Source organism: Mirounga angustirostris, unplaced genomic scaffold, assembly GCF_029215605.1.
Source record: "Mirounga angustirostris isolate CCGP_5_RB_7025 unplaced genomic scaffold, mMirAng1.0.hap1 SCAF_9, whole genome shotgun sequence".
Taxonomy (NCBI): Eukaryota; Metazoa; Chordata; class Mammalia; order Carnivora; family Phocidae; genus Mirounga; species Mirounga angustirostris.
In genome coordinates this window covers 140,865,603-140,983,120 of record NW_026991717.1, presented here as the reverse complement: position 1 = coordinate 140,983,120, position 117,518 = coordinate 140,865,603, and the positions used below count along the sequence as shown (strand labels likewise).

At 50.9% G+C, this 117,518-nt stretch overlaps 3 protein-coding genes and 1 long non-coding RNA gene across 6 annotated transcripts; 3 read left to right on the top strand and 1 right to left on the bottom strand.

Moving 5' to 3' along the window:
- The first annotated feature begins 13,995 nt into the window (after positions 1-13,995).
- On the top strand, positions 13,996-19,776 carry HSP90AA1 (heat shock protein 90 alpha family class A member 1). The gene is made up of 11 exons (XM_045901543.3): positions 13,996-14,169; positions 14,606-14,767; positions 14,846-15,212; positions 15,587-15,720; positions 16,024-16,344; positions 16,570-16,735; positions 16,896-17,086; positions 17,195-17,342; positions 17,560-17,828; positions 18,197-18,530; positions 18,971-19,776. The coding sequence occupies exons 2-11, from the start codon at positions 14,606-14,608 to the stop codon at positions 19,078-19,080; spliced, it is 2,202 nt and encodes a 733-aa protein (XP_045757499.1). The 5' UTR covers positions 13,996-14,169; the 3' UTR covers positions 19,081-19,776.
- Positions 19,777-19,917: 141 nt separating this feature from the next.
- On the top strand, positions 19,918-46,238 carry LOC123862512 (uncharacterized). Of its 2 annotated transcripts, none has more exons than XM_064571592.1 (7): positions 19,918-24,514; positions 34,646-34,713; positions 36,943-37,046; positions 40,930-40,993; positions 41,802-41,948; positions 42,856-42,906; positions 45,684-46,238. In XM_064571592.1, the coding sequence occupies exons 5-7, from the start codon at positions 41,838-41,840 to the stop codon at positions 46,230-46,232; spliced, it is 711 nt and encodes a 236-aa protein (XP_064427662.1). In that variant the 5' UTR covers positions 19,918-24,514; positions 34,646-34,713; positions 36,943-37,046; positions 40,930-40,993; positions 41,802-41,837; the 3' UTR covers positions 46,233-46,238. The 2 variants fall into 2 exon arrangements, with proteins under 2 accessions (XP_064427662.1, XP_064427663.1); XM_064571593.1 differs by lacking the exon at positions 19,918-24,514 and adding an exon at positions 32,234-32,484.
- Positions 46,239-48,139: 1,901 nt separating this feature from the next.
- Positions 48,140-117,291, bottom strand: DYNC1H1 (dynein cytoplasmic 1 heavy chain 1). Its single transcript, XM_045901542.2, has 78 exons — positions 116,887-117,291; positions 107,999-108,086; positions 105,862-106,035; positions 105,375-105,630; positions 104,845-105,031; positions 103,251-103,522; positions 102,932-103,159; positions 95,737-96,813; positions 94,895-95,074; positions 93,300-93,449; positions 91,149-91,295; positions 88,128-88,268; positions 87,397-87,573; positions 87,154-87,264; positions 86,943-87,062; positions 86,174-86,413; positions 84,259-84,414; positions 84,011-84,124; positions 83,258-83,368; positions 82,970-83,179; positions 82,650-82,796; positions 82,280-82,446; positions 82,008-82,181; positions 81,240-81,405; positions 80,970-81,158; positions 80,683-80,877; positions 79,762-80,044; positions 79,258-79,358; positions 78,582-78,741; positions 77,314-77,557; positions 76,964-77,147; positions 76,272-76,484; positions 75,304-75,542; positions 74,963-75,119; positions 72,543-72,770; positions 71,789-72,019; positions 71,456-71,596; positions 70,979-71,212; positions 70,682-70,888; positions 70,482-70,603; positions 69,844-70,009; positions 69,082-69,245; positions 67,537-67,666; positions 65,797-65,930; positions 65,194-65,308; positions 64,932-65,093; positions 64,633-64,847; positions 64,326-64,530; positions 63,129-63,302; positions 62,902-63,021; positions 62,589-62,709; positions 61,327-61,522; positions 60,761-60,878; positions 60,458-60,673; positions 59,622-59,834; positions 59,392-59,519; positions 57,756-57,909; positions 57,186-57,332; positions 56,940-57,090; positions 56,532-56,785; positions 56,313-56,447; positions 56,129-56,223; positions 55,779-55,953; positions 55,544-55,619; positions 54,696-54,856; positions 54,350-54,461; positions 54,186-54,246; positions 53,971-54,094; positions 53,719-53,832; positions 52,699-52,869; positions 52,309-52,526; positions 52,107-52,210; positions 50,366-50,577; positions 49,897-50,050; positions 49,202-49,344; positions 48,875-49,043; positions 48,573-48,700; positions 48,140-48,492 (listed from the first exon to the last, which is right to left on the bottom strand). The coding sequence occupies exons 1-78, from the start codon at positions 117,143-117,145 to the stop codon at positions 48,364-48,366; spliced, it is 13,944 nt and encodes a 4,647-aa protein (XP_045757498.1). The 5' UTR covers positions 117,146-117,291; the 3' UTR covers positions 48,140-48,363.
- On the top strand, positions 61,598-70,583 carry LOC135361648 (uncharacterized). Of its 2 annotated transcripts, none has more exons than XR_010405335.1 (4): positions 61,598-61,836; positions 69,804-70,051; positions 70,315-70,367; positions 70,445-70,583. It is a non-coding gene; the product is annotated as an uncharacterized LOC135361648 (long non-coding RNA). The 2 variants fall into 2 exon arrangements; XR_010405334.1 differs by lacking the exon at positions 61,598-61,836 and adding an exon at positions 68,141-68,631.
- Positions 117,292-117,518: the final 227 nt, after the last annotated feature.

Genomic DNA, 117,518 nt, shown 5'->3' with positions numbered 1-117,518 from the left:
AGGCTGAAGGAAAATCTGGCATGGGGCCACAGAGAGGCAGCCTGTCTGGCCCAGTGAGGTGCCTTCCTAAGGGACTTTCAAGGGGGATTGCCCAGAGCCATGAACTTCTGAACCCAACCAGAACCTTACACCCTTCAGGGCAGCTTGCCTCCATCATCAGCATGGAGCTGTGATGGGGCCTGGGAAAATACGCAACAAGTTCCGGTTCCAGCTGCGGGCCTTCTAGCCCAGACCAAGAGAGAGTGCCCGACCCACGGCGGAAGTGCCACCTTCCTTGGTAACTCAGGCGATGCTGATGAGCCCAACAGCATCCTCGAAGTCACCCTTAAGACCTGTGTTCGAATGCCCAAGTAGGAAGAGAACATGCTATGTATTTTAATCCGCTGGACCATTCCCGAGAAAGTTGAAGGAAGCCAGGGTGTGCCCTGCTGGGTCAGGTCTGCGCTCATCCTGTACCCCTAACAGGGCCTGGCACGTGAGTTAGATGTATTTCTGCCTAATACAGGCGGCGTCCCTCCCTCCAGCCACTGTGGTTTGCTCTGTTGCCAGCTTGCCCCCGGGTGACTTGGTGGCCACGAACCCAAGGCAGGCTCCCAGCTGGTTTGGTCGAACACGTTTCTTACTCACGCCTAGGGAAGCCCTGGCACCAACCTCACGGAGATCTGCCTCACCATCCCCAACAGATGACTCCACGATGTGTTTGTGTTGCCACCGGGGCTCTCGTTCACCGGCACCCAAAGAAAGCCCTGACGGTCCCCTGGGTGTCGGACGCGTGTGTCTTGATCCAGCGCTCGTCTCCCTGCTCTCAGCTCCTCGGGGTCCCTGTGCTCCGCGCCACTGTGTCCTCAGGCTTCCACTGGAGATGAGACAGATGGAGAGAGTCCTATGAGAACAGCAACCGTTCATGTCGTTTATATCGCTAATGGCGCATGGACCACGGCTCGACATGGCTATTCTGAACATTTCTACCTAAGTTAACCAGCCATCCAGCCCACCTGGCGGGGCCACAGAATGGCAAAACAAAATGGCCCCCCACCTGGCGGGGCCACAGAATGAATGTATTCTCATTCATCCCCTTGTCTGCCTATTCTTTCAGAAGTGCACCTCCTGGGGACCCGCTGCAGGCCCTAGCAATGCGCAGGAGGGTCCCAGGTCCCTGCCCGCAGTGCACATGACAAATAACCGACACAGGGCTACCGCACCTGCATGAAAAAGCACCATGGGAGGAAAGAGGAGGAAGACAGTACCAGTCCTGTGGCTCCCCGAGGAGGTGGCTGCAGAGCCACACCTTCAGCACCTACTCACGGAGAAAGAACACAGGTGGGAGGAGGCGTGCAGGGGTGTCTCGGGAGTGGTGGTGTCGGGGGACGAGCCCCAGGAAGGCTGTACTAAAGACTTTGGACTTGATCCTAAGGTCAAAATGAAGCACGGAAGGAGCCGAGCCGTAGAGGGACTGTCACATTTGGTGCCTAGGGATGTCCCTCTGGCCTCCGGTTAGACATGGGGTGGGACATTTGTCGTCACCTCTGCTCCTCCCGTAGCCCCTCCGCAGATGGCGGTAAAGATGATACATGCATGTCTCACACAGAACGGAGGAGCAAGACAAGAAAGCAGCAGGAGGGCGCAGTGAACCGAGTGTTGGGTGGCAGGACGCAGACGGACAGGCAGTAGCTGGCCTTACCTTCGTCGCCCGTGTGGTCACAGCCCCCAGCCTGTCCAGTGCCCTCGGGAATTCGAACAAGAGAGGGAAGTACTACAATACCAACTGGAGAGTTTTTGTGATTTGTGGGTGAGGGCCCAGCAGTGTCAGCGTCTCTAGAAACGGACTTCACGGGTCAGGAAACTGAGGCCCACATAAGTTATCTCCCCAAGGCCCCATAGCCTGATAATGGAGCAGGGATTCAGACCTGTGCCTGTAAAGACATGAAAAGATAATCTCTTCTAATTTTTATCTTTAAACGTCTATTAATGAAATAATTATTTAAAAGTCCCCCCTTTTGGAATACTACTCAGCCATCCAAAAAAATGAAATCTTGCCATTTGCAACGATGTGGATGGAACTAGAGGGTATTATGCTAAGTGAAATGAGTCAGTCAGAGAAAGACAATTATCATATGATCTCACTCATATGTGGAATTTAAGAAATAAAACAGAGGGGCGCCTGGGTGGCTCAGATGGTTAAGCGTCTGCCTTCAGCTCAGATCATGATCCCAGGGTCCTGGGATCAAGCCCCATATCGGGCTCCTGGTTCAACGGGGAGCCTGCTTCTCCCTCTCCCTCTACCTCTCTCCCTGCTCATGTTGTCTCTCTATCTGTGTCTCAAATGAATAAATAAAAATTTTTTTAAAAAATTAAAAAAAAAAGAAAAACGGGATCATAGGGGAAGAGAGGAAAAAATAAAACAAGACAAAATCAGAGAGGGAGACAAACCATAAGAGGCTCTTAATCAGGAAACAGGGTTGCTGGAGGGGAGGGGAGTGGGGGATGGGGTAACTGGGTGATGGGCATTAAGGAGGGCATGTGATGTAATGAGCACTGGATATTATACAAGACTGATGAATCACTGACCTCTACCTCTGAAACTAATAATACATTATATGTTAATTAATTGAATTTACATTAAAAAATTTAAATTCAACTAATTAACATTGACTTAAAATCTTAAACACATGCTCATTTAAAAAAATAATAATAATAATAAATCCCCCCTTTAAAAGAGAATTGTTGGTGAGTCTCCCAACTCTTGTCCTTTTTGAGGAAGGATGGCAGCAGTGAAGGGAGCCAGGCTCCCAGCAAGTTCTCTCAGGAGTCAGATCGATCAAGGAAATGCACATTAAATGACAAAACCATCTTACACCCACCAGGTCGGCAAAAATGTTAATACTGCATACCAGGGGCTAGTGACTGTGTGGATTAAGAGAGTCCTGGGTGCCTCAGTCAGTTAAGCATCTGCGTTTGGCTTAGGTCATGATCCCGGGGTCCTGGGATCGAGTCCTGCATGAGCAGAGAGCCCGCTTCTCCCTCTGCCTGCCGCTCCCCCTGCATGTGCGCACTCTCTCTCTCTGACAAATAAAATCTTTTAAAAAAGAGAGATTCATTTCCTGCCAGGACTGTCAATTGAGAACATTTTGAAGGCAATTTGGCTGTATCTGCTAAAATGGATGAGTTACTACCCATTGTAACCAGGAAACATGACTAGAATGTCCATAGCAGCACCGTTATAGTAGCAAGGTCTGGAGACAACCCAGATGTTTACCCACAGAACAGACGCACAAATTGCAATATAGCTGTGTAGTAAATATTATGCAGCAGGAAAAAGGAGTAAACTGTTGTACAAGTCAGGACGAATACATTTCCACAAACATAGTGTTGAGAAGAAAAGAGATTACAGAATACATGTGATAACCATTTGTTTAAGTTCAAACACATCCATCACTTAAGGACACACGTATGAAAAAAAAAAAGGACACAGGTACAGATGTGGTAAAACCGCTCAGCGTTACCGGTAATGTTGTGTGTCTTAAGCAGGGTGGCCAATACGCGGCTGCTGACATTATTATCACTCTTTGTAGTTGATACACATTATAGATCTGAATCCTCAGGGAACTCAGTGGGAGCCTGGCTCCCCTCACTGCTGCCGTCCTTCCTCAAAAAGGACAAGAGTTGGGAGGCTCGCCAACAATTCTCTTTTAAAGGGGGGGGTTTTAAATAATGATTTCATTTGTAGATTTTTAAAGATAAAAATTAGAAGAGATCCCACTAATGACAGGGACACCAGTGAGGCACAGGCAGGAGAATCCGCGGCTGGGTGGTGGGCACAGAAGTAAACGTGGTACCTGGCTTCTCACCCATAAGAATAGCCCACAGGCGCCCGGCTGGCTCAGCTGATAGAGCATGCGACTCTTGATCTCAGGGCTGTGAGTTCGAGCCCCATGTTGGGCACAGAGCTTATATTAAGGGGGAGGTGGAAGAGGACCACCACCACCCTCATTAGGCATGTTGTTGTGTTTAACTCGCTAGTAGTTCCAATTTGCGCCTTGCGTGGGGTCTCAAACTCAGGACCCCGAGACCAAGAATCATATGCTCCACCGACTGGCCGGGTGCCCTGTGCTGTATTTCTAAGTGAAATGCAAAGTTGCTGGAAGGGCTCTGAATATACAGGCAGCATGTCATCTGCTGCTACGGTGCTGATGAGAATAACGTGAAGTCGCTTACAAACTGTTCTTGTTATACAGCCCTTAGCGGCTCGGACTCTGAACTCTGCATTATGATTTGCCACGACATATTCATTGGGTTCAGGAAAACATTGACACGCTTGTCTGCCCTAGCTTCAGAGAAGGTACGAGGGTCTGCAATGTGTGCAAGCTTCCAGTAACTCACTGGGTGCTCAGTTCCATTTCATAATGCACTTGGACCCTAGTTGATCGGTCCTCCAGTGAAAGACCTTAGAAACTTACTAAGACAAGTGGAACCTGGTCCAGCTGTCCCATCCCTACCCCCGTTTTTCCCGATGAGGAAACAGACTTCAAGAGGAAGACCCTTGCCCCCAAATCAGCAGAGGTGGAACAGAAGAGGGACAAAGAAGAAGACACGTCCTCTCCCTGGGGGCTCTTAAACGAGGAGTGGGCTTTTCCAGGCAGGTGAAAGGGAAGGGCATGGGCCAAGATGTGAAGGAGCAGAATGCTGGGGGGCAGGGGGGACACTTCATTGCGGGGTTTGGAGGTGAGGGGAGAAGCAGCAGGACCAGCTTTTGGAGAGCCTGGTGAGGCCAGCTCAGGACCCAAAAATGACAACCCCTTTCATAGCAAGGTGGCCAGACCAAGATGCTCACCGCCTGGTCAACCGGCCGCATGGGCAGAATCCTAACTGACCAGCAGATGCCCCCTGCCTCAGTGCAGACAGAAAGGAACTGTCAGCCAGGGACATCACACCTGCTCATTCCCCACCCCCTCCAATTCCAGTTTGGGACCCAACCCCACTCTTCCTGGGGGTATCAGGATCAATAGCCCCTCTGGGTCAGCTGGGCCTGTTCTTCCACTGACTGAACAAGAGGCTGCATCCGGGTGGGGGTCAGACTAAAGGGCTTTGTCCTTGTGACAGCCGGAACAAAGAATGGAGCAGGGAGGGCGGGGCCCACTGCACCACCCTGATGGCCCAAGAGAGATCAGAGGGAGGTCGAGAAGAGGAGCAGGGAAGGCTGGGCACACTAACGCTCCACCTTAGCACTCACATGATTCCAATTTCGGCTTTTTTAACCTTCCTGCCTTTCTTCATGTGTGAGGTTTAGCAGTGAAGTACACACAATTTTTTTTTAATTTAAAAAAAAATTGCCTCCCGTTTTCTTCCCATTTCCTCTCTACTCACCGAAAGGCTGGAAGCTTTGCCATGAACTTTTCAGGGTGAGACGTTAATGATGGTGATCTAGACTGTATCTCACATAATTCTCTCTTTCCTAATTCTCCCGTTCATGAGAAATAAACATGAAATCCCTGAACATCAAAGCCATTTCCTATTAGAGACCCCAAACAACCCATCAACTGGCCAGTAGATGGCGCCAGAAGTCAGTCACTGCCTTTGGACCCAAGGGCTCTAACCTGGTGCCTTCACACACGTGCTCACAGCTAGTCCATACCTAGATGGCCAGCTGCCCTGTCTTGAGCCAAGTGGGGGGGCGGGGAGGCAGGGGAGAGTGAGGAGGTGGGAAAAACAAAGTCTAATTTTAATTCAGCACCATGGGAAAGGAAGGAGGCTTGTAGAATGAATGTGGCCTGAGGGAGGGGATTTCTCAGCTGAGCCTGGCAGACACCTGTCCCCTGGAGAAGAGTCTTGCAGAAGGAAGTGCTCTAAGGTTCCAGGCACGTTTGGGGAACAACTGAGAGTGGACAGAGAAGGGTCTGGGAAGGAAGACCAGGGCCAGACCATAAAGCCCTTGCGTTGCTGCAATCATCTTTGTTCAGTGAAGGAATGAAAGCATGCTGTGAAGATGTTTCATTGAGGGTGATCATTTCAGCGAAGGGCATCATTCCCACTGCCTGGGGAGGCTGAGGGAGTGGAGGAGGGAGGCTGGAACAGGACCAGAACACCATGCAGCCGCGTATTCTTGTCCCCCCCCCCCCCCCCCCACTGTCACCCTTTCCTGTTCTCCCTTCCTCTGCATCTGCTTCTCTGCTATGCTCTTCTTCAACTCCAGGCCACCTGGTCAGGGCTGACAGTGGTGCCTCCCCCTCGAGACAGTCTGGGGCGGGATTCCACAGCCAGCGTTCCAGGCCCTGAGAGCACCAGGGGCAGGTGCAGAGATGGGGAGGATGTGGGTCTCGGGCAGCGGACAGGGGGCCTGGAGGTGGCATGAGCTGGGCAGCCGGGCCCCAGGTCTTGCATGCCTACACAGGTACTGCTGGCTTGGTGCCCGGGGGGGCCCTGGGAGGGGGGCAGATGAGAACAGAAATGAATGTAGAACAGGTAAATCCAGCAAGAACCAGCTGAAGGTGGCCAGGGCATGGGGGCTGAGGGGCTGGGGCAGGGTGGGACCCAGAGGATGGAGAGAAGGGGCATTTAAAAGGAAAAATCCACCAGTGTTGGCAGCATTCAGAATGTGGGGGCCGAGGGATGAGTCAAAGATGACTCACAAGGTTTGAAGGTGAATCAAGGGAAAGTGACGGTGCTTCCAGGAAGAAGTTGGAGCCCACGCCCAGGGCTGCTGTTCTTTGGGGCCTGAAGAACTGGTCTGGACTGCCCCCCTTGTCATTTGCATGTTTATAGTCTGTCCCTCCCCCACTAGAACGTAAGCCCCTGAACGAGCTGAGACTGTCCTGCTCTGTGCCTTGCCTGGGGGGCTCAGTCTACACCTGTCCACGCCCGACTCAGAGCAGGCCAGGAGAGGCAGCCTGGGGCTTCGGCGAGAGGGAGATTGGGAGCCCAAGGGGGACAGGGAGGGGGTCACACTGCACCCCCGCCTAGGCGCAGCCTCCTGTCTCTCCAGGTTCCCAGCTCTTCACTAGACTGGGACTGCATCCTGGGGCAGCCCTGTGCCTGCCAAGCCGATCGGGCTCCATTCCTTCCCACCCACCCCTCCCACCACGTCCTTGCTCACAACACGGGGTCCTGCTGCTGGGTGCCCATCCACTCGGATGCCCCACATGGCGACACTGAGCAGGTCACCTGCTGCTCTGGCCTGGGCGCCACATTCCCCAAGGTGATTGCAGCACCCCCCCACGCAGGATCCCCCATGCAGGACCCTGCGGGCTCCTTCACCTCACCTGGACTGTTAGCTCGCCCTCCTTGGTCTCCCGCAAGCCTGCCCCTTCTCCACCCACCAGCTCTGCGGGTGCAGGCCTACTCAGCTCTCCCTGGGCCTGACCTCCATGCACAGGACAGAGTGGAACAATGTCTGAACAGTGGGGTCCGGGGACAGTCTCCCATGCCTCCTATGCTACTCGGGCCACATTTCGAGTCCCCTGGCGCAGTGCACTGCAGGATCTGGCACCTACCTCTTGCTTTGGCTCCAGTGGCCACCCTGCCCCCTGCAGGCTGTGTCCCCCATCCCACCCATCCCACAGGAAGGCTTCTCTGGCCTCCATTTCCTTTCCTGCCTCGCCTTCTTCCCGTTCCCTAGGACTCCTCCTATTCCTTCTAGATTTCACGTTTGCAGATGCCCTTCCCCGCCTCCCCCCACCAGCTGCTAACACCACTCCCTCCATTCTCAGGTCCCTCCCAGCACCCATCAGTTTACAAATTCGTGTGTTTGTCTGGCGTTGGCTTCACATCTCCACCATGCATGCGGTGACCTAAGTTTGCACCCACTGCATCCCAGGGCCTGGACACGGGTTCAGGGAACAACTGGACACCGTTTCCCTGTCAAAATGGCCACACTCCGCTGACAACGATGGGACAGGAGGGCAAGGGAGTGTTTGTGGCGCCTCCTTCTGGTGACAACGTGTGCAAGTTAACAGGAGAGTCACGAACCCCATGGGGCCTTCCAGGAATGGCTGCCCCGCTGGGCCTCAAAGGATGGGTTAAAACTGGCCAGGAGAAGAACAGTTTTGGTACCAAAGTGTCCCCAGTTTTATAGTTGGTCGCCAAGTCACTCGACCTCCCCTCACTCCTGGAGTCTATCCCTTCACTTCCTTTGGGACCGTGCTCTCCCTCCCCTTCCTGCTCCAGAAATGAGCCCAAACCCCGCAGACGGGTACAAGTGCAGGACAGCATTATGGTGACCTGGCGACTGCCAGCATGGGTCACCCTTCTCCCCGCTCTCCATTAAGAGAACAGTGCATCCATCCATCCACGTGCCAGGTGCTCTGGTCTTCCCTGGGATTCGCTCACAGCATCCGCCCACATCCTTACTGTGATCATCACTGTTGTAGAGATGAGAAGACCAAAGCACAGAGAGGTTGAGCAGCCTGCTCAAAGTCACACAGCCACTAAGTGGAAGGGACGGGGCTCACAGTCCAGACCATCCTTTTCCAGGTCAACTGTGTCTCTTTCCAAAATAGGAACCACTGAATTTTCCTATATCATTATAACTCAATTCTGAACATTTCTCCTAGCTCTTTGCTAAACATCAATTCTTAAAAAACAGCTTTATGAGGTATAATTGACATGCAACAGTCTGCACAATTTGATATGGTTTTTTTTTTTTAGATTTTATTTATTTATTCACGAGAGATAGAGAGAGAGAGGCAGAGGCAGAGGGAGAAGCAGGCTCCCCGCGGAGCAGGGAGCCCGATGTGGGACTCGATCCCAGGACCCTGGGATCATGACCTGAGCTGAAGGCAGACGCTTAACCGACTGAGCCACCCAGGCGTCCCAATTTGATATGTTTTGACATACACGTACACCTGTGACACTGTGACTGCAAACAAGACAGTGAGCAGATGCATCACCCAGAGCTTCCGCGTCGCCCCTCTGTCCCCCTCCCCAGCACCTGCCGGCCCCACCCTGCCCAGGCCTCCACAGATCTATTTTCCATCACTAAAGTTTAGCTTGCATTTTCTAAAATTATATCAATGGCATCTTTCCTTCAGCATAATGATTTTGTATACAGAATATTTACCAGTATACACCATAATCTGGGCCATAAAAGAAGTCTCTCGATAAATCTGAAAGGATTCAAATCATGCAGAATATGTTCTTCGACCACAATGGGATGAAATATTAGAAATCAGGGGCGCCTGGGTGGCTCAGTTGGTTAAGCGACTGCCTTCAGCTCAGGTCATGATCCTGGAGTCCTGGGATCGAGTCCTGCATTGGGCTCCCGGCTCATTGGGGAGCCTGCTTCTCCCTCTGACCCTCTCTCCTCTCATGCTGTTTCTCTCTCGCTCGCTCTCTAATAAATAAAATCTTTTGAAAAAAGAAAAAGCAATATTAGAAATCAGTAGCAAGGGGCGCCTGGGTGGCTCAGTCAGTTCAGCATCTGACTTCAGCTCAAGTCATAATCTTGGGGTCCTGGGATTGAGCCCCGCATTAGGCTCTGTGCTCAGCAGGGAGTCTGCTTGTCCCTCTTCCCTCTGCCCCTCTCCCCGCTCTGCTTATGCTCTCTCTCTCAAATAAAATAAAATCAGTAACTAAAAGATTTCTGGAAAACCTCCAAATATTTGGAAGCTAACACATTTACAAATCATCCATGGGTCAAAGAAGAAATCAAAAAGGAAATTGAAGACTTATTTGTTTACTTTCATTCACATGTGCGGTCACTACGTGTCAGGCCCTGTCCTGGGTCATTTCCAAAAACAGACTTTGCTCATTTCAGCCTCGTAACCCTACAAGAAAAGCAGACTTGCCATGCCCCTGGTACAGACGCAGGCGCAGAGTAAGTGACTTGCCCAGGCCACATGGGTAGACAGGAGCAGATCTGAGATTTGAACCCAGGGCACCAGAATCTGTGCCTTGTGTTCCAGCTTAATGGAGGGACACTGAAGGTGATCACTTTTGGACCAGCTCAACAAATATTAGGGAGCTAATCTGCAGGACTTGGATATGTAACAGAAACACAGCGGAGGGAGCAGGAGGAGCTTGGGTGGGAAAGGAGGTGAGGGGGGCACAGAAGAGCAGGGGTTGGAGGGCTCGCTGGAGTGGGTGAGCATGTGCCATGTTGGGGGGTCCCACATCCTGAGAACCTATTTATATGGGATTGGGCCTGGGAGGAAGAGAAGTCGAGGTGGGAAGGGACCCTAGGGAAATGCGGGAGCTGAAGGTCCACGGGAACATTAATTACAAGAAAAAGAGAGGGAATGGTGTCCAGGCCAAACGGTGTGGGGGCCGTTCACAGAGTGAGGTTTACAAAGGTGACAGGGAGCGCGGTGGGAGCAGAGACAAATAGGAAGGTGGGGTGTCCTGCAGGGCCCATGAGCCTGGTTAAGGCAGCCGTCTTCTATGAATGCTGGGGTGTCCGAGAGGGTTTGGGGAGTGTGTGAAAGAGGGCACAGCCAGGATCAGATCTGTGTTCACAAAGCCCACCCTGGCCATAGGTGAAGACAGGTGCAGTCAGGGAGCTATGGAGGGCTAGGTGAGCCGCTGGGGGTGGCAACAGGGGTGAGGGACTTGGGGCAGGAAGTGGAGCTCGAAGGTGGAGAGAAGCCGATGGATTCAAGAGGCATTTAGGAGGCAGAAATGGCAAGGTCATGCCAGATTCCTTGTGGGGATGCTCGGGGGTTCTAGACGGTGGTGGTAGAGTCACCTGGGTAGTGAGTCCTGGGAGAAGACCAGGTAGGTGGGGCAGTGAGCTCAGTGTCCAGGTGTGGCACTAGGAGAGTCCTGGCCCAGGCTTTTCTGTGCATCATCCACACAAAGGTACGGTTCCAGGGGCTCCAGAGAAAGGCCCGAGGGGGGGGAGGGGCAAGTCTGCAGAGACATAGAAGGAGTCGCCAGCAGGCTGGAGAACCACGGCATGCTGGTGATGGAAGGGAGGCAATGCTGGTGATGGAAGGGAGGCAATGCTGGTTAGCGTGGAACGTTGTCCAGAGGTCAAGCGGGAGCAGGACGAGAAAGTTCTCGTATTTAGTAACTAAGGCAGGTAGGAGAGAGCTGGAAGGCCAGGAGGTTGTGGTGGGAGGGAGGGTTGTTAACGTTCATTTGAGCCAGCTGGGAAGCCGTGATGCCAGGAGAGGCCTTGGGGCAAGTTCTGCGGCGCAGAGGCAGGTGAAGGCTCCGGAAACCGAGACGTTCACAGCTGGGGCTCTGCGTGGCCCTGACAGAAGTGGGGTAGAAGGAAGAGGTGGGCCAGGCCTCCGGGTCAGGAGAGCAGGAGGGCCGCCCGGGCGTGCAGCTGGAGGAGCTCCCGCACAGCCGACTGGGGACCTGGAGCCAGCACGCTGACTCCTCCTCCTCCTTCCCTCCGCCCCCAGCCCCGCCCCCAGCCCCGCCCCCAGCCCCGGCTGCCGGGAAAACCCCCGGCGAGAGCTCCCACGTACAGCTGGGGGCAGAAATTATTTCACAAGGTGCCCCAGCCAACGCACAGCGCCCGCCTCCCCCACGTGGCTGGAAGTTTCCACTCTATTTTTCCTATTTTAATACTAGTTAAGAAGCCTTGCGTTGATTTCACACGGTCCTAATGGGTCCCAAGCGTCAGTATGAAAACCCCGTTCCTGGAAAAGCAGGGTTTCCCCGGAGACGAGGGTGGAGGGAGGGTTCAGACAGGTTTGTTTACAACGTAAGAAGCTTCCAGATTGTTCCCCGTTGGGGGGCGGGGGAGGCTGGAGTGTTGGAAGGAGCTGGAGGAGGACCAGTGGTGGGAGGAGCTAGCGACAAAGGAGCCCAGGGCAGGGCTAGGTTTACGTTGACACGCGATGCTCCAGGCGAGGGTCCTCGGACGCGGAACTACCTGGTGGCTGACCTGGGCGCTGGCCACGGGCCCCTCCCCTCCGAGATTCTCAGGACTCTCATCTGAGAGGCTCATTGTTCAAAATACTTTTGGAATTCCCGTTTAGAAATTGGCTTTTGGAGCGACTTAATCCCCCAAAGGGTGAACTAGATACGTCACATGAAGACCTCAAATTACGTAAAATAGGCAGTAAAGAAGATGGGCTTTACAAAGTCATAGTGGGTGTACTGGGTGAGCACGCATTAGTCCAGTGATCCGGGGATTCTAGGCTAGTGTGAAGGACACAGTTTAAGGCAAACCAAAGGCAAGTAGAAGTGATGGGTATTAGGAAGGGCACTTGTGATGAGCACTGGGTGTTACATATAAATAACGAATCACTAAATTCTCCTAAAACACACGCACAGACACACACGCGCAGCAGGTAGAAATCCCCCAAGGATGGAGCGCAGGTTTGGGGAATTCAGGCCTCTGTAAGTGTCCATTTCAACACTTCCCCTTGTGCACAGTGCGACCTAAGAAAAGGACCAGCCCCCAAATCCGAGCAGGGCCTGCATGTGTGGAGATTACCTGGCAATGGGGGCAGGCAGGGATGACCCTCGGTCACCTGCTGGCGCTCCTCATTCCACCCTCAGTACCGGTACTCTAGGGGTCCGGAAGAGAGGGGTCTGTCCCCGCATCTATACGCCTGGGGCAGTGATCAGAGGCTCCCGACTACGATTGGGGGTTCACACGCACAGCGCCACATCTCTTCGGACCCCTAGAGTGTGGCCAGGCCCCTGGGTCTCCCCTTATCCCAATGTTGAGGGAACAGAAGGCAAGCTGAGGACAAAGCAGAAGCTGACACCCCACAAGTACCCCCCCATGGGATCTATGTGACATTCCTCAGGCTCTCCTGGCTGCCCTAAAGCTAAGGAGAGGAAAAACAAATAGTTAACTTACAGAGATCACAATCCTGCAAGACAGGAGTCTCCCTCAGTTTACAAATGTCTTAGCAATCTACAAGAACAAAGCATTTCTAGCAACCTAGCTTCCAGAAGGAACTGTAGATACAATTAAATGTCTTTATAACCTGCAGCCCATCAACAGATACTTAAAGCCGGCAGAGTGTAATGTCCCTCCAGGAAGCTCCAACTATCTTCATGTTAATGCCTCACTAGAAGGAAAATCAACCTTAACTTGACAGTGCCGGGGGCTCTAGTTATCTTGTAGGTCTTCTTTAGCACACGAAAGTTCTTTCGAAAACCTCCCTTTTCCTTACCTCCCCCAGTCCCAGTGTATAATCAGCGGCCCACAGGTCCTGTCCCCGTGCTTTAATAAACCACCATTTTGCACCAAAAATGTCTCGAGAATTCTTTCTTGGGCGTGGGCTCCAGACCTCACCCATGTTCCAAAACCCCACCGCCAACATCCCACGTGGTTAGGGGGTCCCTCTGGTCAAGACAAAAACCAGGGGTCGGGTTTACCTCCCCCAGGTGCATGCACTGGTCACCCCTCACAGCCCGTCAGGGGCTGGCGCCTCTGGACCCTGTAACCAGGCTGGGAGCCAGGGCCTCCGCATCCCGAGGCTCTGGCAGCCATCTGTTGCCCCAGTTCCAGGGCCCTGAAACCATAATCGCTGCCCTGGCCGAAGAGATGTGGCGCTGTACGTGTGAACCCCCAATCGTAGTCGGGAGCCTCTGATCACTGCCCCAGGCGTATAGATGCGGGGACAGACCCCTCTCTTCCCCTCCAGCCCCTGCACCCGGCCTCAAAGCCCTAGACCTGGCCCGGGGCCCCGGTAACTGGTACAGACCCCGACGCCGCTGCGGCAGGCCCCGGTACCAAGGGCCCCAAAGCCTATACCGCCCGGGGACACTGCAAGAATTAAGTTACTTCGGCGGACTTGCTGAAGCAACGAGCGCACGCGCCCAGGCCCGGGCGGGGCGGCGCCACTGCGCCCGCGCGCGCCCCGCTAGCGGTACAGGCCCAAGGTGGGGGCAGGGGCGCCGGCGTGAGCCGCGCGGGGGGCGGTGGCCCCGGAAGACGCGAGACCTTCGCGAGAGTTCCGGGCTGCGCCGGCGCACTGAGACCGACGCGGGGACGCGCGCGGCGGCCGTTGGGGGTGGGGCTCTCGGGGCGGGCCCGCGCGCGCCCGGGAGAGGGGCGGGGCCGCGGCCAGGGCGCAGGCGCAGGCGCGCGGCCGCGGCGGCGGTTGGGGAGCGTTCTTCCGGAAGGTTCGGGAGGCTTCTGGAAAAGGCGCCGCGCGCCGGGCGGGCCCGCGTCTATATAAGGGAAGCGCGGGGGCGGCGCGCCAGTTGCTTCTGCGTCCTGGTGCTGCGTCGTCGCGGAGCCTGTGCGGTCCTTTAGCCGAGGTGAGGGGGCGGCTGGGGGGGTCTCTGGGGGGCGGCGGGGGCCGGGGGCGGCGGGGGCCGAGGGCGGCGAGCGCGTGGCGGGCCCCCCTGGAGGTCCCGGGCCCCCGGGGCGGCGCGGCCATGCTCTCGGCGGCGGGGGCCTCGGGCCTGGTGCGGCCCCGACCCCCGCCCGTGGGAAGGGGAGGGTGCGCCCGGGCCCGCGGGGACCCCTGGCCAGCCGGCCGCGGCTCCGGGGGGCGGGGGCCCGGGGGGGCGGCTCCGGCTCCGGGCGGGGGTCTCCCCGGGCGTGTGGCGCCCGGTTGCGGCGACGTGCGCACGGCCCTCGTTGTCGCAGCTGGAAATGAGGTCATCCTTTGTCGGCGGGGCCCGGCGGGCGCGGGCCTTCCGGGGGACCGGGCGCGGGGGCGGCACGTAACCGGCCTCGCGGGCCTTGCAGATGCCTGAGGAAACCCAGACCCAAGACCAGCCGATGGAGGAGGAGGAGGTGGAGACGTTCGCCTTCCAGGCGGAGATCGCCCAGCTGATGTCCCTGATCATCAACACCTTCTACTCGAACAAGGAGATCTTTCTCAGGGAGCTGATTTCCAACTCGTCGGACGTAAGTGGCCGGGGCTGTGCTGCGGGGGAGCCCCCTCCCCCGGGAGCGCTGCCCTGACGCTCTGTGTTTTGGTAATAGGCTTTGGACAAAATCAGATACGAGAGCTTGACCGATCCCAGTAAGCTAGACTCTGGCAAAGAGCTGCACATTAACCTCATTCCGAACAAGCAAGACCGAACCCTCACCATCGTGGATACCGGCATTGGCATGACCAAGGCCGATTTGATCAATAACCTGGGTACTATCGCCAAGTCTGGGACCAAAGCATTCATGGAAGCTTTGCAGGCTGGCGCAGATATCTCTATGATTGGCCAGTTTGGTGTCGGGTTCTATTCTGCCTACTTGGTTGCTGAGAAAGTGACGGTGATCACCAAGCATAACGATGATGAGCAGTATGCCTGGGAGTCTTCTGCAGGAGGATCGTTCACAGTTAGGACTGATACAGGTAGGCACCTGGTGAGACGCTTTTCTAGGTCACTCGGTTGTGTGGGGAGTGCCCGGTACTGTAGGCCGGGACCCCTGAAGATGCTGTGGAATTGGCAAAAATTTGCTTGCCCTGATCCATTCTGCAGCGAGCTTAGTAAGCACGTGATAGAAGAGTGGGGCCTTCTAGTTCCTGAGCTCCAGCTAGGCAGGTAACTGCCCAGATTCTCCTTTTGTAGTAACTGTACCCCAGTAGTAACTGTAAACTCCACTTGGTAAACTTGCTTAGAAACTTGGTTGGGGGTGGTGTGGAAAGCTGAATTGTGATATTCTTTTTTCCCCCCAACACCTTAACTTGCCCATTCAGATTGAAGTTGAACGTGTTTCTCTCTACAGGTGAACCTATGGGTCGGGGAACAAAGGTTATCCTGCATCTGAAAGAAGACCAGACGGAGTACTTGGAGGAAAGGAGAATAAAAGAGATTGTGAAGAAGCACTCCCAGTTTATTGGCTATCCCATTACTCTCTTTGTGAGTGTCTGTGTTGGGTGTAGATAATAAAACTAGCGAGCTGAAGTTTTTAGTGCTGGGATCTATTGATGAGGGAAAGACCCAAACTTGAATTGACTGGACTAGTTTGAAGTTCTGTTTTATTGTGAAGGTATCCAGAGTTGTTTGGGTAGATAAGTTAAATATTGACTAGAAGTTTTTTGCCTGTTAAACGTTTTTGAGTATCTTACACTTTGGTTTAAGTGTGTACGTTCCATTCAGGGTGTTCTTCAGTTCAGGAATGCAGAGGTGATGTGATTTTGCATTTTTTTTTTTTTTTTGAAGGTGGAGAAGGAACGCGATAAAGAGGTCAGCGACGATGAGGCTGAAGAAAAGGAGGAGAAAGAGGAGGAAAAAGAAAAGGAAGAGAAGGAGTCTGATGACAAACCTGAAATAGAAGATGTTGGTTCTGATGAGGAGGAGGAGGAGAAGAAGGATGGTGACAAGAAGAAGAAAAAGAAGATCAAGGAGAAGTACATTGATCAGGAAGAATTGAATAAGACAAAGCCTATTTGGACCAGAAACCCTGATGATATCACCAATGAAGAATATGGAGAATTTTATAAGAGCTTGACCAATGACTGGGAAGATCACTTGGCAGTGAAGGTGAGTGCCCAGTGCTTCCCGAGCAGTTATATCTCTGGAGATTGTCTGAGGTGGTCGAGGTGCGGGTTGCTGCCAAGGGCTCTGTCATCTCAGCCCTTGTCCTCTCCCCCCAAAAGCGCTTTCAGTTCTGTGACTGCAGGTATTTGCGGGGTCAGGTGAGGTAGCCTTTAGTGACAGTTGCTTGCATTGTCCCTTGATTATGACTTGACATGTGCTTTCTTACAGCATTTTTCAGTGGAAGGACAGCTGGAGTTCAGAGCTCTTCTCTTTGTGCCAAGACGTGCTCCCTTTGACCTATTCGAGAACAGAAAGAAAAAGAACAACATTAAGTTGTATGTTCGCAGAGTTTTCATCATGGATAACTGCGAGGAGCTAATCCCTGAGTATCTGAGTAAGTGTGGTCGGGTGTGAGGCTCGATCCCGGCCAGTAGTTATCTCCACACTATAGATTGGAGTCTGTGGGGCAGGAGATCATCTTTGGTTTTTTGGGTTTATGTATTTGTGGACTGCATCTTTAGGATGATTTTGAGTGCGTTTGTTTATTTTTTCAGATTTCATTAGAGGTGTGGTGGACTCTGAGGATCTTCCTCTAAATATTTCCCGTGAGATGCTGCAGCAAAGCAAAATTTTAAAAGTTATCAGAAAGAACTTGGTCAAAAAGTGCTTGGAACTCTTCACCGAACTGGCTGAAGACAAAGAGAACTACAAGAAGTTTTATGAGCAGTTTTCGAAAAACATCAAGGTTGGTGTAAACACATTTGATTTTAGTGGTGGTAGTCATTGTGGCTTGTCAAATTTTAAATGATTTTTTTTAATTCAGAGAAAGTTCAAAGCTCGTGTTCTCTTTCAGCTGGGAATACATGAAGACTCTCAGAATCGAAAGAAGCTCTCAGAGCTGTTACGATACTATACGTCTGCTTCTGGCGATGAGATGGTTTCCCTCAAGGACTATTGCACCAGAATGAAGGAAAACCAGAAACACATCTATTACATCACAGGTAAGACAACAGGTGTACAGTCACCTTGTTCTTACAACCTCCTGGAGCCGTGTGTGTTTTACATGTGGCTTTACACATCAGCTCGTGGGGACTGACCTAGGCAAGACCACGTGGGCTGGGCCACATCTGTGGTTAGATCTGGCTGGACTTAGCAAAAGTCAAAAGGAAATGAAATCCCTTCCTGTTTAAGGTCTGTAACTTTCTACCAACGCCTCAGGTGAGACCAAGGATCAGGTAGCGAACTCGGCCTTCGTGGAGCGTCTTCGGAAGCATGGCTTGGAAGTGATCTATATGATCGAGCCCATTGATGAGTACTGTGTGCAACAGCTGAAGGAATTTGAGGGGAAGACGTTAGTGTCTGTTACCAAAGAGGGCTTGGAACTTCCAGAAGATGAAGAAGAGAAAAAGAAACAGGAAGAGAAAAAAACAAAGTTTGAAAACCTGTGCAAGATCATGAAGGACATCTTGGAGAAAAAAGTAGAAAAGGTGCGTGAGAACAGTGCTTCTGTCTGCCTCGCTCTCCTGCTGGTGGGCTGCTTTCTAGAGGGCCTGTAGGTGTTTTCCAAGCTTGTCCTTCATAGGCTCTTTGTCCCCTTCTGTTTTCTGAACTTACAAATAGAAAACTAGGATTTCCTATATAGTGAGAGGAAACTTAAGATCCTTGAAGACCCTGGAGAGTGTTAGGATGTACAGGAAAAAAGTTCTGAATACTTAAATTTGCAGGTGGTATTGGATTATGAATAGAAAGTACTCGGGAGTCCTTAGGTTTCATTTTACAATAAAGCTGATAGTAGTGAAAAGTTAGAATAACACTTTTTCTTAGGTGCATCGCTCATGTCGTGCTTTGATTCCAGGTGGTCGTGTCAAACCGACTGGTGACCTCCCCATGCTGCATTGTCACAAGCACGTATGGCTGGACGGCAAATATGGAGAGGATCATGAAGGCCCAGGCCTTGAGAGACAACTCCACCATGGGCTACATGGCCGCGAAGAAGCACCTGGAGATAAACCCCGACCACTCCATCATTGAGACCTTACGGCAGAAAGCAGAGGCTGACAAGAACGACAAGTCTGTGAAAGATCTGGTCATCCTGCTCTACGAAACTGCTCTCCTGTCCTCTGGTTTCAGTCTGGAAGATCCCCAGACACATGCTAACCGGATCTACAGGATGATCAAGCTTGGTCTCGGTAAGCTTCCTACGACACCGTGGGGGTGGTGAAAGAGCCCAAATGTGTGCAACAGGTGTGACGTGACCTTCAGCCACCTGAGCAACACTGGGGGTGTCACATCCAGTTTGGGTAACCTCTTAAAGGCCCTTTTTTTAAGCTCAATAGGCCTTTTGATCAGAAAGGCTAAAAAAAAGTGAAAGCGCTATATTCACCAGGTCAGTGTTTAGCCTTTAAAGTGGGTAGATGGGGTGCCTGGGTGGCTCAGTCGGTTAAGCGTCTGCCTTCGGCTCAGGTCATGATCCCGGGGTCCTGGGATCGAGCCCCGCGTCGGGCTCCCTGCTCAGTGCGGAGCCTGCCTCTGCCTGCCGCTCTGCCTACAAGTGGGAGAGACCAGCCATATTGGGCTAATTATTAGCTGGCTTCGAGAAATCTAGCGCGAGGGTTTTCTTTCCAAATAGGTATTGATGAAGACGACCCCACGGCTGACGATGGCAGCGCCGCGGTGAGCGAAGAGATGCCGCCCCTCGAGGGTGACGACGACACGTCCCGCATGGAGGAAGTCGACTAAGCGCCGCCGAGCATTACTTGTACATGTATTCGATACTTTATCTTCATTCCCTCTGATAATATATTTTCAAGGATGTTTTTCTTTATTTTTGTTAACCTTTTAAGAATCTGTATGGCATGACAGTAACTACTTAAGGGGAAGATAAGATTTCTTTCTTTTCGGAGTGTGCTACTGTGACGTGTAGGACCTAAAGCCCAGCTAGTTTTTCTTCCCCGGTTCCATGCTGGCTTGTAACCGGACAAGGTAACATTTGTTTTAAGGTGTATGTAACCTCTAACGTGAACCGTGTGCTCTAAAGTGTTTAGCTACCAAGCGGATTCCTTAGTAAGACCAAATTTTTTTTGTCACTGAAGTGTTCTGAGCTATACCTTGATGTTTAAAAGAGAACTGTTGGTTAAAACGACTCTCACCGTCTAGGATCTACTTTTTAAATCTTCTATCCCCTGTAGTTATCAACTGCATGTACGAGGCCCCTAGAAACTAGTAGTTAAACTGAACCAACTGGATGGGAGTAACCACGTATAGGGCTTGTTTTCCAAAGAAGAGCATTGTTTAGAGTAGCGAAATTCTAAGCCTCTTTAGGCATGTGGTAAAGCTGTTCAAGAAGTAACTCAGCAAGTTCTGTGAGTGGAAATGTAGTGCTCAAGTCACATTCTGCTTTAAAAGGTTGTAACAAATACAAATTAAAAAAAACCAGTTCTGTGAAAATGTTTTCTTTGGGGGGAATGCGGGAGTTCAGGTGACAGGGCAGGCCTGAATGTAAGAACTTGAGGTATGCACACGTGTTGACTATGAGGAGATTTCAGGAAAGAGGGACGTGGTTACCTTTGGCGGCCTGAGGTCTTCATGACCTTGGCCGTGCACGCGGAGGTGGCAGCTGTGGGGGGGCGGGGAGCGTGATCTAGAGCACATGGGAGAAAATGGGAACATCATGAGCATGCATTCTCTGTATGCTGTGTGCCGTTTCCTCACGGACCGTTCCTGTCTCCTTAGGATTTTCATGTCCAAACTGCTATTTTGTAGTATTTGTAAAACCTGCTTAATGTCCTAAGTATAGTTCCTTAATACCTCGGCCTTAGGAATATCTGAGTTCTTTACCAAATCTACTTACTGTCATCCCACCTGAAATCCTTTTACTCTCTGGTTCTTTACTGAGCCTCTGGCAAGATGCACAGAGGGGTGGTTGCAGACCCTGTGAGCCACAAGAGGGAGAAGGTGAGCTCCGGTCTTAAACGGGAACCGGCCGAGTGGGTAGGCTTCCCCTGTGGGAGCTGGGGCAGCAATGGCCAGCCCTAAAATTGAGTGTTTGTAGCAAGAGGGTGGTGGTAGCAGGTCCATACGGGGTTTGGAGGCTAAGGTCACGTACAATGACCATGGCTAACCTAGGGGAAGGGCTGGGAGAGAAGGAGTTGCATGTCCTGGGGAAGGTTGGTCCCCTGGCGCCCTTGCAGCTGCTGCCTGCCTCCTGAATGGTAATCATATTTAATCTTCTGAGAAGTTTCTGGCCTCAGACAAGCAGGGATTGCTTACGTTGAGGCGTCCATACTTGATTCCAGATTTACCTCCAAAACCCAGGCTTTCTGGTGTTTTGCTGCTTAGTGAAAGATGTTACCAGCTGGGAGGAAGTGTGAGGTTTTCACACTAAAAAGAATGCCAAGAAGGGCAAAAGGGAAGTTTTCTAACGTGTTTCCTGAGTCGAGTAAGAATGCTGAAGATGGCATTAGACGCAGGATCCACAGAGGACCTCTGTACGTGATCTCCCACCTGAGTTACTTGAGGCAAAGGTGTTCTGTGGATCTGGAAGCACCACCCAGTGACCCTGTTTGGAACCCGGACCACGAAGAAGATGGATGCTCCGCACAGAGGGTGAGGAGCCAGCTGACGCAAGAACATGGTGGACTCAAAATCCAGTGTTGCTTCACGGCTCCGCCGAGGAGGGACAGACTGGAAGAGGTGAAGGCTGGTCCCGGGTTACAGGGTTGTAGGCAACCAGCAAGGAAGCAACAAAAATGGAATGCGAACAAGACGTGAATGTAGCAAAGTCCTAAAATCCGTATGCAAAAACCAACTGAACTTAGGTCAACATCAAACAATTGTTAAATGTTTAAAGCTTCAGGGGTGCCTGGGTGGCTCAGTCGGTTGTGTATGACTCTTTATTTCGGCTTAGGTCATGATCTCGGTCGTGACATCAAGTGCCAAATCGGGCTCAAGGGGGAGTCTGCTTGAGATTCTGCCCCTTTCCCTCTGCTGCTGCCTGCCACCCCAGCTTGCTCGCTCTCTCAAATATTTTTTTTATATATATATATTTTTTAAAGATTTTATTTGAGAGAGAGAATGAGATAGAGCATGAGGGGGGGAGGGTCAGAGAGAGAGGCAGACTCCCCGCTGAGCAGGGAGCCCGACGTGGGACTCGATCCAGAGACTCCAGGATCATGACCTGAGCCGAAGGCAGTCGCTTAACCAACTGAGCCACCCAGGCACCCAATCTTTTTTTTATATTTTTTTGAGAGAGCACAAGCAGGAGGGAGAGGGAGCCCGACTCTTTTACAAAAAAAATCTTTAAAGAAAAAGTTTCTTTAAAAAATTAAGATTTTATTAGTGCACAAAATGGGGGAGGAGCAGAGGGAGAGGGAGAAGCAGGCTTCCCATGGAGCAGGGAGCCCGACGCGGGGCTCGATCCCAGAACCCCGGGATCATGACCTGAGCCGAAGGCAGATGCTTAATGACGGAGCCACCCAGGCGCCCCCAAAATGGGTGGATTTTAATGGTATGTTTTACTTAAATAGCAAATGAAAACAAGTATGGGGGGCGCTTGGCTGGCTCAGTTGGAAGAGCAAGTGACTCTTGATCTCGGGGTCTTGAGTTCAAGCCCCACACTGGGTGTAGAGATTGCTAAAAAAAATAAGCTTAAAAAAATTACGGAAGGCAGTCTAATGGCCAAAAGTGACCTCAAGCAAGTCTCTGGACTTCTCACGCCTGGGACCTCGTTTGTCAGTTAGAATCCATGATGCCTGAGAGAAGCGTCCTGGCGCTTCCTAGGTAGTGGGCTTCACAGGGGCCTGGCGGGGAACAAGCGCTCCGAGACGCAGCTTTTCCTCGCCCGGACCCTCCGCCTCTAGGACCTTTCCCGCCAGTCCTGCGAGCTGCCCTCACCCGGGCTCGCTTCTACCACACAGTCCTGGGGGGTAATGGAGCCCCAGCCTGAGCCGCCTGTCGTCCCGGAAGTCCCCCTCCACCGCCTCTGCTCTCATCTTCAGCCTTCTCAATTTTTAGTAGCGCCTCGCATGCAGTCAACCAAGTGTGCCGGGAACAGCCACCGAGCACTAGCCCGGTGCAGCTGCGTGTGCCCCACGGATGGACCAGCATCATCGCAGAAGACACGACAGCAAGGAGGGGCTCTGCTGGCGGGGCGGGGCCTGCAGAAGCTTCTAGAAGGCGCTCACTGCTGACAGAAAGCTGACCTGATGGCAACAAAGAGGAGAGGGGACAAGGGACCGTGTGCCTCGCCAGGCTTGAGAGCCTGGACCCTCAGCCTGGGGAAGGGACCGGCGCACAGGCTGAGTGCCGAGAGAGCTGGAGGGTGACCGTGGCTAACTGTGCCCTGGACGCTGGCCATTAGCCCCGGCCGAGGCCCGGGACCGGACGGAGACTCTGGCTGGCAGCGCAGCTGGTGGGAAGGCGGTAGCCGGCGGGCAGCCCCCGCAAAGGAGCGGGGCCCGTGCCCACTTCCTGAGGCATGTCTTTCCCACCAGGAACTGGTAAGCACTTCCACCACATTGGTGTTGTCTCGTCTTCAAGCCAGGTGGCCCCTTCCATGCTGGCGCACCCTGTCCCAGCTGCAGAGGGTGGCACACGGGGCCTCCGGCGCCGAGGAAGGCCCGTCGGAGGTGAGAGTGCGCCAACTCCCCGCGGGGCGTCCCCCCTGCAGCGCCCAGGCTGGGGACTGAGTGCGATGGAAGCTCCAGGCTCTGCTCTGCCTCCCAAGGTGGCGGCTCAGGAAGCGCTGACCCGCCTGGGCGTGAGTTTGGGTTACAGACGTTTCTCCCAGATACGCAGGACAGCGTCTGGCATGTGGCAGCCTATCAAGTCTTTGTTAATAGATTGGCCAAAGCACTTCGGTTTACAAACACTCTCCGTTTCTACTTTCTTCTATTTTTTCTAACTTTTATTTTGGGATGCCCTAAACACATGCAGAAGTAGAGGGAGAGAGACTAAGAAGTGTTGGTGAGGATGTGCAGGAACTGGGACTTCCTACACGGCTGCTGGGAATGTGGAGCCGAGCCGTTCTGGGAAGCAGTCTGGCAATTGCTCAGAAAATTAAACAGAGACCTACTGTCGGGTCCGATGTCTACCCAGGAGACAAGAACACGTCCACAAAGACGCACACACACACTTCCATGGTGTTTGTCACAAAAGCCAAAAGGTGGGAACAAACCACATGTCCATCAACAGGGGTACAGATAAACCGAACGTAGTGATCCATACAGTGGAGTATTATTCCAAATACTGTATTCTTGTCATAAAAAGGTACATAAGAAGTACCAATTCATGCCACACTGGGAACAAAACTGGGCAACATGCTAAGTGAAAGAACCCAGTCACAAAAGGCCACGGGTGTATTGTATGATCCCATTTATTTATTTAAAAGATTTTATTTATTTATTTGACAGAGACACAGTGAGAGAGGGAACACAAGCAGGGGGAGCGGCAGGCAGAGGGAGAGGGAGAAGCAGGCTTCCCGCTGAGCAGGGAGCCCGATGGGGGGCTCGACCCCAGGACCCCAGGATCATGACCTGAGCCGAAGGCAGACACTTAACGACTGAGGCACCCAGGCGCCCCAATAAAGCTGTTATTTTTAATATTTATTTAAAGATTTTATTTATTTGTCAGAGAGAGAGCACAAGTAGGGGGAGCGGCAGAAGGAGAAACAGACTCCCCGCTGAGCAGAGAGCCCGATGCAGGGCTCGATCCCAGGACCCCGGGATCATGACCTGAGCTGAAGGCAGACAGACACCCAACCGACTGAGCCCCACAGGCATCCCTTGTCTTGTTTTTCAATTGTGGTAAAATGTACATAACGTACAATTGCCCATTTTAAGCGTACAATTCAGTGGCACTAACTACATTCAAAATGTTGTGCAACCATCACCACCATCTATTGCGAAACCGTTTTCATATCCCAAAGAGAAACCCTGTCCATATTGAGCAATAACCTGCCCAAAATGGTCTTCATGCCCTTCTGCACCAGGTCAAATCCCATTGCCCAGCCCCAAGGACGGGTCGCATGCTTCAGAAAAGCCCCGGCCACAGGCTCCTTGCACCCTTTCCCCTCAACGATTAGTTCATGGCCACTCTGCCCACGAAGGAAGGCGCGTGCCCAGCGTGGCTCCCACCAGCCCAGCGCACCGGACATTTGTGACTGAGTAACTGGCAGGTACGGCTGGCCTCTCCCCGTTTCTGGGTAGATGGCCATTTGTTTACATAATTTTCTATAATTTAGGAAGCTTTTATTCTCTTTGCTAAGCCTTCAAGATCTACTGAAACCTTTGAAAGTATGATTTCAGATGATTCTTCTATAGGAAGGAACATCGCTTCACCTCCCTGGGAAGAACATTCCAGGAAGCAGAGCTCTAAGTGAGTCACAGTGTATTAATAGCACATCAGACTCTGAACGAAGATTCCAGGATGCTGTTGCAGAGCCAACGAGCTGAGCATATGGTCTGCCAAGTGCATCTGTCTGCTTGGAACATGCATTAGCTTCTTAGGAAAGTTCTTTAAGGCCTCTACACTTGACCAGTGACGTTCTAGAGCTTCACGTGTAGTCCCAAAAGCAACAGTCTTCCTTTTTTTTAAATTCGAGATTTAAAAAATAACAAAATCAGAATTTAAAAAAAAGGATAAATCATCTACCCACTTTTTTTTTTTAAGATTTTCTTTTTCTTTTCTTTTTTTTTTTAAGTAGTTCAACGTGGGGCTTGAACTCATAGCCCTGAGTTCAAGACCTCAGCTGAGATCAAGAGGCCCTTGACTGACTGAGCCACCCAGGTGCCCCTCTTTTACTTTTTTAAAGTAATCTCTACCCACAACATGGGGCTCGAACTTCCAACCCCAACGTCGAGTCGCAGGCTCCACTGACTGAGCCAGCCGAATGCTTCTCAGCTGCCTGCTGTGTGTGTGTGTGTGTGTGTGTGTAAAGCAATAGAAGTTTATTAAGCAAGGGTACAGAAAAAGCTCTCAGGAGTGAGAGGGGTCCTGACAGGTGCCAGCAAGGAGGGCCTTTAGGGTTGGTCTTTTATAGAAAGCTAACCAGGGAACTTAAATCCTTTTAACATCTCTATTGATAAGACCTTCAATGGCTTACTTCCTTCTTAGGGTCTGGTTATTCTTGTTGGTCACAGGTGATTATCATAAAGACACCCACCCCACGGGACCCACCCCACATGCCTAGGGCAGGGTGGTCCGATTTGTCCCCTTGTCTCCGGTTTCCCCACACCTCCACATTTTTGGGACTTCTGTGAGCCTGATCACATAGCCCCCTATCTCTCTCTACCTAGCCCCACCCGTCCCTTACTCATTCCTCCCCCTGGAATAGTAACCCTATGGGATGATGACCCACCCCTCTTGCTGCTTCCTGCAGCAATGGGGCGGTGGGCTGTGAGGCACTTAGAATCTATCCAGGGGGTCGACCCAGGGGCTTGTGGTATGGCTCCAGGGGGTCATGAGGGGCAGCAAACCGTGCATGCATCTCAGCTGTCTGCTTTTAAAAATAGTTGAGGGACGCCTGGTGTGGCTCAGTCAGTTAAGCGTCTGCCTCTGGCTCAGGTTGTGATCCCAGAGCCTGGGATCGAGCCCCGCAGGCTTCCCTGCTCAGCGGGAAGCCTGCTTCTCCTTTTCCCTCTGCCTGCTGCTCCCCCTGCTTGTGTTCTCTCTCTCTCTCTGTCTGTCAAATAAATAAATAAAATCTTTAAAAAATAATAAAATAAAAAAAAAAAATAGTTGAATGGATGAAACCAATAAAAATAGCTGAATGTATGAAACCAATAAAACACTCAGTATATGAATTCCATTCGTTGTGGATATAGAAAATTATGTTGTTTTGCAAGTTCCCTGCATCCTCTGGATTTTTCTGGCTCCATGTCCTCCCTTAGCGTGAAAGTTCAGCAGAAGTGTCAGAAGATGCCTGGTGATCACAAAAGGGGAACCAAGCACAAGGAGGGACATTTTATATCCATCAGAATGGCAGAAATTTAAGTCTGACCACAGTCATGTGGTCACAGTCATGACCACATTTGCTGGAGTCTGACAAAGGGGTACTTGACTCTCATGTACCCCTGGTGGGAGTGTGAACCAATACAGTCACTCCAGGGAGCAATTTGGTGTATCTGATGAAGAACTTCCCCTTCTTGGTTGGTGCTGGAGAAAGTCTTACCCACCTGCACAATGAGAAACCTACATGGGGCGCCTGGGGGGGCTCAGTCATTAGGCGTCTGCCTTCAGCTCAGGTCATGATCCCAGGGTCCTGGGATCGAGCCCAGAGTCGGACTCCCTGCTCGGCGGGAAGCCTGCTTCTCCCTCTCCCTCTCCCCCTGCTTGTGTTCCTGTTCTCGGTATCTCTCTCTCTGTCAAATAAATAAATAAAATCTTAAAAAAAAGATTCTAGATTCTCTCCCCTTCCACCTCCCACCAGCTTGCGTGCATGCACGCACTCTCTCTTGCTCTTTCTCAAAAGAAAAAAAAATGGAGAAACGTACAAGAACGTTCTTTGCAAGACTGTAGTTATGGAAAATTTGAACATAGCCTAAATATCCAAAAACAGGATACTGTCCTGGTAAATCTGCTTAATAGGAAATACAGGGGAGGGGGGTAGAGGGACAAGCTAAACAACACTTTGAGGAAGCAGCCAAACAAATCCAGAAGATTCTGCAGGATATTTGGCCTGGCCTCTTCCCCAAATCAGTGCCATTAAAACAAAACAGCTCTAGGGGCGCCTAGGTGGCTCAGTTGGTTAGGCGACTGCCTTCGGCTCAGGTCATGATCCCAGGATCCTGGGATCAAGCCCCACGTCGGGCTCCCTGCTCCACGGGAAGCCTGCTTCTCCCTCTCCCACTCCCCCTGCTTGTGTTCCCTCTCACGCTGTCTCTCTCTCAATTAAATAAATAAAATAAAAAAACAGCTCTAGGTTAAAAGAGACTTAACAGATACAACCAGTCTTAGCCCAAAGGCCTGTGGGCACCATGGGGCGGAGCGACTGGGCATGGGTATGGCCCAGCTGGGGAGAGTGTTTCGACCTGGATGGTCGCAGCCGCAGGGCCCCTGCATTCCTGCCTGGGGTTCCAAGTCCTCAATGGACCTTCTATTTCCCTTACTATTGTCTTTATTTCCTTAGTTCTTTCTTTCTGGCTCTACATATTCCTTATTTTACTTTTTTTCATTTTCTATGATGTGACTTTCAAAGGTACAAAGTAGATAGAAGAATATGGAACCTGATGTGCCTCTCATTGTCCAGCCAACTGGTCATGGCTAGTTGGGTCCATCCACACTCCATGAACCTCTCCCCATTTAATCTGTATTTCATATTTTCTTTTTCTTTCTTTCTTTCTTTTTTTTAGAGAGAAAGCGTGCACAAGCAGGAGGGAGGGCACAGGGAGAGAGAGAATCTTTTTTTTTTTTTTTTAAGATTTTATTTACTTATTTGGACAGAGAGAGAGAGAGAGATCAAAAGCAGGGGGAGTGGCAGGCAGAGGGAGAGGGAGAAGCGGGCTCCCAGGGAGCCCGATGCGGGGCTTGATCCCAGGACCCTGGGATCATGACCTGAGCTGAAGACAGACGCTTAACCGACTAAGCCACCCAGGTGCCCAAGAATCTTTTTTTTTAAAGATTTATTTATTTAGGGGTGAATAGAAGTGGTGGGAGTGAGTATCCTGTCTTACTTTTAATTTTGCATTTAATTGTAGTACCAAGTACCTTGATTATGTTTGAGTTACAAAGGTATGTTAAAGAAAAGATTAGAGACACCTGAGTGGCTCAGTTAAGCATCCAACTCTTGATTTCAGCTCTGGTCATGATCTCAGAGTCATGAGACTGAGAGCCCTGTGTCATGTTCTGCACTCGTCAGGGAGTCTGCCTGAGAGTCTCTCTCTCTCCCTCTGCCCCTCCCTCTCACTCACTCTCTCACGCAGGGGTGCCTGGGTGGCTCAGTCGGTTACGCGTCTGCCTTCAGCTCAGGTCATGATCCCGGGGTCCTGGGATCGAGCCCCGCAGAGCAGGGAGCCCGCTTCTCCCTCCCCTCTCCCCCTGCTTGTGTTCCCTCTCTCGCTGTGTCTCTCTCTTTCAAATAAATAAATAAAAAATCTTAAAAAAAAAAGATTTATTTATTTATGGGGCGCCTGGGTGGGTAAGTCGGTTAAGCATCTGACTTTAGCTCAGGTCATGATCTCAGGGTCCTGGGATCAAGCCCTGAGTATGAGTCGGGCTCTGTGCTCAGCAAGGAGTCTGCTTGTCCCTCTCCATCTCCCTCTGCCCCTCCCCCTGCTCGTACTCTCTTGCTCTCTTTCCCTCAAATAAAGAAAATATTAAAAAAAAAATAAAATTAACAATAAGATTTACTTATTTATTTTAGAGGACAGAGAGAGAGAGTGGAGGGAGGGGCAGAGGGAGAGAGAGAGACTCTCAGGCAGACTCCCTGACGAGTGCAGAACATGACACAGGGCTCTCAGTCTCATGACTCTGAGATCATGACCAGAGCTGAAATCAAGAGTTGGATGCTTAACTGAGCCACTCAGGTGTCTCTAATCTTTTCTTTAACATACCTTTGTAACTCAAACATAATCAAGGTACTTGGTACTACAATTAAATGCAAAATTAAAAGTAAGACAGGATACTCACTCCCACCACTTCTATTCAACACCATACTGGAGGAGATTTGAGCCAAGGCAGTCAGTCAAGATAAATAAATAAAAGGCATCCTGATTGGACCGGAAGGAGTACAAATTATCTCTATTTGCAGATGACATAATCTTGTATATAGAAAACACTAAGAAGACTAGACACACACACACCCTTATTAGAACAACCAGTTCAGCGAGGTTTTAGGATAGAACATCAATATACAAAACTCTTAAAAAATAAACTAGGTGAAGGGTCCACCGGACCTGTATTTTTTAAGAGATTTGATTTATTTATTTGAGAGAGAGAATTATCGAGAGAGAGAGAGCGAGCGAGCCAGGGAGAGGGAGAAGCAGGCTCCTTGCTGAGCAGGGAGCCTAACATGGGGCTCAATCCCAGGAACTTGGGACTATAACCTCAGCCGAAGGCAGGTGCTTAACTGACTGAGCCACCCAGGTGACCCTGTATTTCTTTTTTTAAGATTTTATTTATTTATTTATTTATTTGAGAGAAAGACAGAGAGAGCATGAGCAGGGGGAGGGGCAGAGGGAGATGGAGAGGGAGAAGCAGACTCCCCTACTGAGCAGTGAGTCTGGACATGGGGCTCGATCCCAGGACCCTGGGATCATCACCTGAGCTAAAGTTAGATGCTTAACTGACTGAGCCACCCAGGCACCCCAAAAATCTATTGTATTTCTATACACTAACAATGAACAATCCAAAAATAAAATTAAGAAACAGCCCTACTTAAGATAGCATCAAAAAGAATAAAACACTGGGCGCCTGGGTGGCTCAGTCGTTAAGCGTCTGCCTTCGGCTCAGGTCATGGTCCCAGGGTCCTGGGATCGAGCCCCGCATCGGGCTCCCTGCTCAGCAGAGAGCCTGCTTCTCCCTCTCCCACTCCCCCTGCTTGTGTTCCCTCTCTCGCTGTGTCTCTCTCTGTCAAATAAATAAATAAAATCTTTAAAAAAAAAAAAGACAAAAAGAATAAAACACTTAGCAATAAATTTAAGAAACACAAGACTTGCACGCTGAAAACTAAAACATTGTTGAAAGAAATTTTAAAAGACCTAATAAATGAAAAGACATCCTATGTTCATGGATTGGAAGACTCAGTATTGTGTGTGTATGTGTGTTTTATTGAAGTATAGTTGACGCACAATGTTACATTAGTTTTAGGTGTACCACATGGTCTGTACATTACCCTGTGCTCACCACAAGCATAGCTCCCATCTGCCACCATGCAACGCTATTAGGGTACCACTGACCGTATTCCTTATGCTGTACCTTTCGTCCCCTTGACTTATTCATTCCATAACTGGGAGTCTGTATCTCCCACTCCCATTCACCTGTTTTGCCCATCCCCCCACCTCTTCTCCTCTCTGGCAAATACCAGTTTGTTTTCTGTATTTATGGATCTATTTCTGATTTTTCTTTTCATTTGTTTTGTTTTTTTAGATTCCACATATAAGTGAAGTCATATAGTAGTTGTCTTTTTCTGTCTGACTTATTTTACTTAGCATACCACTGTCTATGTCCATCCATATTGTCATAAATGGCCAGATCTCATTCATTTTTATGGCCAAGTAATACTCCATTGTGTATGTATATATATATACACATACATCTTCTTTATCTATTTTTTTAAAGATTTTATTTATTTGAGAGAGAGAGCAAGCACTGGAAGAGGGTAGAAAGAGAAGCACATTCCCCACTGAGCAGGGAGCCCGATGTGGGACTTGATCCAGGACCCAGGGATCATGACCTGAGCCAAAGGCCGACACTTAACGACTGAGCCACCCAGGCGCCCCGTTCTTTATCTATTGATGGACACTTGGGTTGCTTCCATAATTGGCTATTGTAAATAATGTTGCAATAAACATAGGGGTGCGTGTATCTTTTCAAATTAGTGTTTTTGTTTTCTTTGTGCAAATACCCAGTAGTGGGATTACTAGAGCATATGGTATTTCTATTTTTAATTTTTTGAGAAACCTTCATACTGTTTTCCACAGTGGCTGCTCTGATCTATATTCCCACCAACAGTGCATGAGGATTCCTTTTTTCCACCTCCTTGCCAAAACTTCTTTCTTGTCTTTTTGGATACAGCCATTCTGACATGTGTAAGGTGATAGGTCACTGTGGTTCTGATTTGCATTTCTCTGATGATTAGTGATGTTGAGCATCTGACATAATATTGTTAAGACAGCAATACTACTCGGGGCACCTGGGTGGCTCAGTCGTTAAGCATCTGCCTTCGGCTCGGGTCATGATCCCAGGATCCTGGGATCGAGCCCCACACTGGGCTCCCTGCTCGGCGGGAAGCCTGCTTCTCCCTCTGCCTCTCCCCCTGCTTGTGTTCCCTCTCTCGCTGTGTCTTGCTCTGTCAAATAAATAAATAAAATCTTAAAAAAAAAAAAAAGACGGCAATACTACTCAAATTGACCTACACATTCAACACAATCCGTATCAAATCCCAGCTGACATTTTTGCAGACATTGACAAGCAGGTCCTAAAATTCACATGGAAATGCAAGGGACCCAGAAGGGCCAAACGATCGTGAAAAAGGACAGAGTTGGAAGATCCACACTTCCTGACTTCAGAAATCACTAAAAAAAAAAACCCTAGTGAGTTCACAGCTGACATGATTTGTGGCATATTCAATTCACCAGTACCTGTGACTCATTATATATATATTTAAAGATTTTATTTATTTGAGAGAGAGAGTGCGAGCAGGGGGGAGGGTTAGAGGGAGAAGCAGATTCCCCACTGAGCAGGGAGCCTGATGTGGGATTAGATCCAGGACCCTGGGATCATGACTCGGGCCGAAGGCAGACGCTTAACAGACTGAGCCACCCAGGCGCCCCTCAAAATATATTTTTGGGCAGTTACTATGCTGGGCACCCTGGGGGAAGGTTGGGGGGAAGGGGCCTTGGGTTTGGAACCCCTAGGCTCATCCACCAGTCTTGTGAGCCGGTAGAAATCCGTGGACAACTTCTGCACCGCTGATCCGGCCTGCTGTGGGAACGCAGAGGAGGGGTTCCTAACCAAGACCCGAGGTCCCGGAAGGCTTCCTGGAGGAGGAGCCAAACTCAGCTCCAGAGGGGTGGCGGGGTGAAGAGCGCATTTCCCCATAGAAGTCCGAGCTGTGGGTGGTGGGGAGGGGAGGGGAGGGGGCTTGGCGCCCGCCCGCCTCTGGAAGGAGAAGTGGGAGTGGCTGGAGCGGGGCGCCGGGGGGGGGGGGGGGGGGGGGCGCGTTAAAAGGTCTGGACGTCATCCCGGCCACCGGGCAGTCACGCAAGGTTTTGTGAGCGAATCGTGTCCTTAGGCGGCCCGCGCCGCGAGCGGAGCGCGGGACGGCGGGTCCGAGCCGCGGGGCGCAGGGGCGCGGGCGTCGGGGGCCTGGGCCGCTCGCCGGGTCGCCGCGGAGATGGCGGTGACGTCACACAGGCCCGGCCCGCAGACCCCCTTCGGGGCCCGGCGAGGTCACGCTGGGAACAAAATGGACATGCCATTCCGCAGGTGAGTCTGCGGTGGCGGCGCGGGGCCCGGCCCGCCCGCCGGACCCCGTTCCCGGTGGCCCCGACCTGAGTGAAGCCGCCCCACCCGGAGCCGCGCCCGGGAGCCAGTTCCTTGCTACGTCGGGGCTGCTCTTCCGGCCCAGCCCCGGGCAGGTGGGCACAGGTGCGTGGGCCAGGTGCGCCCGCCCCCGAGCGGCTCACCACCTGCGGCGCCTGTCCCCGCAGCTGCCCGCCCGGCGGGGCCCGCGACGCCGCGAGGCCCGGGGTAGGACGCGGGTGGGCTTCCGCCGGCAAGAAGGGGCCGAGGCAACTGGGTCTAGGTCCCCCGTGGGGTCCTTGCGGCGTGGAAGTGAGGCCGGCCTCCCCGGGGGGGGGGGGGCCCGCCGCCTAGGTTTGGAGTCCTTGGCTTGGAGACCCCCCTTTTCTTTCCCCTTATGAAGGAACATCCCATCTGCCAGGAGTCAGACCTGCAGGGGGGGGGGGGGCCCGCCGCCTAGGTTTGGAGTCCTTGGCTTGGAGACCCCCCTTTTCTTTCCCCTTATGAAGGAACATCCCATCTTCCAGGAGTCAGACCTGCGGGGGGGGGGGGGGCCCGCCGCCTAGGTTTGGAGTCCTTGGCTTGGAGACCCCCCTTTTCTTTCCCCTTATGAAGGAACATCCCATCTTCCAGGAGTCAGACCTGCAGGGGGGGGGCCGCCGCCTAGGTTTGGAGTCCTTGGCTTGGAGACCCCCCTTTTCTTTCCCCTTATGAAGGAACATCCCATCTGCCAGGAGTCAGACCTGCAGGGGGGGGCGCCGCCTAGGTTTGGAGTCCTTGGCTTGGAGACCCCCCTTTTCTTTCCCCTTATGAAGGAACATCCCATCTGCCAGGAGTCAGACCTGCAGGGGGGGGGGCCCGCCGCCTAGGTTTGGAGTCCTTGGCTTGGAGACCCCCCTTTTCTTTCCCCTTATGAAGGAACATCCCATCTTCCAGGAGTCAGACCTGCAGGGGGGGGGCCGCCGCCTAGGTTTGGAGTCCTTGGCTTGGAGACCCCCCTTTTCTTTCCCCTTATGAAGGAACATCCCATCTGCCAGGAGTCAGACCTGCAGGGGGGGGGGCCCGCCGCCTAGGTTTGGAGTCCTTGGCTTGGAGACCCCCCTTTTCTTTCCCCTTATGAAGGAACATCCCATCTTCCAGGAGTCAGACCTGCAGGGGGGGGGCCGCCGCCTAGGTTTGGAGTCCTTGGCTTGGAGACCCCCCTTTTCTTTCCCCTTATGAAGGAACATCCCATCTTCCAGGAGTCAGACCTGCGGGGGGGGGGGGGGGGCCCGCTGCCTAGGTTTGGAGTCCTTGGCTTGGAGACCCCCCTTTTCTTTCCCCTTATGAAGGAACATCCCATCTGCCAGGAGTCAGACCTGCAGGGGGGGGGGCCCGCCGCCTAGGTTTGGAGTCCTTGGCTTGGAGACCCCCCTTTTCTTTCCCCTTATGAAGGAACATCCCATCTTCCAGGAGTCAGACCTGCGGGGGGGGGGCCGCCGCCTAGGTTTGGAGTCCTTGGCTTGGAGACCCCCCTTTTCTTTCCCCTTATGAAGGAACATCCCATCTTCCAGGAGTCAGACCTGCGGGGGGGGGGCCCGCCGCCTAGGTTTGGAGTCCTTGGCTTGGAGACCCCCCTTTTCTTTCCCCTTATGAAGGAACATCCCATCTGCCAGGAGTCAGACCTGCAGGGTGACGAGACCCTGGTGTGAGGGCAGGGCTGAGATGGGGATTCCTCTGTTTGCCCCGGCATGAAGTGTGAAGACTTAAGAAGGGGTGTCCCCAGCCTTCCAGTGAAGTGGGATGGTGGGGAGGTGGCGCTGGGCCAGCTCGGCCCAGGCTCAGGGTCAGGGTGGGAGGGCGGTCCTGGACCTGCTGTGCCCTCAGACAGGAAGCCGGTTGTGCTTGAGAAGTGTGGACACGTTCCCCCCTCCCCCTTCAAACCCAGGGGAGAATTCTAGGACACCTGGGAATGACCCTGGGGTTTGCGTCTGCAAAGCTACACAGTATTTCTCCAAAACGTTATTTTAACCTGTCGTTTCCTCTAGAGCAAACTGATTTAAAATAAGAAAATCCCAGTGGTCCTGTGCTCTGGCTTTTCTGTGGATTCCTTCTGTCTGAATGGCTGTTCTTATTTTGGTTGTAGAACTTCCTGGTCTGATGGATTCTGATACAAGCCCAGTTGATTTGGAAAGGTTGACTCACAAATACAAGGTAAAATGAGAATTGGCTTCATCTGCTTCATCTGCATTGTTTTCCTTTTAAAGCTTGGTCAATTGTCTTGAATGAGAGTTGTTTTTTTGTTTTTTTGTTTTAAGTCCTCTCTTTGCCCAACGTGGGGTTCAAACTCAGGACCCCGACATCAAGAGTCACATTCTTTACTGACTGAGCCAGCCAGGTGTCCCTGGAGTTATAAGTTATGAGCTTTTTTTCAGGCGGCGTAAGGAACAAGAGACTGCAAAATGAAAAAATCCACTGTCTTCCTTTTCATTATATCTCAGAATAATTGCACCAAAAATGTGGTCAAAATAATATCAACTATGGTATGAAGGTGTCCATCTTAAAAATTAATACTTGTGGGGGCACCTGGGTGGCTCAGTCGTTTAAGTGTCTGACTCTTGATTTCGGCTCAGGTCATGATGTCGGGGTCCTGGGATGAACCAGTTCCCCCGTTGGGCTTCACACTCAGCGGGGAGCCTGCTCGAGATTCTGTTCCCCTCCCTCCCTCCCTCCCTCCCTCTCTTCCTCTGCTCCCCCTGCTCACGCACTCTCTCTCTCTCTCTAAAATAAATAAAATCTATTTTAAAAAAGTTAACACTGGGGGAGAAAAAGAAAAACACTTCTGTGATTTGTGCACCAAAGTACAGACCCTAATATCCCCCCCAGGAACCTTATCATATAAAGGGTGGAACCTATTTATTTGGAGCTGTCCATTCTTGTTCTACCTACGGGTAGAAAAAAAGGGGGGGGATAATTTTCAGTCTCTGACTTCACTTTAGACTATTACACTTGAATGAGTATTTCCTGGGCACCGACCCTGGCCCAGGGACTCGGGTATGAGTTGATGAAGCTGTCCCTAAAAGGAGTGTGTCTAAAGGACATAAGTGTATTCATGTTGATACAGGGGTGTTTATCATCGGAAGAGTGACCCTCAATGGCTCCCTGCTCTCCGAGGCTCCTGGGCCAGGAAAGGAGCTCAGATATTTGAAGTCTGGACCAGATCTTAGTTTCTTTCAAGGTAGAGCATCCCGTGAGATGACAGACCACGCTGCCACCGCCTATCTCCACTCAAATAAAGCCAATCCTCTTAGAAACCACTTTTGGGAATGAGGAGTTTGAGAACTCTTTCAGAACAAATTTTATTGCAAGGGAAGTGTGCCTGTTCTTGAACTAGAACAGTTGAGATTGATGAATATTGAGAGAACTTTTTTTTAAAGATTTTATTTATTTATTGGAGAGAGAATAAGAGAGAGAGAGCACATGAGAGGGGGGAGGGTCAGAGGGAGAAGCAGACCCCCCACTGAGCAAGGAGCCCGATATGGGACTTGATCCTGGGACTCCAGGATCATGACCCGAGCCGAAGGCAGTCGCTCAACCAACTGAGCCACCCAGGCGCCCCAAGAGAGAACTTTTTAAAAAATTATTATTTATTTGGGGTGCCTGGGTGGCTCAGTCGTTAAGCGTCTGCCTTCAGCTCAGGTCATGATCCCAGGGTCCTGGGATCGAGCCCCACGTCGGGCTCCCTGCTCCGCGGGAAGCCTGCTTCTCCCTTTCCCACTCCCCCTGCTTGTGTTCCCTCTCTCGCTGTGTCTCTCTCTGTCAAATAAATAAATAAAATCTTTAAAAAAAAAATTATTATTTATTTGACAGAGAGAGCACACGCACAAGCAGGGGGAGCAGGAGAGGGAGAAGCAGACTCCCCAGGAGCAGGGAAACTGATGCGGGGCTCGATCCCAGGACCCTAGGATCATGACCTGAGCTGAAGGCAGCCGCCTAACTGACTGAGCCCCCTGGGCGCCCCTAAGAGAGAACTTTTTTTTTTTGAGAACATTTTTTTAAGGATTTTGTTAGAGCCTACAGGAGCAGGGGGGAGGGGCAGAGGGAGAAGGAGAAGCAGACTCCCCGCTGAGCTCAATTCCCAGGACCCCAGGATCATGACCTGAGCCAAAGGCATACACTTAACTGACTGAACCACCCAGGCGCCCCAAGAGAGAACTTTTTAAACATGTTTTTCCTTTAAAGCAGAAATGCAAAATTGACTTAAGTACGGAGATCAGTTAACTTAGAGCAAACCCATTCTGAATTCTAACATCCGTAGGGGGGAAGAGGGGAAGACAGCTCACCATATTTTTCTCCCTTTTGTCTAGATCTTGAGAGTAGACTTGATAAGATCCTCTTTGTCAAAAGATCTTTTTGCTTGTGCTCTGTTCTTCCTTCCTGCAGAACAGCGTCTCTCGGCAAGGCTCCCCTCTTGGAAGCTGGCTTTCTGGACTTCACCTCCACTTTCCATTTGCAGCCCCCCACTCCTGGATGCTCCTGGATTCCAGGTAGGCACCTTCAGATGCAGCTCCATTCAGCTGGGGAGCTGGCTTGTCCCCCCGCCACCCCCCCCAGGGCCACTCTTCCTGGGCATGGTTCCAGGGCTGGAATGACAAAGGGCTGGGGCAGGTCCCAGGGAGCTGGAAACTAAGGTTAAGGAGTCTTGGGCCTGGAGAAGAGAGGAAGTCACCCCGGTCTCTGGGGCTGTGGACCGTTGGGGGAAGGAATTAGCCCATCATCTTTTTCCTCTTCCTCCCCTGTTGGCAGGCATTTCACTTTATGATCTAAAAAAAAAAAAAAGTGTTGCTATTTATTATCCAGTGTTTTCTTAAAGCACCCAAACAATCTACGTACAAAGGGAAAATGTTAAAGCTTTGTTAGGGAAATTGGTCAGATGTTCAACTTGTAACAAATGTCAAATTACCACATTGGCTCTTCGCCCCTCTGGCAGTGTACCTGGAATCTGGTTTCTGGTTTGGGATAGGGAGGAGGGTCTTAGTGCACGGTGGAGCTGAGGTGGAGACTGCAAACGCAGGTGCACATCTCAGGGTGGGGGATGCATTTGGCTTGGGATGTAGTGGGTGAGGGGGTCTGTGGAATGCACGCATGCATCCTGGAAAGAGCTATTGAGCATCAGCTTCGTGCTCAGTGCTGGGCCAGGCTTTGGGGACACAGCTGTGGACAGAGAAGCCAAAAGCCCAGGCGATGGAGTGAGTCCCTTGAAAGGGGCTGCGGATCCCAGCTCTGGAGGGGTGGGTGGGCAGAGGAGGGATGGGGACAGGGAGGTGGGGTGCTGATGGGGTGCAGTATGGTTCTAGCTAAGCTCTAACCGCATTGCTCTGGGTAGAGGAAGTGGGGAGAAGCAGTGGGATTCTGGGCTCCCCTGGAAGGTGGAGTCAACATGGCTGATCAACTGGATGTGGAGTTTGGAAGAAGGGGAATTGGGGTGAAGATTTTTTTTAGCTTGAGCAACAAGATTCGTGGAATGGCCCTGCATCGGCCCTGGAGGGCTGTAGTGGGCAGGTCTGGGGAAGGTCAGCCGTCTGACCTTGGACAAGTCAAGTTGGAAGAACCTGTTAGAGACCCCAGGGGAGGCCAGGCAGCAGGACGCAGAGGTGTGGAGCTGGGAGCTGGAAACCAGAGTCACCAGAGGCTGGGGGGGGGGGGGCGGTCTTGGGGCCAGGTGATGTGGGTACAGGGCACGTGCGTGTGTGCATGTGGGTGTGAGTGTGCAGCTGGGCAGATGCTGGGTGGGCTGTGCACTCAGGGTTAGAGCTTAACAGACAGGACCCGCTTGAAGGAGAGATCTGGTGGCTCTCAGGGCAGAGGTGGCGACTTCTAAGCTCTTCGTTAGGAAAATTTCAAACATGCAGCGTGAGGGGATGGGCTAACATTCTCCCAGCTTTGTGGCAAGAAGGCCTTTTCGGACCAAGCCCAGCACCCTCCCCTGGAATCCTGAACTTCTGTCCTGGAGCTGGGGAGCGGGGCAAGCAGGTGCAGCCTGGGCCGGCGGGGAGTGGGGAGGTTCTATGACTTACATCTTGGGTGCAATTAGTTCATGAGTTAGATCCCTGCCTCTCCAGGTGTAAATGTTTGTGGACAAGGGAGTAGGAAGAAGCCTGTGTGTGGATCCGCCCAGCAGGTCCTGGGGCCTCACAGGGTGGCCCATGGTGGGGTCTGGGCAACCTCGTGTTTATTGTATTTTGTTTAATAGTTGTTTATTTTATTTTATTTATTTATTTAACAGACACAGCGAGAGCAGGAACACAAGCAGGGGGAGTGGGAGAGGGAGAAGCAGGCTTCCCGCTGAGCAGGGAGCCCGATGCGGGGCTCGAACCCAGGACCCCGGGATCATGACCTGAGCCAAACGCAGACGCTTGATGACTGAGCCACCCAGGCGCCCCTAATAGTTGTTTTTTAACCACATGCATAAAATACCTTTTTATTAAAAAGTATATAAGAGGGGCACCTGGGTGGCTCAGTTAGTCAAATGTCTGACTCTTGATTTTGGCTCAGGTCATGATCTCAGGGTCGCGGGATCCCATGCTCTCTGGGAGTCTACTTCTCTCCCTCTCGCTCCCCCCAAATAAATAAATAAATCCTTTTTTAAAAAAAAGTATTTAAGGGGCATCTGGGTGGCTCAGATGGTTAAACATCTGCCTTCGGCTCAGGTCATGATCCCAGGGTCCTGGGATTGAGCCCTGCATTGGGCTCCCTGCTCGCGGGGAGCCTGCTTCTCCCTCTCCCTCTGCTGCTCCCGCTGCTCATGCACTCTCTCTCTCTCTCTCACAAATAAAGAAAAGAAAGAAATAATAAAATAAAAAAAGAAAGAAAAGAAACCTTTAACTTCTGCCAACCACCTGCTCTAGAAAATGTGGGATTGGCCCTGATCCTGGCCCATACGTCTGGCAGGGAAAGTGAGGAGAATATAGGGGTCAGATTCCTCTCCTTGTTATAATTTCACTTTTGGGCAACTTTTATCTGAACTTGGCCTAGAGAGAGTACTAAGAAACTCACAGGATGTATTCCTTTGGAGATCAAAATTAAGTTGGTTTGGCCATGTCACGGAGCATAGGAGCCGACCAAACAAGTTCCAGCCGAAAGTGGAACAAAATAATGTAGTATTTATTTATTAATATTTTATTTTTTAAACTACTCTCTACACCCAGCGTGGGGCTTGAACACACAACCCCGAGATCAAGAGTCTCACGCCCTACTGGCCGAGCCAGCCAGGAGCAGCCCCCCCTACAAATCATGTATTTATTATAACTCAAGTATAAAATAAATGTGAGTCCACCCTGATACAAGTGAATGATTGGCTAAATCAGTAAATAGGGAGAAAAGTCTCCCAGGCCGAGGGATTTCCAAACACGCTCCCTGTCCGGGGCGGTCAGCGTAAACCTCCCTCCTTGAGTGTGGGCAGCACCGCAAGACAACTTCCGAGGAGGAGTGGGTGGGCCGGGTGGGGAAAAGGTCACCTGTCAACCTTCACGGCGATCCCCTTGTGATGAGAAGGGCACATCCCCTGTGTGGGCGTGCTCCCCAAATCCATCGCCCTCGTGTGTTCATAAGAAAATCATCAGATGGGGCACCTGGGTGGCTCAGTTGGTTGGGCGACTGCCTTCGGCTCAGGTCGTGGTCCTGGAGTCCCGGGATCGAGTCCCGCATCGGGCTCCCTGCTGTCAGCAGGGAGTCTGCTTCTCCCTCTGACCCTCCCCCCTCATGCTCTCTCTCTCTATCTCATTCTCTCTCTCAAATGAATGAATAAAATCTTAAAAAAAAAAAAAATCATCAGACCAATCCCGATGGTCCTCGGGACCGTCAAGGTCAGCGAAAGCCAGGAAAGCCTGGGAAACTGTCATAGCCCGGAGGAGCCTGAGCAGACTTAGCAGCTATACGGAAGGTGGGGTCTTGGATGAGATCCTGGGGCAGAAAAAGGACACTTGGTGAAAACTAATGAAATCTGGGGCGCCTGGGTGGCTCAGATGGTTAAGCGTCTGCCTTCGGCTCAGGTCATGATCTCAGGGTCCTGGGATCGAGCCCCGCATCGGGCTCCCTGCTCCTTGGGAGCCTGCTTCTCCCTCTGCCTTTCTCTCTCGCTCTGTCTCTCATGAATTTAAAAAAAAACAACACTTTAAAAAAAAATTAAAAAAAAGAAAACTAATGAAATCTGAATGAAGTCAATACTGAAAAAAAAAGTTTTGGTTTTTGCTGGGAACCTTTCTAGCCTTTAAAATGCTAATGTGTATTGTGCTTTGGGGTCTGGTTTATACCCTTTCGTATTTCTCTGCCCTTTGCCGGGAACTGGTGTTCCATGGAGCCCAGTTTGGGAAAGCGGGGTTGACAGCAGCGGGGAGGTGGGCAATGTGTGTGACTGACGCTTCCCCTCAGGGCCTGGCGCGTTCCTTCCCACGAGGATTCTTGAGGAAAACAAGTGACATGAAAGTCCACGGAGGTAGGTTCACGGTCTCAAGCTCTGGGTGTTTTTGTTTTGTTTTTTTTAAGAGTGGATGGTCTCTCTCTCCTTTGGGTGCATATGTTTTTTTTGGGAGGGGGTGCATATTTTAAATTATTTTATTTTATTTATTTGACAGAGACACAGCGAGAGAGGGAACACAAGCAGGGGGAGTGGGAGAGGGAGAAGCAGGCCTCCCGCATAGCAGGGAGCCCGATGCGGGGCTGGATCCCAGGACCCTGGGACCATGACCTGAGCCGAAGGCAGATGCTTAACGATTGAGCCACCCAGGCGCCCCTGCGTGTTGCTTTTTTTTTTTTAAACCTCACACTTGGGGGGGGGGCGGGGAAGCTTCCTGTGTTTCTGTCCCCTTGAGGGAGTAAGTCAGTCCCCATCCTGGGCTCACATGTTTCATCTGTTAGAATAAAGGGGGAGGACATTTGAGCTGGGTGGGTGGGTTCCAGTCTGGAACTTTCAGGCTCAATGAATGTGTGACCTTTCCACTGAGCTCGTGTAAGACGGAGCTTCTGGGTGCACAGGGCTTTTCCCACACTGATGTAATGCTCGTGGGCTGGACTCCCACGCTGCCCGGGGTTAACGAAAACATTTTTTGAGAACCCCCTAGATTGGTCTAGGCGAGGTAGAACCCGCAGGACAATTCACCCCTGCGTAGCTCTGACTTGGACAAACGCATCCCGAGGGCTGGCCAGCTCCCAGAGACGCCCTCCCACCGCCACCTGCCCTGGGGGGCTGCCCTCCCCCACCCCAGCCACTTGTGCTTTGTCCCCGTGAACTTGATGTTTTTCAGTGAAGTGAAAAGTCCATCCTAACCCGCCCCCCAGCCATGGCGGGCCTGAGGCGCGGCCGACCCGCCTGCATCAGGGCAGCGTTCAGCTCCGCCAGCGCCTGGGCCGGCTTCGGGAAGAGGCAGAGAACCACACTCCATCGCTTCAAGGTGCTCCCCCCGGGCTGCCCCTTGCCCTCCTGGTGGCGCCAGGCTGGGGCGGGCAGGGCGGGGAGACCCTGTGAGTCCCAGACCAGGCATCCTGGCTCTTGGCCCGCACCCGTCCTGGGAAATAGTAGTCTCAGTGGTGGTTCTTGGCAAAATCTTTATGGGGCTTTCTTCCCGTCAAGTAGACATGTTCAAATTCCTGTCTTTTTTTTTTTTTTTTTAAAGATTTTATTTATTTATATGAGAGAGAGAGAGCACATGAGAGGGGGGAGGGTCAGAGGGAGAAGCAGACTCCCCGCCGAGCAGGGAGCCCGATGCGGGACTCGATCCCGGGACTCCAGGATCGTGACCTGAGCCGAAGGCAGTCGCTCAACCAACTGAGCTACCCAGGCGCCCTAAATTCCTGTCTTTTGATCAAGAAAAAAGATCTGCTTTCCCCCAGCAGCCTGGGATTAGTGGGGAGGGTTTCTAGAACATCTGATACCAGCCCTGGGTTCTTGGAGGGCCCCCTAGCAAGGCCTGGCCGTTATCTTGCCTCAGCCTCTGTAAAAGAAGGGGTTAGGATGGATGATCTAGGATCTCCCGTGATCTTCTGGCTTTGGGTTTAGAATGAGTGCAGGGTTCTCCATCCCTGATGTGAAGGGGATCACATCCAGCTGCTGAATCTGCCTCCTTGCCACATTCCTGGTTCTACTTTTCCTATTCATGGTGGCCAGGTTTGCATTTTAGTCCCTCAAACCGAGGAGGTGCTTCTTGCCCACCCCCAAGGGCTGCCAGCCTCTGAGGGTCCGGTGTGGCGGGAACTGCTAGAGTGGGTTCCCTCGGTCTCTGGCCCTTGGACACTGAGCGGCTATCTGCCTGCCTGCCTTTCTAGAAAGGATTATTCAGCCTTTTTTTTTAACTTCCCCAGGCCAATCACAAAAAGAACCACATGGACTTAATTGAAGGTATCTGGAGAGAGGTACGTGACAAAATGAGCCAGCCACCACTCTCCTCATTTAGGGGTGGTGGATTCGTCCCCGAATCCAAGTCCCCAGAACCAGCCAGGGGCCAATCTTGCAAGTCGGCCTTTCCAAGGAGAGTGGTTTGGGGCCCGCTGTCTATGCTCTTTTCTGCAGGGAAAGACTGGAGTTACTGTATTTTAGAAGAGGCTTCACTTTGATATTTAAATTGATTTTTCCTGGGCGCCTGGGTGGCTCAGTTGGTTAAGCGACTGCCTTCAGCTCAGGTCATGATCCCAGGGTCCTGGGATCGAGTCCCACATCGGGCTCCCTGCTCTGCGGGAAGCTTGCTTATCCCTCTCCCTCTCCCCCTGCTTGTGTTCCCTCTCTCGCTGTGTCTCTCTCTGTCAAATAAATAAAATCTTTAAAAAAAAAAAAAAATAAATTGATTTTTCCTTTTTCAAAAAACATTTTTTTAAAGATTTTATTTGGGGGAGAGAGAGAACACGTGCTGGGGGAGTGGGAGAGGGAGAAGCAGACCCCCCGCTGAGCAGGGAGCTCGATGTGGGACTCGATCCAGGGACTCCAGGATCATGACCTGAGCCGAAGGCAGTCGCTTAACCAAATGAGCCACCCAGGCGCCCCTCAGATTTTTTAAATAAGAAAAAGACTCAAAGTAGTTTGCCTGGAAAATTGACGAGACCGTAAGTTTGCAATTATTTAAACTCAAAATTAATTTATTATTTTTCAAAGAATCCATTTTATTTTTTAAAAAGACTTATTCATTTTTAGAGAGTGTGTGTGTGTGTGCACGCAAGCGGGTGGGGGGGCAGGGAGAGAGTCTCAAGCAGACTCCCTGCTGAGCACAGAGCTGGCACGAGGCTCGATCTCATGACCCTGAGATCATGATCTGAGCTGAAATCAAGAGTCAGATGCTCAACTAACTGAGCCTCCCAGGTGCCCCAAAAGATTTTATTATTTATTTATTTTTAAAAATAATTTATTTGGCAGAGAGACAGCGAGAGAGGGAACACAAGCAGGGGGAGTGGGAGAGGGGGAAGCAGACTCCCCGCGGAGCAGGGAGCCCGATGTGGGGTTCGACCCCAGGACCCTGGGACCATGACCTGAGCCAAAGGCAGATGCTTAACGACTGAGCCACCCAGGTGCCCCAAAAGATTTTAAGTCATCTCCACACCCAATGTGGGGCTTGAACTCCCGACCCCAAGATCAAGAGCCGTAGGCTCCCCACAGTGAGCTGGCCAGTGGCCCCTCAACATCAACCGCAATCCAAATTAAAAAATCAAGGAGCCGGGTGTAGTTAACACCTGGTCTCGCGGAGTTTTGAGCCTCCGGGTGAGGTTCTAATCCCAGCTCTTGTGGCCGGTGAATGCCTGTCCTGCCGGGCCTCTCTCGGTCCCCAGGGACGGACACTGTTGGCTTATTTGCAGGGTGAGCCCCTTGCCCTCCCCCACACGCACCCCAAGTGTGGGCCTCGAGGCCTCGTGGGGCTGCTGACCACTGTGCAGTCGGGTCACATGGCTGGCTCCGTGAAGTCCAATGATTCTGCCAGTTTCTGAATCTGAAATATTAGAGTTGCCTTCAGATTATGGTGTGAAACTATTTTTCATTTTTACCTTTTTGGGGGGGGGCATACGTAACCGTGTCGCCTGCCCACGGAAGAAATGAGCGCCCACGTGAGGTAACGCTGGGGTCCCTGCCCTGGCTCAGCCCTGGGCCCTTTCGGCCTGTGGCTCTATGAGGTGTGAAGCCCGGTCATCCCCGCCCGCTGGGGCCCCACATCCCCGGAGGCCGACCCGACAGGTTCCTGGTCTTCTCGGGGCCCTTAGCGTATCTGGGAGGAGGTCTGAAGCTGGGACTGGAAGTTGGCGGGGTGCAGCTCCCCACGGTTAGCACAGGAAGGGACAGCGGTCGGCTGTGGGGACTCAGACGTCCCTGGAGACCTTTGCTGCCAGAGCTGCTCGGTCAAGAGCACTGACGCAGGAAGGGGAAAAGCTGGAGTGAGAGCTAGGAAATTCGGGTACAAGGTGAGGGGCGAGGAGCCGTGGGACTCGAGGTCCAGAAAGCTCCACAGGCCCCTCGGCCAGTGGTCACAGAGGTAAGAGGCTGCCGTGGAGGATGGGCTGTACCACCCGCGCCTGGCGCTCAGACAAGGGGCACAGCCCATGGGCACCTTTGAAAACCGTGAACCCCGCACCTAAAGGCTCAGTTCAGCCTCTGCAGGCCGCTGGGGCAGCTGTGTGTGGGGCGCAGTGAGGGGCACGTTTGTGCACACCCGTTCAGGGAGGGGTGGGGCGAGCCAGGAGCCGGATGTTGGGAGGAAGTGAGTTCAGACTCCCCACTGGCGGGCCGGTGCCCAGCTCTGGGACGAGGGCTTTAAGTGATGGGACCCAGATTGGGCCCCCAGTGATGGCAGACTCTTGGGCTTTTTGGATGTGAGGGGGTATTTGTCTAATGCATTAGAGATTTATTTATTGGGGGGGTTAGGGTTAGGGAGGTTAGGGAAGGGAGAGGGAGACAAGCCGACTCTGCTCTGAGTGCGGAGCCCGTCGTGGGGCTCGATCCCACGGCCCTGAGATCACAACTGGAACCGAAACCAAGAGTGGGGCGCTCAGCTGACTGTGCCCCCCAGGCGCCGCCTGTCTAAGGCATTTGCAAGGCAGATCCGTGGAGTTTGCCAGCATCAGTGATGGAAGAAGTAATTTGCGCATGTGAGGAGTGTGTTGTACTTTATCCCGGTAGAAATTGCTAACTGGCTCAGAAACAGTTTTGCGCTCAGTTTTTAGATCCTTTCGATGGCGATTCAGAAGATCCCCCCGGTCGTCCGGCCTCCAGCTTCAGAGACTGTTCTCCGGGTGGCGTGAACGGTACCGTGCCTTCCCCTGCACTCAGGTGCGGGAGTCCGGGAGAAGTTAGCTTAGAAGACCCCCTCTCGTCAAAAGCCCCAGACCTCCTCCTGAAAGCTGCCAGCTGGGGCCCCACATCCCCGGAGGCCAACGACGTGGATATGCAGCCCGCCGAGGCCAGCAGCCCTGAGGCCCGAGGGCGGGCAGCCCGGCGCTCTGGGTCACCGGAGGACGGGAGGATGACGGAGGACGGGAGGATGACGGAGGACCGGTGGCCCAGGGCAGCCGGCCCCGTCGTCCCGGCCGCGGGGCCCCCGGAGCCTGGCAGACACGCGCAGGGCCGAGCCAGAGCGGCGCGGCCGCCACCCAGACTCGGGAGCGAGAAGGACAAGGGGCCCAAGCTCACCCTCTCCAAGAGGAAACTGGAACTTTTACTTGCAGAGCCTGAGAAAAACAAGAGAAAGAAGCAGTATGTGGCCTAGACCAAGGTGAGCAGTTAGCTCAGGAGGGGCGCTAACGCCCCGAGGGGAGCCCCTTGGCCAAAGCTGACGCTGATGGACTTGGTTCCATGAAACACTTGCCCTTTTCGGGTCTGAAACAGTGAACACCTGGCGGCCCACCAGCTTTGCTTAAAAATGGGTTTCCAACTGAGGAAAGGTCCTGTGTGGCTCTCATGGAGCCCACCTCCCCTGAATCCGAGAGCTTTTTTACTAAGTATTTAGTTTCCGTAGAGCTGGTGGTGTTTTTTTTTTAAACCTTGACTCCTGGTGCCCATTGTTGTCCACCCCACCTGAATGTTTGCTCTGGGGGTGGGAGTGGGGGTAGAGGGGTGGAGGGGGGAGCGGGAGGGGCGTGTCCGATTCTCGCGTGAATTGCTCTGTCCCCCGCCCCCGCACCTTGAGAAGCCACCCCGCACGACGTCCCTATTTCCATTCCTCCGTCCCGGTCCGTACAAGGTGAGGATTGTCTGAGCAGCTGGTGTGGCTGTTGGCAGGACCATGGTCTTGACGTGCTGACAGTTAAAAATAACGGGGTGGTGGTGGTGGTGCGCTTACCCTTCTCCCAGTTGCTGGGGCTTTGCTCACTGGGCCTTTTGTTCCCTAGCAGGCGTGAACTGAGCACGAGTCTGGCGCAGCGCTAGGTGCCCACCGCCCACTCGCCCCACGACCGCGCTGTTCCCAGGCCAATAAAGGGGAAGCCTGCCAGAGGACAAGAGCTGCTCCTTCCTCCCGGTGGGCGGGGCGCGGGGGCGGGGGGCGGAGGGGCGCGGGGGCGGGGGGGTGGGCCTGGGCGCAGGTGTTCTCTTCACGCCCCAGGGCCCCCTGGCCCGTCTGCGGGCTCTGCCCACTGAGGATGAGGAGGACTGCGGCCACTGTCCGGCCTGCCCCCCCAACAGGAGGGTGAATGGGTGGCCCCAGAGGTGGGGGTCCCTCAGGCCCACGGGCTGAGCTTCACTGGGGGCGAGGCTCCCTGGAGCCGGGCACTGATTCACGTGGGGCTTTAGGAGGCGGCAAGTAGGTGACTCGGGCGCGCCTGTGGGGGGACGTGGAAGCCCGGGACAGGGGAGCTTCCCTCCCAGACCTGGGGGGGCCTGCCCCCACCCCCCGGCAAGGTGTTGGGTGTCCAGTAGCTGCAGCGGCTTCTGCTCACTCCCCGCCCGTTCAGGAACCTGCTCTGCACTCTCTCCCCCCGACCCATGGCGCCCTTCCTCCTGTGCTCGGGACCCTCACCCATGCTTGGGCACGGGAGGTAGGCGGACAGAGGCCCACGGTGGCCTTGCTGTGGGGTCTCCTGCTCCTCCTTCCCAGGCCTGGTCCCAGCTCTCAGAGCCTACAGCCCCATTTAGGAATCTCGCTGCAGGAAAGCTAAGAATCCTTACTGGTTCTGAGAAAAACACTTAGATTCCTGATAGAACATTTCAGAACTGGGTGGGGAGGAGGCGGACTCTGGCTCCGAGGCCCTGGGCACGTTTGGAGCCTGGTGGTTGGGTGGGGAGCAGGGGTGGGAGCTTAAGCCCCCCCCTCAGCCCTGGATCATCACTGGCTGGGGGGGGGGGGGGGCGCAGCAGCAGGAAGAACGGGTTTTCACCTCCGGGTCTGTGCTAAGGCCGGGTCGGTGGCTGAGCAACCGTAGGCTGCCGCCACAAGGCAAAGACCAGACACCTGTTTCCCCAGGGAGGCCACACGCGTGTGAACAGCCGGCGGTCAGCAGCTGCCCCCCTGGGATGTGGGGGACACGGGACGGGCGGCCGCCAGGGCCAGGCCCTCCGCGCAAGGGCGCACGCGCCGCCCGGTCAGGGCCCGGGGCTCGTTTCCGTGGGGGAAGGGCCCCCGGGCCCAGAGTTTCGGCGCCGGGAGGGGAGCGGACGCAGAAGAGGCAGGAGGCCGGGTCGTGCTTAGTGTTTTATTCCCCGAACACGCCGCGCTAGGGCCGCTCCTGAGGCACCTCACGGAGTCCTTCCAGCTTCTGTCGCGGCCGGCAGCCTGCCTTCCGCTTCCTCCGACCGCACACCCACGACCCTCCTGTGACAAGTCCGCTTCTTCGCACCAGTTGAACGACGAAGAGACGTTAAACGGAGTTACGACTAGAGACGGGGGTCAGGGCAGTCGAGCCTCACTCCGTGCAGAGGACGGCGACGCCGCGCTCGTAGAAGCTGCGCGGGTCCTCCTTGGTGGCGATCTCGAAGTCGACCGTGAAGATGAGGTCTGCCCGGGTGAAGTTCAGGTAGACGGGCAAGGTCACCTAGAGGAGAGGACAGGCGCTCGCCGCTGGCTCAGGCACATGGCACCCGCCGGCCCCAGGCGGCGGAAGGGGCCACTTACCACGTTAGCCTTTCTCTCGGCGTTGGTCTGCTTGACCCAGCGCAGCTGCGTCAGAGGAAGGGCCGTGGAGATGGCGTGGGACAGCGACAGCTTGTTGTTACTGCACGTGGCCCCCTGAAGCTTCAGGCCTGCGGAGGAAGTCAGGGCCCGTCACCAGCGGTACCGGCCGTGTGACTCCGTGCCGCGGTCACGGCTCTGGCGTGCTGCCACCGTCACCTGCCCGGGAGCGACGCCGGAAGGGCCACCAGGGCCACCCGTGAGCTTCGGGGAGCAGCCCAGAGAGGCTGAGGACCTCAACTCACCCGTGACCCCAAAGCTGCAGGCATCGAGAGTGGCACTCTGGGAGGTGGTGACGTTGACTTCCAGGCAGAGCTCCTCCAGGGACCAGCTGTTGGCCTGGGCCACGTACTGCCTGGTGGCGGTGATGTACGCCTCGGGGACAAACAGGCCGCCCAGACACACGTGGATGTTCTGTGGAAGCAGCGACCCCCGGTGAGGAGCGAGCACCACCCCTTCTCTCGGGTCACGCTGGGGTCTGGGCTAGTCCCCTGGGCTCCCGGGTGCCGCCCCTCCCCCGCCCGGACAGCTGCGACCCCTCCCCCAGGCTCCCGAGGAGCGGCCTTCACCACCTTCAGCTCCTTAGCACCGCCGGACGCAGCCGCCTGGGAGATGTTCTGTAGCTGCTTGACCCTCTCGCTGAAGTCGGACACCCACTGGATGACGGTCATGCCCGCGGGCACGGTGTAGTGGGACCAGCTCCGAGGCAAGATGCCTGCAAGCAAGGTGACCCCAGGCAGCGTCAGGTCTGACCACTCCCAGGCGCACACGGGTCAGTGCTTGGCGGCTTCTCTGCTCCGCCCACCTCCCTCCCTGACCACACCTCGCAGGTCCCGGATGGGCCGCCACCAGCTCTGCATCTGCTCCGTCCAGCGTAACTGGGCGGCAGGGGGTGTGTGTGTGTGTCTGGAGGACCCCAATCACCCCCCAAGGAACGCCTCAGGGGCTAACTCTCCTCACACAACAGCTGTGCCTCACCCCAATTCAGCTCTCGGGGTGGATCGGAGACCCCTGGGGGCTCTCTGTTCCTAAACTCAAGCGCCCCACTTTTAAATGTGCTGCCCGCCCCCCAAAAAACTGTAAAGATTTAATGAATGTTCAGAGAATCGGCAAATAAAACCTCTCGGGCCCTTCTGAGCCTGACCCCCAGGGAAGGGCCCACGGCTGCTCTCAGGGGGACACGGGCGCAGAAGGGACGCGCTGACCCTGCAGAGCGGCGGCCACGTGCCCCCCGCGCAGTGAGGGGGCGACATGGGAGGGCCAGTACCTTTCACCAGCTCGTTTATAAGGGTGCGCAGGTAGTTGGTCTGTTTCTTCTTCCCTTCACACACTTGGACGACATCCGCCAGATCCTGGCGAACGTCCTGAAGTAACTTAGCTCCCATCTTCACTTCTCTCTCAAAGAACCTGAATAGAGGATCCTACGATTGTCCAAGAGACGAGAAAGCCCGAGTGAAGAGGAGGCTTTAGGAAGAGCCCCTCCTCCAGCGGGACCTCACAGCCCCGGCCCGAGGCTCACGGCTTCCCCCGCGCTCGCTCTGGGAACCCTGCCCGAAGAGCAGGAACAGCTGCCGCCGCTTCCTCGGGGACTCCCTCACCTCGCTCGTGCAGATGGACCCCCCGCGAGAGGCCCGCCCTCGTGCCGGAGCCTGGGCGCAGATGCCCGCCGGCTGAGACTACCCTGAGCCCGCCAGGACCGTGGGCACCCGGGGGCCGCCCTGCCCGCTCCCGGCCACCTTGATGTTCTCCACCGTCCGCTTGAGGTGGCTCAGCGTCTGCGGGATGAGGTGCAGCCAGTTGGACGCGGTGGTGTGCAGGGTCCGCATCCAGGCGGGGCGCCCGTCGGACGTGGAGTCGGTCCTCGCCTTCTTCTCGGTCTCGGCGTAGGCCAGGTCGTCCTCGTCCTCCAGCATCTGCATCTTCAGCATCTTGCTGATCATGTCCACGCCTGGACCGCAAGCCCACCAGAGGCGCGGGGAGGGGGACGGGCAGGAGGGCAGAGGAAAGAGAACGTGAGTATACAGGCCACGTAATGTGTCACCTGCACGGTTCCACGGGGGGACGTGTTTCTGAAGCACAAAAAACACCAGGCCAGAAAGTGAGGCGGCAAATACAGAGGAAGACTACGACCCGACGGAGGCGACTGGGCCTGGGCCAGCAGCCTGAGCGCAAAGACAAGAGGGAGGCTGCTCGAAGACCCCGCATTCACGCGTGGTCGTATTGGGCTGGGCTCTGGGGCAGGCCAGGCTCCCGCCAGGGAGGCCACTGCGCTGTTAACCCCCTGCGTCCTGGGCTGCCCACGCCCACCGCTCTGCCTCAAACACCGACCCCTGCCTTGTGCAAGCGTGACCTCATCCTGTCCCTCACCCGGTCCGGGAGTGCTGAAGTCAAGTCCCCGAGCAGCACTGGAGGCTGGACGGGAGAGGACGGGCCTGTGTAGGCTCAGATGTCAGGGCCTCCCGAGGGGAGCAGCCATCAGCCCAGGCCTTCAGGGATGCTCTAAGGGGGCAGGGGGTGTGACGTCTGGGGGCTCATCAGTATTGAGCGGCCCAATCCAGGCAGCTAGCTGCTATTAGAACAGAGCGAGGGACAAATCCTACACACCATTCCTCTGTCATGGGGGCCAACCTGGGGTCACAGTGGGTGCCACCACTGTTAAGACGCTACAGGATTTCTCAGTACAGGCTTTTGTACAAGAGCGTGCTCCCACCCAGCCCCGGACCCGCCGGAGCCTGCCCTGCACCTAGACCTCAAACACAACGGCCGGCAGCCCAGCCTCTCGTCTTGGCCTAGGGGACGACGGCCACCTCACAGAGGGGGGCGGTCTGGCATGCAGTCCAGGTTGTCCTCAGAGAGCAAGCGCTGTAACCAGGGCTTCTCGTGCAGAGCTGAAGGGAGGGCCTGAAGGAACCGTCTGATCAAGCAGCTGCGTGAGTTTGGGCAAATCTGGCTCCCATAAAGAGAAGCCTGGGTCAGATCAGTGGTGTGCAAGCTCGCGGACACAGCCACCACCCGAGTGCCTGTTGGGCAGACAGCCGGGCCCTGGCTTTGGACTCAGGAGTCTGAGGCAGAATCTGCGTTTATAGGAAGTTCCAAGGCGGCTAATGCCGCTGGGCTGGGGACCACACTCTGAAAACCCCTGCCTTCTTGAATAGTCTTGAAAAAAAAGCATAAGGCAAAAAAAAATTCTAAGAAATATTCTAATAAAAACTAATGGTTTTAAAACCTCACGTAATACCAGACACCTTTCAATTCTTTAAGAAAAAAGAAACGATACCTGAATGTACGCTGAAAACGGACATGTAATTTTCAGACCTCAATGACCTGAGCATAAACTGTGGAAGAGACGCCAACTGCAACCAACTGTTTTCCTTCCCTGACTCCACCCCACCCCGAGGAGAGGCAGAGTCAGCAGCGGAAGAGCCAGCATGGGGGGCGGGGAGGGGCTCCTGGGGGCCCGGTGCGCGGAGTACCCACCCTGGGTGGTGAGCAGGACTCTTTCGGCGTTGTTGGGCAGGCCCAGCCAGGAGGGCGTCTGGGTGTCGGGGAGCAGCTCCACCCACTGGACAAACTCCTCTCTCCTGGAAAACCAGCACATTTGGAAATGCCATTGTGCCTGATGCGGTTAAGTACCTGGTGTGGCAAAGGTCTAGGTCACGGGAGGCAGGCTCGTTCGTACCTGATGCCATCCGGCATCTGAATGTCTTTGTGCCCATCAACCTTGCAGGCCAGCTTAAATTCACTATCAAAACTCTTTGTTGTGAACAGACGCTCCAGGAAAGTGTTGAGCAGACGCTGATCGAACTCATTGTCCACTCGTCCGCCATAGATGGACTGGGCCATCAAGGTCTTCAGTGCGGACCACGGGATCTTATCTGGCGAGATGTTCTGCCTCCCCTGTGTGAGGAAGGCTGGGTTTTGTGGGGGCCGGTCGGGGGGGGCACTAGCACAGCTTGGCTCTCCGTCTTCTTCCTCACACCCACATCAAACAGGACTCCCCGCTGTCTGCCACGCCCACGCACGCTCTGAGCGCTCCCCTCCCATCTCTGACACGGCCGCCCGCACTTGCCTTCGCCGTGTCATCCAGCCACGTGTCCACCGTGTCACAGGCCGAGCGCAGGTCAGATTCCCCAAATTCATACTTCTTCGACCAGCCCAGGGGTGCGTAGCGTAAGCGTTCTTGGATGATCGCGTGGAACCAGGCCAGCAGGAAGTACAAGCGAGCGCGCTCGTTGGGAGACTGGATGAGGAATTATCAAGGATGGAGTCCCCAGGAAGCAGCACCCTTTCTAGCTAAGACAATAGCGTGACTCCTCTGTCAAAGTTTTACAAAGAGCCCTCCAGGGGCGCCCGGGTGGCTCGGTTGGCTAAGCATCTGCCTTCGGCTCGGCTCGAGCCCCGCATCGGGCTCTGCTCAGCGGGGAGCCTGCTTCTCCCTCTGCTCCCCACCCCTGCTCATGCACACATGTGCTCTCTCTCAATAAATAAAATCTTCAAAAAACAGAACAAAACGAAACAAAAGCTTTCCACGCTGAAAGATGAACATCAGGACTTCCGATGTGGCACATTTAAACCACTGCTACTGCCAGAAATTAAGTGCCAATTTTCCTATTAATAAAGGTATATTCCAGTGACACTGTGGAGATCAATTATTCAACCACAAAAAATGATACAGAAAACAGATTTTCTGACCTTGTCAGCAAAGGTGGATAACGGCACAAAATAAAATTGTACTTCAGGATCCCCCTCTTCCTGCCCGTGAGTCTTGGGGGACCATGCTTGGGAGCACAGGACTGACTGCCAGACATCTCCCCAGATACAAATCCGGGCTCTGGCTAGAGAGAGACGCGGGGGGTGTCTGCTCACCTGGGAGCCCGCCCGTCACACCCCTGCAACCAAACACTGTGTGCATATGTCTTTCAACCTACTCTCAGGAAGGGAAATTTGGCTACAGTTAAGTAAAATTTCCAGTGCAATTAGCCATTCTGGTGTTTCTGGGAAGCATGGAGACCTGCTTCTGAATTCAGTGATGGCACTGGGTGTCTCGGACTTGTCCAGATCAAGGGTGCCAGGAGAAAGCGACATGTACCTTGCAAATCCGCGACACAGGGATGCTGCTGAATGTCCTCAGCATGTTGGCCTTCACCCCCGGGGGCGGCTCAAACACGAAGATGCGGCCCGCTCGGAGCAGATTCACGGGCACCTGAGGAGGACAGGGCTCCTGTCACTGCTCTGGTTTGCTGCGTGCTTCAGCTCAACTACACACACACGCGCGCACACAGAATTTTAGGACAGAGAGGCCACACGAGCACTCCCAGCAGCACGCCCACCAGGCACGCACCTTGGGGTTAATCTCCATGGTTAGAAAGAGACGGAAGCAGGCGTGTGGCTGCAGGGAGTGCAGCTTCTTCTCCAGCTGCATCAGCCAGCCGGGGGCCAGGTGGACGTTCTTCAGCATCACCCACCTGCATGGGCAAAGCGAGAGCCACAGCCACAGTTCAGGTTTCCGGTCGGAATGCTTGGGAACTAAGGCATTCCGAAACAAAACCGGCCTACCTGCCCGACTTCACGGCTGTATTTATTGCTTTATCTGCTTGGTTGAAACCTTCTGCGGAGCCTGGTGTCAGAAAACTCAGTGTCAGAAGGGCAGGCCTGGACCTCAGGGTCCACCATGAATTCCAAGGGGGCATCAGCCCATAAAATTGATAAAGCACCCTTACCGATCGCAATCGAAGTGATCTGTGTGTTCTGTTCAGCTGCAAGGTCTTCGACGTGCCCGCTGGCATCATACCCAGGCACAGAGCACATTAGGACAGGAGTATTAGGCTTGACCTACAGATGCAGAGGTCAGAACTAAGAGGGCATCCCATCAGATGGTGTGCATCTGTCGAGGGGAGAGCCCCGCGGCAGGCCTTATGAACGCTCGCCCTGGCCCTGAGGTGTGGGCGCTGTGGGACTGACCAGGTTGGGAGTCCGTGGCGGGCATGTGGCCTCACGAGAGGGGACAGTGGCTGGGCGCCGGAGTAGGTGAGGCGCACCCGAGCCTGCAAGGGGCTGGAGTCATACCTCGGTGTCCACAATATGGGTCAGGTCAAGCGGCTGCTCCATGATGGACATGAAGGACTCGCCGAGGTTTGTGGAAACAAACATGTGGGCCATGGCTAGCAGGCGGTCGGGGCGGAAAGCCTGAATCAAGAGCAGGCGGTGGATGGCCTGCCCGATGGGTGCTGAAAGAAGGCACGTGAAGGGTTGGGGGGCGGGCACAGCACAGACTCTGAGCCGCCCCCGCTGGGGCGGGTCTCCCTACAAGCCCCTGCTTGACAAATGCTCAATGTGCAAGAATCAGCTCAAATGACACCTCAGAAATCGTGCTGCCGCCTCTGGCCCCCTCTGCCCCAAGGAGAACTGCGACCGCCTCCTGTCTTCAGTGAACCCTCCGGACACCCCTGTGACAGTGCCGACCGCGTGGGCCTCTTCGTGGACACTGTGGCAGTCACCGGTTTTAAACGACTCCATGGATACCCACCCGCCGCAGGCACCTGAAGGTTCTCAGCAGCGTCTAGGGAAGAAGCTAGCAATCGCCAGCCTCACCCCTGCTGGGCTGCAGCTGTGCTGAGCCCGCCCCCCCCCCCCCCCCCCCCCCCGCCTGAGCTGGTCAGCCCAGGGCCTCGTGGGCCACTCGCCCAGCGAGCCCACCTCTCCCTGGATGCTGCACAAGGGCCTGCCTATCTAGGCCTCTTTTGGTCTTCCAGCCTGACTGGAACAGGAACGAGGACCTCAAGTTTAACGCGGAGATGCTCATTTCAGGAACTGGTGACTTTTTTGGAAGCGTCCCTTCACTCAAGCAGCAAAACCCAATTTCATATTCGGGTCCAGAATGAGAACACCAGGGAGGCCCTGGCGCGCAGGCTTACTGGAGGGGGCTTCTTCACTCCAGAGGTATGGGACCGTCTGCTCCGGGGAGCTGCTGTCCAACCAGATGCCAAATTGCTATGGGGACAAGACAGAAAGTGTCACCGTGAGCAAAGCCCATTTTTGTAGGCAGAGAAATTGAGACGAATGGATCAGATGGCTGCTGTGAGTGCGACACACACAGTCCCTCATGGCCAAGTTCCTGGGAAGAGGCCGGGAAGCGTTCAGAACGCTCACCTCGTCGGCCTGAACCTTTGCAATCAGGTCTTTGAACGCAGGGAGACAGCTCAACCTCACAACCGCCTCGGCCTGCTCCACGGTCAGGCCCTGGATCTTGGGCGTCGAGCCAGCACTCAAGACGATCTCCTTCCCTCTCAGGAAGTGCTGGAATTCGGCATCGTAGGTGGGCTCCCTGGGAAGGGGGTAACAGGTTAGCAAGGGTCTCTGATTCACTTCTGCTGCCACCAGAAGAGCAGTAATAGGAAGGATTTTATTCCCTTTCCTTAAGCCCCCGTTCCGTGCTAGCAGGTGACCCACAAAATGAGGACGCTCTGTGGGGGCAAGCGCGGCAGGGCGGCCGACCTTACCCGATGGTGCCCTTCAGTTTGATTCTGGCCAGCAGCATGGCGAAGGTGATGTGGTCCTGGTGGAGCATGCCCCTGGCCACCCGGTTAAATGCCACCTGGAGACGAGAGTGGGCAACGCTGCTGTCCCCCGACAATGACCTCCCATCTTCCCTCCCCGGAGACAGCCAAGCGCTGGGCGCCCTACCTGGAAGAGATCCTTCGTTATGATGGAGAGGCGCTGCGTGTGGTCAGTGATGCCCTTGAGGTTCGGGTTCTCATACAGGACGTTGTGATAAATGTCCAGGAAGAACTGGAGGGAGTACTGGTACAGGAAGTGGATCTGGAAGTGAATGGGGGACAGCAGTTAGGCGGGAGGGCGCAGAGCGCAGCGCACCGTCCCACAGCGGGGGGCTCCCACGGTCACCTGCTTCAGGGACTCCATGGTGAAGTAGATGCTGCTGCAGGCGGTGGACAGCGGCAGGTACTGCTGGGACACGGTCTCCACCTCCTGCATGACGATGTCTGTCTCCTCCACTTTCCTCGTCACCTCGGCGGCCTCTCTCTTGAGGTTCTCCAGAGTCGTTATGATGGTGTCGTCATCCAGGATGCGCCCCTTCACCTCGTTCAGAGCTTGCAGTAGGGACTTCTCCAGCTGTCGCAGCCGGAGCTGGAACTCCCCTGAAACGATCGGAACACCCTGAGGGCGCCAGTACCTATGCTCTTCCAGAAGAAAAGCTCTCCCGAGTGTCTGAATAAACCTGACGTGTTCCAGGCCCTTCCAAGTTCACCCCCAACTGGCTCCCAGACTCCCGAAGCAGACCCAGAAACACACCTTGAAGTTTAAGAAGGTCGGACCGCTTTTCATCCACGTCTGGCCTTTCTGCTTTCAGGACTTCATTCAGACACTGGCTCTGTAAACTGCTACGGGTGACCGTGAAGTTGACAAACGTGACCCGGGAACACAAGTCTGGTGGGAACTCCACCTACCAAAAGGAATAACAGAACCGTCTGCTTTGTCCCCTGAGCTGTGACACCGAGGGCCGCCACAGCTGCCTATCTGAGGTGCCTCGTTCCTTACAGTTGGATCTCGGGTGGATAGGAAGATGACAAACGACGGTGATAAGTCTATGTCCTGGTCGCCGAGGGTGATCAGCACTCTCCCCCCTGTTCGCCGAACTTCGCGGTTCAGTACCGGATTCAACACCGGATCGTAGCTCTCCACGTCCTATGGACATACACGGCAACGTTAACGGCCAGGGTTCCATAGGATATATTTTCACCCGAATAACGGTGCATTGACATTGACCTCCTGCTCCAGGTAAATACACCTCACAAACCCCCTAGCCACGGAGACTTACACTGTCCAGTATGACAGTAGCCATGAGCCACCTGCAGCCACTTCGTTAAAACATTCAGTTCCTCAGTCACCCTGGTCACACACCCGTCCACCACACTGGGCAGCACAAATCAGTGCAGAAAGTTCCAGTGGATCGGGTGATCGAGACCAAACACTGTTTTGTTGGACTTACTTTCCATAGAACAATCGCAAATCTTTATCCTTCGACATCAAACGAGTATGAAGTTCAAAAACTACCAGTTTGGATCACAGACTTCAGTTTTACATGCATCAGCTGTCTGCTGCACACACCTGCACCAGAAGGGGGTTCCCGAACCTCAGCGCGCTCTCCAGGTTCTTCCGGAAGGCGTCATCCAGGAAGCTGGTGCGTGTGATCTTGCGGTCCTTGTACTCATTCATGATGAATTCTGTGGCCTGGCCAGAGGGGTCGATGATCAGCGGATACCTGAGGGTGAGGAGACATTAGAGTAGGTTCACGGAGCCCCGACAAAGACAATGGGAAGGCTGTCCCCACCATTTCAGCACAGTCGCCAGAGTCTCCCACGAAGACAAATGGGACAAAGGCTTGATGCTAAAGCCGTCTTTTTGAAGCGCTTCTGAAGGAGCTAACAAAGTCACAGACTCCCTGGAGCAGGTAGAGAGGGTTTAAACCACCAGGGACCCTGACGAATGGCAGACCCAACTTAGTCCTCACAAGGAGCCCGGGAGAAGGTACCGTTAGCATGTCTGTTTTACGAATGAGGAAGATGGGGCGCTAAGAGGCTACAGCAATGGGTCCAGGATCACGTGGCCAATTAAAAACCTGTTTTAAAAACATGTACTGCACATACATGTGTTTGCACAAAATTCAGAAGCTGTGAAAGGGCATCTGGTGGGAAGAACCGCCCCCTTCCCCTATTTTTGGTCACCAGTTTCTGGTATGTCGACTCGGAGAAGGTCCAGGCGTTCAGAGACACACATGTGGGCGTGGGTCCGTGTGTCTGTGGGGAGCACTCCTGCCCACAGGTGGGCCTGCCCTGCTCGTTGGCGGCCTGCTGGAGCCGCCCTCCGCACGCACACTGCATGGGTGGCCTGGCTGGCAAAGGCCCCAGCCCCCCACCACGGAGATGCAGAGCACCCGAGGTGCTGTCAGTCTGTCAGTCACGCTCTGTCCTTATATTTGTCATTCGTCACGTGCGCCACGCTCCCGCCGGATCAGCACCTAGGAGTGTGCGTACTTCTCATTTAGAGGAATCCGGCCCAGCACAGACCATATGGGTGGGTCAGTATTCTCACCAGGACCATCTAAGAGCAAGACACGGAGCCACTGGTGGGGCCTGAGGGGTTGCTCACAAAATCAAATGACACCTACAAAAGTCTTCCTCCTCTTTTGTCTGTGGGTCAGTGACACACTTCAAGGGCTCAAGGATTTCAAAATACTGATATAAAGCAGAAACACCCAAGGTGTCTGGGTTTGACAGCTGCCGCAGAGAGGGCCAGGGGCCCTGTACGTGGGGTGGGCCCCGAGGACCCCCCCTGAGTCAGCGTCGAGCCTGCCCTCCCTGCGGTCATTCTTCCCTTCTTACTCTGGCTTCTTAAGCCACAAACCAGGTACCAGTTTCCCCTTTAACTCTTTTCAGCAAAGTATTTTCAGTTGTTATAATATTTTGAGAAGATCTGTTCTATTGTTCACCCCAATACACGGCCCTGCCAATCCGCCCTGAAAGGTTACACAAGAAAGGCTCACAGCAGAACAATTCAGATGGTCAGGAAGTGAGGCTGAGGACCGTGTGTACCCCACCATCAGAGATGGGCGCCCAGCCTACCTGCGCTGCTTGCTCACTGCCACGTTTCTATTCAGCTCCTCAAAGATATGTTTTCAAAAAACAAAAATGGGCCCACTGCACGTACGAACTTGCAAGCTGCTCTCTCTGCGCTTAGCATGTACCTGTTGAACCGCTTCAGCATGATGGCGTTCTCTGTGCACAGGTCGTCTGCAGGTAAGGAGCTGGCCTGCCAGCGAAGACGCTCGTCGGCGTTGGAGAGGTACTCGGTCCGCGCGATGTCTGTGCGGAACTGCAAGGGGAGCGCAGTTACCCTCCTCTTCAAAATGACAGGTGCCTGGGCACCAGTTTGGCTCACGCGTTTAACGCTGTGGAGCTCGCTCTGGCCCATTACCTGGATGTTGGCTTGCTGTAAGTGGTGGGACCAGGTGGTGAACAGGTTCTGACGCATCTGCTGGTCAAAGTAACCCGCGTAGGCAATGAACGCCGCCGACAAGAGGCAGTCCCCAGCGATGGTGGACATCTGGTTTTTGAAAGTCTCACTTGTTTTTTCCCATCGTTCACGTTCAGCAGACAAACTCTTCAGAAGAGCAGTGCTCCGGTTTACCTAAAGGGAAAATCAAGCAGGATTTATACTGACAAGTGAAAATCTGTCCCCGCACAGGGCTCTGGGTGGGCTAGAGACAGAAATAATGCTCCAGTTGTTCAGTCTCGGAGGAGAGGTGACCCAGCTCCTCCATGACGGAGGACAACACAGGTCTCAGAACCTCAGCAGGGCACGAGGGAGTGTAGACAAACAGGGGTCAGCCTTGAGGTGTACATGGAAGCGGAAACTGGGCAGGAAGAGTGCTCGAGGTAGAGGGTTGGCCAGAGGAAAGAAACACTGCTGGTGGGAGAGGAGAATATTCTGGGAATTCGGGAGGAGTATGGGCATGGGCGATGCACACAGCAGCGGATGTCAGACAGACAACCAGGCCTTTGGTGACCCCACTGAAATTGAGGTGGGTGACGACACAGGTTGGGGGCTGGTGTGGGGAGGGGGCTCACCAGCTTCAGATCACCCCCTGGTATCCACCTGTCTTAATTAACGCCACTCAGTAACTATTCGGGGAAGCCGGCAGGGCTCTCGGACACCACAGAGCTAGCTGGCCGAGATGAACGTGGGGCGCGCACACGGGAAGACAGAGCTAAGGGAGTCGGCAGAAAGGCACAGCCTGGCGACAATCTTACTTTCGCCTCCACAGCGGCCAGGTCTGCTTTGATGGCCTGGGCCTCCGAGATGAGGACGGCGTACTCCTCCTTGTAGCGGGCAATGCTGGCTTCCAGGTCCCGGATCATCTGCTCCACCTCGTTGGCCTTCTGCTGGTTGTCCTTGGCGTCGTCCTCCAGCTTCTGCAGCTCATTGCGCAGGGGCTCCACTCGCTTTAACATGTCGGCGTAGTTAAGCTGAGGAGGACAAACGGTACTTATTCTTCACAAACGACCGGACGGGACGTGGCTTTTCACACACGAGCCCTGGGCCGCGCTGGCTACCTGTGCGATCGCCCACTTCACCATAGGCCCGCAGGCCAGGGACGCCCGGTTCACGATCTCGTAGTTGTAGCTTGGGTTGGACATATAGTTTTTCTTCATCTTCTCCCTGATGGCGTCGCTGCAAAAGAGGAAACGTCGTTCTAAGCCCGTGTAGGGTGAATGTAGAGTTTTTAGGAAACCGGAACGTAAAGGCCGGTTCCCACCTGCTGCCCCCGTGACCAGACCCGCCCGTGTTCCGGGTGACAGTGGTGCGCGCTGCCGCCGGGAAGGCCTCTGCCCTTCCTGCCCCGACCCTCCCCCGACGGGAGGCAGTGTCCCGCACCAGCTCTGGGGCGGAGTGGACTATTCGTGGCGATGGCGCAGGACTTGGCTCACAGGGGCTAAGGAATCGGAAAGCTAGTGCCAGGAACGGGAGGAAGAAATCGGACTCCTCCTCTGAGGGAAGCGGCCCAAAGCTATGTGTGCGGCTAACGTAATGGACGCCGCCTTCTGGCGAACTCCCGGCACCGTGACATGGCCACCTCCCAACGCCTGGGCACTGTCTTCTGCTTCCTGGCCACGCTTACCTGATCTCCTCCGCAGAGAAGTTGACGATGGTGGGGATGAAGTTCTCCCTCATGATGATGGAGCGGATCTGCTTCCAGTCCGTGGTGCTCTCCCCCAGCAGGAGGCAGATGGACTCGAGCGCCAGCTTCACGGCCGCGGGCGGGTTGGCCATGGACCGCACCTCCACCAGGTGCTGCTTCTTTATCGACTTCACGGCTGAGCGCAGTGGCGGCAGAAGAGGTGGGGGCGGGAGGGGGACAGAGGGAGCACGGTGAGGGGCCGCCACACACCAGAGCCGTGGCTCCGACGAGGGGAGGGGTCACTGCTCAGAAGGCCCCAGCAAACGAGACTTTGTCTTTAAACTTAAACTAGAATAGTAGGAGTAACCGACCTTTTAAATAAATACGAAGACCTCACTGTACTAACTAAAACCCACACGGAACATTCTGCAAAGAGCAGGACGCTGCCTTCCGCGATCTCTCAGGCCCCCATTAGTTCCTTCACCTCCAGAAAACCTTAGGACAATTCAGGTATTGTAATTATGTACGTGTCTTCCACAATTTAAGCAAAGATGTTTTCAATCTGCCAGAATTTAGAAACTGTCTGCCTGGCTGGGTGAATACAGTTCTAAAGGGATGGCCGATGCCTTCTACAAGCTGAAGCACATTTATCTGGCCTGAACGTTTATGGAAACACTTTCTCAGTTGTTACCTGGCAGTGAAAACTATCTGAAGTTCTCACTTAATCTGGCTCTCAAGGAAAATCTATAGTTGGGACGGTGTCTGTCAATTCCTCCTATGGTGTAATAGGAAGGCTTCGCGTGTGGAACAAACACCGTGGGGCCGGGAGGGAGCACAGGGGTGGGGCGGGCCCGGGGCAGGGGCAGGGTGGGGAGCGCCTGCTACAGCATCTAAGTCAGCAGTCGCTGGCCTGGCCGGAGCAGGCTTGGACAACCACGAGATGGCAACACTGCACGCTTCATGGCATTTCTGCTGACGTTCAAGTCAGGGATTCCTAAGAGCATATTCATGTAATTATCACCAGATTTTTTAAAAAACCCATGTATCCACATAAACCTTATTTTGTCAATGTCTCTCATGAGAAGGGTTCTACTCTGGTGAAAACAGTGTAGCGTTATAAGAACTTTGCTTTATGAGATGAAGACAGTCTTCAGTGTTTAGGAAAGCCTTGAGATATTGAGCAGGCTCAGTCCCCACCTTCCACAGCACCACGGATGGAGGGCACCCTTTCTAGAAAACCAGATCAGACAGCACCGACGTACCGTTCTGGGCCTCGATGACAGCAGGCTCCACCTTGTCCAAATCTTCTTTGACACTCATTTGTTTGTCTGCGATCACTTCCTGCTGCTTATGCAGCTGTTCCTGAATTTCTTGGCTCATCACCTAGAAAGGAAGAAGGGCTCGGCTATGAGTACTGGTTACTTTGCTGAGTGACTCCTGAACACTCCCTACCCCACCCAGACACCCCCATCCTAACCCGTCAAACCCTGAAGCCCACCCAGACTAGACTTCCTACGCTCCCAGAGACTGCCAGCACAGACCCAGCAGGCCAGGGCTCCTGAGACACACACACACCTTCTTCTTCTCCGCCTCCTGCTGGTCTTTTACCATCTTCTTCAGCTTGTCGTTGGCGGCCGCGTTCTTCACCTCCAGCTCTTGGCTCTTGATCCTCAAGTCACGCCGCAGCTCCTCCACCTGAGGGACAGACGCCACGTTAGGAAAACGGAATCACGCAAAACTCACCTGGAAAGGGTCCTCACGTCAGGCCCCTGCCTGTAAGTGAAGCGAAGCCCGGGATGTACCTGGTCAACCGTTTCTTTGATCTTTCTGAGCCCGACATTCAAATGCATCTGCTGTTCCTCCAGCTCGCTCCGCTTCTCGTGGAACAGGTTGGCGTAATGGTTAATGAAGTCCAGGTAGTGGCGAGGCGTGATGGCCATCGTTCTGCCCCCGCGCTTTGCTAGCCGAGCATTAGCCTTTTAGAAAAGAGTTCAATCTTTTCACTCTTCGGACATTCTCTGTGACTTCACCTCAAAAAGCTACTGCTCTGCCAGGTGACATGGTGGCATGGACTCAGCCCCCAGGAGTCACACTTGAGCTGGGGTCTCAGCTCAGCCTCCTGTAGGATCCCAGGGAGCCCCTGAGCCTCCTAAGCTCTCTCCTTAAACATCTCTACAACACAGAGGTGACCTCGGCGACCTCACACGTGTACTCTGTGTGAATCAGCTCTACAACTGGGGGTACTGTGTGCCATGCCTCCTCTGCCTTCTGCTTATTTTCCATGGACAGCAAAGTAGGAGACGGCAGCAGGAAGAGGGTAAGAGGGCACAGCTCCGTGTGACTGGCTGCTCTGGCCCCTCCGACTAAAGGCGGGCAACGGGACACGAGACCAGCAAGGGAAGCCAGCGCCAGGCCACATTCCGGAGGAAACGGGGGCAGCCTGCAGGGGCGGCAGGGACGGCAGGGCGGTGGTCAATGGGACACCCGCAGGCCCAGAGTGATTTTCACAAAGCCTTTCAGATAGGAGCCGACTGGACTCTTCCATGACAAGGAGTCTAAAGCAAGGGCCAGCAAACCCTGGCCACCACTGATGTTTCTGCAAACGAAGAGCTAGCGGCGCCCGGCCCTACCCACCTGTTCACATGTGGGCTGCGGAGGCCGTGTACCAAGGCAGGGCCGAGTAGTGCAGAGACCCTCCTGGCCCACAAAGCCCAAGACATTAACTACCTGGCCTTTTACAGGAGAAGCATGCTGACCCCTGGTGCAGAACGGAGAACCAGGGCCCGCCCACACACTGGCAGCGAGGTGAGGAGCTTTACTGAAGCAGACACCAGAGAGCAGTGGGGGTCAGTGACCCCAGAAGGGGCAGCCTGGTAACGAGGAGGAGGACGTGTCACCGACAGAGGTGAAAATGGGCCATGGCGTCGTGTCTACGACCACGTACCCTCCGCTCTCCTCTTCGTTGGTTTACTTTTCCATGACCTGGACACCAAACCCACCTGGTGAAGAGTCTGATGAACGAACACACAGCTGTTTACGATAGCTTCACGGTGTGACGGCGGCTGTGGCAGTTTGTCATACACGACTGGCATGTAATCGGGCACGATGTAATTGGGCTTCTCCAGGTCCATTTTACTTGTGAATTCTTTGCCCACTTGATACAGTGCTTCCGTGGACCAGTCCCCAAACCAGTTCAACACGCACCTGAAAAAGACGCCCACGGCTCACACAGCTCCCAAGAGCAGGGCCTGCCCCTTGGGGAGAAGCCGGCTCCCGGGACCCGGAGCTGAGCAGACGCCGGCGCACCTGTTGAAAAGTGCCGGGGAGGTGGCCGCGCGGTCCTTGAGCCCCTCTGACGACGGGTTCATGGTGAAGACAACGTGGAGGTTGCGGATGACCTGGCTGGTGAACCATTTGTAGAGTTCCTCGTGCGAGTCCAGCATCAAGCCCTCCTTCTGGGCCCCCTCTTTACACTGGGTCATCAGGGTGGCATACTCGTCCCCTTCAAAGAGGCCAGGAACCTAGCAAATGAGAGAGCACGACTGCTGGCTGGTTCTGGTAACCCGCCGCCACGTGTATGCAAGAGCGTGCCATGCGGCGCTTACCTCCCCGTTGGCCAGAAGCGTATTCATTCGCTCCAGGAATCCAGAGTCCAACACGTTGGATTCGTCCATGATAAATGCAATCTTTTCATTCTTACAGCCAGAACGTCTCAGCACGGTCCGAAGATCTTCATCAAAGTCCTCCCCTGTGTACTTCCTGTGCACCTACAGAAGTACTCGGCAGGTTAGGTCCATTCTCATCAAGGAGCCGCGAGCACGCATCAGGAATCCACTGCTGGGATTAAGAAGTGTCGACCAGACCCACCTTAATCTGGTACACGCTCAAACCATTCATCCAGGCCACAAAACGGGACAGGGTGGTTTTTCCCGCTCCACTGACGCCAATCAGAAGCAAGTGGCCCTGAGGCTGGCGGAATATTCTGAAACATTATCAGAAAAAGATACGATTCAAGGCTTTTATGATCTGTTCCTCTTTCAACACTCAGGTCCTAAACTTTCTCAGGAGTTAATCTGCAACATTTTTAATGTGTTTTAACTTCAATCTGTAGGCTAAACAGTTGTTAAGCAATTGCTGTATGCCAGGTCTAGGGGGATGCAAAGATCAGTAGGATGTGGTCCTGTCCTCCAGAAGCTCAGATGGCAGGAGACAGACAGACCCAACTCTAATGGAGCTTTCAGTTGTGGTAGGAAGAGACAGCTAACAGGACCCGAGTAAGTGCTGAGCAGCAGGCAAGTATGGGACAGAGAAGCTGGACTGAGAAGGGCGCGGGGGGAGGGGGGGGGTCGTTTGTGGAGAAGCAGGGGTGGAGGCGAGGTGGGGGAAGGTGGGGAGGCCTGGCAGGATCCCCCACCACTACATTAACAGTAGCTTAGGCCAGTGGTGACGCTGTCACAACAAAAAGCCCACCGGTCGATCCTGAGCACGTGGTCTAACACTTCATTAAATAGGACCAGAGGGACATCAAGTTCTTCCTCATAGAAGACTTTCAGCCGAGCTTTGACGTAATCTCTCAATTCTTCCTGGTCTACAGGGATGTAATCCTGTAGAAAAAAAGGTAAGACCCAAATTACTAAGAAATCATCTTTGTTATTACGCCAGTTATATTTCCATATACTCAGGGGCGCCTGGCTGGCTCAGCTGGTAGAGCATGAGACTCTTGATCTTAGGGTTGTGAGCTCAAGCCCCATGTTGGGTGTATAGATTGTTTAAAAAATAAAATCTTAAAAAAAAAAAAAAAAGCAACAAAAGAAGGTATCATTTACAACATAACAAAAAAAATGTAAGTAACTAGGACTGGATCTAAAACCATGGAAAATTTTTGTAGAGAAAACTGAACTTCACTAAAAAGACCTTACAGAAAGACCTAAAAAAATGAAGACAAAGACCATGACCATGCAGAGGAAAGCAAACTACTGTAAAAATGTCAGTTCCATCCAAACTGACAGAGAAAGCCAATGTAATCCTGGCCTCAATCTCAAGGGTGGACAGTAGTGGTGTTTTTGGAAAACTGGACAAGCCAATTCTAATTTCATTTGGAAGAGGAAAGGGCCAAGGATGGTCAAAAAGTCCCTAAAGAAGCAGCAGGTGTGAAGGCCTACCCATCAGACTTTATCATCGCTATCAGGGCCCTGCAATCTGAGCACAGGAAGGGACAAATAATCAACAGAACAGGACAGAGCCTCTGAAACAGACCCTTGCATGCGGGGAGCCCAGGATGACAGAGAGACGCTGCCAATTAAGGGATTATCCAACCAACAGTGCTGGGTCCTATGTTGGGACAATGGACACCCCTCAGGAAAAACTGGAAATGGACCTGTAGCTCACTCTACATACACACACAATTATAAATGGATTATGGGTTAAATGACAGAACTTTAATAACATTGGTTCTTCAAAAGACACCACAGAGACAGTGACAGATGAACCACTGGAAGAAGATGGTGCCTATAAATGAGCAGGATTAGGATCTGGAGTCCAGAAAATTCTAGCAGCACCAAACAAACCTATCTTGCTATTTCTTGCTTCCGTGCAGCCCCCTTTAAGACCCAACGCCAGGGTCCGCTCCACCGAGATCTCTCCCCAGACGGAGCCGTTTCCACCTGTCTGTCTCCCCTGTTGGACTATGAGCTCCCTACAGGAAGACTTTACTCATCTCTCTGTCTGCCCTTCCTACTGAATGAAATGCATACTGAAAGTACAACTTACTAAAACATCTTACTCTTTTGGAAAAAGGACAGCTCATAGCTATTCTGGGAACGTCAACTTTGTTTAGTACAAAGTATATGAAATGTTTTCATGCAAATTATTCACAATTAGCACATTTTTATAGTGTGAGGAAAGTGAAAGCAAAGGGAAAGCCTCCTTTCACTGCAAACGCGTGGAAGCCGTGACCCCTGCTGGCTGGAGGGGCACGGCTCTTGTAGCGGCCACTTCACGGGAGTAGGAAACACAGAGCGGCAGCCAGCCCCAGCCGCACCCCGCACCCCTGGGACTGTCTGCCCCACGTTATCAGCAAATACATAGTGAGTTGTGCCTATACCCAATGCTTCACTTACAGGGTGCTTCAGGAAAAAGCTATTTTTGATTAGAAGAGAATTCTAACTAAAAGGACAAAAGGAAGTATTTCTGAAATGACGTATCTGTTACCTTTGACAACCAGTTGCTGTACAAGATGGGCCGGCTCATCGCCTTCTCTTTGTCTATGTTGGGGAAGTGCTTCAGAGCAACCATGTCGATGTTCTCGTCCGTCCAGCGCCTCTCCTCGTCCTCCACGAGTCTGTTGGAAGAAGAGTGGCATGCCTATCAGTCCAGAGGCCGTGGTGTGAAAACACCAAGTTTTGTTGGTGCTGTGGGCAACTCCAAGGGCTAGAATTAGCCTTTACCAGAAATTTCATTTTCTTTTTTTTCTAAAGATTTTACTTATTTATTTGACAGAGAGACACAGCGAGAGAGGGAACACAAGCAGGGGGAGTGGGAGAGGGAGACGCAGGCTTCCCGCGGAGGAGGGAGCCCGATGCGGGGCTTGATCCCAGGACCCTGGGATCATGCCCTGAGCCGAAGGCAGACGCTCAACAACTGAGCCATCCAGGCGCCCCCAGAAATTTTCATTTTCTACAAATGGAGAAACTTAAGAATCTGAACTCCAGACAGTTTAAACGATCCAAAATTTTGACATTAAATATAAAACCCCTCAAAACTATGGAACCACTACATTTAAAAAAATTCCTCTAGGGATGCCTGGCTGGCTCAGTTGGTAGAGTGTGCGACTCTTGATCTCGGGGTCTTAAGTGCCAGCCCCATGTTGGGTAGACAGATTACTCAAAAAACAAAAGCAGAAACAAATAGAAGTAAAAAAAAATTCCTCCTCTAAGAATGACTGATCACACTGATTTTTAAAATAGAACAGGAGGGGCGCCTGGGTGGCTCAGTCGTTAAGCGTCTGCCTTCGGCTCAGGTCATGATCCCAGAGTCCTGAGATCAAGCCCTGCATCGGGCTCCCTGCTCAGCGGGCAGTCTGCTTCTCCCTCTGCCTCTCCCACCAGCTTGTGCTCTCTCTCTCTCAAATAAATAAATAAAATCTTAAAAAAGTAAGATAAAACGACAACATGACTCTAGTTTCTTAACTTGCTTAGTATAAAGTTCCCAATATCATGGGGGCAGTAAAAGAACAAAAGAATGGGAACTGTGACAAGCACAGCGCTGGAGACACAGGGCTTATAAAGAAAACCATGAAGCAAGCAGGTGAGACCGGACCTGTCCTTGTGGATTATCGGGGGGGGGGGGAGGGGGGCGGTGAGAGGGGGGAGGGCGGGCACAGGCACCTTCTGAAAAGCTGACTCTGTGATACAATGAGCAGGCCACCAGGTGCAGGTCTAGTGAAGGCAGGGCACACGGTTACTGCAGCCCAGTCAGAATTTACAAGCAACACTGCCGTTGCTACATTTTAATGAAAACAAAATTTTGCCTCTGGTACTTTGGGAAATCTGTGAAAATTATATTATAGCTCCCTGCACCCTGAGACCCATCAACGCTTGGGGGTGGCTGTGCTCGGTGCCCAGACACAAGTCCGCTCTTGCCGCCTCCAGCAGAGCCTGGCTCAAATCTGGGCAGGCCAGCCTTGCCTACCCTAACTCGGAGGGTGGTAAGCGTCTGAGTGGGGGAGCATGGAGCTAACCACAGCCTCGGCTTTACCTGTCTTGGAAGAGACGGAGGGCTTCATGTGCCCAAATCCGAATGAGGCCTTCCACGGGCAGAGTCTCCAGAGGTCTCAGGGCCTCGAAGATCCCTCGCACCCACCTCGTCATCTCACGGGGTGAGTAGATATAGTGGGGTTGTGTGTCCTGAGTGAATCTCTCCTGCAGGTTCAGGAAAGTGGAGGTACGTGTAAATATCTTAAGACATGAAAAGTCAGTAAAAGGTCAAGTGCTGTATAACATTTTTATATTGAAAATGAACTACCTAGGCCCTGGAATATTTAAGGATGAATTAGTAATGTTGGAACAACTGGACAACTATCAGGAACAAAGTTCGATCCAAGTTGCTCATTTTTATATTAAAATTAATTATATTTAAAAGAAAGTACAAAAAATTCTTCCAAAAACACTTTAAAAAAGGTAATTCCTAAGTTCGGGGAAAGCATGATTTCAAAAGCAGAAGTGAAAAAGACACTCGATGACATCAAAAATTCTGCAGAGAAAGCTGCAGTTCTACAAAATTAAAAGCCAACTAAATACTATGAAAAACATTTGCAACATGAGATAGGCAAGTGCTCATAAAGCACTAGGAGCATGACGCTGACCCCACGGGCAGATGGGCAGCTCTCTCACGTGCCCTCGGGAAGGCTTCCCCAAGACAGGCAAGTCACAACCACGAGAACCACGTCTCTTTTTCACTAAAGCTCAATCTTTTAACAGTGTTCTTCAGTTACTAGAGGAGCAGAGAAGCCCCGAGTACCTGAGACATGGTATAGAACTCCACCATCGCGGCCGTGAGCGGCTCCGCGTACGTGCGCAGGGACGGGATGAGCCTCAGCATGGCCCGGTTGAAGGTGCCATAGATCTGCGTCAGGGAGGCGGGTCCCGGGTAATCCACATACACAACAGGCACGTGACGCAAGAATCTGTGTGAGGACAGGCAGCTCAGCCACTCCAGGGAAGGAGAGGTGCGCCTGAGTGGTCAGCGGCCCCGTCCCGGGCCCACCCCCGGGGCTGCTTCCCAGTCTATCCGTGCAGGCTCCGTGTCACAGTCAACACAGAGATCCCACACACCCCGCTCAGGCCTGGCTCTGACATGTAACAGCAGATTTGAAAAAGAGCCAAGCAAAGATGGGAAATGGGAAAATGATTCAGGCTTATTCTACCCCATCTTGGCCCTGGGCAGCGGTTAGCTCATTACTACTCAAGAGTCCGTGCTTTTATTTTCAAGTGTGTTTTCCTGGGATTGCAGCACAGCGAAAGGAGCCCAGGGGCCACCCTATGGTAAGCAGTATTATGTTACCTTTTTATAATTACGATCAGATTTTCGTTGTGCTACATCTAAAACAATCCTGGAACAGGTGCGTGTGAGGCCTGCGCAGTCTACAAAGCTGTTACCTGTGAGAGAGGGGCTTTCTTCCAGGATCAGTGGGTGGATTACAAGCCCCGACAAACTGGATTCTCTCCAGCTTCACCCATGTTTGATCTGAGGTTCGGTAAAAGCCTCCGTGCTCCACCATCTGAGGGAAAGTGGGAGCGTTAGCACATCAGGAGCAAATGTGAACAAGGGCAGTGGGGACTTGTGGATATACACAAACCTGTCTGATGAAGGATATCACCCTCTGTGTCCCATATTTATCCATGTCTGGCAAGTTGATCTCATCACAGAACAGTACCAGCCACTTTCCAAGTTGAACAGGAGCCAAAACGACCCCGTTCGGTGTGCGTCTGTACTCACAGTAGTGGTCAAAAGTCTTCAGCAGAAGCTCTGGGGTAGTAGCACTCGAGAAGTTAAGACCCACAACCTTTGGACGGGAGAAGCAAATGAAGGACTGTAAGGCCCATCCTGTATTCGAGCACCGAAAGGCCTGCAGCCCACATCCCAGCCTCTTTACCTCCATGTCAGGCAAGGCCCGGAGGGCGCTGAAGAGTGTCATGGTCTTGCCAGACCCCGGGGGGCCGCACAAGACCAGTGGCTTGTGCTCAGCCAGCCAGGTGTACAAGAGGGCTTCGTGGCGGACAGTGTCCAGAGTCGGCACGACCACGTCGGGGGCCGCCACCTTGTGTGTCTCCACTTCAATCTGAGGCACCTTGGCCTGCCACGGCGACCACTCTCCGCTGATGGACACCTACACCCAGAGAAGGGGCGCAGCTCACTCGGGGACCCCCACACCTCCTCGCTTAGAGACTTGCTTGCTTTCACACAAATCACAACCTGCACGTTCACATCTGCTTTCCTTCTATACCACACAAAACAGAGGTCAGAGTCCTTTTATGAACCGGAGAGAGTAACCAAGCTCACGGTGAGGTGGCTCCACTGGACCAACGTGGCGAGAGCAAGGGGAAGAAGGCCACGCCCTCCCCGCACTTACTTCGTAATCGATGATGGGTATGTTGGGTGCCGCGGGCAGTGGCACTGTCGTGATTCTGCGGATGTATTCACCCAGCTCTGCTCTCATTTTCAGCCGACTGTCTCCAGACAAGGACCAGAGTATGGCATAAACCAGATACCGCTATTGAGTGAGTAAACAAAATAAAATTTCAACAATAAAGACATGCATAGCCATGTTCACCTTGAAGAGAGTGGCTCCCTTCCAAGAGAACACACCCAAGCGGGCATACAGTTTCGGGAGGCTCACGACAGAGGTCATGCATGCACGGCCCTGGTGGAGCCCTGCTCTCCTGTGACGCGTGCAGCCCCTGACCTGAATGTAGCGCTCCAGCTGCTCGATCTGCATGGGGAAGTCGGGATGGTTGGCGTTGTACTGGGCCACGTTCCGGCAGGCCTGGTGCAGCATGGAGAAGAGCGAGCCCAGGCAGCGGAGGCGGGTCAGGTCCATGATGTGCTCCAGCTTGAAGGCATGCTCCAGGGCCTTGGTGACCAGGCCGTTGGAGGTGAAATATGGCTGCATGATTGTGGCTGCATCCCTTTGGATCTGCAAGAGGCAGTAAATGATACTTAACTATCATTTCAGAAAGCCCAGAGACTTTCATGTATTCTCGCTTAAGCCTAGGAGAGGATCATGTGACCCGCAAAAAAAATGTTTTTTGGATAAGCTTCAGTGACCAATCCTTATTCCTTTATCTTGGTAGTTCTCAAAAATCACATTTTCTGGGAACACTGGCTTTCACTACTGAAATGGAAAAAGGCAGTGTTTCATCAATTCGCAGAGAAAAGTCGGATAACTGAAAGAATTCTTTAAATTTTCCCAAACATGTCTTCATGCTTCACAAGCAGCTGAGACTGCTTCCTTAGGAGCTGGTTTAAGACAGCACTGATTATGCAAACCTCCCTCGAGTGCCCTGCTTCAACAGTGACCACCCGGGAAAGAGTACCACGGCTCCCTTGGCTTCCAGACCCTCGGGGGCAGAATGCCCGATCTCACTGCATGTGAAGTCCCAGCCCTCCCGGAGGCAGATCTGTGGCCGTACTGGGCAGAGTGCTGACGGCCCTTGTACCTGCAGCATTGGGGAAGCGGCCTCCTCCCCCTCGTCCTCTTTGCCCTTGCGCCGGCGCTGGGCCTCGTCCTCCCCTTCGTCCAGGGGGATGCTGCGCAGCCTGGCCAGGAAGTTGTTGAAGATCATGTCTGTGCTGAGCACGTCCTCACTAAACCAGACCATGCCGCAGCGCGACACCGTGGCCAGCGTGGCGTATTTCAAGTCCTGCACTTCAAACATTATTCGCACCTTGAAAGAAAACACAGCATATTTAATGGCGCGGATTTGGTAGAAACTCAAATGTTAAAATAATTTTACCTACATACACAATGAAAGGTCAATTAGAATTTTCTGCACTTAATTTAAAAGTGAAAACATCTATGACTGTCTTCACTATAACATCCACCAGCTGCTCCTCCACAAGAATCTGGGTAGGAGGGGCGCCTGGGGGGCTTGGTCAGTTGAGCGTCTGACTCTTGGTCTTGGCTCAGGTCATGATCTCAGGGTCGTGAGATCAAGCCCCACATCTGGCTCCACGCTCAGTCGGGAGTCTGCTTCAGATCGACTCTCCCTCTGCCCTCCGCTTGCACATGTGAGTTCATGTACGCTCTCTAAAATAAATCCTTTTTTTTTTTTTTAAAGATTTTATTTATTTATCTGACAGAGAGACACAGCGAGGGAGGGAACACAAGCACGCGGAGTAGGAGAGGGAGCAGCAGACTCCCCGTGGAGCAGGGAGCCCGATGAGGGGCTCCATCCTAGGACCCTGGGATCATGACCTGAGCCGAAGGCAGACACCTAACCACTGAGCCACCCAGGTGCCCCTACAATAAATAAATCTTAAAAAAAAAAAAAAGAATCTGGGTAGGAAACGCGTGTGCTGGGAGAAGAGCAGGTGAGCCCTCAAGATAAGCTCTCAGTGGAGAGAAGAAACAGCTGCCTCAGAGGGGGCATCGGCAGCAGACGTGCACCAGCCTTACCCCAAGCTGGGTGTGGCTGCCATACTCCCCGCCTGAACCCACGAACCCTCACACGCATCCCCTGAGGCAGGCATGTGACTCTGTTTCACAGATGGGGCTGGGTACCTCACTCGGGTCCTGCTGCTGGTAAATGGGGCTGAGATTCAAACCAGATGGTCTGATTCCTGAGCCTTAACCTCAGGGCTAGCCTGCCTCCCGGGAGAGCAATCTCTTTCCAACGATGGTTAGGATCTACTGGATAACAAGCCATAACAGAAAGACCCGACAAGTCAAACAAGACACAAGTCCAAGTGCACATTTCCTGAGCGGCACTAGGCACCCCTGGCTTGGTTTCTGACGTGATGACAGCCACCACTGCTGGCCCAAAGGTTCACATTCACCAGCTGCTCACACAAAATGATTCGTCCTTTGTCTCATGCCCACCTCTGGCCCCTCGGCGACTCCCACCAGCACAAACTTTAAATTACACCGAAACTCAGCAGCCCCCGTGTTGCCAACTCCTCTGGCGCACACCCCTGGCCGTGCCTGGGCTACCGCTCAGCTCCCACTCTGCCCCCTGCGATTACTTCCTTAGTAATCGCACCCAACAGCCAGAGGGATCTGATCCAGACCCTCCCATGGCTCCCAACTCACCCAGTGGGCGGGTGCCAGTCCTCACAGTGACCCCAGCCCAACCTGACTGGCCCCCTTCCTCCCTGGTCTCACCCACCTTTTCCCCCCTTGCTCCTCGCACCTCTGACCAAGCCCCCTCTTCTCTACCCCTTCACCTGGAACTGGAACGCCTGGAGGCCCACAGACTGGCTCCCTCACCTGCCTCGATCTCTACAAACACTTCTCGGTGATGCCTCCACGTCGCCCTCCCTGATGGTGCGTCCTCCAGATCTTGCCAACGCCCACCACTCACTTCCAGCTCATCTTTTCCTTACCACTTAACACTGTTTCCCTTGTTTTTCTGTCCTCCGTATCAGACTGTGCGCCCCAGGACAGCAGGGGTTTGGTCTGGTTTTTTCCTGCTGGACCTTCAGTAGAATGCAAATCCTTGCCAGGCCCACCCATGTTTCCTTACCTATCTGGTGGTGTGTCCAGGACCTTCACCAAATGCTCATTTCTAAGGGACACAGTCTTGAAAGCTTCCATATCTAAATTACTAATTTTGCCGCTTCCCAGATACATGATAACTTCAGAAATCCTAACAACAACCCCATAATGTTCAGTTAAAAGTGTTAATCAGGAATTTTGGAGTATGCTTAACATTCAGCAAACAGCAGAAAGTTATTAGTCCTATGGAAATATTTCTCACTTGCCACAGCAATAGAAAAATCTAGTACAAGTAGATTCCATCAACTCTGAAAACTATTTACATGGCTGACTGCTACTACAGAACCTGGAGCCTCACCTCCAGAGTGGCACTCTGCTAGCACACAGGATATCTGCTTTGACACCCCAAAGAAGGCCACTTACATTGGGCGGAAGGCTGAGGCGCTCGCCATTTGGCAGAGTCAGAAGCTTGTTGTCGTCCAGCACCGAGTTCAAGTTCTCCACCCACTCGGGGTCCACGTCACCATCGAACACAATCCACTGGCGCTTCTGTAGCTCACCCCTCACGTTGTCTATGATCCTGGTTTGGACAGGTTTTGAAACATCTATTGACCAACTTGAGATTCTGAGATTAGAAATGCTCACCCTACACAGTTTCTGCAGGGACATTTACATCATTTAGTTTTGGCTAAAAAAGTAACACACACCGTTAATATAAGGACAGAGCACCCAGGTCCCACTTGCTGGAATCAAGGTGAACTCACTTTCTGAGGACGTGTGTGAACAGCCCATCCGTCCATTCCCTGGTGTTGGGGTCCAGGGTTCCATAAAGGTGGTCTTTGCTGATGGCCTTGGGGTCAATGATGTGGGCCACGCCCTCTACACCCTCAAGCCTCTCCAAAGCCTTTAGGAGCACGCGCCAAGCCATGCTCTTCCCGCTTCCCGAGGGCCCCACCATCATCAGGCCATGGTTGATCTGGGTGATCTGATAGAGCTGGAGGACCTGCCGGGCCAAAGAGACCACATCATAACCGGTTCAGAGAAAGAACAAGAAGGTTCTCCAGCCCGTCCTCATGGCAGCAGATACAAGAGAGGTGCTCTGAATTCCTAAAGGCAAGTACTACCTGGAACTTTTAAAGTTACATGGGCCACATCTACAAAAAATATTTCAAGAAGAGTTTTAACTAAACCGTGGGGAGTTCTTTGGCTGGAAGCCAGTGGAACAGGGGATGCCTACCAAGCTGCCTCAAAAGAGGCACATAAGATCCCCTTTAAAGAGGTGGAGACTCATGGATGAGCCATTTGTGCGACTGGGTCTGGTACTGCTCAGGCTCAGCGTGCAGCCGTGTGACAGTACGCTTCTTAGGCTCCCAGAGAAAGAAAAGAAAAGAAGCCAACACAGAACGTAAACCACGTGCTGACTGGCAGATTTACGTTGTTAACCCATGAGCTGGAAGGACTCGTACTAGAAACTGTACTGGCGTAAATACTTCCCATAACAATCATGTGTCAGTCAGCATTCTCAGAGAATGAACTACACCAGAAATGGGAAATTTTCAGGTAAAATGTTATGTCTTTAAGTTAAGAAGGAAAGCCTTGGGTCAAATCTCCATTCAGCCGACACTGTGCCTCCCCGGCCCTCATGGTGCGAGTTCTCTCCAACGTGGCTCCTTCCCGGGGCCCCCGGCTGCCGTGACCGCCCAGAGCAGCCAGCAGGGCCAAGCCCGGTTACCTTCTCAACCCACATCCCGCCGACTTCTTCTCCGTCTCCGTACGTCAGGTACATCTCCTGGCACACCTTCTTCAGCTCTTCTCGAAGCGCGGTCATTTCGCCCCGGTGGTACTGGACCCCGGGGAACACGTCTGACAGGAGGCTGAAGAGCAGTGGGATGTCTTCTGCCACCAGCTTGGGCACCATAGTCTCACAGACGCTCTGGATCAGAATCTAATGGGGAGAAGGGAGACGAGCTCTGAGCAGAGGTTGGGGGTTGGTGGAGGGAGCCCAGCTCGCACGGCCACTGCCGTATCCCCAGAAGGTACGTAAGGAAGACGCAGCTGTTAGTGACTCAGTTCACTGTGCAAATATAGCGTCTTCGATCCATCCATCCCAGGACATGTGAATCCAACAGGGACTTTCAAGCCATGGCTTAGATGTTAAAGATGCCAATTTAAATATTAGTGTTTAGGGGTCTCTGGGTGACTCAGTCAGTTAAGCCTCTGACTCTTGGTTTCGGCTCAGATCATGATCTGGACCCTGGGACCAAGCCCACGTCAGGCTCCACGCTCAGTGGGGAGTCTGCTTCTCTGCCCGCCTCTCTCCTCTGCCCCTCCCCCTGCTCACGTGCACTCTTTCTCAAATAAATAAATCTTTAAAAAAAAATTAGTGTTTAAGGTGTGAGTGATTAAAAGAACATGTGTACAAACCTCTTGTTCAGGTAAATTTTCTGCAATTTCTCCTTCATCAACTGCTTCCCCTCGTTCTTCTTTCTCCCTCTTTATCTTCTGAATTCTCTCTCTCTTCACATTTCCTGCACTTACCAGCACACTCTTCAAAGCTCGGAGACCAAAGTCATAATGGCTTTGAGAAGAGAGCTGCTCATCACATAGTCTGAAAGAGAAAGGGTTTGCCTTACAACAGCACGCTCCAGGCAGCCAGAGAGTCAAGAAATCAGACACAGACACTTGGAAAGCTGTGCCATGATCAGAGATGAACCTTAGGTGGCACATCTCACACATGCTAGGCACACGGTCAGGGATAACTCTGGGGCACTCACTTGAAGAATGGGACGATTTTGTTGGCGAGGACCTCAGCAGTGCGGAAGCCCTGCGAGTACAGCATGACCTGGGCGATGAGCTGCCGGTCAGGCTTGGTCATGGCCAAGCTCCGGAATAGCTTCTTGAGGTTGTCGGGAAGGTTGGACCTGCCTGCATAGCCAGGGTTCATGGTGATGAAGATGGCCATGTCCGGGCTCACCTTCACTTGCTTGTTGAGCAGCTCACAAGTAATGGGGGCGGAAGCTGAAAATCAGAGAATGGTGTTAAGATTCGAAATGTTCAAAACCAGGGTAAAATCTCCCTAAAATCACAGACAAAGCACCCGTTTCCCCACCAGCCTCTAAGCCCAAAGCCCAGGGCTGCAGGGGAGCTGCTCTCTGGCCCTCCTACTGGCATGCCACCCTGCCTGGCAGACCTAGCTGTGCACACCTCACCTACATGAAAGCCACCTGAACATGGAACAAAGTCACAAGGCGCAGGACGTGCATACTCTGCTTGCGCATTATTGTGTGTCACGAGGTCAACATAAGGATAGAAATGCAGGCCAACAGTAGTTGCAGAAATAAAAATCCACGTGACACAACTGAGTGGCTCAGACCCTGACGACTGCCTTTTCCTGGGATCAACCACCACCACCCACACTTGACCCCTTTACTCGGTACAGAACCCCGAGCACACAGTGCTGCTTTCTCTGACACCCCCCTTGTTTCACCGAGAGCTCTGCCAGTCCTTCGGTAAGACAAGTTCCTATTACTGCAGAACGGAAGCAACACCGAAAGTTAACTGCGCCCGTGAACGGTCGGCCACCGGTGCCTTACTTCCTCCAGCACCCGCCCTGCCCCCCTGGGTGCGCCTGGCTTTGTACGGAACGAAGCAGGGGAAGGCGCCCTCGGAGCCCCTCAGAACAGGTCCTCCTGCAGTGACAGAGGACGCATCCCCAAAGCCCCCTGGAAGAAGGCTGGTCTGTGGGCACGCAGGGGGAGGACGGGAGCAGGGGGGCCCACACTGGCCCGACACTTGCTGCAGGCAGAGGCCGTGGGAGGGAGCAGACCCTTGTCCACCTGGGAAGGACAGCCAGGGTGTGGACTGCTCTGGCCTGAGCAGCGCCGACTGCCCAAGCTCCAACATCCCGGCTCTCGCCACCGTCTGCGGCAGCGAGTCCCGGGACCGAAGTTCCATTCTAATTGAGGGTGGAAAACGGAACCCAGCCCCATGGGCTTTCCCTCCGCAGTCGCTAAGGAACTCGCAGAGAAGAAGGAAGTCTCACTCTTGTCACAGCTGGGGTTGGAGTGCTCGCGCAGCGCCTCCTGAATGCACTGCACCTGCTGCGACACGGCCGACAGCATCCGCTCCTCCAGGCGGTTGAACTCGTCGAAGCAGCCCCATGCGCCCACCTGGCAGAGCCCCACGAAGATGCGCCCCATCGCCTGAAACCAGAGCAAAGGAGGCGTCTCAGGGCTGGCTCTGTGCCCTCGATGCTGGCCCGTGCCTCCCGTCTGCTGCCCTCGAGGGGACACGGGGCCGACACGGGCGGCGCGGGGCCCGGGGCCCACACACAGCAGGCCTATCTCCGACGACAGTGACTGTCAGCGCACGCCTGTGGCGATTCGCACCTCTCCCTCTCCTGTGCCAACAAAATCCTAACGAGAAAGCTGTTCTTTTTATTCTATCACCTTTTGTTGATTAGGAAAATCTCGTTGGTTACGGTTGTTTACTCCCACACACAGGCACTAACCATTTCTTCCAGGAACGTGCAGCCCAAGTCAATGCCAGAGCACACACGCTGGACCCCTCCCTCAGAGTCACACCATCCCCGTCCTCAGCAGGGCAGATGGGCCACGCCGAGCTGTGAGGCCAACAGCCTAGAGAGCGGTCCAGGCGTGGCACTCCCCAACTGTCCTCTCAGGCCATTACGTTTCAGGCGGATTCAGAAAGCTTCTCACCTGGAAATCAAAGGTTTCATCGCAGTTGAAAACTAAAACAAAGCGTCCAAGTTGATGGCCAAGAGCTTTGACCGACTCTGTCTTCCCAGTCCCGGCCGGCCCTGTCATTTGAAGAAACATGACTGAGTAACTTGAGTCCACAGAGAAGGATCTTCAGCTTTACACAATTCATTTACAAAATCAAAGGAGATGTAATTACTGCAAACATATCTAAGATTCTAGAATGTACCGGCTATGTAATTAAGAAATATGTTTGGGCGCCTGGGTGGCTCAGTCGTTAAGCGTCTGCCTTTGGCTCAGGTCATGATCCCAGAGTCCTGGGATAGAGTCCCACATCGGGCTTTCCCCTCTCCCACTCCCCCTGCTTGTGTTCCTGCTCTCGCTATGTCTCTGTTAAATAAATAAAATCTTAAAAAAAAAAAAATGTTTAAAATCACTGGTCTAATCTTTACAAATTACGCTTACTCTTGGTCTCCATCTGTCCAGGTCTGTGCAGTAACTTACCAAACGGCGACCCCCCCAGCCTGGCCTCTAAGGCTTGAGTCATGGTCAAATAGCAGCGATCGGTGAGGGGGGTCTGCACCAGCTTGTCCTGAACGCCCAGGTACTCAAAGCCGTAGTTAAATTTGGCATTCGCCATTTGGATCGACAGCTGCTGTAGCACGTCAGTTTGCTTAGGGTCAAAGTAAAAGCGCATCTGGCTGAGCCATTCGAAAGATTTAGCGTTGTCAATCTTGCTTTTGATCAAGGACCGCGTCACATCCCTCTGGTGAACCAGCTCTGTGATCTGAACAAAGAGTTAGTTTAAGAGTTTATCATAAACTGGAGAGTACGGTGCCTTTCCTGGGGATGGGATCATTTAGTAGACTTTTGAGATGCAAGATCCAGTTACAGTGGCTTTTAGTAAATGTTCCAAAATGCCAATTCATTTTTAAAACAACAGAACTGTTATTCACATAATGAAATTACACAGAATCAAGAGCTGCAGCAAGACCAAACAACCGACAAACAAAACTACTTTAAGTGAAAGCTCTGCAACCAGCAGGACACGCGTCTCCGTCCTCACAGCCTGGGCCCCGCGGGCCGGGCGCAGCACCCGCCCTGGCCCACCCAGGTCTCCCGGCGCCACACCCTGGGCGCTGCTTTGGGAAGGGCTGAGGAGCCAGAGCGGAAAACCCTGATCTAAGCTTATCACTTCCTGTTTACTAGGATGTGTACACGAAGCTCCCTGCTCCGGCAGGGTCAGCTGTCAACAGGAGCAGAGAGCAAATACCCTCCACCCCGCCGCCCCGCCAGACTACATCAATTCGCCACCTCCTTCTCTCCCTAACACCAGAGTATAGTCCAAGCACGATTTCCTTTAACTGCTTGGGCTGAAGGCACAAGAGCCTGACCGCTGAGGAATGAGTCAGGCACGGGACTAACCAAGTGCTCCAGCTTCCGTCTGCGCAGCGGCGGCTGCTCCATGAGGACGGAGTCGGCCAGCACGTTGAGGGTGACCTCCACGTTGCTCAGCACGGAGTGCAGGGGCGCCGCGTCACCGCTTCCCCCGATGCTGCTCAGAGCGGTCTCCACATTTTCAGACCAGGCGATCTGGGCTGAGAGAACCACAAGCTGGGCCTGAACGACACAAGACACAAGAGCCAAAGGATCGTTTCGGACACCAGCTGGTGCACCCGCCTTCATGCTGGCCCACTTCTGCCACACATTACCTGGTACTTATCAATCCAAGTGATGTATGTATTTGGGTCAATTGAAGTTGCTTTACCAAAAATCTCAACTTCTGTAACAGACTCAGCAAGAAGTTTAGCCAGTGTGACTCTCATCTCCTTTTCTACCAGCGTGAGCCACTCGTTGATTTTGGGATGTTCGGTAATTGACACGGGAGTTTTAAACATAACCTGAAATAAATACAATTTAAGAATGAAGATGTGCAAAGACAAGAGAGAAGCACTGTTAGTTACAATTATACATTCAACTACCTCCTCTCCTTCACGGGATGAAATGCCCAAGACAACAGAGTTATCCTCGTTCAGGATGATGCTCGAAACTCCAGCAAACATTTTCTTGAAATGTTTCTGTAACTTAGCTACATTCTTACTGTTTCCAATAATTTCAAGCAAATCTTCATCACCCACAAAATAGAACCTAAAATTAAAATAGCATTCAAGTTGCTAAAATGTTATACATACGTAAATAGTCATTTAACACATAACTTCAAATTGTGGGAAGGGAAGCCGGATTCGGATGGTGGTGGACAATCTCCAGTCTGAACAGAGATCACATCCAAATTTCTTCCAGCCCTCAGCAGAAGATACATATTTATCTAACAAGTTACTGAAAAGGAATTCCATGGGTTTTATGTCATTCACCTTACTTCATGGACTTATTTATTTTTTTTCACGGACTTATTTTTTAAAAGCCTGTTCGATTTACAGTAAGCTAACTATTCAGAAAGGAAGAAATGCCACTTGGAAAATAATCAGAGCTAAATTTTTAAGAGGTGTGAGCTGCCTAGAAGGGTGGATATTAGTTTCAGTGAAGCTTCATAAACAAATGCAAGGAAGAAAATAAAGGCTTATTCATTATAATTAGGAATAAACGCACGAAAAGGGAATAATACTCATTAAATGGATTCTTGGTAACAAAACTCTTGATGTCGAAGTGACCAACATGCAGACCCAGAAGGGAGAACAGAGGGCTCTTGAAATTGAACTTCACTTCTGTACAAGTCAAAGCAAGGATATTACCTGGGGAAAGATGATCGCTCTCTTTCTAGGTATTCTCCCAATGCTTTCTGGATCTTTCCTAGCAGGTCTGCCAATCTCTCCAGAGACCTCTGTACCCCTTGGATGTTCAGAACATCCATAACAAGGGGAGACTTGGATACTTTTTTCATCAGAGCCAAAAACTCCGTGCTGATACTACAAATCAAATCGAAACCATTGTTAGCTTTTATGTGAAGAGTGGTTACCAGCATATCTATGACTCGGCTCTCCTGCCCCCTGGCTAGAGGTTGTACCTCTGGAACCGCTGGGTTTCCACTGGCAGCAGGTGCTTGATATCCGCACTGCCCGTGAAAATGCCTTCCAGGTAGACCCACCGCCTCTGCACATCGATCCACACGTCAAAGAGAGCCATGATCCGATTCAGCTTGTCTTCCCAGCTCAGGGCATCTTCTTCGAAAACCTAGTGGGTAGATGGAAAGCAGAGCCCAGCTGCTAAAGTTTTCACTCATAGATATGCCAAAGCTTACTAAAAAAATACAAATTATGTCAACTTATTTGACTCAACTTTAAAAAACAGGCTTCTGGTAACTGCCAGTCAAAAGATATTACAGAGAAAGTGCAGAACGCTCGATAAGAGAGGGAAGGCTTCCCCAACAATGGTACCTTGTAATACGGAGACAGCTTCATGGCCGAGACGCTGTTGATGTGCTCTTTGACCTTGTTGAAGAGGTCATCCCAGCCTCGGATCAAGCGACACTTGTTCTGATAGTTAACCAAGTCTAACTCATAAGTATTCCATACCTCTCTTATCTGAAATAAAACCAAAAGGAGGGATGTTATCAATATGTGGGCATTCACCAGCTCTACAAGCGAGCAAGTGTTATGGGGACAAACGGACCACAGACGCAGCTGTTTTCACACAGCTCAAACCTACATCACAGCTGGAAATGTGACATAAAAAGGGCTATTGGTCTATTACTCACCTGCTTCAAAAATTCTTCCAAAGCCATCTCCCCTTGTGCCACAAGCAGCACATCCTTGACAACAGCTTCATTTTTCTGCAAGTCAACATCCCAGATTTGACCAAGGGTTAGCTCAGAAACAACCCAATTAACATGAAGCCTTTTCATCAACTGCTTCCAGTGGCGATCTTTAAGTGCCTCGGATTTTAGTTCAATCACCAGCATGTTTATCTGTGGAGAGAGTAAGCAAAATTACCTGTGCAGCTGTGTTCCTAACAGACACCCAGGACCCCAGCACCGACTCACTACCTTCAGGTAACCCTTCAGAAGCCTCTGGACAAACTCATAGGATGCGTACTGCCGTAATCGGGCAGGGAAGTTTTTCAGCTGGTTTAGGAGGCCATCTAAATTTTGTCGAAGCTGTTGAGAGAAACACAAGGTGATATTTAGTTTGCCAGTACCTCCTTTAAATGGTGAAATATCTTTAAAAATGCTTTTAAGGGGTGGAGTAGTCGGTTAAGCGTCCAACTCTTGATTCGGCTTAGGTCAGTGTCTCAGGGTCGTCAGATCGAGCCCCGAGTCAGGCTCCGTGCTGACCGGGGAGTCTGCTTCTCTCCTTCTCCCTTTCCCTCTGCCCCTCCCCCTGCTCCATCTTTCTCTCTCAAATAAATAAGTAAATCTTTTTTTAAAAATGGTTTTAAAGGGGCGCCCTGGGTAGCTCAGTCGTTAAGCGTCTGCCTTCGGCTCAGGTCATGATCCCAGGGTCCTGGGATCGAGCCCCGCATCGGGCTCCCTGCTCGGCGGGAAGTCTGCTTCTCCCTCTGCCACTCCCCTTGCTTGTGTTCCCTCTCTCGCTGTGTCTCTCTCTTCAAATAAATAAATAAAATCTTTAAAAAGAAAAAAAAAGGTTTTAAAGCACATTTTACATCAGTCCAAATGAATACTGTAAATGACCATCCTGTGACATTCTGTGAGCTCACAGTAGATTGCAGAGCTTCTAAGTGAAGTCTACAACTCTCAACATATGATGGTATGCATAACATCTGCTTTAACCAGGTATACCTTTCGAGGCTGGACGGAAACCCACGGCTGCTCCTTCATCTGATCAATCTGCTCCCAGACCTTGGAAAGTTCTGACCAAACGCCTTTAAGATCCTGTAGTTCTTCTAAGGCCACCTGTGATTACGACAGTGGAGCAGTGAGCCTCTAGATGCAGAAACCACTGCAGGTCTAGCAAGGCCCCTGAGATGGCCCTGGTCAAGGGCAGAGCCAGGATGAGAAGCCACACCCCTATCTCCTGCAGTCCGTACCTGGACGCGCTCTTCACTGCCGCTGAGAAGTCCTGTGTCTGTCAATTCCAGTGCCTCCTTGGCCTTTGCACACTTCTCTCGGTCATCCTTCAGCCTGCCAAATTTTCCTTCATATATGGTGAGAGCCTGAAGCGCCTCCTCCGGGCGAAGATTGCCCTGCAAGCAATCAAAGTGCAGAATTGCAGAGCTAGGTCTCAGGACAGATGAATGCTTGGGCCCTGAAATGGTGGGGAGAGCCTGCGGGAAGTCTGGAAATTTGTGATTCCTTAAGCATGTCTCCAAATATGTACATCTTCACCAAGATGTACTACACTCATGATTCGTGTACATTACTGAATGTAACTTTTACTTCTGTATTTGACATAAATAAAACATGAATAAGAAAAGTGGAGCACCGGGGCGCCTGGCTGGCTCAGTCAGAAGAACGTGCAACTCTTGATCTCAGGGTCGTGAGTGCAGAGATTACTTAAATAAATATTTTTAAAAAGAAAGAAAAAAAGAAACAAGAAAGGTGGAGCATCTTTCCATTTAGCCACTGTCTCACTAAGTGCCTTGGGAGACTGGAAGAGAAGAGTCAGGACAGATGGGGGCCTGGAGCAGGCCACTCCTGATCCGAGGGGACATGGCTCTCGGGGGCTGCCAGCCATGCCCTTCCTGAGGCACACAGCTATTACATCAGTGACCGAGAGAAGGATGAGAAATCAAGCAGTCCTCAGTGAAATGGCTTCTAGTTGAACATTAAACTACGATTTGCTGACTCTTTAATAATCTGAGAATGACTATATAAAATATCATCGAAAATTTAAACTGACATGTTACTAGCAAAAAATGGTAATAAAAAATATTCAAATTTTGGTGAACAGAATATTGCCTACTGAGGAATACTCACTCCCCTGCTACAGTTAGCATTCTGCAAAAGCTACGGTATTGGCATTTGTGAAAGCAAAGATCTTCTTAAAATAGGGGCCCTCGAACCAGAATTAAACACAAAGTAGGAACTTTAGGACCACCAGCACAGACAGGGCTGAGATGGGACACAGCTCTACAGAGTAGGTGGGAAGCTAGATCTGCCACCAGGCCTGCTATGGAACACTGACACCCCAAACCGGAAAACCAGATCAACATTCCGAGCATCCTAACCATCTTCCCCTCTTCTTTCCTGTCTATACTTTGTTTATATGTCTAAACAAATCAGACTGAATTCCGCCCCAGGAAACCAGGTACGCAGTTCCGTATGTGCTTGAGCCCTGCATGCGCTGTTGCCTCTGCCTGAACCCCCTTTCCTGCCATCTGCGTGACTTGCCACTCAGACACCACCCTCCGTGCAAGGCAGCACTCACCGACACCCCTTGTCCACCTGGCCCTCGCCCTTCCCCACGGCACCGATCCCCATCTGACTCAAATACAGGTTTTCCTCGCTCGTTTTTCACCTGTCTCTCCCACTGGAGTGTCCCTCCTGTTCACTGCCCAGAACACAGTCGGTGCTCAACAAGTACTTGAATGAACCAAGAGGACTGACGGTGGCAGGTGCTGGGTACAGAAGTAACTACCACTATCTACCACGACGGGGATGGCGGGGCCTGCCTCCCACAGCCCAGAGCGAGGCAGTGGCTACGTGAGGCTCGGCCTGTGTCTGTGAGAAATTAAATTCTAATTTTTGAGTATGCCTAAGTAAGAGGATAACTTAAGAAAGAAAAGCTTTAATTTTTAAAACCACCTGACTTAAATGATCGTCATGGGCGGTTCTGGGTAAAAAAAGCTCTAAGTTGGCTTTTACTTTTCAAATATACGACATGCAAGTGTTGTTTTAATCACAAACATTATTGGAGCGCTAAGCCAGAGCAAAGCCTTCAGTGTGGGAGAAAGGACACCAAATGGCGCTGTGGGTTCTGGAGAGGCTGCGGGCGCGGCTCACCGTGACGGGCTTGGTTTTCTCCCAGTCTGCCAGCAGGTCTGTGGTGCGGCTCTCCACCGCCCGGTCCTCCTGCACGATCTTCATCTGCAGGTTTGCCACCTGCTGCTGGATGGCAGAGTCCTTCCGCCGCATGATGTCGTTGAAGGCCCCCCACTCGCCCTCTATGTTGTCGATGTAGAGCCAGGAGGGCGGGAACTGGAACCTCTGCTTTTCCAGCAAGCGCTGACCATTGCGGTAGAGCTTTGAGAGTAAAAAATACAGGTTCGTTTTCTTTCACATTAGAAACTATCGTCAGATTCCCACGTCAAAGGAAGACCCTCCGCGGCTCTAGAACACACAACATCAGTACATTTGCTCTTCTCCAGAAGTCTTCCACCCGGAGAACGCGGCGCCCGGGAGGCAGCAGGCCCCGAGCCGGCGGCGGCTGGCTCGTCCCCAAACCCGGCTGCGCCCGAGCGGCCTGGGGAGGATGGAGAGCGTGCTACTGCTTCGCTCCAGCCCCTTCCAAGTGCACAAATCAAGTGCACGTGTGACACACCCATCAACAGCTAACGTACAAGATTCAGAAGGCAAGACACAGTTCTCAAACCTCGATGCACTTAGGAATCACTTGCAGAGCTGTTTAAAGGGCAGACCCCCAGGACACCGGGTCTGCACTGGAACCAGCTCAGCAGGTGGGTACGAGCGAGACGGCGGGTGGGCTGTACGGACCTAACTCGAAGTGCCTAGAGAGCTGACGCTGAGAATCTCAACTATTCACGGAGCTCACCTCAACTTGTTTTTCAAACTGTTTTATCTTTCGTTTCAAAGACTGCACGTAGGTGATGAAGGTCACTGCGTCGGAGGTGCTGGCCGTGTCCACCGAGTGCTGTTCCAACTCCTGGCGGGACTGTTCAGAGAGCACAGAAAGTCAACACGGAGCCAAGGCTTACCTCGCTACCTACCAGACTTGTTAGGCCGCCAGGATCCTGCCCCCTCACCTTGGAGATCTGGGAATGGAATTCCGTCATGTTTGAGCCGAGCATCTGCCCAAACTTGCTGAGAACCTCCTTATGCCAAGAGTCGTACTTCAGGTTCACCTTAGACTGAACCTGCAGGTGAATGTGCCCACGACAACAGTCGTCAGTTCCTTCGCGCTTCAGCTGCATCCTCATCCCACACGGATGCCGCCCGGAGAGCCAGCCACCCCCTCCCCACCCCTCTGACAACACAGGCGAGCTCACCTTGCCGTAATCTATAACCACCGGCCCAAACTCTTTCTTGGTTTCTGCGTTGTCAAAAGTGCCTCTGGCCTTCCTTATTTGAACCAGGAGAGCCTGCCATTTGTTGAGATCTTCCCCCAGTCTGTTGTAGATGTTCTCAGCTTGCATGTCCCATAGGCACTGATACTGAAGCCAGACCTGCAAATGAAGAGCACAGTCAAGTAGCACAGCTAGACCTTTCACTCTGCAGAACATTCATACATATTAGGTTCATATTTCATTAAAAAGACTCACTTTCTTTCAACATTGCTAGAAAAATTCACTTCAAATTCTCAGAATTTTCATATTAAAAAAGAATAAAATTTACCGCTCTCTGAAATGAGTTAACATCCCATAAGATTTTTTTCTACTGTTCACTGTTCATTTTAAAATTAACAAGTGTTGGGCACCTGGGTGGCTCAGTCGTTAAGGCTCGTCTGCCTTCGGCTCAGGTCATGATCCCGGGGTCCTGGGATTGAGCCCCACATCGGGCTCCCTGCTCAGCGGGAGGCCTGCTTCTCCCTCTCCCACTCCCCCTGCTTGTGTCTCTCTTTGTCAAATAAATAAATAAAATCTTAAAAAAAAAAAAAGTTATCTAGCGTATATTATATATGTATTACATAGATTTTAGCACCTATGTTCATCAGACCACATACTCACTACATCTAAAATAGACTCTACAGCATATCTGAATGAGACAGGGAGCTTCTCACCTTGACATACTGCTCGACCTCAGTCACAATGCCCATGACCGCAGAGTAGGACTCTTCCAGGGCAACAGGGCCATCAGGCATCCGAGTTAAAGCATTCCGGTAGAATTTCTCTTCCTCAGTCAGTTCGTAATGTACACCCACCTAGGGAAGCAGAGCCGAAAGGAACACAAATAGCGTGTATAAAAACGTTCACCTCTTGGGGTGCCTGGGTGGCTCAGATGGTTAAGCGTCTGCCTTCGGCTCAGGGCATGATCTCCAGGTCCTGGGCTCGAGCCCCATGTCAGGCTCCCAGCTCAGCAGGGCGTTTGCTTCTCCCTCTCCCTCTGCCTCTCCCCCTGCTTATACTCTCTCTCTCAAATGAATAAATAAAATGTTAAAAAAAAAAAAAAGTTCATCTCAGAGCCACCTTTCACTGAATTCATATGAACTGAAGGAAAAACTCGCTATAAAAATGGCATTTAAGGAATAACATCCACTTACCCCAGCCACAAAAAAATCAGAGGCCTACTCATACTTCACTCTTCAACCAATAAAGGGAACATCAGATCACCCACAAGCTAGAAAATGCAGCATCACATTGTAAAACAGTTACGGAGCCCCCGAGCCCTTGGAGCAGAGCCCCTGGAGACCTGAGCCTCTCCCATGGGAATGGAACACCGAAGGCGGCGTCTAAAGCACTAAGACTATCGTGACGACATAATTACACCAGCCTGGAAGATAGAAGTGGTGACCAGTCATTGTTTCAATGATCTGAGTGCCAGCTATGTCCGAGGCACTGTTGTAGGCACAAGAAACAGCCAGACAAAAATCTCCGCTCACATGGACTCACATCCTGTGGGAGGAGAGACAGGGAAAAGCAAACTATACAGAATGTCAGTGGGTGAGAAGTACTATGGAGACAAAACAGGAAAGTGGAAGGCTAGGGGGTGGGGGAGGTCAGGGAAGGCCCCACTGAGCAGGATCAGGAGAGGGAGGGAGTGAGCCATGTCAGTATGTTGCTACCACAGGTTCCAAGCAGAGAGGTCAGCAAGTGCAAAGGCCCAGGGGCAAGAGCCTGCCTGCCATGTCTGAGGAGAGCGAGAGGCCAGGATGGCCAGAGCAGAGTGAGTGGGATGCAGGCACTCAAGTCAGAGAGGCCACGAACAGCATATTATGTGGGGCCCAGCACTCTGCCTTGGGACGTGGGCTTTCATGGGGAGTGGCACGGGAAGCCATCAGTGGGCTCCGGGAAGAGCAGTGTCAGGACCGACGTGAAATCTAAATCTTACTCTGCTGCTGTGTTGAATATAGATTTTAAAGGGCGCCTGGGTGGCTCAGATGGTTGGGTATCTGCCTTCAGCTTGGGTCATGATCTCCAGGTCCTGGGATCAAGCCCCGCCTCAGGCTCTTGGCTGGCTCAGTGGGGAGCCTACTTCTCCCTCTCCCTCTGCCTCTCCCCCTGTTTGTGCTCTTTCTCTCTCAAATTAATAAATGAAATCTTTAAAAAAAAAAAAAAAGATTTTAAGGGGGCAAAAGCAGACACAAAGACCTGTCAGGAGGAACTTAAGAATCCAGTGAGGGATGATGGTACCTTGGACCGGTGGTATCAGTGGATGTGGGCAAGAAAGATCAAGGTTAATTTTGAAGACAGAGACAGTGGGAGGCCAGGGTGACAGCTCAACTTAGTCCTGAGCAGGTTGAAGGTGGGGAAAGGAAAGATTGGGGATGGGAGCAAGTCTGAGGGAGGGGGTCGGAGGCGCATTCAGTGTGATGGGCAAATCAGTCTGGTGGAGATGCCCAGGAGCCAGCAGGAGAGATGGGTCTGGAGGTCAAGATAAAGGCTGTGCTGAGATACGAGCACAGAGTTGTCACGTACGGCCAGCATTTAGTGAACGGACTGGGTGGGACAGAGCTCTGGGGCAGAGAACACATGGAGACAGGTAGAGGCTGGAAGAAGGAGAGCCAAAGAGGACCCAGCAGAGGAGACTGGCCAGTGAGGTGGGAGGAAAACTAGGACAGCCAAGTGGAACAAGTGTAACCAGCAGGAGGGGGTGTGCACCCGTCCCATCCTGCCACTGCCACTTCTCAAGGGCTGGGAAGCCTGCCACAGCGACAGGGAAAGGCCGGTGACCCCGACGCCTGAGGGGACCTGGAGCAGGTGTGCAGACATCCTCCGTGTTTTTACCAAAGGGAGCCAAGAAGTAAGATGGCTAGAGGGTGACAGGGGTCAGGTTTATTCGCTGACAGGAGCCTCAGAGCAAGGGCATGGGACCCAGCATAAGAGGGGCTGATTTCAGTTCCGTCAGATATGGAGACAAACAGGACAGCAATGCAAACAGAAACATGGCTGGTTAAAAACAGAACGTGACAAGAAATACCCTGTAGTCTGCATAGACTCTGCCCAGAGCGGAAGGAACCAGTATTCACAGCTCGGTTCTGAGAAATAGAAATTTAAATTGGCTACATGATAATAAACAAGGCAGGCTGGTGTGAGCTCATGGGATTCCCTCCAGTTTCATGTATATTTGTAAACTAATATAATAAAGTGGGGGCGGGGAGGAACAGGAATTAAAATTCCCAGTGAAGTTCATGGAGGCAATTTCTAAGAGACTATTGAGATCAGAACTGCAAGAGGCAACTATTTGGAAAGATAGCCATAGGAAAACCGTCAGGTCACACTAGGCTTCTTCTAGTTTTCCCTTAGAATGCTGGGCCATGGGGCTCCTGGGTGGCTCAGTCGGTTAAGCGCCCTGCCTTCAGCTCAGGTCATGATCCCAGGGTCCTGGGATCAAGTCCCGCATCGGGCTCCCTGCTCAGCGAGGAGTCTGCCTCTCCCTCTGCCTGCCACTTCCCCCTGCTCGTGGTCGCTCCCTCTCTTTCTGACCAATAAATGAAATTAAAAAAAGAATGCTGAGCCGCAAGTCTGCAGTCTGAGAAGACATACAAGAGCAGCATTTAAAGAAGCGTGATGGAGAGGTGGTGCCACAGAGCCCCGGGAGGCCTGGTCCGAGGGCCCACGGTGCAAATGCCTGGAAGGCTCACCTGGTACCTCTGACTCTGGATCCTAGGAAGAGACAGCACAACCATCTTCCAGGCAAACATTTCCTGATAGAGCTTGTACCTGCACTCTTCGATGGGTGGATTCAAATAGATGACCTGATTGGTTATTCTTAGCTCATGAACAATATTCTGTAAAAGAAAGATTTCCTTTCTTACTCAGCAATCAGTTTCAATAAAATGGCTTTTATGCATTTATGATGTCAGAATCAGTATTCATGAGAAGCATGATCATTTCTTGGTTAAAAATCTAACACCTAAGTGTGATTCTAACGTACTAATAAGTTGGTGAATGCCTACAGGAGCCATTTACAATTAAATGGTACTGACCATAGGTGTATGTGACGTGTATTGCTCAGTAATCATCTTGAATAAAATCAGGTGCTATGAATGCTGAAATTTGGAAGTGGGTATAAAGTATACAAATTATACCTTTTTTTTTTTTTCTGGTAGTATGAAGCATTAGAATCATTTCAGAGAAATGTCCTTTATATAAAAGCTTTTTCCAAAGTAAAAAAAAAAATGGTTTTGATGCATAACACTTTCTTCCTCTAAATTTTATTAACCTACTTGAGTCTGAACCATGAGTCTGTTACTTCATTAGAGAACGTGCTCTTCTTTATTTCATGCGTTTGGCCTGCCCTCTCTAAAGGATTGTAAGAAGTCAGAGGGCAGGCACTGCTTAGGTTCCTGCTGGGTCCCCCGTGCCTCGGTGAACACACAACAGGTGCTCAACGGAGCACCATCTGATTTAATGTGCATGGTGACCTCTGGACACAATGACCTCGGGACCCGAGAACCCTGTGCTGATGCAGGGACCGAGGCTGGCGTTAGCCATCAGACATGCCACACGGAGGCAGGTTTACAAGTCAAGGTGAGGTTCTGCCACCTGTCAGTGCCTGCTTTATGCTAAGCAAGAATTCTGACTCCATCTCTACCAGATAACTGCTTTAGCTTAGATATACTCATTTGCTTTTCTGCATCTCCGTATTTTAAAAAGTATGCTCTAAGGATAAATACATGTAATATTCAAAAGTGAAAACATTTTTCAAGCATTGAAAGAAAAAAAATGAGAAGGTAACACTTGGGGAGACAAAAAACAGCCAATTGTTTCTCCCACATAAAAGTTTTTACCTTTCGTTCTTTTAGGCTTCTGTTTTGTAAGACATTTTTGTTGGTAAATTTAACACGAACTATGTAACGCAAATGCATGGCTTACTGAACTACTATGTGGCAGACACCTTTGGGACCAACGCCCACACCAATAGACACGACCTATTTGCACAGCCTGAACTAACACAATTTTCTAGAAGGCTTGCTGGGCTCCAGCTGGCCACTCCTTCACTCAAATGGGAAATTGGTGGCTTAGAAAGAAAGGCTGCTGTCCAGTGTGGTGACCACTGTGCTAGTTGTTCTTCCACGAGACTCTGAGATTTTGTGAAAACAGTGACATTTCAGTGTCAAACTCTTCCTTGTACAGATTACACTCAGTTCTTGAAATGATTTCTTGCACGTATGCTTAGAAGGCAGAGTATTTTTTTCCAGCGTAGATTTTTTCTAAAATTTCCCGCTTCTAAAAAAAGTCCTGTTTTTGAAATTATTTTAGACTTACAGGAGAGTTGCAAAGGAAGTATGAAGAGTTTTCACATACCCTTCACCAGCTCCCTCTAATGTTACCATCTAACATGGTACAATTACCAAAATGAAGAAATCAACATTGATGCAACACTACTAACTAAAATACTGACTTCAGTCGGATTTCCCAGGCCCCCACAGCACACACAGTCGTCGCATCTCCTAATCCCTTCCAACCTGGACATTTTCTCAGTTTTCCTTGTCTTTCATGACTTTGACACTCCGGAAGAGTACCGGTCGGGTGTTCTGTGGGGAATGTCTGATCTTTTCTCATGGTCAGAATGAGTCTGGGAGATGTGGGGACAAAGACCAGGGGGAAAGCGGCCCTGTCACCACATCGCACACATTGTCAGCATTGGTGGATGCTGACTTTGGTCACCTGGGTGAGGTGCTGTCTGTCAGGTTTCTTCACTGTTAAGCGGCTTTCTCATTGGTACTTTTCAAGGGGAAGAATCCTTTGTTTGATTTACTAGCAAACTGGATGCCATAGGAAATACTCACTTTAATCTTTGGCTCTCCACCAGGCTTGTGACTAACTTGAGGTGCGTCTGTATCCATGTCAACTTCTGCTTTATCTTCTGCTTGTCCAAGAAGCACCTGGGTCCAAGCTCTCAGGCCAGCTTGTAGGCGAACGCCCAATATTCTTTCAATCTACAGAGAAGTAGGATCAAAGAACAGTGTTCCTTCCAAAAGTTAGTTTATTAACAAGCGTGTCAGATAGGAAGTCAATGCTTCAGGTCAAGGATGACAGTTGCTACCACACCCTTCATCTTACCCTGGTTCCCTACCTCACTCCGTCCCTCTCCCAGCCTCAGAGAACCTGACCTCCATCTGGGGGCTAACCTAATCACCAACCCTCCGACTTGTAAGGGACAAGGAGACGGACCCAGATACAGTCACGGTCTCGCTGTTTGGCCAACATACTAGAAAATTTACAAAACAAAAGCATTTTCCTGGCAGCCTCAGAGATAAAACTAACAATCTACAACTTGGGGAATAAACCATCATCTTTTTGGTAAAACTGAGATATAAGAGACATACAACATATTAGCTTGAGGTATACGACACAACGATTCTGTATTTGTAAGTACTACAGAACAACCACCAGGTAAGACTAGTTAGGACTTGTCAGCACACACAGGTGCCCATTTTAACAAGAAAGTCTTCTCTCTGATGTGGAATGAGACAAGTGAATGTCCCATGAATAGGACATCTGTATGTCTTCGCGCAGTCTGTCCATCCTGGGAATGCTGTAAAGGCAGCTGTGGCAAACCCCGAGGCTTCCAGCAGATTCAGAAGAGTGGGGTTTGCGAACTTTCCCTGGTAGCGTCCCATGTGTGGATATACCGCACCTTTGCGGGTCACAGGCTTTCTCTTTCTTTCTCCCTAAATGGGTAACTAAGGTGCTTCAGAGCTCCCCACTGAGCCACTCTGCCATGAAATATCCTACTTCCTGGGGCTCTCCACGGATGCCGACATCCACCACCGAGAAAGCCACATGGGTGGTAAGTATGTTTTAAACACAAGCACAGATGCACACACATACTTCCCCTCCCCACACACCTCTACAGGGGTGAGCCCCGATCCTCTACACCAGGAGCAAGACGTATTTGGTTGCTAGGCATTTCTTTTTTTTAATTATTATTATTATTATTTTTAAGGAAGCTCTTGGCCCAGCATGGGGCATGAACTCACAACCCGGAGGTCAGGAGTCCCGTGCTCTACTGACTGAGCCAGGCAGGTGCCCCTGGGCACTTCTTTTTCAACTGGGTGGTGGAGAGGGGGCAGCGTGTCAGAGAAGGATGCCAGGGAGAACCTCCTACGTTACTGGGTGAGCAGCAAGGGCAGGCGGGAGGTTGTTGGATATTCCGAAAATAGAAAGAATCCCCCACCGCACCACCTGCAACTCGGAACGGACAGGAGTGTTGCTAGTACCACCCAGCTCAGCCCCACCGTCAGCTCAGTGGGATTTCTCGAGGGGAGACTGGACTACTGCTGATAACTTCTGTGGGAAAATGCTTTCCAGTGACAAATAAGTTTATAAAATAGGGTCAACAGTAGAAAACCGAAAAGCACCGTAACCACCCATCCCTCACCTCCATGTCAAGCTTGTTGACCCAGATGGGCAAGTTGGAGTAGGAGTGCAGATTCAAGTCGTCCACGGCCTTCTGGACTCTGTTCAAGATCTCGGAGAAGGTCTTGTGGTCATACATGCAAGTCTCCAGGGAACGGACCTCCAGGTCTATTTTTTCTTCAATGATTAGCAGGTCATCCACCTAAAGGAGAGCGTATTTAATATTTAAAACACCACTCATGGTATCCTTTATTTTTATGTATATTCTTCTCGATTAACATATGTTTAAGGGAAAGGAGTCCTTCCACGAGTAGCCAGTGAACACTTAGCCCCACTCCTGTGTTCTCACAGAGGGACGGGAAACCTCTGATTGAGAAGTCTGGGAGCAGGAAACGGATGTGCCCCGCTCAGTGCCTTCTCTGTCCCTGAGCGCCACACGCACACCCTCACTCGGACCTGCTCCCAGCAGCAGGCTCGGGGCCAGGAGGCTTACCACCGTCCAGCTGCGCTAGGGTCTGGGGGAGGGCCAACAGCAAGGGCCATGGCTGCAGATCTAGAGCCCTGTTGTCCGTGCAGCTCTATCAGTAATAAAGCTCTCATCTCACTCGGTCAGACTCCTGTGTCCTTCACCTCTCCATTAAACTCAGGCTGTTACTTAACGGTCTTCCCAGAGCCCCACCACCATCCAACAGCCCAGTAAGTAAAAGGGCTTCTCCCCTTCAGCTCACACGGCCCATGCTCTACCCGTCAGGAACTCCTATGGGAGAACTACTATGTTAACTGAGTGAGCTATTTTGCCGCGTTTAGTTCATTTTTCCCGCAACCCCAAGGGGATGGGAGTGGGGCTAGTAAATTACAACACACCTTTTCTTGGAAGTTGAAGACGGTCTCCGCCAAGCGCTGCACATATGGGTCGAGTTTGTAGGATTCCCATACCAGTGCAATGCCCTCTGCGATCAGAGCCTGCACTTCCTTTTTCAAGCCGGCCACCAAGAGGGAAATGGTGTTCCGCTCCTCCACCTTCTCACAGGTCCGTTCGTAGGTGCGCACGCTCTCGATCAGCGAGATGGCAAACGGGTACAGCTGGTTTGCTTGGTGAGCCTTGTTCACGATCGCCAGTGGGACTCGGAAACCAAGCCACTTGAGGTTTCGAACTTCTTTGGAAAGTGTGATGATCTCTGGAAGGAAGTTAACTTTCAGCTTCAGGACGTTTCCGGTTCGGCCCCGGACGCGAGTGCTCTCGATGGTGAAGATTCGCCCTGAGACGCCGAGGTTGCGCTGCTGCACCTTCCGGGCCCAGTCGTCGAAGATCTCCTGAGTGTTGAGCTTCATGCGAAAGCTGTCCCCGTCCTGCTTCAGCTTCTGGCCCTCTACGTGGTTCTCCCAGCCCTTGCCCAGCACGTCCTCCACACGTTTCATGTACGCGCTCAGCTGGCGATCGATCTGCTTCGCCCAGATGATGGAGCCTGACACTGGGGGCAGGTCACGCACGTGGCTCATCTTACACGCCTGGCTCTGTGGGTACTGGACCTTGAACTTGTCGTGCAGAGACTCGATGTCATCTTTCACGCGCTGGATTAGCTGGGTCTGGTACTCACGGATGGCCCCACGGATGTGAGGCCTGACGAACAGCGCGTTGAACCTGGAGAAGATCCTGAACATCTCGTTCGCGTTCTTGGCTGTGCCAAGCTGATCCCTAAGGCGAGCGGTGATCCGGGTCTCCACCCTGTCGATTCGCTCATCGTATCTTTTCATGGCGGCCTCCCAAGCTTCCGTGCCTTCCTTGGAGACATCCAGCCCATCCACTTCCTTGACGTTCTCGTACGCAAGGTTGACCTCCTCGATAGCGTTCGCATCCGCGGCATCAAAGAGAACCTCCGCTACTTTCATGTCCTGAGGCTCGGGGACCTCTCCTTGATTCTGCTGGGCGACTGCTGTGACCTGAAAGAGGAGGATTAGTGACCAAAACGTTGATTGCACGAAGACTGTTGTTCTGTCGGACACCAGGAGCACACACCGCACAACACAGCCAGTCTGAGCTGTAGGTTTTTAACTCTTAGCCAAACATTTTATAACCACAACGCAACAAAGCTGTGAGAAATACGACAGAGTATATTCTAACTCTGCATGTAAAGATCTTCTGACAATGTAGTTTTAGTTCTTAAGCTAAAATAACATGTTAAAACCTGGGTTTGGGGTACTTGCCTCTTCAAAGTTTTGTCTACAATTAAAACTGCATTGGAAAGCTCAGTAATTCATAGGAGCGCTACATATAAACTCAGCATCCAATGTAAATAGCCTTCCTTTTTGACTTATAAAACTTTAATTCTAATCCATGGGTAAATACCACAGCAGAGGGACAGAGAAAGGCTAGAAGAATTCCCCTGTTCAGTTCCCTGAAGCTCCCAGAAAGCAGAGCAGAGCATGAGCTTTACCTCAGGAACTGTCAGACTTCCACACACATCTCCTGCCCACACTCCCGCAGAATTATAAAGCTGGGGGCGGGGAGAGGGCTTCATCTGGGTCCACAGATGTTTTGGATGAAATTCAGATGGTCTGGGAACTTGTTTGGGGGAGATCATCATCATTATTTTCACTAACTCCTAACTAAAATTTAGCATTTCCTACAACTATAAATGCACACAACAGTCACCAATAGTTGTTTGAGGTTCCACAGCTTTGTCACCAAAAAAATACTTCCTCATCACATTACATTTGTACATACCTTTTTTTTAAAAAAAGATTTGAGAGAGAAAGCGAGCATAAGTTGGGGGAGGGAGAGAGAGAGAAATAAGCAGACTCCCACTGAGTGGGGAGCCCGAGGTAGGGCTCAATCCCAGGATCTTGAGATCATGACCTGAACCAGAATCAAGAGTCAGACGCTTAGGCAACCTAGCCACCCAGGTGCCCCACATTTGAACATATCTTAAGATCTTACTTATGCTCATTATTACTTCAAAATTATGGTATTAATACGGCCCATCACCAGATCTTGCTATTTTATGTGTTCATGGAGAAGCACATAGATTACTAGATCACAATTTAGATAAATGTTTCTTTGTAAAAATTGTTTCTTTTATGCACTTAAAAACATTGAGTACTCCTGATGCTGGTAGTATGAAGGCAAAAACTGAACAAAATTATTAAAAATAGCTTTTTCAGGACAATGGAAAACAACCAAAGGCAGCCAACAACCTCAGATGTGTTTTCTCATGACAAAGTGCTACCAAACCCTCTCTCTAAAAAAAAACAAAACAGGGTGCCCAAATGGCTCAGTTGGTTGAGTGGCTGCCTTCAGCTCAAGTCATGATCCCAGGGTCCTGGGATCTAGTCCCGTGTCAGGCTCCCTGCTCGGCGGGGAGCCTGCTTCTCCCTCTCCCTCCACCCCTCCCCCCTGCTCATTCTCTCTCCTCAAGTAAATAAAATAAAAATAAATAAAAAATTAAAAAAACAAAACAGGGACGCCTGGGTGGCTCAGTCAGTTAAGTGTTTTGATTTCAGCTCAGGTCATGATCTCAGGGTTGTGAGATCGAGCCGTGTTGGCCTCCATGCTGGCCATGGAGCCTGCTTAAGATCCTCTCTCTCAGGTGCCTGGGTGGCTCAGTTGGTTAAGTGACTGCCTTCGGCTCAGGTCATGATCCTGGAGTCCCAGGATCGAGTCCCACATTGGGCTCCCTGCTCGGTGGGGAGCCTGCTTCTCCCTCTGACCCTCCCCCATCTCATGCTCTCTCTCTCTGTCTCATTCTCTCTCTCAAATAAATGAATAAAATCTTTAAAAAAAAAAAAAGATCCTCGGGGCACCTGGGTGGCTCAGTCGGTTAAGCGTCTGCCTTCGGCTCAGGTCATGGTCCCAGGGTCCTGGGATCGAGCCCCGCATCGGGCTCCCTGCTCAGCGGGGAACCTGCTTCTCCCTCTCCCTCTGCCTGCCTCTCTGCGTACTTGCTCTCTCTCTCTATCTCTCTGTCAAATAAATAAATAAAATCTTTAAAAAAAAAAAATCCTCTCTCTCCCTCTTCCTCTGTCCCCCCACCTAGCCTCCTCTTCCTCTCTTAAAAAAAAAAAAAAAAAAAGGTGCTACCAAATCAGTTAAGTAAACAATCAGTTGTTGGCCTTCTTGCCTGGAGGTGCTCCCATCCCCTAGCTCAGGCAGTGAAAACCTGCGGCTTTGCTGGTGGGAACAGAACAGCAATAAGTTTAAAGGGGAGATTCTGAAAATGGGAGAGCCCGAGAAGGGCTGAGGTAATAAATTATACACACACACACACAGGAGACCCCGGGGAGCCCTACAGGAATGAAAAGTCTGTGCAGATTTATAACTTACTGTCAACTGAGAATTTTATATCCAGTGAAACGATCATTCCAACATTAATATACCCAGTGAAACGATCATTCCAATATGAAAGTGAAATATTTTTCCTGATAAACACAAAATGGGGGCATGTGTTGCTGGCAGGCCTATGGAACAAGAAATACTATAGAAATTCCTTTAAACTACAGGGAAGAGACACCAGACAGTAGGTCAGATCCACAGGAAGGGATGAAGAGAACTGGGCAATGTTAATATGTGGACAAACATAAAAGATTATATATACTATTTTCCTTTCTTCTCCTAATTTTTCTAAAATGAATGTGACTGTTTAAAACAAAACTCACAACACTATATTGTTGGGTTTGTAGCATGTAACGATGTAATACATGTGACAAAGAGGTAACAGAGCTACAGCGGCGGGAGGTCCCTACAGTTTACTGGATGTTAGTATCGAGTATACCATGATAAATTAAAGATGCCTATTGTAATCCCTAGAGTATCGCTAGGGAAGAAAATTCAGAGAAATACAGCTACAAGTCTACAGAGGAATTAAAGTGATACGACGAAGGTAAGACGAGAGGAGGCAGCAGAGAACTAGAGGAGCAACAAGTGAGACAAGCAGGAAACAAACTGTGAATGACAGTCTGAATCCAACCATCTCAATAGTTATATTCAATGGGAATAAACACTCCGGTAAAAACATTCTGAGAATGTTTGCATGCACATGTAAGTTTATCATAAAGTTTACTGATATAAAGGATATGTACTGCATGATTTACAAATAAACTATACAGTAATCTTTTAAAAATACGGTACAGGAGAAGAGGTACGTGGGAAAAAAGGGTTAAGAAACCCGAGGCCAGAAGGAATCAGCACTAGAACCAGATCTCCCACAGATAAAGGGCTAACATTTAAAGCCAGCACACACACACGCATGCCTGCACACATCGATCCGTGCGCACGGCACAAAAAGATGCTGAGAATTCATTATTATCAATTTACTACAAATAGTGGGCACTCCAATGCAGTGAATGAAGCTTCCTGCATGGCATGATTTCTAGACTGGACACCCCCCCAACATTTTACTACAAAAATCTTTAAACTGGGCGCCTGGGTGGCTCAGTCGGTTAAGCGACTGACTGCCTTCGGCTCAGGTCATGATCCTGGAGTCCCAGGATCGAGTCCCACATCGGGCTCCCTGCTTGGCAGGGAGTCTGCTTCTCCCTCTGACCCTCCTCCCTCTCATGCTCTCTGTCTCTCATTCTCTCTCTCTCAAATAAATAAATAAAATCTTAAAAAAAAAAAAAATCTTTAAACTATAGGAGTGTAGGAAGAATTACAGCCTGAACACCCGTATGTCCCCACCTAGAGTCTATATTTAACACTTGCTCTATATTGGCTTTGTCAGAGATCCATTCATTTATAGATCCCCCATTCATATACGGCTGACCCTTGAATAATACAGGTTTATTACGCATTCACTTATACACAGGTTTTTTTTGATCCCGTATAGTAAATGTATTTTCTTTTCATTATGACCTTGGCAACATTTTTTTCCTCTAGCTTACTTCACTGTAAGAATACAGTGTCTAACATATATAACATACAAAATATGTTATCAACTCTTTATGTTATCAGTAAGGCTTCTGCTGAATAGTAGGCTATTGTTTTGGGGTTTTTTTAAAGATTTTATTTATTTGAGAGAGAGAGAGAGAGAGAGCGAGCATGACAGCAGGGTGAGGGGCAGAGGGAGGTTTTTTTTTGTTTTTGTTTTTTTTTAAGATTTTATTTTTAAGTAATCTCTGTACCTAAGGTGGGGCTTGGACTCACAACCCCGAGATCAAGAGTCGCATGCTCCACTGACTGAGCCAGGTGCCCTAGTGGTTAAGTTTTTAGAGAGTCAAAAGTTACATATAGATTTCCGACTACACAGGGAGCCGGCACCCCTAACCCCCATGTTGTTCAAGGGTCAACTGTGTATCAGTCCAGCTATTATTTCTGGACTGGATTTTTTTTTTTTTTTTTAAGATTTTATTTATTTATTTGACAGAGAGAGACACAGCGAGAGAGGGAACACAGCAGGAAGCCCGATGCGGGGCTTGATCCCAGGACCCTGGGATCATGACCTGAGCCGAAGGCAGACGTTTAACCAACTGAGCAACCCAGGTGCCCCTGGACTGGATTTTTTTTTTTTTTTTTTAAGATTTTATTTATTTGACAGAGAGAGACAGAGAGTGAGAGAGAGAGAGAGAGCACAAGCAGGGGGAGCAGCAGAGGGAGAGGAAGAAGCAGGCTCTCCGCTGAGCAGGGAGCCCGATGTGGGACTCGATCCCAGGACCCTGGGATAACAACCTGTGCCGAAGGCAGACGCTTAACCTACTGAGCCACCCAGGTGCCCCTGGACTGGATTTTTTAAAGGAAGAAAATCACTGGTGAAGAAAAAAGGTAAATTAAGAAGAAAAAAAGCATGTACAAAGAAAAGGAGTCATTTAATTCTTTTAATAAATCTCAGACATATGCAATTATGAATGAGGAATTTGGGGAAAAGGTGAAAAACATGTCCAAGTCACACAGCTCGTTAAACAATGAAATTAGGATTTAAAACCCAGGTTGTCTGGGGGCGCCTGGGTGGCTCAGTTGGTTAAGCGGCTGCCTTCGGCTCAGGTCATGATCCCAGGGTCCTGGGATTGAGCCCCACATCAGACTCCCTGCTCGGTGGTAAGTCTGCTTCTCCCTCTCCCTCTGCTGCTCCCCCTGCTTGTACTCTCTCTCAAATAAATAAAATCTTAAAAAAAAAATTAAATAGATAAATAAATAAAACCCAGGAGGGGCACCTGGTGGCTCAGTCATTAAGTGTCTGCCTTCAGCACAGGTCATGATTCCAGGACCCTGGGATTGAGCCCCACATCCAGCTCCCTGCTCAGCGGGAAACCTGTTTCTCCCTCTCCTGCTCCCCCTGCTTGTGTTCCCTCTCTCACTGTTTCTCTCTCTGTCAAATAAATAAATAAAATATTTTAAAATCAATCAATCAATCAATCAATCAATTAATCAATCCCAGGAAGTCTGGTTTTAGGGTCCATGCATTTTTGGGGGAGGGATGAATGGATGGAGAAGATTTGGATTGAAAATACAGAATCATGGGGCACCTGGGTGGCTCAGTCATTAAGTGTCTGCCTTCGGCTCAGGTCATGATCCCAGAGTCCTGGGATCAAGCCCCGCATTGGGCTCCCTGCTCCAGAGTCCTGGGGGAAACCTGCTTCTCCCTCTCCTTCTCCCACTCCCCCTGCTTGTGTTTCCTCTCTCACTGTGTCTCTCTCTGTCAAATAAATAAATAAAATATTAAAAAAAAAAAGAGGAAAAGACAGAATCTATATCATAGAGAGGACAGTTAAAGGATACAAATGGAACTCAAGAGTCATTCAGTGCAGAACAGAAGTAAGTAGTTCATGTGCATTCTAAGAAAAAGAGAGCAGGGGCGCCTGGGTGGCTCAGTTGGTTGGGCGACTGCCTTCGGCTCAGGTCATGATCCCAGGGTCCTGGGATCGAGTCCCGCATCGGGCTCCCTGCTCTGCGGGGAGCCTGCTTCTCCCTCTCCCACTCCCCCTGCTTGTGTTCCCTCTCTCGCTGTGTCCCTCTCTGTCAAATAAATAAATAAAATCTTAAAAAAAAAAAGAAAAAAAGAAAAAAAAGAAAAAGAGAGCAGGGTATAAAAACAACCCATGTACGTTATTTTAAAAATGTAATGCATACCTGTGGCCTCAGGACCCTGACAATGACCGCTCTCAGCTGTTCGTGCTGGCGTCGAAATTTTCTCATTTGGTCAAGGCGGGCCTGGAGCTTCCTGTGAGCAGGATTGATTCGCCACACCATTTTCAGATTTTCTTCCCTTTTTCTTTTGACAATGTCTCTCAATAACACCTGAAGCTTCTCATATTCATCATCCCAAGTCTGAAAGACTTCAAAGCATGCGACCATAACCTAGGATATAATTTATGAAAGGAAGCTTATTATTACAGCATGTTTTCATCTCCGTGCCCTGAGGTTGGTTTTCTGATATATTAAAACTTACCTTTTCAAATTCTTCATAAGCAACATGCATCAATTTTCTGGTGCCCAATACTTTGAGTAACTGAGAACTCAAGTCTCTTGAAATTGCCTCCACCAAACGCAGTGCCCTCTGAATGGGATATTTTGTGTTTCGGATCTTTCTCAAATGGGTGAAAATTGCAACAAGTGCCTGCCTTATTTTGTCCAGCTCAGTGGCCGACAGCAAATCATTCAGAGGAAAATCTTTCATCAGAGGATTGTAGTCATTCACAGTTTCCAAAGCCTGTTTTAGACCTAGATTAACAGAGAAACGGTTAATGGTTTTCATATAAAGTAATACAGGTATAATATTATAAGTCAACCATACCTTCATTAGGAAAAAGTAATACAACTAAGAGGATACTGCTTACAGCCTAACACCGGGTAAGTAAACTGCAGGACAGCTTCACAACAGAACATTCTGTTGTTGCAGAAGAGTCAGGGACACAGAAACTCTTTATGATATTTGAAAAAAAGGAACATGTTATTAACAGGATGATCCTCTGTTAATTAACGGACGGTCTCATTGCTTTTTTAAGAATATCAGTCAACTCACGCATACTCTAAAGGCTGTGGGTGACGGACCCATGAATTTCATTGCTTTCTATACCATCTAAATGTTCTATGAATAACATTAAGTTTAGAAAAACTACAATGTTATCATCTTTAGGAACACTAAAATATAAATGGTACACCTGTGGCTCATATGAGCTGAATGTGTTATGGACACAGAATCCCAGAAGCACCTGGGTCTAGTCTACTTTCTGACTCCTCTAGCAGAAGATTAAAAGAAAAAAAGAAGAAGAAAGAAAAAAGAAAAAGTATTAGGAAAGAAATAAGTCTCAGAGGTATTTAAAAAGAAAATTTCAAGGCATGCCTTTCAGCATTAGTGAATGCCCAGGTAACACGTGCAATGTGATCCACGTAACTAGAAGATTTCTACCTGGAACTTCCGTTAACATTTAAGATGTGGGTAGCATGCCTTTTTTGGAGGGGTAGGAAAAGAGCATGACCAGTACTGCAGCCCTGATTCCTTGCTCTAATATTCTCTGGGGGGCAGAGCTGTAGAGAAGTGCCTAACCATGCCTGGTCATCCAAACCCTGGAGTGCCCAGCGTGTGCTAATATAACATCACTCACTGCTGTGCATACAGAAAACTAAATTTATCTTGACCACTTTCAGAACAGGGAGAAAGGCAGAGAATGGGGAAAGGGGGACAGGTAAAAGAGGAAGAGAAAGTACTGTCCAGCTCTCCTTCCACAGTCCTGTGGGCAAATAACTTCTGCTTAATGTCAACTGTCTTCCTGCTTGGATTGTCAGAAGCACACTTGACTTTATACTAGGAAAGTACTGTCTACTCGAGGAACCAAATAACTGAGAAACAGGAGGGAAACTCCCAGGACTCTCTACTCAGACCTGGAAACTGGCTTATGTTCTCAAAACTCCAGAAGGAGAAGCAATGTGTGTGGGAAAATCATGTGATGGTCCATCTACTGACTTTCACTGAAATCACCCATAAGATCTCACAAAAGTCAGACCCATAACTCACTGATCGCATTATCAGCTCCAGGGTTTACCTGTGTCGGTGTCAAAACTGACAGTGGCATGGAAACGCTTGCCGTGTTTCAAGATATCCAGAGTGAGGAGAACTTCCGGGCTCTCTCGCTTCTCCTGTATACGGTATAGTGCACGTTCCAAGTTTAACCAAAAACTAATTTCCTGCAAGGCTGTTCCTGAGGCAGGGTCTCGATCAAGTTTGGTCACCTTTAAGGACAGATAATATTCAAGAGTATTCACTATTTAGATAAAGGTAGAAAAGTATCATTAACTAAACACATGCATTACAACGTAATTTTTATATTTCAAGTAGATTTCCTTCCCTGTCAACTATAATTGGTTTAATAAATGAAAGCAAAGGTATAAGACAGCTGGGATCAACACTCTCTCAGGGCTAATATTTAAACAACCGCACGCTGTCCCAGGACCCACAGAGAGCACTGCTAACATCATCGGACACATCACCTCATTGACAAAAACTCAGACCAGTTTCTCAGAGACACTGAAGAGCAAAGTACTTTATACAACATATTCAATACCATGCTCTTACTTTTTGAATTTCTCGGATCCAGCGGTTAACTCCTGATTGTAACTGATTGAGAAAAGTTGGGTCTTCAACCTTATCTCCAAAGTCTGTAACTTTTGGCTTTTCTCCACGTTCATAACACTGTTTCGCAACATTTGTAATAATGGGATGAATTGGCAGGCTGATCTCTGGAATTTCAATATTCTGCTGCAAGTGAAGGAGCCCCATTTCAAGTTCTGCAATCTTTTTTTCAACTGAAGGAGCCATTTTATCACCATCCCTAAAAAGGTTAACAAACACGTCAAACTTTAGTGTGCCGTTGGTCTCCAAAAGATCCTATTATTTTACATCTGTCAAACAATAATAACATACATCTTATTGATGCAACAGATTTATATGGTTTACCAGCTTTGCCCTCCCAATTCCCAAATTTCACATTATCTTTCATGGTGTCTTGTGAACACTAAGTGAAATAGGACATTCAAACCAACAAAGGAAAAATGGTTTTTACCTGTCTGCCTTGCCAGACTCTCTGATATAGGACTTAAAAAAAGGAGCCACCGCATTGCTAATGAAAGAATGCAAGGTTTCATATGGTGAGTCTTCACTGAGCGTGAGGACTCGGAGCTGAGAAGACACCGGTTTGTCTGCATCAATTACTGGAGCGCGTTTAATGAATGCCAAGCTAAAAGAAAGCAAAAGAACAAATTAGAACGAAGAGCCTCATTCCTAATCAGTTTTAGTAACTGTTGCCCTCTGTGTGTTGCACACAAATTAAAAATTAATTTGAATGAATTAATTTAAAAGTCATATTAAGAACACGTTAAAGAATTGCTTTTCTAATAGGGAAACACACTGCTTACCTTTCTTTACTCAGGTGAGAACAACTGAATCAAGGTTAAGGTTTGGCATGTGACCACGAAACCAGGCAAAGTTAATTTGTCTAATATATGGGTTGAGTTCATAATCTTGGCCTCACTCAAACAAACCTCCCTAGTAACTGCAAGTTACAAGCCATGATGTACTTAAATGTGATCTTATGCTAGTTTGTACCATTCCTTAATGGCACTAAGTCACATACTGACTTTAATAAACAAGAGTCACCCCCAGGTTAAAGTGGCAAGAGGATATTCCAGGCCCCCCCCTCCCCAGCCTGGCCCAAATCAACTCTTCCAGTTTTATCTCCTGCTATGTACCCTCTTCCCCACCCAAGACACAACTTAAAATGATGTCCCATTCTCTAAACATGATGTGCCATTGTGTCTTTGTTTAAGAAATCTACATCTGCTGAAATTCCAAGCAACCTTCAAAACCCAACTCTGGCATAATCTCTTCCATGGGGCCTTCCCTAACCAGAATCACTCTCTCCAATCTCCATGCTTCATGATGTTCTGCGCCTCTAAGATTTTGCCAAGTAGTAAGTTAGTTGTGTATCTGCAGAGCTTTCTCCCCAAAGACCACAAGCTTCTTGGGAACCAGGTTTTATTTCTCTGCATACCTACTGCCAAATCTTACACATACCAGGTGCTCAAAGATGGTTGAATTAATAGTTCAAAAAAATTAGTATTTTAATTTTCCATTCCCAGGCCAGTACTTCACACATAATACTTTGTTATTCTAAAAAGTCACTGAAGCCTCCTGATGTGACACACTGAGAAGGAGAAGTCGTAATAGCATCCCTGCCAAAAATGCACAATCTAATCACCACTGGTGTGTACTTCTCAAACATGTCAATGTCATGAAAGACATAGAATTAGATTCTGGATCAAGGGAGAATTGCTGTAAGGGACATTATTGAGACAACGTGAGTGTGCACACGGTACATAAATAGTAGAGTTGTACCAGCACTTCCTGGATTTAAAAACTGTATCAAGGCTATGAATAGAAGTGTCCTTGTTCTTAGGAAATACACTGAAGTATTTAGGGGTAAAGGGGCAGGTGTTGCCTATAACTAACTGCAAATGGTTCAAGAAAAAAAGCGATAATGCAAATGTGGCTATGTTAACAACAGCTATCTGATATCAACTGTACAGAATTCATGCAACTCTTTTGTAGGCTTGAAATTATTTAAAATAAAAAGTTTTAAAAAGCCAATGCAGTATAAATTAAACATTTACATATTTAAATTTGGATATGTCTACTGGAGTGTAAATTAACACTACTTTTCTAGAAGGTGGGAAAAATCTGGTAACATGCATTAAAGACTTTAATGACACATTGCATCTGAACCAGTAATACTTTCTTTAGGGATTTATACTAAAAAGAATGAGATCTCTACCTAAGAATCCTTACTAGGTTTATACTAGTTATTTATAATAAAGAAAATTGAGATATAATCTGAGAATGATTATTATACATGTAAAGTACATTTTGGCTCAAACCTAAAATGGATGCCATGACATAGCAATTAAAATAAATAATATTTTAGAATTTATATTGACTTGGAAGTCCTCTGAATTTCAATACATGAAATCAAAGGTGATTCAATACACGAATTTAATACATGAATTAATTTAATTTAAATTCAATACATGAATTTAAACAGCAGAAATCTTGAGTTTTCTTAATGTCTGTCTGAGTCAATTAAGATCTACATTCAATTCTCACAAGCTTATAATCTGAGGTAACATTATATTCACACTACTCACCTATTGGACTTAACTCCGTAATGAATGTCTATGTTGATATTATAGGAAATGAATTCTTTTTCCTCTTCTCCTTCATCACCAACATCCTCTACAAATTGTAATAAATATGATATCAAATTCATGTCAATATCAGCTGCTCACCCTACCCCCAACCTGACATTTAAACCCACACATGACTTGGCTCTGCCTATTTTTCCCTTCCTACCCATTTTTTTTTCTGACTCCTGGCCCAGGCACTTTGCTGTGTGGTCCTGGGCAAGGTAGTTAACATCTCTGCACCACTATTTCTTCTTCTGTAAGTCGGGAGGCACTGGCCTGCCGGGGGTGCTGGAAGCACTAGAGCAGGGTCTGGCCCTGCGAGGAGGGGTTCCCTACACCAGTGCTCACCACCCCCTCTGGGCAGGCTCATCCCTCGTACTCCCAACACAGAAGGCACTTGCCACTTCCCACTCCGGGTATTCTGCTCAGGTGTTTACTCAACGCTCACTATGGACAGGCATTTTACTAAGTACTTTAGATCTATCACACACCTAACACTCACAACAACACTGTGGGGGTTGGCATGACTATTTTTACCCATGTTTCCCAAGTAAGAAATCTAAGTAAATTGCCCCCAAACACGTGTCTGGGAAGAGACAAAGTGAGACTTCAGAAGTCTGTGATTTCAAACCCAGGGTCCTCCCCAGCACATGGCCCACCCCAGCCCTCATCAAGCGCCCCTGCCAAGTGCAAACAACCATCAAGAAAATCATTATCAACAAACACACACAGGGTCACCGAGAGGCATTCCCCTAGCCTTCCCCTCTGCTCTCATACCACTTTTCAGGGCCTGCTCTGGGGTCGATTTATGAATGCATCTTCCTCCCCAAAGGTGAGCTCCTGCAAGGCAGGGACCATGCTGGATTCCACACAGCAAACACCATGCACAGTAGTCATTTAAAAAAGCTGACTGGAATTCAGTAAGATAGCTCAAGATGCATGTGAACAAAATTTCTTCTTCTTTTTTTTAAAGTAGGCTCCAGGCTAAGCATGGAACCCAATGCAGGGCTTGAATTCATGACCCTGAGATCAAGACCAGAGCTGAGATCAAGAGTCAGATGCTTAACTGACTGAGCCACCCAGAGGCCCCTGAACAAAATTTCTAAATCATTAAAAAACCACAATTGAAACATTTAAAATTTGTAAGAATGGGAAATAATCCAAACCTCTAGATCCAGTACTGATCCACTAGATGCATAAATAAATGCTCCAGCTGAATTATCTTTGCAATGATATATTCTATCATTTGGATAGAATATATTCTATCATTTGGATAGAATGATATCATTCTGTCACCTTGGGCAAAAATTTCTACCCAAGGATTAACATGGTATGTGTGGTTCGCCTTCACTTTTAAATCATGATGTAGGAGTGACGGCAGCAGATCTGGTGAAGTAATCTTGGGAAAGTCATTTTTCTTCCTCTGGATTTCAAATCCATGAATGGAAAATGGGCAGCAGGGTGGGGGGATTGGTGGAAGAGGTGAAAGAGATTAAGAGTACATTCGTGATAAACAGAGTAATGTACAGAAGTGCTGACTCACTCAATTGTACACCTGAAACTAGTGTAACACTGTATGGTAACTATACTAGCATTAAAATTAAAAAAAATAATAAGTAAATACAAGGGGCAGCAGAGGAAGGGGTAGGATATTAAATCAGGTGGTCTATAAATAGTTTCTTTAAGCACCAACAACTATGAAGATCTGGGTATACAGAGTCTGAGCAAAAGCTATTTAAGATGAGACAAATACAAAGTTTACACTAAAAGATGAAAAATATTAGTATATCTGTCAAGACAATAACTCTTCCAAAATAGTGTTTTTAGTTAATTTTAGGAAGTGAGAGGAGGTGGCCAAGTATTCTACTATGCCAGGTACTTCCTAGATGTTTATTTATTTATTTAATTTATTTATTTTTAAGATTTTATTTATTCATTTGACAGAGACAGAGGCAGCGAGAGCAGGAACACAAGCAGGGGGAGTGGGAGAGGGAGAAGCCGGCTTCCCGTGGAGCAGGGAGCCCGATGCGGGGCTCGATCCCAGGACCCTGGGATCATGACCTGAGCCGAAGGCAGACGCCTAACGACTGAGCCTCCCAGGCGCCCCCCGGATGTTTTTTTAAAATGATTAACTTAAAACAAACAAACAAACAAAAAACAACTAAACAAATCAACTGGGTTTTCTAACTACCAAAATGTGGATAAACCACAAGACAGATCACAATGCCTGAAACCAACCACACATATGACTGCAATCTCTAAAATGCATGCATATGAGCAGAACATAAAGAAATACTCCCAAACTAAAACAGTTGTCAGGTTGGTAGGATTATGAAATATTTTCTCCCTCAACTTTCCAAACTCTGTTCTATGAATTATATAAAATATACATCATCAAGATAGCATCCAAACAGTACTTGGAAAAGTAACATTTTATAATCATTAAAGGAAATTACTGACGAAACTAAAAGCATGGTATGTTAACTTTGAATCATTTCTTCCTCCGAGAAAAAATTCACCATTTATATAAATAAAATCACACAGAAAACATGCCCACTGGATGCAGCATCCAGCCATGCTGCCTGCACTTCTTAATGCAAACAGGGTTAAAGGAACCGGGCGCCCGGCCATGAGATGAGTCACGGCTCTGCTCGGTCTCAGCCCTGCTGGGAACGCCCAGCTCCCAGCTCCGCACCGGGAATACCGCAATGCAGCAGAACGCGGCCTGAACTCGGAAAGGCACGCCCAGACACAATCCGCAGACAAGGGTATCCAGTAGGTATCCTCTACCGCTTCGTTAAAACCCTAATTGATCTTTTGATGATAGTATTTATGGAAGTCACAGAATACATTTCCCATTAGTTTTTTAATGCTTATTTCCCATAAAAAGAGATCAAATGAAGTCTGAGTATGTCTGATTCCTAGTAGAAAGAACCTGTCATTGTTTTATAAACTGCCATCAAATAATTTAACCTTTTTGCCTCCCTATAAATTATTACATCTTCCAAATAATAATAGTGTAACATTTTACTTCTGCAGAAACGTTTTTTTTAACTGTTCAGAGGAGGCAAGACACTTGATAGTTAATTCTTAATAACAAAGAAGCTATTAATCCTGCTATATTTAGAAGCTTATAGCTAACACAATCTGCATATTTTATCAGGCAATAGGGCTTTCAGTCAAGTTTGAGTCCCTTTCCTACTGCTGCTGTTACTGGGTTACTGGTTAATACATAACGGCCCACCAATGTACTGCCTGTTAATACATTCCGGGAATCAAAGTGCCGGTACAGAAAGTGGGGAGCCACCTCGCCAGGTCCTCTGCTGCGAGCCACACTGATACACATTTAGTGACCTGGGGACATTTCTTTGGTTAACTTCTGAGAGTTGACTGAATTTCTAGAGATGTTTAAAATGTCACTTAGCATGAATCTGTGTAAATTTCTTTCTTTTTTTTTTTTTTTTAAAGATTTTATTTATTTATTTGACAGAGAGAGACACAGCGAGAGAGGGAACGCAAGCAGGGGGAGTGGGAGAGGGAGGAGCTGGCTTCCCGCAGAGCAGGGAGTCCGATGCGGGGCTCGATCCCAGGACCCTGGGATCATGACCTGAGCCGAAGGCAGACGCTTAACGACTGAGCCACCCAGGCGCCCCTAAATTTCTATTTAAAGACCAGCTGAACGTATTTCAAACTAAGAGTGATTTGCATCATTATACTGTGAACTAGGTGAGCACTACATCTCACTTAGTGAAACAAAAAAGATGTGCATTCAATTACCTTAAGACTCGGACTTCCTCCCCCAGGGAGACCAGGCGGGCTTTCACAAAGTGTGGTGAACATGAAAGGTAAGAGGAGGCTGCCCAGCTCCCCGCGTCCTTAATCTTTCCCTCATTCCCCACCCCCCACTCTCTCCCAGCCTCCGGGCAAGTGTCTTCTCCATCCAGCCTTTAAAGGCAGCCAGCTGCTCTCTTTGGTCCACACAAACTACCAAATTCCTTGTTACACGTTCCTGGTTCTCCTTATCTTTGATCTTCTTTTCCTCTTAAAATCCAAAGCATACGAACACCACATTATTTTGGCTGATCACTATCATAGATGTTCTCCCCCTTTTCTCTCACATGTTTGCATCTGGTGCTTTTTCCCGTCACCTCGACGCCCATCACCCCTTTGTCCTCCCTCTGAGGGGCTGTGACTTCTTTGCCACAACCGTTCCCTGCTCTGGCACGAGGCTCAGGGCATGGTGAGAAAGCCTGAGTTTTCTCTTCAACCTGAAGACTTCCATTCATAATACCGTTAGCAACGGGAAGGAGGGTTAAAGCCCACATAATACGCTACAACGCTGGCAAACAATTTCCCTCCATCTTTACTTTTTAAAAACAGCGATGACGGTTTTCCCTTTGTTGCCCATAAATGTCATTTGTTATGCTACACTGCATAGTCAAACCTAGAAAGCTGCAGACCGGTGTGTCCTACGAAGGGTGCAGAGCCCCGCCTACGGTGTGACAGCATAGGACAGTAGGAACCCAGGCTGATGGACTCCTGGCCTAGGGCTTCCAGGCAGTGTGGTGTCACAGAAAAGTCTTCCTGTGAATTTATTAACCATTTTACTAACCATTTTGGGGAAAAAGCAAAGGCCAGAAATGCGTACTTTTTAGTCATCATTTCTTCATCCTTTAGGGAGATTAAGTCCTCAGAAAAATAATTTTTAAAATCCACAAAAAACATTCCCCATTAAACCTTCCACACTGATGGGGCGCCTGGGTGGCTCAGTTGGTTAAGCGACTGCCTTCGGCTCAGGTCATGATCCTGGAGTCCTGGGATCGAGTCCCGCATCGGGCTCCCTGCTCGGCAGGGAGTCTGCTTCTCCCTCCAACCCTCCTCCCTCTCATGCTCTCTGTCTCTCATTCTCTCTCTCTCAAATAAATAAAATCTTAAAACAACAACAACAACAAAATCCTTCCACACTGCTGTATCTCTAAGAAGTTGAGGACTGTAAAAAGTTCTAGCTTTCTTTCACATTCTAGTCCCTAGCCATCTCTGCACTAATGAAGGGGAGGTAAAACCCCCTAAATTTTATATTTTAGAAAAAACTAGAATCCCAAGCTTAGAATAAGTACTGACTAAAGGCAGCCATTATTTTCAGTCTTAAAGACAAAGTACTAAGGCTAAGACACCCAAATGTAAACAAAAACAAAAACCCACAGCACCTGATCCCAGCCTGGTCACTAACAAGCTAGAGCCCTCCTGGATCCTCCAGTTTCACCAGCTGCAAGCTGGAGCATCTCTTACCTGCTCCTACCTTTTTTTTTTTTTAAGATTTTATTTATTTATTCATGAGAGACAGAGAGAGAGGGGCAGAGGGAGAAGCAGAGAGCCCGATGCGGGACTCGATCCCAGGACCCTGGGATCATGACCTGAGCCGAAGGCAGACGCTTAACCATCTGAGCCACCCAGGCGCCCCCTGCTCCTACCTTTACCACCCAACCAAAAATGCACCTCAGGTAAAAACTGCTACAGAACGTCATTAAAATTGTAAAATGCCTATTAAGCAATGAGCACCTATCTGGCTATAATTTTATTTTATTTTTTAAAGAGTTTATTTATTTATTTGACAGAGACACAGAGAGAGAAGGAACACAAGCAGTGGGAGTGGGAAAGAGAGAAGCAGCCTTCCCGCGGAGCAGGGAGCCCGACGCGGGGCTTGATCCCAGGACCCTGGGATCATGACCTGAGCCGAAGGCAATTAACGACTGAGCCACCCAGGCGCCCCTGGTTGTAATTTTAGAAGTACACTATGAAGAAAACAATTTTCTACAGGCCAGGAATTACAGGAAAGAGATTTCTCTTTTTCAATTCAGAGGAGCTAACAGCCCCCTGCCCACCAACTCTCCAATCCTTTAGTATCAAAATAAACCACTAAATTCGCAATCTTTATTCTACACTTTAAGGAATACTGTACTTAAACAGAAAGTTTACAGTTAGCTGGGGTGGTTAAAAATATATATATCTTCAGGGGTGCCTGGGTGGCTCAGTCGTTATGTGTTTGTCTTCGGCTCAGGTCATGATCCCAGGGTCTTCGGGTCAAGCCCCACACTGGGCTCCCTGCTCGGCGGGAAGCCTGCTTCTCCCTCTCCCACTCCCCCTGCTTGTGTTCCTGCTTTCAATCTCGCTCTCTCTGTCAAATAAATAAATTCTTTGTGTGTATATATATATATATACACATGTGACACACACACATACATATCTTCATGTAAAAATGCTTCTATATTCAATTACAAGTGTTTGGAAAATTCTTTCCATAGAAAGTGGGGGAGGATAAAATAAAAGCAATTTCCTTTGTTCACTAAATTATGACTTCTTTCTTGTTGACAGTCTTTACTCAGTTTAAACAATTTAGATTTGTTTTCCACATTATAGAGCAAGCCTACCTTCTTACTGTAACTAGCTATTGGATGCTCACATTTGATTAAATGTGCAAAAGCCAATGTTAACTCAAAAATTACCGGGAAGAAAGCCCTCCTATCAACTAACCTGGGTCTGGACTTAGGTCTGAATTATCCAAGTTTAGTCAGGATGCTAATAAGACTGATGGAACCATACAGTCTTTCTTTAAATTTTTTAAGTGAAAAATAAATTACAGACAGGCTGAATTGCTAGAAATACTTATTTTTATAAATACAGAATGAGGTAGGATTTCAATGTTAGACACTCTCATTCCTTAGTCAACGTTCAAAAGTGCAAGTCATTATGGAGTCAAGACCTGGATGCTTGGACATTTGCTTTGCGGAAATAAAAAAATGTACCATCAAGAAAACAGATGATTTGCACTAAAAAGCATACTACAGAAATAGGGCTTCCCCCTAGTAATTTTAGCAAAGTTCAGTTCTAATGTTTGAGAAAAGTCAATTACTGATGAGCAGTCTAGAAGCAAAAACAAAACTTACAATTTTTTTCCATAAAAAGAAACTGAGATTCAAGGTAGAAATCACCGATTTTAATACATAAACTGTGAAATGAAAATATGATCAAGAATTAGCCAAGTTCAAACTACTCAAAATACAGTAACTTAACACAAATTAAGATACATTTTAATAAAATAATGCATACTCATTGAAAAATAACCAGACAGACAGATTCCAAAATGCTGACACTGGCTATACCTAGGTCAAAGGATTCCAGGTGATTTTTCCTTTACCTGTATACTTTAAATTTTCTATCATGACTAAACACATACTCTTTCTGAAAGAGTAGGTGGGTTAAAAAATTTTTTTTAAACATTCGTGGTTTCCATGCTGGAAAAACATAACCCCAAACATAACAGAAAACCCTAAGCAACATTAATAGCCTAAATATGTCTGAATGGCTCATTTGCTTTGAACATTCCACGTGAGTCTAAGAAAAATATTCTTTCACACACTCTGACCTTCTCACCCTCTCACAGAAAGAGGCTACAATGAAGCATCTCCTGAAATGGCCTTTGAAAGAAACAAACTATCAGAAAGAAAGTGGTGTGTGTGTGTGTGTGTGTGTGTGTGAGAGACAGACAGTATAAATCCCGTTATTGACAGAACCGTACAGCTTTTTTGTGATTATAAGAAGCTCGATGGCAAACATTTTCAGACAATGGCCAATCCCTTAGTTCTAAGGTTAAAATGTACGTGGACATCACCCCTGGGTTCCCAGATGGACGGTGCCACACCCGTTCTGTGCCGTCAGATATGCTCACCATCAACTACCAAGTGGTCCTACAGAGTCTGGAAACTCCCTGAAGACAAGCTCAATTCTCAAGATGAGTCTAGCTTTGCTCTGGGAAGGTCACTATTTGAGGAGACTGCTGGAATATGCAAGCCTTTTGCTCCCTCTCCCCAAGCAGGTGCCTAACCCAAGTCTCTCTCTCTTTTTAAAAAAATTCTGTCAACTAGGGAGGTCTGGGTGGCTCAGTCCGGTAAGCGTCCTGCCTTCGGCTCAGGTCACGATCCCGACATCCTGGGATCGAGTCCCGCATCAGGCTCCCTGCTCAGCGGGGAGCCTGCTCTCCCTCTGCCTGCGGCTCCCCCTCCTTGTGCGCTCGCTCTCTCTCCCTGACAAATGAATAAAATCTTAAGAAAAAGAATCTGTAAACTAGACTGAAATGTCACAGGGTCACCATTAGGATTATCTAAGTATTACACAAATGTAAGGGTATGATTAGTGAAACCGGACACTGAGATGCTGAGTCTAGTCCAGGCAGCAGGATTAGCTGGTGACTTTGGGCGAGTCATTTCACCGTGTGAAACAGGGCGATACAGCTGGACCGCAAAGACGCTGCGGGACCAAGAGGCAGACGTGGGAGCGCACATCCACCTAGCCCAGGGACGCTCTGCTCGCGGCCCGGGCCGGCCCTCGTCATTCTCTGGGCCTCAGCATCTGGGTCTGCACCGGGCAGGGCCCCCCCCGGCCCTGAGCCCTACACGCAGGCTGCGCACGGCTGCGCGGGTCTGCCCCTGACACATCCCTCCCGAGGACCGCCTGGCCTGGCCACAAACCGAAACCGAAAAGCTCATGTGACACTGGAGGCCGGGAGGCGGCCCCCGCCCGCGCTCAGCCCGGGAGACGCTGTCTCCACCCAACTCGGCCATCTTGAGGCCCGAGCAGACAAAGCGATGCCATTGTTTTGGGTGACGGCAAGACAGGGACACCCGCTCTTGGTTCCCCGCGACCCGGAAGGGGGCACCCCCGGGGCTCCGGCCTGGCAGGGGGTGTGGCGCCGGCCCCGCCGGGCGGCCGCGGGGACCCACGCCGCAGGGCATCTGCAGCCCGGAGGCCGCTTCGGTCCCAGCGCCCCGGCCGCCCGGCCCCCGGCCCCGCACCTTTGAGCGTGGAGCGCTCCACCAGGACCGTGTGGACCTGGGGGTCCGACAGGAACTTGCGCATCTGCTCCAGGGCGCTCTTCTCCTCCAGCGCCGCCTCCAGCGCAGCCGGGGCCTCGCCGCCGTCCTCCAGCAGCAGCGGCACCAGCTTGCGCAGGTGCTTCTGCAGCACCGACACGTCGGCCACGTTCTGCACCGCCGACACCTCCAGGCCGGCCGAGCCGTCCTCGCCGCCGCCGCCGCCGCCCGGCTCCGACATGGCGCTGCGCCGCGGACCCGCAGGGAGCGCTGGGCAGGCGGCCGCGGCTCCGCACGAGAGCGAGCGCCGAGCGGAAGAACGAAAGAAACGGGCGCCCGAAGCCGACCGTCCGCTAACCGCGGCCGACTGAAGGGAGCGGGCGCCGGCTCCGCCCTAAAGGCCGCCGCCCGCCAGCCCGCCCCGCCCCGCCCGCGGCCCACCGCCTCAGCCACTAGCGCCCGCTCGCCGCCGCGGCGTCACGACGCTGCGCACGCGCGCATGCGCGCCCCGGGGACGCCGCCGCGCTGCCTTCTGGGGTCTGTAGTCCCAGCTCTGGGCGGGCCCCCGCGTTTCCCCGCGGCACAAACCCTAAAGGTGGGAACTTGACTTGGCG

What these genes read in the sequence shown, in the direction of transcription:
- DYNC1H1 (XM_045901542.2), bottom strand. Translation starts at nt 117,145, where the DNA reads ATGTCGGAGCCGGGCGGCGGCGGCGGCGGCGAGGACGGCTCGGCCGGC. An exon ending in GTGGAGAGCCAAAGATTAAA is followed by an intron (nt 91,296 to 93,299) that starts GTGAGTATTTCC and finishes TTTCTTTTACAG; the next exon opens with AATATTGTTCATGAGCTAAG. An exon ending in GAGTGAAGAAGCCCCCTCCA is followed by an intron (nt 54,857 to 55,543) that starts GTAAGCCTGCGC and finishes GCCTTCTTTCAG; the next exon opens with CACCCATCGGGCAGGCCATC.
- HSP90AA1 (XM_045901543.3), top strand. Translation starts at nt 14,606, where the DNA reads ATGCCTGAGGAAACCCAGACCCAAGACCAGCCGATGGAGGAGGAGGAG. An exon ending in GCTATCCCATTACTCTCTTT is followed by an intron (nt 15,721 to 16,023) that starts GTGAGTGTCTGT and finishes TTTTTTTTGAAG; the next exon opens with GTGGAGAAGGAACGCGATAA. An exon ending in TGGAGAAAAAAGTAGAAAAG is followed by an intron (nt 17,829 to 18,196) that starts GTGCGTGAGAAC and finishes CTTTGATTCCAG; the next exon opens with GTGGTCGTGTCAAACCGACT.
- LOC123862512 (XM_064571592.1), top strand. Translation starts at nt 41,838, where the DNA reads ATGGCGGGCCTGAGGCGCGGCCGACCCGCCTGCATCAGGGCAGCGTTC. An exon ending in CCACACTCCATCGCTTCAAG is followed by an intron (nt 41,949 to 42,855) that starts GTGCTCCCCCCG and finishes TAACTTCCCCAG; the next exon opens with GCCAATCACAAAAAGAACCA. An exon ending in TTGAAGGTATCTGGAGAGAG is followed by an intron (nt 42,907 to 45,683) that starts GTACGTGACAAA and finishes TTTTGCGCTCAG; the next exon opens with TTTTTAGATCCTTTCGATGG.